A 144,179-nucleotide genomic window follows, 5' to 3' on the forward strand; every position below is an offset into this window, starting at 1 on the left:
GTAGCGAGCATCTATATTTGATACGGGCTTTTCGGAAAAACTCGAAGTGTTTGTCACAAACTAGTGCTATGAAAAGTTTTATATTGAGCCTTTTATTGGCATTTCATGTGGTAATATCACCTGTCTAAACATTAACCAAATTGTTTGAGTATGTCAGAAAAATAAATTGATTCCAACCTACGGCGTTTTCGTGATGGCTGCGATTAACTGTTCATTTTTGAGTTGTTTAAAAGCTTGTAATCACATTTCCTCATATTTTGAACCTACAACACAGCAGAGTAAGACATGGTGAATTTTTTGATAGCAAATAACTGTAATGTGAATTTTGTTGTAAGTCGACCTTTAACTATCTTCTTTATAACTAGGTACTCCATCACCATCTTCTCTATAAATAGGTACTCCATCACCATCTTCTCTATAAATAGGTACTCCATCACCATCTTCTCTATAAATAGATACTCCATCACCATCTTCTCTATAACTAGGTACTCTATCGCCAATTTCTCCACAGTCAGCTGCTTCATAACCAGTCTCTATAATTTGGATGTTTGTCTTCTCAATAGCAGTCTTCTCTGCAGCCATCTTCGCTTTTGTTTTTCCTTATTACCTTGACATGCGAGGCTCTTCTCTGTATAATCATGACTTCCATATCTATGTTCTCTATCCAATCATTTTCATCAATCATTCTCTATCAATCAGCTGCACTTATAGGGAGTTGTTCTCTTCCGTCTATGCGACTTGGTTGCGATGTTATGTCGGTCGCTCCATTAGAAATCATAACGAATTTCGCGCAAAAATTTATGTAGAAAAAATAAGATCACAACGTTTAACCAGCGATCAGTCTCTGCGGTAAACTTTCGTAGAACCTCAGAACTTAGGCAACAACAGCGACTAAACATGTCGTTATTTGTGCGCTCAGTCAGTTTTATTTCTATTTTTGTATCAGTCAGTTTTATTTGTTCTTATGGATTTTACTTTCAATTTATTTTATTTTTAAATTCTACTAACGTTTACAACAGAAACTGGTCTTTGGTTAAACGCTGTAATCTTATTTTTTTCTAAATAAACTTTTGCGCGAAATCCGTTATGATTGCCAATGGAGCGACCGCCATAACATCGCAGCCACGCCGCATAGACGGAAGGGAACAACTCCCTTTCAGTGCAACTGATGCATCAGGTGCAGTACATCTTGTGACAAGCTGCTGTGTTGCTCGCCCGCACGACGGGAGAACAACTCCGCAAAAACAACAGTTTGTCATGACAGGCTTACTGGTTGCCTTGTCAGACTTAAATAGCATGACGTTACATCATGGTATTGTACCTAATGCTTGACTGCACTGTTGTTTTCAATGGAGCTACTGAGGAGAAGGTGACAAAATCACATTTATTTTTACATAAAAACCTTCTTGGATACATAATCCAGTAAGCCAAGGCGATTCTGTGATAATATCTGATAACCACCATAGATTAAAACTATAAAAGTTATGAAATGTTGCACACAAATCATGAGCCATCAGGGCTTATTTGCCACCCCCTCTCCTATCTGGGCTATCGCTCTTTTCCCCTTCCTTCTCCCAAGAAGAAGTGCGAAGGGGAAAAGAGAGAAGATGGAAAGGAGATGGGGGGCAAATAGCCCACCCACCCGAAGAACCAGACCCTGGCTAGGTAAATAGACTAATATTATGCTGAACTAAACATGACTGAATATGATGAGTCTGCAAGTATGTCCTAAGTCAAAAATGAGACAGAATGATTATTTTACAACTGGCTATGTATCTCGGTCACTAAAGCTGAAGTGTAATGATTGCATCACTAGCATTGTGGATGTTACCAACTATGATTTCGACCAAGCAACGAATTCCCTAATCACAGTTAAGAATCATGGGGGCTTGACTTTGTGTTCGCCTGTGGCGATTGAGGTTTGCAACCACAGTGAGAAAGCGATGAGAGTGTGGCTTAGTAGTGCTGAGTTGGCGACAAACTTTTCCAGGCTAGCACTAATTGCCACCATGGAGAGGTTGCTGAGATTCAACATCATGCTATTGTTCAAGTGTAATCTTCATGCGAGTAACCTAGCTCGTGAGATATCAAAGAGATATATTTCGACTAGGGCACATTATGAAGCTAAGAATAGAGCTGGCACGGGTAGCTCGTCTGGTCTTGACCCACCAGGTCAGAGGTGCCCTGGTGAGGCCACCCTACCCTCGGGTCTTCTTATACAAAGACACAAGTAGGTTTATGGCTAATTGTGAGCGATTGTATATCGCTTTTTAAGTGCGATTGAAATAGAGTCGCGTATAGTCCTAGCGCGAAAGGACCATGCGAAATAAAACAAGGTGAGTTCAGACTATATTTTTACGTTTGCGACAATAGTCTTTGGCCTATAGGTTTCACAACGTTTTTCGGCAAGAAACAATCAACATGTTGGTGGTCTGGGAGTTCATGAAGAAGCCGGTTAAAAAAGGGAATTACCAAGTTATTTGTACAATATGCGAAACCAAGTCAAGTTACAAAGAAGGGTCCATCTCAATACTATTGAGGCATTTACAACGAAGGCGTCCTGAGAAACCTAAAAACCTAAGAACCTTCAGTTCAGCAAATTTATTTTATTTTTAGTTTCTTTCACTAATACTAGAAGTTTTAGGGAAGTGATGGATTTTTGCTTTCCACTATGCTGGGTTATCCATTTCTATATTTTCAAAGTATTTCATAACTAATCTCTTGTTGTTTATTATAATAGCAGTAGAAAATAAAAACTGTAATAAAAACACTAGCCAAATCATGCCATTAATCTATCACTCATTGAATAGCATTGATCCACCAATGTCTAGCCATAAATGGTAAATTGCATCTATAAACCAAGCCACAAAATATAAAGATTGGTGTGATAATGGGTTCTTTTAGCTTAGGTTATTGATGTCACAACATTAGGCTGTAATAGAACTATCTCTTAACCTTAAGTGAATAAAAAAATTGCGCATGCTGACCCGGTTCGACTCGATCTTGGCCCTCATTGCTGACCCTGAGTCTGGCCCGACCCTGCCTTCCTTTGTCTCATTCCAGCTCTAGCTAAGAAAGCCACTGATTTCACTTCCCTGATCAGATCAAAACTTCACAGGCTCATCATATTCAGTCATGTTTAGTTCAGAATGATATGTCTTTTACCTAGCAGGAGTCTGGCTTTTCGGGTGGGTGGGCTATTTGCCCCCCTCTCCTTTCCCCCTTCTCTTTTTTTCCTTTCCTCCTTCTTCTTAGGAGAAGGGGAAGAGAGAGAATGGGGATAGAAGAGCAGGGCAAATAAAGCTCTGATGGCTCATGATTTGTGTGCAACATTTCATAACTTTTAGAGTTTTAATCTATGGTGGTTATCAAATATTATCACAGAATCACTTTGGCTCGCTGGATTATGTATCCAAGAAGGTTTTTATGTGAAAATAAATGTGATTTTGTCACCTCCTCATTAGCTCCATTGTAAACAACAGTGCAGTCAAACATTAGGTGCAATACAATGCCGTAACGTCATGCTATTTAAGTCTGACAGGCTTTTTCCCTATTGGCCAATCTAGGTTTATATATCTATGGTATTATTAGATTTGCACAAGTAATCAGTATTTATGTATTTTGCCAGGTCACATTTGGTTAGTGTTTCATATTCTTCAAGCTAAACTTGTCAAAGTTTATTAGTAACATGCTGTTTCCATCTCTCTGTTTGCTATTGTCTTGTAGAATGCTATGTTCCGGTATTTATGCGGATTTCTTTCATGGAAACCGATTGTCTGCTATGGTCTCTGTTGAAACATAGATTTTATATACTGGGTAGTTCATTTCTAGTTTGCTTGTTTGTTTAGGTACTCTCATCTTTTCATTTAGTGTCTGTAATGACAGGTCTGCAAGTAACATCAGACATGGTTCCAGGTTATTCTGGTGCCAGCTTTTTTCACTGTTTAGTTGGACAGTGTTATCAAGCTTTCACAATTCCTCTCTTCATGGGCTTTGCTTTTAAGTATTAGGTGTCTAGTGTACATGTACTCTGAAACTGTGTCGCCTATGTTCATGTTTTCTATAGCCATGTTCCCTATAGTCACACTTTAGATGGTAATGTTCGTTACATCCATGTTCTTAAACCCAGGTCTCTATGACCAAATTCTCAATAACCATGTTGTCTATAGCAGCGGTTTCAACGAATATGCTCTGTATAGTTATAGCTTTAAGTGGTTGGCACCTCTATAACCATATTTTCTATACCCATAGCTTCTATAGTACGGGTCTTCATAGCCATGTTTTCAAGATCATGTTCTCTCTGACCACATGCTTTAGAGCTTTGCTCTCTATGACCATATTCTCCATAACTATGTTGTTTGTAACACTGTGATCGTATAGATCGTGTATATATCTATATATCTCAATGTTTTTGTTAACCCCGTGTGCAGTTATGACAATTAGAACCTAGCAATGAAGGATCCGCATGGCACTGGATTTGCTTTCCAATCCGAATGATCAAGAGGCGGCGACCTTAACCATTAGACGATGGTGTCCGAGCAAAAAATAATTGTGAAGGTGTTTACTATATCGATTAAAATATTCACCGCTGAAGGGCTTTGGGTTACATGTAACGGAACGGTTATTATGCCGTCTGCAAACAGCAATCATTTTTGTTAAATAGTTTGGTTGAGTAAACTTGCTTTTACTTGCTTATGAGGTAAGCTACTCAAGTTCATTGGGTAATTATTGGGCAGCCCCAGGCATTTGGCTAGAATTTATATGAGTGCGTGCGTCTGGTGTTTGCACGTCCCGTGTGTGCATGTTTCATGCGCACACGTTTGGTGTGCATGTGTTACATGTTCGTGGGTGTCACGTGCGCGAGGGTCATGTGCGTGAGGGTCATGTGCACGAGTGCGTCTCGTGTGTGCGTGCGTGCGTCTCGTGTGTGTGCGTGCGTCTGGTGTGAGCGTCCCCTGTGTGCAAGTGTTGCGTGCATGTGTGTCTGTGTGTGTATTTATATGTGTGCGTGCGTCTGGTGTGTGCGCATCCCGTGTGTGCATGTTTCGTGTGCAAACGTTTGGTGTGCATGTGTTACATGTGTGCGAGTGTAATGGAGAGATTGCTGTACAGGAGAAGTATCCTAGGCTACGCAATATGGCAGTGCACTTACTTTATTTGGTACAACCTACTTGTGTGACTCAATGTCTTCAAAGCTCACATTTATCAAAAGTAGGTATCGGAGTGTACTGACAGAGGCACACACTCAACAGCTCTTAGCCGTAGCAGTAGCCAAAGATAAACCAGATATTGCAGCAATAGCTGCAAGGCTGAAGCTATTGCAGCAATAGCTGCAAAGTAAACTTGCTTCCATTCGTCTCATTACCATTACAGATACTTTTTCTGCACAGTAGATTTTGTTGAGAATAAACCTACATATGTTATTATGTTACACCTTGTTACGTTCATGCTTATGTTCATGTATATATGTTTACTTACACCTTACTTAAAATAAGTAATGTGTAAGTAAACGTGTGTGTGTGTGTGTGCGTGCGTGTTTGTGGGCATGCATGTGTGTGTGTGTGCGCGCGCACGCACACCCACCAAACGCTCACCGGCCAGTCCAATAACAAGAAACGGTTGAGATTAGTAAAATTGCAGAAGTAGTGAGTATTTATGCATTTCAACAGGTCACACCTAGTTGCTGTTTCACATTTTTCAAAGTAACCTTATTCAACTTTGTTACTAACATGCTGTTTCCATATTCATGTTTGCTATCATCTTGTAGAATGCTATGTTCCAATATCTGACTCATTTTATTCATGAAAACCAATTGTCTGTCATGGTCACTGTGGAAACAGATTTTACATGTCCATACAGCAGTCAGTTTCTACTATGCTTGTTCAATTAGGTACTCTGATTTTTCCAGTTAAGGACTGTCATGACAGCTTTGGAAGGAACATCGGACGCAGAGCCCGATGATTTTAGTGATGGCCTCCTCTCACCTATCAGTCAGTTGAGCTTTAGCCAGTATATCTGCCTTTAAATCACACAGCTCTAATTCTGCCACACCTGTCTGAACATGAGGAATGTTATCAACTTGGGCTTTTCAAAGCTGATGGGCATGAAGTAGGTGCACAACCAGCTCAATGCCAATCATACTATCAAAGGCAGCAAAGCGACGCTCCATCTCTGAAGAAACATCAATGAGAAAAACGTGTGCTGCTGTAAGGTCCACAACATCATCACGACCATTCACAAATTCTCTGATGATTGAAAAATGGTTCATATCACTGTTTATGTCCTTGTAAAAACAGTGGAGTTTGTCTTTAAAAGAGGTTACTGCCTGCCAGAGTTCTACCACATTACAATCTGAGTCCTGCAACTTCAATTTTAGGTCATTCAGATGAGCCAAAATGTCTGTCAGAAAAGCCATGTCTCTCGGTGAATGTTCTGATCTGAGAACCTCTAAAAATCGTTCCGCTGCAGCTCCTCCAATCTCACTAAGAAGCTGCTCAATATGCTGTCATACAGACCATACTCTTTGCAAAGCTCTACCCTCACTCAGCTATCTGCACAAGTACATTGAAGTACATTGTATATTAAAAATAATTGACAATATTCGCAACTTTGCAGTGCTTTTTTACCTCATCATAATGTAATGAAAATAAATATGTCAAATATAATTCGAAGATAACATGGTACTAACATGGTACTAACCTGACACTGTTGTGTACTAAAAATTCGTCATACTGGGAATCAGACTACTGTGGAAATTTTTTAAGCTGGCGGTGTCGTTGAGATGATTTTGATCTGAGAAAGTTTCATTATGTCCAGCATAAGACTTCTATATCCATTTTTCAGTTGTGCACAGAGAATGCTTTCGTGTATGATACAATGAAATGCAATCATCTGAGGATTGTTATCTTTCAGGTGATTAAAAAACCAAAATATACACCCACCATAGCTGGAGCGCCATCTGTTGCTACAGACATTATCTTATGCATTGACACTTCATGGGAGTTCATGTAAACCTTGAACACCTAATATATATCTCTTCTCCAGTCGTATGTTCCCTCAGTGGAATAACTGCTGCAAGGTCCTCACTAAACTTATTGTTGAGATAATACCAAACAAACACACTCAGCTGAGCAGCATCATTTATGTCAGTACTCTCATCTACTGAACTGAAAATGATTCACACCTGTTTAAGTTATATATCATACCTTCAGTCGCATGATTGGCTATAGCTTCTATCGGTCGTGTACATGTAGTCCTAGATAGCGGTATTGACTGAAGGGCTTGCTGATTATCTTGCTTTTCAAGGTAGAGCGCTTGAACAGCTGAAACCATGCATTCTTTGAACAGTTTGCTGTGGCTGTATGGAGCCATTGCCTTGGCAATTTTATAACAAACCTCATACCCAGCAGTAGCTGGTCTTTGTTGCAAGCTTGTAGCTCCCCTTATTATACCCATATGCCCATTAGCCTGCCTTGTTAGTCTATCAAGCTGTTCCTGCCTCTTAGCTGTACGTGAAGGAAATCTTCCGTCATAGTCAGTATGGTTTTGAGTGTAATGCCTTTTGACAATTGCTACTTTGTTTACAGCAACTAAATTATTGCATATCAAACACATAGGTTTACCTTTTACTTCATGAAAAGAATTGTTTAGTTCAGTCAGGATTAAAACGTCGGCTTTCTCTGTCTACTAATTTCTGAGCCATGATTGCTTATGAATTATTTTTGCAAGTTATTAGTCATAGTAGAAGTCCTTAAGATGCAAGCTGGGAAATTCTTTGAGGGTAAAAAGCTTGAGTTGAACCAATACCAAATGGGGGACTGTTGGATATTCCCTAATCAAACAATTTATGCTAAGAAATCCTCACACTAATGCAAAACTAAACTAGTTTTACATTAACCAGTATTGTCAATAATGCTGGTCAAGTCATTCCAGACAACTAATAATTACCACTGATACAATAATGCATTGCCAAACAAACTCTTTAAAATTTGCAAAACATTAAAAAAATTACAACAGCTGGGGGTCCTTATAAAAACAGCTGGAGGGTCTGATCAGGCTCGTGGGCCTCCAATTGGGCACCCATGCTCTAAACCATGTTCTTTGTAACCATAATCTCTAGGGCTGTGTTCTGTATCAATGTTTTGCACACCAAGGTCTTTATGGCCATTTTCTCTATAAATATTTTCTCTATTACCATGCTTTCAATAACCATTTTTTCTGCAACTATTTTTTCTATAGTCATGTTTCCTATAGCTATGTCAGTAGCAGCCACGTATTTATATCCATTTTCTTCTTGGCAATATTTTCTCTCACGAGGCTCTCCATATCCATAATCTGTATAGCAATGTCTCTATAACCATGTTCTTTATGACTATGTTCCCCGCTGTTACCCTCTTTATAACAATGTTCTCTATAGCCATGTTCTATATGACAATGTTTTGCTCTGTATCCGGTTTTGATAAACCAATGTCTCAACAAAATGTTTATGGCAAAATTCCTGGTAGCGAGTTTATCTTCAACGATGTTCCTTACAGTCGTTTTTTCTATATTCAAGTTCTCTAAAGCCTGTGTTCTGAATAGCTGTTTTTTTCCATAAATACGTTGTCTGTAACTATGTTCTCTATTCCTATGTTTTTCTTGGCTATGTTCTATCTAGTCATGATCCATGGATCCATTTTCTCTGTAGTTGTGTTTTCTGCTTTCAAAGCCTCGACAATCAAGCGCTCTGTAGCCACATAATTTATCGCAATGTTTTCTAAAACCATAATAGCCATGTTCTCATGTTCATGTTCTCAATAGCTGTGCTCTTCCTTCTAATCATATTGTCTCTAACCATGTTTTATTTGACCATGTCCTCTACAACTATGTTATCTATTCTTATGTTCTTTATAAGTATGTTTTCTATAACCATGACATCTACAGCTCTCTCCTTTATACAGTGTTATCAAGCTTTAACAATTGAGGACTTTGCCATAATGTCTTTGATGTCAACTGTAAAATTCCTTTGAAACACATTTTCTGCTGTGTACACTGATGTGCAATGGTGTAATGGATGCAACAGCTAAAATGCAGTCGGTAGCTATTAATTAAGCCATAGCATGTAAAGGCGTGGTCACACGGGCATTAGGATCGGTTCCGTTCGGAGGCTGGTTCGGTTCGTGGCACATGTCACACGGCCACTGAAGTAACTTCGCTTCCTAGATACCATACGTATAGAGACAGGACACGGTTTCATTAGTAGTTTTTATGTATTTGAGTTAAGTATTTCTATTGTAAACAAAAAACTTTGAGGAACAATTATAAATTATAATTACACAGCAGATTTATCAGAAGATCGTTCAGCTGCTCAAAATAAACCACTCGATACAAAGACTTTGCCAACCCTTCATCAACATAATTATATTTTTTTATTAACATATGAATGTTTTTCTATGCTGAGTACATAACAAACAAAAACAGTCTTTATCATAGTACTGTGGTTTTACATAAATAAATCAGTCAACGATACTTCATCAGGATGAATATGACACATTACTTATATTCTACACAAGAGAAAATCTCAACCATTCCCTTACATTTATGCAAAACTTAAGTGCAACATCTTACATTTATGAAACACAATCACAAGTCCGGGTGAACCTTGTCGTAAATTGCTTCATGTTGTTTATTTAACGAAAAAAAGTATCGTCCCATTTCTTTATTAACTTTACTCACACGAATGTAAGGAGAAATGTGACGCGTGCTCGCTAGAATTCTAGAATTTTAACCAGCCAATAAGAGCAAGCGTTGGCTCACGAAATTTTGAGCAGTACCGAAATGGTTCGTTTCGGCTAGAAATGTCTTCGGCCAAACTTTTTACAGCTGAGAGCGACGTCGTTTTGCGTCATTTAGTTCGGTTCGATGCTCGTGTGACCACGCCTTAAGGCTGACCAAAATAAGCAAATGCAAACTTGATTTTGGCACAACTAAAGAAGTAATTATACTGTCCAGAATCGGTATAGTTCTTATAGCACTCTTTTAATATAATGCAGCATTATTGGTAATACGTTAGGTAACTTTAGTACTGTTGTGGCTAGTTATTCAAGTATTCCCTTACACGTCTCTTACACAAATTATTATTTCCACAATATTCATTATACTATTTGTATACTGTATAATTAATTGCCGTTTCTCATATATCATGCATTTTTTTGCATAATCATTATTTTCTTTTATAATTGTTTGGTATCTATGCCAACATTGCTATTTCCATGAATGTTGCTATTTCCTTGTTGTTCTAGACATTATACATATGTGATGGAGCAATTCATTCTCGTAGATATGGCTGAACCCCATTGATGTGGAGAGCACATCTGGCAAAATGGTAAGTAATTGTACCGACTCGCACATTAAGCCTGTTCCTAGAAGCGCTTCATGTCGGATATTTGGTCTGCTATGTGAAATCAACGCCTTTGATTCCATTAAACTCAGATGTATAAATCACTGTACATTATCCAATGATTTTTTATTTTGTAACACTTGTAACTGTGAGTTCACCTATTGTGAATGCATACAGAAATTGTTTGCATGTTTTCTGTTGCATAGGTTAGTGATGGTTTCTGTATCTATGAGCGATGTTCAGATATTTACGCTTGTTGTAGTTCTTCTACAGACATATCTTGAAACGCTGACGACCTATTTAAATTGTTCTTGTAATATTGAGGGCCAATATTTTTGATTTTGAATACCATTTGCTTTCCAAAGATGTTCATTCAGGCTCATCCATAGTTGCTCCTGGATGTGGGTATTTAGGTACGTATGGTGCATAAGTCTTTCGATTATGGCTTTGAATCTAAATCTTTTGGGGGTGCAGATGGATCACTGTTTGACTGGTTTTCAAATTCATCTTTACTTTCACTAGTAAATGAGTTTTATCTGAGGATTGTACATTTTACTATGTATATGAAACTAATAGTAATGAAGCTTTTTTAGTCAACTCTCACTTTGCTATATATATATGTATATATATATATATATATATACTAGCTGCATTACCCGTGTTCGGGAACAGATTTACGTAAAGCAAGTTTTATTGAGAGTTGTCTTTCATACTGTAAAACAACTCCAAATATGCAATCTACTGAAATTTTGGTGCTGATCTGACCGCATTAACATATGCAGTCCTACATGTCAATAATGTTAGAGACCAATGGAAATATGCAATGTGTTTTACAGCTAGTCTACAATGCATCAGTCTCGAACCACTCAAATCAGAATTGTCCTAATTTTGTACACAGAACTGATAACGAAATTGACATGGCTAGGCAAACTGACATTCTTCAAACTGGCAGTATTGAAGAGTTTTACATATTTTAAGAAATTCTAGAAAATATTTTCCTATTGCACTGCTTAGCTATTACCAGCATTTATTGAATTGAGACTTCTACATGCTTGAAACACTAATCATGACTCACCAGTTCTTCGTCTATAGCCTGTGTTTTGACATTGTATATACAAACTTTGCAGCAGTAATGTGGTCGTGTTGATAAAATTTATTATCAATAAAATCTACTATATAAACTACATATATGGCCTCTCGCCTTTTCGACGTAAGTCATTACATCTGGAGCATTTTTGGACATTCGTCCCATAAAAAAATTCGGCCCTATACTATGTTGCAGGACTGTAGTCAAGTGCAAAGTTTTCTGTCCATACACGGCGCCTGGTAGCAGCTGCTGTAGTTAGTGCATCTCGATGTTGTCGCCGTTTCATCTGCTCAGAAAATTCAGCTCACCGAGCAGCTGTTGTAGCTAGTGTATTATGTTCTTGTCGCCGCTGCATCTGCTTGGAGGTTTCTGCACGTCTGGCCGATGTAGCGGCTGCTCTGAGCCGTTTGAGTCGCTGCTGGGTCGGTTCAGTAGTCTCTGCACCTCTAGCTGCTCCAGCATCTATTCTGGCCTGCTCTCGATGTACCTGTGTTTGTTCAGCAGTTTCTGCTCTTCTAGCAGCTGCTATTCTGTTTCGTTGTAGGCGTAGCTGTGTTTGTTCTGCAGTTTCTGCACTTCTAGCAGATGCAGTAGCAGTTCCGCTTCGTTGTGGGTGTAGCTGCGTTAGCTCTGCAGTTTCTGCTCGTCTAGCTGCTGCTTTGCGAATTCGGTCTCTTTCTCTACGGGAATCAATCTGTTCTTGCGTTTGGGCAGTAGGCTTTTTGGAAGGCATTGCACTGCTTCAAGCATTTCTAAAATTGAATGAGATGGTGTGCTTTTTTTGTAATATACACTGCTCGCTTTCTTCTCACCGTCGCCTATCGCAACGCTCGGAGTGCCCATGCAAATTCTGTAGTAGCTGTAGATCTGTAGTACTTGTAGCTGGAAAAAAAAAGTAAAAGTAACTCAGCTGCAGATGGAAATGAACATGTTTACTATCACAAACAGTGGCAAATCCAACGTTTTCAACCCTTTCACTGAAGTAGACTCATTCATGCGCTTTCCATGGTCGACCGCCGTAAACACATTTTTGCCACTTTCCCAGCAATTGCTAGCAACTGAATTTTATTATTCGTTGATAACATAACCAACGATCTTTAAGACTTTTATAGTAGTGACAGTGTTGTCCAAAGATTTCTCTATAAAATTAGCCTAAAATTTAATTTTAAATCTTCGTTTGAGAATTTCCAACTTAAAAACGAAGATTTTTTGTGCGAGTTCATTAAATGCGTCTGAGTTAAAAAACAAATAACTACTTATGTTGATGATACTATAGCTATTTCAGATTTTTGTGATTACACAGATAATTAAAATGCACAAAGTATAGATACAATGAATTTTTTGCATAGCAGTGCTTGTTAACATGTTGGCAAAATCTACTATATAACCAAAACAAATGTTATAGATGGAGTTTCAAATTGAAAAAATATCATGAAGCAATATTGGCAAAATGGCTGGCAGTAGGCCAATAGTTAGATTTGTACGTGGACGCAAGTGAAAAGGTTATGCAGTGGAACTGTGGCAATTCATAGGCAATACAACATTGAATAAGACGTAGGCCTACTAACCTTTTCGATGTAGAAATTTAGTAGGTAAAACGCAGTAGCAGTACCCGTGCAAGTTCTGTTGTAGCTGTGGTACTCGTAGCTGGAAAATAAGTAAAAGTAACTCAGCTGCGGAAGGAAATGAACATGTTTACTATCACAAACAGTGGCAAATCCAACGTTTTTAACACTTTCACTGAAGTAGACTCATGCGTTTTCTATGGTCGACCGCCATAGACGCATATTTGCGACTTTTCCAGCAATTGAATTTTATTATTCGTTGATAACATAACCAACGATCTTTAAGACTTTTATAGTAGTGACAGTGTTGTCCAAAGATTTCTCTATAAAATTAGCCTAAAATTTAACTTTAAATCTTCGTTTGAGAATTTCCAACTTAAAAACGAAGATTTTTTGTGCGAGTTCATTAAATGCGTCAGAGTTAAAAAACAAATAACTACTTATGTTGATGAAATTATAGCCACATCAAATTTTTGTGATTACACAGATAATTAAAATGCACAAAGTATAGACATAACGAATTTTTTGTATAGCAGTGCTTGTTAACATGTTGGCAAAATGAAATATATAACCAAAACAAACGTTCTAGATCGAGTTTGAAATTGAAAAAATAATGTATACATATTAAGCAATATCGGCAAAATGGCTGGCAGTAGGCCGATAGCTAAATTTGTACACGAACGCAAGTGAAAGGGTTATGTAGTGGAAGTGTGGCAATTCATATACAATACAATATTGATTAAGAAATACTTACCTTTATTATGTAGAAATTTAGTAGGAGAGAACTGCGTTTTCCAGTGACCGCAAGAAACCAACGTTCGCGTGACCTTCTCGGTACACGTTGGCAGTAAAAATTAATCGCATGTAAATTACTACTCATTAATTTATTTTATTTAATGATTATTACATTTGTATAGCTGTATAGGCAGCTGAACTCAGGACGGTGCTTTATAACGCGGCAGCAAATTTATTGTTTCAAACGCCCCAGTGTCGTTGGGCGCCGTAAAGAGGCACGCGCTAACCGGAGGGACGTATTATTGTGTAAAACCGATGAATAGGTTATGTATAGAGGCGTGTATTAACCGTCGATTCCCGTTGCCGCGCCCTAGATACCTAATAGCGGGTAATAGTCGGAAAAGTACGGTACTCTATAAGGCGGACAATCAATCAATCACACAGATACACAGACAATGATTGCCGTTTATATAGTAGATACTAGCTGCATTACCCGTCTACAGGAATAGATTCACGCGCAGCATAAGGTTTATTGAGAGTTGTCTTTCATACTGTAAAACAACTCCAAATATGCAGTTACATCTCCATCTCTCCCTCTTTCCCCTCTCTCCTTCTCCCTCTCTCTCCTCTCTCTCTCCCTCCCTCTCTCTCTCCCCCTCTCTCCTCCTCGCTCTCTCTCTCCTCTCCCTCTTTCCCCTCTCTCCGTCTCTCCCCTCCCCCTCTCTCTCCCTCTCTCCGTCTCTCCCCTCTCTCTCCCTCTCTCTCCCCTCTCTCTCTCCCCCTCCCTCTCCCTCTCTCTCTCCTCTCCATCTCTCCCTCCCCTCTCTCTCCCTCCCCTCTCTCTCTCTCTCTCCCTCTTTCTCTCCCTCTCTCTCTCTCCCACCCCCCTCTCCTCCTCGCTCTCCCTCTCCCCCCTCTCTCTCCCCCCCTCCTCCCCTCTTCGCTCTCCCTCTCTCTCTCTCCCTTTCTCTCCCTCTCTCTCTCCCTTAGTTCAACGCAACACATGCTGATAGACAACACTTTTGGTTTTTCTGTCGGGCGTATGAAGAAACAGTTTTCGGCGTGTGCCTACTTTTGAGCAGGCGACGTATAGCTGGTCATGGCTGATGCAGGGTGACAGTAAGTCGATAGCAGCTGCTCTCTTTTCACAATAGCGTATCACAACGCTCAGAGTACTCGTGAAAGTTCTGTAATAGTAAGTTACAGTAGGCCTACTCGTAGCTGGAAAAAAATTAGTAACTCGGCTGCTGAAGGTAATGAACATGACCCACTATCACGAACAGCGGCAAATCCAACGTTATTAAGTAGTGGAGATAAGAGAATTTAAATATCTACAATATGTAAATGTATGTAAATATAAGATGGTGGAGAATAACTGATACTTGCAATCTTACACGATAAATCTTACAGCAATCTTACAAATGTTTGTTGTAAAATGTGAAAATAATTACGAAAAACCAACTGGTTAGATTTAACAGGAAAGGTGTGTAAGCTAATACATCTAGCTGTACAACCCAGCGTTGCCCGGGTAATAAAAAAAACACTGAACAGAAAATTGATTTGTATTTAACATATAACAACATTTGCTATTTTACCTAAAACAACTGTGAAGGGTTTCAAATTTACTTTGTCAAACTACTTTTAAACTTCATATAATGACAAAAAAGGTTTCGTGCAGGTCAAATAATCTTTAAAAATAAAACGACTATAAAGGGTTTAGATGTAACAGTGAAATAATTAGCAAGTAATAGCTAAATCGAGTCTGTTTTGCTACGATTACAATATGAGATGATTCAGTAATGATACAATTAATACAAACTGAGAAAACAAAATAACATTCGTGAATATGTTGAATTAATAATAACAATTCTTGCATAAGTGTGTATAAAAAAGTTACTGTTCCACCAACAGATATCCACCAAAACTCTGAATACGACGATACTGCTACAACGATATGTTATTTAAAAGTAAATTATTGTAGTGTCTTTGTCTGATTGAAGGTGAGAGAATATAGATGTTACTCCTACCCGAGATATTACATTATTGTCCGCGTGAAAAGTAGTGACCTTAACAGCGATTTAGCAATTGAACCTTAAGAAAAGCCAGAAATAGAGGTTCACAAAAACGGCATCGTGTTTCATAGAATTAATAAAATTTAGTCGCCAAATTCTAATATCGAGAGAGTCTATTGTCGATATCGTTTTGCCGAAAACAAATTAGCCCTAATACGTCGAGGACAAAAAAAGCATCGCGTGTCATGTAGCTAAAAGAAAGCCGTAGAGTTGTCATTATTACGTCATTTTGGGGTGAAAACGGCAAACGATGAATAGGTTATGAGGCGCAATAACCGGAGAATCCCGTTAACGCGCCCTAGATACCTAGTAGCGGCTAATAGTCGGAAAAGTACGGTACTCTATAAGGCGGACACACACACACACAACGATTGCCGTTTATATAGTAGATATATATATATATATATATATATATATATATACATATATATACATATATATATACATATACATACATATATATATAAAGAACAACTGTAATCCCAGTAGTCATTGGGGCACTGGGCGCAATAACACCGGCGCATAAAATGTGGCTTGCCCAAATACCAACAGCAATCAACTCAGGTGAGTTGCAGAAAAGTGCGCTATTGGGAACAGCTAAGATCTTGAGGCGAGTGCTCAAACTCCCAGGTCTCTGGTAGGAGACCCGAGTTAGAGCAGAATTTACCACCCATACGGGGTATCCGGGGCGAGGAAACAATTTTTTTTATATATGTATATAAAGATTTATATATGAACAAACTTTGCTTGTTTGCGGTGCTCTAATTTTTTGTTTAATCAACCTTTTCAGTGCAGAGTTTTGCAATGAGGTCAAGGCGTTCCATTGGAAAGATCATAAGTACAATTGTTGGTTTGAAGAAAATGTTATGCAAACATGGCCAAGATATCAACATAAGGGAGAAATAGCCATACAAAGTTCAAGCGAGTGACATAGTGGTATCTTCATCTATAAGGAGATGACGTATTTCACTCACGATAGATGTCAATAGCAATGTTAATTTTCTACATGTATCAAACTGGTGTTTTTCATGCCAAAATTATATGTATTTCATTAATATAGGAAATGAATTCCTATTTTTTGTTTTTTCGGCGTAATCTTGGCATCTGCTTCACTCAGTAAATTCATGCTTCGTTGTGTCATGAAATATCTATTTTTAACTGTGTTGCAAATGAGATATTGTGGCTCATGAGCCAAACAAGAGGTTGAGTGAGCACCAGGGACCTATGATATCGTTATCAACAACTACATCTTCTTACTGGACAGTATCTACAAATGTGTTTTTGTTTGCATATATGCAAAATCCATTACATTGAAATAGAGTATGCATATTAGGCCAGCGTAACTGACGCAAGATCTGTGTTATATTTACATTGTCTTAGATATGAAGAGGAAGGGCTCATTCCCTACCTCATTCATAGAAAAGCTTGAAATAAATTAAAATATGAATAAATCTATAAACAAGTATTGGTATATCCCTCAACATATGTACACGAGAAAACATAGAAAAGTATTAAACGTACCACACTGATGGCCTCTGGTGCTTATCAGCCGTGCATGATGGAAAGAGGAAAAAATCACCTCCCTTATCACACAAATGAGATGTTACAAAATATAAACAGAAACAATACCTGTTGATACAAGCAGAATTAAAACTTCATCATGACTATATAGAGCAAGTTGATACATCTTTATACATATGCCATAACGTAAATCATGCATAATGTATGTATGTAAATAAAAACCTAACCTAAAGGATCACATCTTCTACATCGCCATTCATGATCAAAAGCAACAGGGAAATGGTCAAAATCTGTGTGTTTCATAATTACGCACCAGCGGTGAAACCACGCATTGCATCTGCCACACAATATCACCTCTCTGCAGGCGAGCCCAAATCGATGTTGTCATGAGGCCTTCGACATGTGCAAAATATCTAAAACAAACATAGGTTGGCTTGCTGGCAGAATGATAGAAAAGCCAATAATAGAAATTTTAATGTAACACCTAACAAATTCAATTTGAGCATAGTACCTATTGAAGAGAAAGGGTGTGATGATCACACCCTTTGTGTTTTAGTCACGATTATGCGGAGCACCCTGGTGAGACCGTTGTTGGTCTTGTAGTGTGAAAGGTTTTGCTTGAAACGTTTGTTGATGTGTTTGATGCCGTTGTTGGTGCGTACACTAAACAGGAATCTATCACGCCTATAACACTCCACCCACGTCTACAATAATGCATAAATACTTGATATAAACTGATATGATATAAACTTCAGACCAAAATAATTCATTGAGCTTGTCTGTATGGAAGCTATTCCTCAACATTGTCTTAGACCAAAAGGATCTCAACGGATTATATTATATTGTATGTGGACAGAAATTCAAATAAAAAGCGATGCATGCACAAAACCTTTTGAAATATTTCAATTATACTGTTAATTGAAATACAGAAACATTAATTATACTGTCAATTACTGATACAAAAAGCTGAGGTGAATTTTCAATTTTTTTTATAATTCTACCTTGGGCATATCCTCACTCATCCACTGGTTTAGGAAGTACTCTTGTATCTTGAGGGATTTAGAATTTGCCCACCAGTCAGACCCCTCTAAAGCTGCCTTTGATGACACATGCTGCTCCGTTCTGAAATATGAAAAAAACAACTAGATGCACTAGAATTAACTCTTGTATACTTTTACACAAAAAGTACATGGGACATGAGCCTGAACTTAATACACTGCTATGATTTTATTAGATATAGATTTATTGTGTACGTACGACATGAGGAGACAAACCTAGATTCTGCAATTTTCCTTGGTGATGCGAGTATGATCTGCCAATTTCTACTCCAATATACTGCCGATATACTATTCTTCGATTTCTTTTTTTTTTCAACTGTCTGTCCCAGGCCTGCTCAAGATGGAATGCATACAGTAGAACTTTGCTTTCTAAAAAAAGTTCAAAAGCATATATCGGAAGCTTGAAATGTATTCATTTAGGTCATTTTATTATTTACTTAATCATTTTTTTATATTGGTTTATGAAGGGTGATGCCACATCAGTAAGTTTCAGACTTACAATAGTATATGTCACAACACTGACAACCCGACGTACCATTTTTCTCAAAATCAGCGCAACTTGACATTCTTCTAAAAGTACATATACAGTACATGCATATCTTGACAATCTGCATACCATACTCATACACCTATCACTAAGCTTTTTCCTTTTAGTTGAGTCATTATAGTTTAGAGATGCATTAAAAAAGGTTATTACCTGGAAAAAAGTGTTCAAGAGCAGACATCACTGCCTGAGCATAATCTATGATCCAGGACCTTGGCGACCATACTGGATTCCATTTCTTCACGATATTCAAAGCTTCCTGAATAGCTCCTCGAGTCTCATCCATTGTTACGAATGTAGCAGCAACCTGTGTAAAATTGAAAAGCTTTCTTCATTGTTGAAGATGTACAACTAGTGTGCGTGTATTGAGATATCAATTTTGGCACAAGTACATTTCATCACCAAATGGAGTGGCGTCATTGAGATGCTGCAATAAAGGTGGGAATTTGGCTTTAGACAATGTGAACCATCAGAAGAAACAAGACTTTAAAATGATCAGTTATCCACATGATCAACCCACTTCAATATTTACTAGTTAGAAGACTGACTTACATGTATATGACTATTACCTAGTAGCCAGCATTGGTTTTCACCACAACGAAAAAGAAATATACAGCAAACTCTTTCAGTTGTCTTATATGTCGCATCCAAACAACATAGCTCATCACAATAGCGCTTCAGTAGATGACGCTGGTCTCATGTGGTGCACCGACAGAAAACACTGTGAGCCTCTTACATAGTCTGAAGTGAAATCAATCTTCAATGCCTCTTTAACCAGCTTTCTACTAAAGTGGCACAGTTACATGTATCTCGGTCACTGCCACTACCCCTATAAGGACGATAACTTTAACTTAACGATAATTTTAACTGGTAAAAATCTACATACACCGTACATATATTAGGCCTAGTTTTATCAGCACAAATTAATCTGGTCATGAGCACATTCAGAAAAAAAATTATTGATCATGTGGCTTTTAGGAATTGTCAAGAAATCTCCATGCAAACATCCAATGATAATCTCAGCTGTGGAATGAATACTAACATCATGGAAGAGTTTGTGATAGGTAATGTTACGATCTGTAGGCCAATATCTTCTATTAGATCTGTCAAGAAGGGCATCATTGAACTTGGTTTTAAGAAATTCCAGCACATGTGGCCTCATCTCGGATAGAAAATTAACCCATTAATGAAAATTATGCCTTATGAATTCTCAATAATCAATCACTTTTTATTATTTTCTCAACCGAGTACTCGTAGCGTGGAGATGAGAAAGGAATATGTTCGCTGGTTGTAGCAAGCTAAAGCGGAAAAGAGACTTTTCTGATGGGGAAAAAAAACTACCGTATATACCGCAGGCCTAAAGCGCACGACTTTTCTGATGGGAACTAGCTTTTACCTGCTGTTAAACACAGAGAGCGCTAATAATAAACTAGGATTCTAGATAATCAACAAGGCCAGGGGATCGCGCTAACGCCCGACCAATACAAACATATGTTCTGGGTTAATTAATTATGCGTCAATAAGTATACTGTCATTGATAAAGGTAATGAAATTACATCGATTAAATTGTGACCTGCAGTTGCGTGGCCCTAGGACTATATGTCAATCGCACTTTCGCGAGATCACGCAATGCTTGAAATTAATTAGTCTCAGTCCATGCCTCTCAACATCACAACAAAAAGAGAGTACCTGTGCATAATATCATCGGGAAAACATAGTATGGTGCTTGAAATCTGAGTTATTTATTATAAAAATAATCTGTACAAGGACAGCTAATGACACTGATTCCTTTGTCATCTTCATTGGTTCTTTGGAGTTGTCCTACCTTCGCCTGCCACTAACGTCATTATCGTAGTTGATAAAGATAAGAAGTAAGTGATAAAATAAGCGGTAAGAGCATACAACACCGAATATGAAAATTGCGACGTCACAATATTTTTGGTAAAAATATTTGACTACATATATGACCGATCTAACGTTTCCGATGTCAGAAGCTTTTGTCAAAAGAATTAGCCCAAGTACCTATGCCCATTCAACAATCATGATCATTTCGGTTCAACCAGATAGTACCAAAGCTTGCTGTTTATTGGACAATTTCTTCATATCAAACATAGTACTTTATTTTTTACAATATAATCATCAATTGATATGCAACAGAAGTGATCACACAACAAAAAGTTTATATAACAATTAATATTAAACAATACTATATAAATTTAACAGAGCCAAATCAGAGTACATGTGTACATTCAAATACATACCAACACGTACAATCACATGTTTTACAATGAAATGGCTTCTCTAAGGTATAAAATGATGAGCAACGCTACAGCAGCAAATCTTACATTGATATGACTTTGATTCAGTGAGTCATCATGTGTCTAGTTAGGTGACCAATTTAAGTAAAGCCGCTACCATATATCTTACACTGAAGTGACTTCTTTCTAATATAAAACTTCATGGTTGTTAAGTCACTGCGGTGAGCACACCCGCTTTCACACATCGGTTACAAAAACTACTTCTCTCCATTATGAGCGTTGATATGTTCCATTAGACTCCTACGATTAAAAAACCTGCTGCTGCAAGTCTCACATTGAAATGGTTTCTCTCCAGTGTGTGTCCTCATGTGTATCGTTAGGTTACCACGCTGAACAAAAGTCCTCCTGCATATCTCACACTGGAATGGCTTCTCACCAGTGTGAGTCCTCATGTGACTTGATAGATTAATGGAGAGAGCAAAGCTGCTACTACAAATCTTGCATTGAAATGGTTTGTCTCCAGCATGTGTCTTTAGGTGTGTATCTAGATAACCTTGGTGAGTAAATTTCCTGCTGCATATCTCACACTGGAATGATTTCTTTCCGGTGTGAGTCTTCATGTGTCTCGTTAGATGATGGCAGTGAGCAAAGCTGCTACTGCAAATCTTGCATCGGAATGGTTTGTCTCCTGTGTGAGTCCTCATGTGTCTAGTTAAATGACCGCTTTGAGAAAAACTGCTGCTGCAAAACTCACATTTGAATGATTTTTCTCCAGTATGAGTCTTCATGTGACTTGTTAGAGCACTGCGGCGAGAAAACCTACTACTGCACATCTTACATTGAAATGGTTTCTCTCCGGTATGCGTCCTCATGTGTGTTACTAGATGACCTGACCGAGTAAAGTTCCTGCTGCACATTCCACACTGGAATGACCTTTCTTCAGCGTGAGTCCTCATGTGACTTGTTAGATTGCTGCGCTTAGTAAAGCTCCTACTACACATCTCACATTGAAATGATGTCTTTTTAGTAAGAACCTTTCCCTTTATTTTCCCAGTGGCCATAGATATTGATTTTATGGGTAGAACATTTTGGTTTCTTTGAATAGATTTTGGTCCACAATATTCATCTATAATGCAAGAAAATGCTTACTCATCATAAAATGTAAAATGCCTGTTAAGGACTACAAGAGGGTTATGATTTTTACTTTAAAACAACAGTTTGATAAATATGACTCGATTAAAATATTTTACCAGTTAAGTGGAATAAAGAAACTGTAGTACTACACAAACAAGTATTGTCATGTCACAAAAATGTCATTTTAACCCTACACGCAGTAAAAGATGATTTTGTAGAGTGCTCATCTCATAAATATCCAATTGGTGTAACAATTCAAACATATGGTCCAAGATTCAGCAAAAAAATATCAAAACTTACTAATATTATCAAGACCAACCAGCAGAAGTAAAACATTTATTATGAAAGAATATTTAGAAGGCTAAATTTAAATATGTCACTATTTCTGGACATGTACGGCCTTATGCTTCAACAGCAACAATTGTGATACATTCAAGTAACAATAGCACCCTCTAGATTTATTTTGTGTGCTATTTAAGTCTATTTATCCTTAATGAATAAGTTGATATATTAAAGACTGTTTCATCAGGGATGTACTTGAAATCAGCTGGTATATCTTATTAGTTAAGTAAGCTCAGGATGTTTATCATTATGTACTCAGAAAATTATAATTTAAAAACTGTCAAAAATGCCAAAAAAAACCTAATTTTAAAAATACAAAAATAAAATTAAAAAATATTTAATGAAATTTAATTCGAATAATCCAAAACTGACCAACTTGAACCAGAATGGCAAGTTTCATTATGTGAAAAACTGATAGAGATACAATTTTATTGTTTTAAGCAAATAGTTAGCATTCAGTTTGAGCCATCATCTGGTCATTCATGCTGGAAAATTAGACTAGCCAAGTAAATCTACAGCCCTCTGACAAACCATACTAAAAAGAACATCTATGGGAAATATGGGTCTACGGTGAGCAAGAGAACGACACAAAAAGCATAAATAAGAAACTTCAATTTTTCTAAGTCTGACTATTAGAAAATGTTTTGAGATGAAAAATCAACGTTAGAGTCATCATCACAGTGGTACATTTCAAACTACAAATACAACCATATAATGACCTCAAAACAGGTCTACGATGAAGGAATCCATTACCATATTAGTATTTTGTAATGAAGACATTGTTTAAATTACACTTAATGTCGTGTAAGGATGTGACCTTGACATGAATAAGAAGGGGATGGCAAGAAAGGGGCAGGGAAAAGTGAAGTAGATGAACAAGTACTAGAGACTGGTGAAGGAGAGAAAAAGAGATCACATACAATAAATGTGATTTACCAAACCAAACATGGTGTCAGGAGTGAGGTCAGACAGATAGAGAATTTGTTCAGTGTCAATTAAGTGCCAACTTTGCCGACTGTAGGTGAGATATTGATTGGTTCGTTAAGATTTTTTGGTTGTTGTTACTCACATAGGTGTCGCAGAGGCTATTTACCAGTTAGATATGAATGGAAAGATGGTGATAAATATGCCTAGATTAAAATTAGAGCATGGAATCGAGCTGCTGGACTCTTTTTAAAGAGTCCAGCACTGCAGTGTTGGACAGCAATTTTGTTGCAAGTCAACCTTTAAAGGTTGACTTGCAACAAAATTTACATTACAGTCATACTTCAACTTACGAGCTTAATGCGTTCCGAGACTGAGCTCGTATGTCAATTTACTCGCATGTTGGTGCAATTAATTTATATATAGAACAATTAAATATATATTGATTGGTTTCCATACTCTAAAAAAAGGCAAATAAAACACTCAAAACAAGATGTTGTAACAGAAAGAACATGTTGGCTATTGTCCTTACGTACTACATGCTTTCAAAAAGCAACAAATAAAAAATAATGCAAGGAAATGTGATTAATTAAAATGTAAAATTAAATACATACAATAGCAGTTAACACTCGCATTCGCCAGGGAGGGAGATATAAGTTATCCTTCGTTACAACAGTTGACTTTGATAAATTTAGATTTTATCAAAGTGTTAAAAGACAAACTTAGAAGCAAACCTAAAAGCAAACTTTCATTTTCAACTAAACGTAATTAAAATTTCTTCGGCGCTCATAGTTTGAAATTTCTCACTGGTTAGCGAGAAATCTTTCCTTTTTTTCGCTTTCACGACTAGCCGGCCGTTTTAAGATAAACCTATCTAAGGACGTTTGCCTTTGTCGCCCTTGCAACATGTTGCGATTAGGACGAACACAGGTGTCGTCACAAATGGTTAACACACGATCACTAGCCAACTTGTCCGAATGTCTATTAAACAGTTTGGATAGATAGCGCTGGCCTTTTCACATTGCATCGTTTCAGTTGCGCTGTCACCGGCCAATTGTTTGTCCAATGCCATCAGCGGTCGTGAAGATCACTGCACCGTTTAGAAACTATGGCTAGTCCTTTTGCGAACTAAATGCCCTGAATATAATCCTTCTGTTTGATAATTATGAATGTATTTCTGTCACATTGCCGAGCTATCTGAATCACGCATACACATTTCGCATATTTTGCAATACTTTTCCGTTTAATATCGACTGTTATCATTTGCTTTTTCTTTGTATTATCTTTCATTTTACTGGCAAACTTTCGGTCTACGCACAGTACTTTTAATTCACATAATTCTGCACAGAAAATCGTGCACAAAAAAACACGGTACAACAGTATAACCTGAGCAGTTGAAAAATACAGAGTGATGCTGTTCTAATAAAACACCTCCGACATACTTGGCAACTCACTCAAGTGCTCGTATCTCAAACATGGCTCGTATGTTAGTGCTAAAACTTGCTAGAAAGCTGGCTCGTATCTTAAGTTTCTCGTACGTTGGAGCACTCGTAAGTTGAAGTATTACTGTACAGTTATTTGGTATCAAAAGATTCACCATGTCTTACTCTGTTGTGTTGTAGGTGCCAAACATGTGGAAATGTGATTACAAGCTCTTAAAAGCTCAAAAACGAAAAGCCGCCGTAGATTGGAATCTCTTTATTTCGATGACGTGTCCATGAAATTTGGTTATTGTCTTGTCACATGAGGTTCTTATGTGAATTGAAAGTCCAATAAAAAGCTCAATACAAAACTTATCATAGCACTAGTTTATGACAAACACTTCGAATTTTACCGAAGACCCCGTATCAAATATAGATGCTCGCTACTTTACAGTTTTGTTTCGGCCTGGTCTAATTGGCAAGTCATAATCTGATCATGTGACCCAATACTTCGCAAATAACTTTTGCAGCACTTTTCGATTATCACAGGTAACCACCAGGCTCGTCATGATTATCAGACAATGATATGTACTCCTTCGAGGTAAGGCTAAACAATTAAATGAATTTTTATGGCAAGTTATAAGATATTACTGCTAAAAGTGACAGCATTTACAATGACAATACAACAGACGCGTAAGAACACTAGACATGGTTTTATTGAATATGTGAAGTATATTTGTGAAAAGATTTCGATGAATAAGGTTGCATGAATAAGGTTGCATGAGCTGGCACTTATGTTTGAGCGCGCTCAAACATAAGTGCCAGCTCTCAGCCAAACGCTTGTTTGGCTGAGAGATGCTACCAAATGTGAATTGGAAAAATGAAAAGGTTAGAAGTGATAGAGAAGATAAAAATGTCCATTTTGATGCTCATAAATGGTGGTGGCCCTAAAACACTTGGAAAAGTGAAATTGTGGGTAGAACTGACTAAATTTATTAAGAGTGTCCTAAAGGAAGATTTTTCTCTACCCGCTTGGAGGAAACAATTGTGTTGTTCAAGGACTGTACAGTCCTTGGCAAGAAGAAGCCAATTCAGGTTTTTTTTGCAGATGAGACTGTGTGAGTCAAATGAATTCCCTGTTCTCATAAAGCCATTCGGTTGATATCATTATTCTAACATACCATTTGGGATTGTGGGAGTATGATTCCAATCTGATGAGACAGTTTTAGATTGGGGCAGATCATAAGCTGTTGGTGTTTTTAAGTAATGAGGATTTGTCTGACCCGCCACGTGTTCAATATTGCAAGATGCGAATGAGACATGCCGTCATGATTTCTCACACTCCAGGTAATAAGATGTTTATAGTATATCTTCTGTCAAGGTTCAACTACCATAAAAAAGATGTGTTGGTTGAGAGTTGAATGTCATGCTTTCAGATATTTAAAGGCAATAGAGAATGTGTCCGAGAAAAAAGAGAAAATTTCCTACACAGGATATGCACTATCAGTTGATTATAGAATGTGTACATGGCACTTAGCCGGCTAATCCAAGATGGAACATCTAGAAGGTTAAGGAGATGAATGATAGCTTGTGCGAAATGGAACGATTGACAGTGATGAACTCAAGGAATTATGTACCTAGGGTATGTGTCAGAAGATTCTGGGAAAATTGTACAAAGGGCATCGAATATTGTTAGACTGCCCATAGGGCAAGAGATACGGTGTGGTGTCCAAGCAAAAATTTAGAGGTTTGAGATCTAGTAGAAAATGGTGATGCATGTATATGCTACCAGAGAATGAGCTATCTTTATGATCGATCACTAGTGAGTTGCCAAAAGGTTCATGGAAAATGTTAGGTACTGACATGCTAGAGTTTGAAACCGTGGTACAAAGTTTTTGCCAACTACTTTTCCAGATGAGTAGAGGTAATCCAGACGGTTAATCAAACAGGGCTTTTATTAGTAAATAAGTTATTCTTGTGTTGAAAAATTGGAAGTAGCTAAAAGAAGAGTGTAAAGTCATGAGAGTAACGGGGTGGATTAGAGAGCGGTAGAAACTGTGAACTCCATGTGTGGAAAGTAATCAAATAAACAGAAAGTTCAACTGTCATATAGGACAGCTTCATTAGAGTGTTTGTATAGGCCTGATGAGCTGATGTTTGGGCAAAAGTTGAGTTGTTGCCTGCGGTGTTTAGGCATGTAGGGTAAGGAATTCGCAGAGTGTTACTGCACTGACATGTGATTGAAGTTAACACAAGAGGATTTTGACAAAAGCCACAAGTTTGAGTGTCAGAACCCTTAACCAAGCAAGATGAGGTATGGGTCAAGCTAGAATACGAAGATCTGAGAAAAAAGGAGTTGTCAAGTTTTCAGGCAGCAAAACCAGTTAGTTATTTGCAGGAAACAATGGCAGATTGTTGGAGAGATTGAAAGTTCATTTGAGGAAGAGAATCAGCACTGGCATAAATGATGATGACACCAGGTTATTAAGAATGATAGTGAATGTATTAAAGTTGATAATGCATATGCCGGCAATGTGGGGAGTACCCATATGATTAGGCATTGTAGGCAAGATAGAGTAACCATACTGCACGACAGTAACTAAAAATACTATTAATTTGTGTTTTAGGTGATAGCAGTTGGGAGGTGATAGTAAAAAAGATCAAGATTGATAGACAGAGAAATGGATTTGATTGTAAAAGTGAATACTCCAACGGAGAGAAAAAGGGTTAGATTTATTGGCGGCACATTACATGACTGATAGCTATGGAAAGTCAAGTAACGCTAATTGGTAATAGTATTGTTGAGCAGCTGAAAATTGAGTGCACCAGAGTTATTTGCCTAAGAGACGTTTCGTCAAAAGGTTTGATAAATACTTTGGAAATGACAGCTGGTTTGAAGTTGGTGGTCAATGGTATTCCAGATCTTTATGTTCACGGCTTTCACTTGACAACATGTACAGGATTTCCTTACATGAGCATGATTTAGATGAGGCTAGCTCAACAGATTGCGTTATGCTGTGACAGTATTTATCCTGTAAGAGAAGTCCCGTACCACCAGTGGTGGTTATATTGTGAATAAGCGAACATGACAACTGAATGCATAGTATAGAGAGAACTCCGCCTTTACCTGAGAAGGTAATTGGAAGAGTCTACAGTGACAGGCTCTTCCAATAGGAAAGCCCGATTTCTTTACCGTGCATGGCCAGTCTGCGTACACCAAGTCACATCCCGCGAGACTGATAACCCGATGCAAGACAATATACCATCTCAATAGCCGATATATATGTCCGCTTTCCAATGAGTCTCATACGCTATACAATTATCTGCTGAAAAAGTGTATTTTTAAAAAAATGTTTACGACTTACGACTCATAGCGAGTGGTTCAATCGACTCACCATATCTGTGGACTGACACGAGAAGAAATGAAACAATTCCCCTATCCTTCCCTAGATACCAATTAGCAAGTGAAATGTCAGACCTTTTGTTATCTTTCCTTTAAAAAAGATAGAGGGTACCTCAAAGTGACAGAAGTTGGCCGAGATTTGGAGAAGGGCCGTAGTTAGTAGATCTGCACCCTGTCAATGGCAAATTGAAATAAGTAGCTCTGCCTATATCAATACGCTGGTCTGTGGTGCCACTGCCTGTGCAGTCAGACTACCCAGGAGCATTCCCATAAGATACCTGTCATACCTATGTCCATTAGCAAAAGCGAGGTAAAGACAGAAGAGATTGTAGCTGAGGTTGAGGGGTCATTATTGACCCCAACCAGAAGGCTCCAGGCTAGTCAGTAGTGTAAGCAATGTGGGTAGTTACAGTAGTCATGGTGGCAGTGTTGGTAGTGACAGTTGTCGTAGTGAAAGTGTTGGTAGTGACAGTGGTCTCTGCGGCAGTATTGGTGGTGGGGGTGGTCATGAGTGATGGAGAAAAGAGTGCATACTGACGATGGTTCTGGTACCAAAGAGGATAGTAGTTTTGGTACAGAATCAGAAGAGCCGGAGGTGCAGCTTATAAAGATGACTCTAACGGAGTCAAGTAACAAGCATCAGAAGTTAAGTGAACTGCCACGTGTAGTCATTGATAGTTCTGGTGTGGTCCGATAAAAAAGGAGATGTCGTATGATGTAATTTGTGGGGCTTAGGCAACATGGACGCCTGAGGTTATGGCAGTGGTGGCTTGTCATGACAGTCACGATGAGCGGATAAAGCCAGGAGATTATGTAGTGTTACCCAGTGTAAAAGTGAGAAAAGATGACAGTTTTGCTTCGATACATATGAGTACATATCTCCATGCAACACATTGAAGGTAAATATTTAACCTATTATAACATCAATTAAACTAACACCATATTGGCCTGGATCCTTGTGTGAGTTGACTAAACAACATTCTGTTTCTGGATTAGGTTCAGTGTTTACATTATAAGGAACTTAAATAAATTGAATCATCTTTTATACAAAAATTCTAAAAGAAATCTTAAAGAAATTATGTGACAAAAAGCGCAGAGTGCCTCTTGCAGTCAAAGGTTACAATTTCCTGAGAATGACTAAGCGTTTCTTAGCTCTCTTGAATCTGTGTTTAGCCAATATGATCCTCGAACCCAATAATTTCAGAAATCTTTCATATCTTGCAACTTTATAGTCAACACCGTCCTCTATGCTTAACCTTGTAACCTAGTATTTCAAAACCCCTTCTTTGAACTTCACTTCCCCAGACAATTAATTGTCCAGACCATAGTAATTATCATATTCATTGAACTGGGAGAAATCTGACATCAGAGTTAATCAACAGCAGTTATCGTTACTATTTGATAAATCTTAAACTAACCAGTTGGGTAGAGATTATCAGCACCATCAGATCCTGGTTCTGTTTTCACTTCTGTAACTCCTACAATAAAGATGAAAGTTTATCTAAAGTGAATGATAATAACAAGTTTTTTGTACATATGTATTCAGTTGTCATGGTTACTATAAAATACCCTTCGAACATAATTACCTCTGTCACTATCTGTGTTGACCGATGAATCACCAGGGACTACTTTAACTTAAAAATCCTTAACTTAAAACTTTAAAAATCCGTCAAATCTAATTACCTTGATCATGGTCTATGTTGAGTGATGAATAACCAGGTTCTATTTTAACCTCAATATCTACAACACAAAGTGACGATAATTTATTACCTACAAATAGAATTATAACGAAACTATGTATAAGGGCAAGCCATGAAAAATAATGTTCTCTCCCAACCTGCTAGTTAAAGAAATTTAGAAGAGTACTAAAAGAGTATGAAATTATGATACACTATGGGCATAGCAAACACGGTTATACCAGGCACAGTAATATAAGACATGTCTATAAGAAACATAGATATAGCACACATGGCTATAAGGAAGTAATAATAGTGGGTAAGTTTATAGAGGGTACGGCTGAGAGAAAAAAGAAATAGAAAAAATGCAAAAGAGTAAGCATGACTACAGAGAACATCGATAAATAGGAAATGGGTACAGAGAACATGGAATACAGCGAATATATAATGCGAAATCCTTGAACCATAACTGTCACGTACAGCTTTCATCGTTTGCTCGAGGTAAACCAGACACGCTGATTCCGATTTTGTACTCAAAATAAAGATTGGTCAACTAACTTTCAGAATTCATGAAGAATAAAAATAAACGCAAAAGAGCGCGATTTTATCACAAGCTAGTGTTGTTATCGCGCTTTTTTGAGCTCATTTTTCCCAGTGTTCAGCCTATTAAATATCCTGTAATAAGCTACGAGTAATGTTAATTAGCTTATTCACCTTTCATAAAATACTGAGATTATTTAAAAGGCTGAATGAATTTAAATAATAATGGGTTTTAAGACACCCATCTTTATAATTATAGATCAAACTAAACATTCCCAACTTCCGTTCCTAAAAAGCCAGGATACGTCACACATTTATGAGCGGAGCTTGTTGTGTCGATTGTGTTGTTTGCGAGACCGATATTGAAACGCTATAAAAAGCCTTCATGAGTTTGAAAGTTAGTTGACCAATCTTTATTTTGAGTACAAAATCGGAATCAGCGTGTCTGATTTACCTAGTGAAAAGGATGAACGCTGTACGTGACAGTTATGGTATAAGGGCAATACTCTTCAACACATACATAGTTCGGTAGCATTAACTAACCAGTTGGATAGATACTGTGACTCAGACCATCTGATTCTGGGTCCACTTTTACTACCAAATCTTCCATGACAGACGTTAAATGGAGAGATCAGTTTATCTAAAAAACAGTATCAAACAAGATCAGGTAAAAATCCACGCTCGCCTAACATAGTGGTTGTAGGGGACTAGTTTTTATGAACAAAACCCGATAATGAAGTAAAGAGATAATAATTTAATTTGCATTCAGCCCAAGGATAGCAAACATCAAAGTAATTTATATTATTACAAAATAGTCTTGATAAATAGATGATTTGAGGATCGTTGTATATGGTTGGTCATACTTGACCTGTTGAAAATGTCATCAAATTGTAAAGAGGTAAAATAAAATAATGTTTTTAATATATTTTGGCAGCCTCAGTGTTTCATGCCTGTATTATTATAGTTAACTAGCTTTCTAGTAAGCCAGGTAACTATAACCATACTCTGTTGGCATGCTAGCAACAAATCATATGATGACTTGGCCTTTTATGACAATCTATTATATAGCACTGAATGATAGAATTGAAAACTGTCTTGGACTCTAAAAAAATAATAGGATAAACATGATTATGACAAAAATGATAGTTGTGTCGCAATGTTCAAAATGTATCGCAAAAATAATAAAAAGTGTGTAAAATATTACGATAAAGTCATCAAGTAGTGTACACTTTACAATGACTCTACTAACAGTTGGATAGTTTTGGAGCTGCAAGTTTTGAAGTACAGTGCAACTCCGAGTTATGATGTCACTATTATACAGTTTTTCCGCCTTCCAATGTCACACACGATGCTTTTGTTTCTCCATACAACATTTTTTCTTATACAACATCAACAAAAAAATTTTAAAATTAAAATTTGGGAGTCCGTGTGCTAGTTACGTCAGAATAATGAAGATGTCTATATGCTATTTGCTCAAGTCCTTCCCACAATGTCTGAAAGAGGTACGATGCCCGTTCTTTCTCATTTCAATGTTATCTGTTATAGGTTACAGTGAAAATGATATCGGAAACAGATAGGTGATAAAACTATAGATGATAATAAAATTAAAGTTTCGTTTACTAAAATACATTTGAAAACTTAGCTTTAGGTGTGTGTTTAGTAAGCTATATTCATTCAAATTAAATTCAATGTTTTTCTTATTTGTCTGGCTCAAAGTTAAGAACACCCTACAGTACATACTGCACATAGTATTTTCAGTGACAGTGATTTCAGTTAGAGTTAACCTTTTCAAGGCTGATAGCATTGTTTGAAATAAATACTTTCAGAAATCTGATTGGCAGAGCTCTTGTCGAGGTGTTTTACAGATGTCGTCAAAGTGGCTCTGGTAAACTTTACACTATCTACTATTACTATCTTGCATACTGAACTTATACTGTACATACACATCGTTAAAATGTAAGTCTAGTATGAGCAGCTGTTTTTTATGATAAAAGTTATTGAATCATTCAAAAAAATAAATAAAACTACCTCATAATTGACAATTTAACAGTTTTCAATAAAATCTAGTCATAAACTAAAAAGATTGTGCATGCATAGTATGTTTAGCACGTTCAAGTCTAATCCCAGATATACCGAGATAGATTTATGCTTTCTCCGTCCTGATCACGCTTGCCTGATAGGCTTCCAAATAGGTGGAGTAAGGACACAATTTCCTAAATGTTCAGCAATGGCATAGAAAAACTATTTGTTTCGATTGATGTTTGGACATCTTAGAAATAGATTACCTCATGTGCCTTTGCTCATTGGTCCCTACGCTGTCTTGATTGACATTTGAAAAAGCCCTACCCTACTAGTAGTTTTTAGCTGTTAGCCATTTTGTTTGCTACGGTAAATTACGGCGTAAAAAACCGAGGTCCTCTGACACTGATCTTGTTCATTTAAACATGAACCATTATTTTCAACCTCTTAACCAAGCAACAAACAGAAAAAGGAAAAACTTCAGTGCCGTGTGAGCAATGCTTTGAGTTTGAGGCAGTCTGGGAGCACCTAGTTTACAACCAGGGGCACTGGTCGAAAATAAGTGGAGACAAGGTATTGTTGTGCTGAGTGCGCCAATATACCCCCGTGCTGAGCGCCATGTTTCCAGTGCTGGCATACTGAGAGTGACTCGCGATGATGTCTTCACCTACATGAATTTCATTGTTAGCCTCTGAGGATAGGTGAATAAGCAAAATTATTGTATTTCAATCAATCATCATTGGGTTGACAATGATGTCCGGTGAGGTGCGACAACATTGATAATTGTCCGTCTGACACATGTGTACTAATTTTGATGCATATTTTAATATACAGTATTATGTAGTTGGCTGTGATTTTTTGTGAGCTTACTAAACATATCTAGACAGTATCTGACAAATTTTCATTGTAAAACTGTTTTTAGAAGCATATCGTCCTTGCTTAACTTGAAATACATGAAGTTCTGTTCAAAGTATTATCTCATATCCGCGATTCTATACAGTGTTCAGAAAAATGATGGCCAAACATAAGCCATATTCTGATAGGAAAATATGTAAGTTTTTTAATGCAAGCCAAAAACTGGAACAATGTTTGACAATTCAAGTGTACGCAAAAAAGTTTTCATGCCTATTTGTTTTGGTGTGAGAAATTCAAAAAAAATATAATTAGACACAGCAAGACAGTTGATGCGTTTATAATAGGATTAGCAGGGGTTAAGCTGCAATAAAAATTTAGCTGTCGACCACATATGCAGATGGCAACATAACGCTTGCAACATCTAATACGCAGTGTACAAAAACTGACCAGGCCATAGCTTAGCAAAAGGTGCAAATCTAAATTTAATTTTGACACAAAACAGAAATTATACTACGCAGAAAATTTATAACTATATCACTAATATTTAATAGGATTATCGATAATACGTTTTGAATTTATATAACTTCATAATACCACTTAAGAAACATTGGTAGCGACTAATATAATGTCCTTCTCATTTGCTAAATGATATGCATCATCTTTCCAGCAACAAACAAGACTCGTTGCGTTTTCGTTTAATGTAGGTATTATATAGAAAAATACTTGAAAGACAAAAAATTTCAAAAAGGGGTAAAACGAAGTGCAAAAGTAATTTCGTGTCATGCACGCTAAAAAAATATATGTAAGCTCTTCTGAAATTTAAAAAAAATGAATGATAATTCAGTTCTCTAATTTGTTGAGCACCAGTTTCCCTACTTTTGCTTTCCGAGAAAAATAGTTTTACGAGAATTTATCTGGAGCAGCAAAATGCTTGGCTTACAAAATAACATGGGTAGTTGATCGGCTCGTTACAACGTCGACGATTATGACGTCAACGTTGACCATCATCCGCAACAGCGTCGTTTAAAAGGAAAGTAACGCTACCGGAAACTCAAATATATTCTAAACTTACAAGCAAACTGACGTTACCATACAACGTTGAACGTTCTGTTGCAAATTGATGTATTTAATTGGAAATACGATTTATACTTTAACGAATTTACAATTTTTAGCATTTTATATACCACAAAAATTGTCAAAACCTTTTAATTTTTTCGTGTATAGTACCAGCATCTTATCTGTAGTTAGTTAGGTTCCCACCAGCCACCAGGCTAACAGCAAACTCTGTTTGTCTGACACCGTGACATTAAAGGAATTGTTTCAACCTTTGTGTCAGCACTTTGACACTTTATTTTTGTAAATATTATTTTAATAGTTATTTAAACAGCATATTTATTGCAATGGTTTATTGTTGGGCTGTGGGATACTCAGGCAGATCAGAGTTATGCCTACAGGTGTTTCAGTTCCCAAAAGACCCTGAAAGAAGGAATGCATGGATTGCTTAAGTGACCAAGTAAGATTTACGCTGTTGTAGCGTTTGCAATTGTATAGATTTAAATATTACTATTAATTGCAATTTATTCTAGTACAGTAGTAGTTATTGAGAGACAATCTACAACTGACTGACTAATTAGGAGTTACCCTCTCAGTATAGACAACTCCATATGTTATCCATATCATTACACTTACATTGTATATGTTTATCTACATTAGCCAATCAAATAATTAAATTAATTAGCAGCCGACTTAACTCTCTTCCTGTTATACTGCAAAAGCCAATAGTTGTACAAACAAATACATGATATGTTAATCTGAATGTTACATCACTGATTCCTATCATCTCTACTCAGAATGAGTACCCAAAACAACAAAAATTTCACTCACGCAGCAGTAGTTACATGTATTGTTCACAGTTTTATGTATAGAGATAAAAAAAACTCTAGATTGGTGAATAGCTCTTCACAATGGAGCAAAAGTGAGGCCTCTAATTGGCTATCGTTTTCACGACGCTATGCCGCAGTGATGCGCATTACTGTGCAGCAAAAGAGCCTTTAGTTGAGCAATGAGTTTAGTAGTGAAAGCATACTTGTCATACTAGTTTTAATTCATAAACGTAACAATAAGTCCAAAATCTTGGTGAAAAGTCAACAGAGGAGACTACAACGCCCCAGGTATGTGAACCCACAATAAAAATTACAAATACTTGGTAAACCTAGTCTTTGCACGTGTACTATACCATTGGTTCACGTCGTAAGTTACTACTGGAAACAAACTAACTAGCAACTCAACTGAACTTACTTGTCTTATCATGGTCTCATAACAACGAACATACCATTCTATGATTATTCTGAATTGAAAGTGAAGTGAATGAATGCTTGGGACTATCAAAAGAAAGAGTGTCTAGACTGATTACAACAACACATATTAACAAACTTGTCTCTCAGCTGATAAGGTTGTGATCTAGCTTGGCAAGATTAATCAAATGACTTTTTTGTCTTATTCCAAGTAATGTTATGACATTCATTTTACTACATGTACGGTATGTATTGTTCAAGAGAAAGCAAACACGTAATTTTAAGAATTTTTTATATGTATGGCGCCTTACAGTGCTTCGCGTTTCGCGTTCTCAACTCGAGTTGTGGAACTCGAGTTGTATTAACAAACTCGAGTTCGTAAAGGTAAGGTGCAATATACTGGTATTACGGTAGCATAACCGTAGATGTGGTTATATTAACAATAGTATATCAATAGGCACCCATTAGCTAATAAAAATTAAACTATGTATGTACTGTAAAACTAGAGCTACTGGCGAATTAGAGTATCCCAAGTTTGCAACTCGAGTTGTACAACTCGAATTATATTTAAAAACTCGAGTTTGTAAATATAACTCAAGTTGTAAAACTCGAGTTACACAATTTGAGTATATCAAAACCCAAGCCGAGTTCTTTCAACAACAACTCGAGTTCAATAACTCGGCTTGAGAACATGGAACGCGAAGCACTGTAAGGCACCATACTAAACAACTCGTCATTTCATTTTCTCTAGCTATATTTTTATATGGATTTTTTTGGTGCATCATTAAACATCGTTGTCATAATTTCTATGTTTGTTCATTATAATTGGTGTTCATTCAGTTTTTTGTCAGGTTCTAGAAAAATAACTCTTTTTTTCATTTGAAAAAAGAAGTGGGCCCACATAAGTTGTTTTTTAGTTTGCTTTTCACATTCTACAATTGTTTTTGTCTCTTTATATTTATATAAATAAATATGCGCTACATCGCCAATATATATAATTTAAATATCTATATACAGTATATATATTTAAATTACTATAATTAATTATTAAGTTTTATACAATATGCGCAAATGTAGTTCTGTAAATGAAACACTCCAATTACTCACTTTGCTTTTTTGCAAACCAGGGTTAGTTTTGCGTAACACAACTCGATTTCATCAAAAACCTAGCCCGAGTTCTTTGAACAGCAACTCGAGTTGAACAACTCGAGTTGAAAACACGGGACCCGAGGCACTGTAAGGCGCCATATATATTATTAGTAATCCATAATACTACGTTAATTGAATGAGAAAACAAAATTTTAGCAGATATTTCTACTAGTTTAGCAAGTTCAAAGTCGGAAATATATTTTGGTGCATTTACCTCGGAACATCACTGATTCTCAACACAGCCGTTTTCGGTAACCGTTTATTTACTAATTCCTTAGTAAAATAACGTCTAACGCATTTGATATATGTTTAGCCACAATCAGTTAATTACAGCGGATAGATGCCTATTTGCTAGTCGCAAATCTGACACTAGAAGTTGTGGCATAACCTTTTTTAGAATTCATGTGTCTCAGTCGCCAAATTTAGCAAAATTATGGCGGTCTAAGGCAAAGCGTGCCGATTTAATTTTTTGCAGACTACCTGCTAGTGCGGTCGGTCGTGTGCATTATGCACTTCCATGAGAGCCAGATTTATTTGATTAAATTTGGGACAACTGCAAGTTTAAGGGTGAAAAAGGGAGAAGTTTAATTCCCTAATGGTGTTGTACCATACAGCAAGAGGGCATCATCAAACAAGAAAACCTCGACTGAAAGTAATTTAAAAATAATTTTAAATAAATATTAATAACAAATATAGTAGTTTTATAATATAATTTAATAAATTTAATAATTAGAAATATTTAGTACTGTACATGAGTACAAAGCAATGATTTAATATGACTAGGTGACAATGAGACTCAGGCTGAGTTTCATACGTTTGATTTTAACCTGATTCACTTTAATTAACTTGGCTAACTGAGTAAAAGTTAGTCAGAGAATTTTAATTTTCTGTTTGGTCTGGATGGTCAGAAATGCTTTAATTGTTCATAAAATACATGACTAATATTATCATAAAATTTGGATTGCATTACTACTTTTATATTCATGCTACCATTAGTAATATAGTCTTTACAGATCACTTGAAGTGATTAGCCTATACACACAATCAGGTATAACTATTTAACTATGTGTAGTGTTCGTGTGTTGGTGATGGTGGTAGATAGTGGTTATGGTGATAGTGCTTGTGGTAGTGGTGGTGACACTGTAGGTAATGGTTTAGAAGCAATTCAAACATACTAACTTTAGTGGTATTTATTTGTAATTTTTTGATAGGATGTATGGCTTTGGACCAAGAATTTGACCAAAGATCCGATTTGAGCGTGTGCACACAAAATAAAAAAGAGTTGCTTCCTTGGATAAAGGAAATAAAGAACCATGTTTGGTATTTTGTGCTTCAATGTAAAGTCGATGCTGAGCTATTGGTTGAGATGATGCTTAGCATAAGATACCATGTCGCTAATATTCGTAGGAGCTTTCCAGGACATGACAAGTTCATCCACTGCTCTCATGAACCAATTGATCTGTGAGTGATGAAAAAACATATTATTTACACCCAATTTTGGCATGAAAGCTGTATGTAGAATCTAATAATATATTCAGAAATAACAAACCACAGGCAAATGTGTAAAATAATATTTCATATATCCCTTGCAATGCCTTTGGGTTGTGATAAAAGAAGATGTAGTCATTTATTGCATAATACTAAACAGAGATTGTACAAATGGTAAATATTCTGCAGCGGGTTGACATTTGAATAAACAAAAACTTTGCAGATTCATAATATTTTGTAAAATAACAACGAATAACTGGATATGTTTACAGATAAATAGAAAGAAAGGTGAAATTCCAAAAAGTGCAGGGCACAAAGTATGGCGCCTTACAGTGCCTCGCGTTGCGTGTTCACAACTCGAGTTGTACAACTCAAGTTGCACAACTCGAGTTGCACAACTCGAATTGTGAACACGCAACGCGACTTTGTAAAAGTAAGATGCAATATATTGGTATTACAGTAGCATAACCGTAGATCTGGTTATATTAACAATGGTACATCAATAGGCACCCGTTAGCTAATAGAAATTAAACTATGTATGCATGTACTGTAAAACTAGAGCTAACGGCGAATTATAGTGTGCCGAGTTTGCAACTCGAGTTGTACAACTCAAGTTATATTTACCAACAACTTGAGTTTGAAAATATAACTCGAGTTGTACAACTCGAGTTACACAACTCGAGTTCATCAAAAACCCAGGCCGAGTTGTACAACTGGATTTGCGAACACGCAACGCGAGGCACTGTAAGGAGCCATGCATTAGGGCAAGCGAGACTGCTAAACACATTGCGTCTGTTGAACCATGGCCAACACACTGGTGCTTTAAAAAACCTCCACAGCCTCATATTAAGTTATGCACCAAAGAGAATAGACTTTGATCCTCCAGGATATTTTACGAGAATCAAACTAGCAGTGATAGATCACAACACAAATGTGGGAAGAGAAGTTCTGACTGGTAAGCTGTATCTACAATAAAATTATACATGGATTATACTACTCTTCAGAAGGGATACCACTTTTACAGCTTGAACAACATTAAAGATAAATTTATGCAGAAATTGTATTAACACAATTGATAACTGGCATTAAATTTTAATTATTATAAATTATTTATTAAAGATAGCAATGGGGAACTGAAGATGACAGTATATTGCTCTAAAGAAGCTAAAGGCTTTCGCACAAGAAATGTATATGCTGGAAAGAAGTTTGAATTTCGAAGAAAGCGTTTGAAGATTATCTGTGAGAAATCTATGGGATCAACTCCAAAAGTAAGTCATAAAACTCCAGTAAGTCATACCTATACTGCAATGTATTAAAATCACATTTTTTTGCCAAGATATTGGTTCAATTAGTCACTGTCACACAGTCTGCAGAATAATGCATGAACATACAATCACCATGCAGTCTTAAATTACCCTAACACTGTACTGTGCAACATTCTGAAGTTAGTATGATGATGGTGTAACACACACAAAAATTTCAACCAGTTTGTTATACTTTTAATTGCGCTACATGTAGATAATAGGAAATATTGTGAATAAATATAAATATATGAATTGCAGGACAGAGTAGCTCCACTTTCAAAACATCTTACAAAGCCAGATAGTAGAACAGCAATAAAAATGCACAGGTCAAGATTCACATGAAAGTTATATCCAATCCTTAGTTTTATGTGAGGTATCGTTTTGATAAAATTAATATAACAGGCTATTCAAATTATAAATATTATGCTGTTCTTTGTATAATATGATTTAGATTTATGTAACGTAAGCTGTTAAATGTGGTGTTTTTATGAATTATTTATCAAACCACACATGATGGTATTATTTTGTTAAAATCACATTCACTGTACAAGACATGAACATCAGCTAAGTAAAGATGATGTCAGATTCAGTTAAAATATTTCTGAAAACTATATTTTTCTCAACTCACCACTGAACTTACATTGATGTCCTTCTTCCATATTAAAAAGCTCTACTTCATCCGCGTCATTCTGATCATCATCTTCTGATTCTACATTTTTGAAGCCTGCATAACTCCCATTTGGATCAAGCAACATTATGTAGAAAACAACGCGTGAAGAAACATTTTTTCGGTTTTTTCTTCCAAGGCACCCGTAGACGAGCAAGGAGTAGTTGTTTTAGCAGTGAGCCTTTCAGCCTTCGTATTATGAACGTAATAAAAGAATGATAGAAATAAATTATAGTTGAAAGTTTTTAGCGATACGTTTTAGCAAAGACATTCATAGATTGTGTTCTATATGAGCACTTGTTTCCGGATTGTCAGAATTGTGGGGACGTGCGGTCTCCATCACATTAGATAATAACGAATCAAGTCAAACGTTATGTTTCGCGTGATTGGATGATTGATTAAGAATCAGCATTCCCAGTGGCAAGTCCGTTTCACACACATTTTAGCAATGGCGTTATTTAACCGATTTTTGCAAAATATGCAGTTGAAAACAGACTCTGTACTCAGTTATATGTGAATGCACAGGCATTTTTTGTTTTTAAAATATTATTCTTAGTATTTACCTGTTGTGAGAAAAAGTTATATTATGCTAAACTTGGTAAATTACACAAAACAAATAGGGTAAAAGTTGGCCTTAATCAGTAAATTCACTTTCCCTTTAAGACAAGCGGCCCATTTTAAAGTTTACATCAAAGCCAAAGACTGACCTAAATTTGCATATAGATAGTGTCGTAGTTGGAAACATTGATAGCTGAGAAAAATAAAAAATTGTGGGACTACGAAATACCACAACTAGAGTTGCCCCGGTTTTAATATCGGAATCGATATTGGTGCAGATATGGGTGTTAAGTATCTGAATCGGTATCGGCTGATCTTTTCATAAAATATCGGAAACTTCAGATAATTTTTACATATCAACTATTTAGCAGAAACCCGTATTTTAGCCTGCTACTTTAATAGAAAAAATCATCAGCTGCAAGTTCCTTACTTCTACTTAATGAATTCCGGGCCTGTCACACAATCTATTTCATGTCTATAGCCTAATAAACATCCACACAGCTGAGCAATCTTTTGGTTTTAGTCAGGACGTAATCACAAAGTGCGGTATTTCCCAATTACAGTTATATGATTTATTGCAGCCAATCACGAACAATGGAATCATAATGAGAAACGAGAATGCGGTGTAATGTTTTTATTTACTAGCATTGTGAAAGTAAGTTGAGCAGTCGATGCATAAAGTTATCTATCCTTTCTCTTGATCCTGACGATATGATGTATTGTTTGTATCGCATAAATAATCTCGGTGGCTTGTCGGTGTTTAGCCTGTCCTCCATTATCTGTGGCAAATGAGTCATTCGTCAGTACGACTGGCTACATCGATAGTGATAGGAGATAAAGACGTCTCACTGAGATGATTGAAGCACTAACAGTAATTAAAAGACGCATTTATTTGCTCTAGACTTGTATAGGCGCAGCAGACCGTTCAGCAGTAGAAGAGAGACTTCATTATCACAGAAAAAGCTGTACCACTAACAGTAATTACCATTATTAATAACATATTTCAAGAAACGTTGACTGTTTTGTTATTAGATGCACGGTATGTCAGTATGTGAATATATATACGTGTATATCTTTTTTCATAAATACAAACAAATAAATACATCAAATTTTATATTTTTTGCATTATATTTATATTTGCATAATAAAATTACCAATAATCTATGCAACACAAAATAATCTGAATCGGTATCTGATTCGGATTATTTTTCAATAAGAATCGGTATATCAAATCGGTATCTGAATCGGCTGGTGAAATTAGATTCGGGCATCTCTAACCGCAACTGCTACAAAACAGCGCAGCAAACACTCCAATACATCAATAAGCAAACACAAAAATTTAGGGCAATTTCTATGTTGCTGAAAATATCAAGCATGGAGTTGTCCAACCATCACAGCTGATGAAATGTGAATATATGGGACATCGGTTAGATTGGGAGTTGTCTGATCATTATAATGACAAACGAGTGAAAAACAGCATGAAACTCAAACTAAATCATGATTATTATTGATCATCGCTACCTCATATGAGGCTACAACAATTACCAATAGATACGCAGGAAAGCAAACGACTTTACATACAGACTGACAGGCACAAGCAGAGGTATATCCCGAACATCAAAGAACCAGCCATATTTGCAAATTTTCGAAGCATTGTAGCAGTTAACATACACTAGATCACCAACCAGTCATTTGTGAAATGAGTATTCACAACAATTTATCTAATATAGAGGTATAGCTTATAACATTATTTCTCAACATAATTACAAAGTTATCAATTTGAGACTGCGAGTGCATTCACTACTAGGAAATAGCATTCAATCGTGTTGTGTACTTCGTGCTGGGAGGTAGCTGATTACTGAGCTGAACATTGAACCTGCTTTTTATCTATAACGTATGTTTCATTTATTCTTCTTGTATGTCGCTTTGAAAAATAAAATTGATTAGATCACTCTTAATCAGCTAATATAAGCTGAGCTAAATGCATAGATTTGGAACTGAAAATTGTGATGGTTTTGTTTTTGTTGAGTGGAAATCGAGCTTTATTTTTTAAGTCTGCACAAAAATTTTACCCAGGTATTTCATGTGGTTGCAGGTGGATGCTTTTAATCTTGCCTTACCACGGTTCTGTGCCATAATGCCATGCAGTCAATGGACTTATTCCATCGTTTCTGGGTGGCATACTGCAGGTTGCCTGACAGAAGGCGAATACATGTGTAGTTCTTCCATGCCCACCAATTTAGTAAAGTGAGGTATGTTGGACAACATTGCACCGAGCCATTGCACTATTGGCTTGTTTCTTCTATCAATGCTATTTATCTGATGAGAATCTTATGTACATGTATATTATACTAATACATGCATTTTCCTATGAAAATTATACATGTATATATAATATGCAATGACTTGGAATGACTTCTCTCCAGTGTGAGTCCTCATGTGTCTTGCTAGATTGCTGCACTCAGTAAAGCTCCTACTGCACATCTCGCATTGAAATGATGTCTTTACAGTGGTCATAGATAATGATCTTATTGGTAGAACATTTTAGTCTCTTTGTAAAGATTCCGGTTCACGATCTTCACCTGCAATGCAAAAAAACTCTTTATCAATCATAAAATGTCAAATCCATTCAGAAGAATGCAAGAGGATTAATGTTCTAGTATCTGGTTTGGGACCTGTGGATGGCAACAATGAATAGGTGTCCTCGTATGTTGAGGTTTGCTTTATTCGTTTAATTGTGCCCTGTATACAGAAAAATGATGTGCACCAATGGAAAGAAAATACAGAGGTTGATGTAAAAAATAAAAAACAGGCAAATGCATTAGTTGAATTGAACAAACATGTTTGGTACCAACACTCACAATAGTTGAGAGATCAGCTCCAAATACTAGTATAACTTGCCCCAGAAGGTGAGATGTATTAGCTGTTGTGATAGATAACTAGCTGTTGCTGGAAAATAACAATTAGGTTAATATTAGCGCGTGTACAAAAAGTCATTAAAAAAGTTCAAAATTACATGTAGTAGAAAAACAAACGTTCTGTTAATGCCGGTGTCCTCATGCACTCTCAAGTGATCCTCACAAACTAGCTGATGAACATTGTTTGACTATAAACTGCTTATATTAGCTGAAAAGATAAATAATCTCACAGCTTGTGATGAAAAGTTTGGCTTGTTAGTTTGAGCAGAGATAATACTATTGTTTGTTAGAGCAAACCTGAAACAATTACGACTTCTACTTTAAAACAGGAGATTGATAAATATGGCACGCTTTCCATTAAAGCTTGCCTTGCAACAAAATTCACATTACAGTTATTTGGTATCAAAAGATTCACCATGTCTTACTCTGTTGTGTTGGAGGTGCCAAATATGTGGAAATGCGATTACAAGCTCTTGAAAGCACAAAAACGAAAACCCCCGAAGATTGTAATCTGTATATTTCTCAAACGTAGTCATTACATTTGGTTATTGTCTTGTCACGTGATGTCCTCACGTGAATTGTAAGGCCAATAAAAAGCTTAATATGAAACATATCGCAACACTAGTTTATGACAAACAGTTCGGGTTTTACCGAAGACCCCGTATCAAATATAGATGCTCGCTACTTTACAGTTTTGTTTTGGCTTGACCTAATCATCAAGTCGTAATCTGATCATGTGACCCAATACTTCGCAAATAATTTCTGCACCACTTTTCGATTATCACAGGTGACCAACAGGCTCGTCATGATTATCAGACAATGATATGTACTCCTTCGAGTGAAGGTTAAAACGTTAAACAAATTTTTACGGTAAGTTATAAGATATCAGTGCTAAAAGTGACAGCATTACAATGACGATAACATAGACACGTAAGAACAATAGCCATGGTTTTATTGGATGCTTGAAGTATAATTGCGAAAATATTTCGGCGAACTAGGTTGCATGAAAGTGTAAACAGAAACCATCTTGTAACAACTACGTCACATTTGACTCGTTTTGGAAAGAGGATCCAAACTACGGCGGTCTCGTGTGGCCACGATTAACTGTTCGTTTTTTAGCTTTTAAAGGGAAAGTAAACACAATTTACTGATGAAGGCCAACTCTTACCCTATTTGTTTTGTGTAATTTACTATGTTTAGCAAAATATAAATTATTTCTTACAACAGATAAATACTCAAAATAATAATTTAAAAACAAAAATTGCCCGTGCATTCACATATAACTGAGTACAGAGTCTTTTTTTAATTGCATATTTTGCAAAAATCGGATGAATAACGCCATTGCAAAAATGAGTGTGAAACGGACTCGCTACTGGGAGCACTGATTCTTAAGTACTCATCCAATCATAAGACACGTAGCGTTTGACTCGAATCGTGATCTGATGTGAGGGACATCGCACACTTCCCGCAAGTGTGACAATCCGAAAACAAGTGCACATTTAGAACACGTCTTTGATCGTAATTGCTAATACACATATTGCTAAAATATTTCAACTTAAATTTATTTCTGTCGTTGTTCTATTACATTCACAATACAATGGCTAAAAAACTCACAGCTAAAACAACCACTCCTTACAGAAGCTACACAATTGATGACGGAGTTGAAGATGGGCAAAGATATAAATATATCAGTGGTGAACTCTCCGATGAGCGCAAGCAAAAAAAACAGTCATCATCGTCATGTTCAACAACGATTAGTATAGCAACGACCACGAGCACTACTATTACCACCACTGCTTCATCTATGATTGCTTTGCCTACAACCATTGAACTTAAAACCCCTGGAATGGCAATCACGTGACTTTTACATTGATAATGGTACTTAACGTATGCGCCATATTGGATAGCTAATCAAATGTCAGTTCCGTTTGTAAACAAACAGTGAAAAATGACAGAAATGTATATGTTGAATAATTATTTTCCAGCTGGGTGTTAATGAAAACTCCTCCTACACAACGTTTACAGGGCCCTGATAGAAGAAAACCTATTTATAACATATGAAGTGGGATATATCAAATGATAAGTAGATGTAAAATAGATTTTCGTGGACCATGTTATTCATACAAACTGTTGTATTACAAATGCATAAACCCAGCAAATGATATATTCAGGCAAATAACAACTGTTCCATTATATTAAAATTTATATTACATATGCATAAATGCATATGGAAAAACTTAGCACATGAAGTATTTCGATTAAAACAACACATAGGTATGCTGCCAAAACAGAAACTGTTTTCAAGATTTAAGTCATAATAGCTTATGAATGTATGATATGTATAATACAGTATCTGTAAAAGATGGAATGAATTACTGCAACAACTAAACAGAAATTTAAAACAGTTGTAATAGAGGATAATCAAAATAATGCAAACAAGAAAATGCAGGAATTAGTGTAATCAGATGATTAAACTTATACATACACGTTACAGAAACTGTGTAAGAGGAGATTTGTATAGCATTGGATATTGAGCCAAGGTGCATCAGTTTCTTAGAACTAAATCAGATTAGGAATAACAGCACAACAACAGCTGCAGATGAATATTCAGTGATTACATTGTTAGTGGCCTTTAAAAAGGCCACTCTCATTTTGAGCAGTAACCTTGCCTGTCTTACAAGCATCTGATTTTGCACCACATTTGCTGATAAGTTTGCGGAAGTTAGCCTTAAACTGAATAACAGTAGGATTATTATTCCAAACACCTAAACAAAAGCATCAATCATAACAATTACATAAAATCAACAAAAATGAATGTCTTATTCACATAAACATAGTACTCTTAGTATACAACAATACAACTAATAAGATAAGCAAAAATGCTACCATATCGCTATGTAAAATGAAAATGTGGCAATTTTCACTGGAAGTCGTTCACACCCATCTTAGGCATAAAGCTTAAAGGTTGACTTGCAGCAAAATTCACAATACAGTTATTTGGTATCAAAAGATTCACCATGTCTTACTCTGTTGTGCTGTATGCAGGGTTGTTAAAAATCGATGATTTTTTAAATCAAAAAATCTATTTTTATTGATTTATTTGATTAATTTTTATTTAAATCGATTTTTTTGCTTTTGTTTGTTTCAAAAAGATGTTTTGTGTTCTAAATTGCAAGTTATTGTTATCAATTTGGAATTTATGATTTGCTGGGGTATTATGTAGTTTTATTACAACAACTATGAAATGAAAAACATTTACACAGTTAACACACGACAAAAAGGACAGCATAATTTATGCGTTGGACATTAAATACCAGAAACGAAAATGAAGAATCACAAAGAACAGATCACACAACTGCTAAGCTGCAGACATATTCATAAGCACTTGCTGTGGCAGCTGTCACTGTTTTGCGTGCTGTTTGAGGTTTCTAAATTTTTTTTAGGTATATCTACTTTAAGTTGAGCAATTTTGCAGCACTGTGCTTGACAATATGGTTTTAAATTCAATCATTGAAAAGCATCATTCAACATTAAAAAATATTACCTGTAAATGACTTCAGTCGAACGTTTTAACCTGTTGTCAAAACATAGATCATTGAAATTTTCGTCGCAGATAAGTGCTCAAGGATCAGGCTTATTCACTCTCCTGCGTTTGCGATACCATTGTAAATAACGAGAGTTCTCAGTTGCCTTGTTTGGAAATCTAAAAATTAAAATGAAACTATTACTCTTAAAAATGAAATTATATTACTCTTATCTCCTTAATGCTAGCTATATCCAGGTACTACAATAAATAGTATTATAGGCACAAAAAACATTTCTTTCAAATATAAATATTTAGAAATAACCTAATGGTTTATATCTGCAAATTATTAATATAAAAAAATTCCAAATTTAAATAATAAAAAACTTTCGTTTTGAAGGAAGAACATTTCCCTCACTAGGTTATAAATTTATCTAATCACCGACAAAATACAGTCAAACTCGTACACTCAGTAGTGACACTGATCAACTCTCACTTTCCCAGTGACTAGTGTAGTAGAACTAACTAGTGGCAGTACTAACTAGTAGTAGCACAACTAGTAGTAGTCGTAGACTTTAGCAATAGTAATAGAACTAGTAGTAGAAGTGACTCACTTGTGAAATGTCATGCCCTTTACTTTGAAAGTCCATTCTTGCGGTTTTTGCAGTTCCCAGAATAGCAATAGCACTGGGCACCTACACCCTTCTGGCTCTTACATAAATTATTAGTAGTAATCTTAGTAGTCTGTTCCTTTGATTTAGCGGTGTATTTGTGATTTTCCATAGCTGTTAAATCTGAAATTAGATTTCTTTCTCACATTGAACACAATGAAATTAACTCAAACGCTACCTGAAAATGGCGTTGGCCGGATTTCCGTACTCACGAATGACCTTTGCCTTTCCAGGGGTTTTGAATTCAATGCCTACAACTACCTCCACTGACGTCTTACCAACTCCAAATAAATTTTGCAAGTGTGGCAATTGTTCTGACTTGCCGACAGCTGTTGAAAAGTATGTTGCTACCTGAAAATTTGGCTAATACAAACTTTCAGGATGATCAGTATATTCACGGTATTAGACTGCATCCTGCAGTCTAATTTACTAATACATCAGATATTGGGGAAAGTTGCCATACAACTCTCATGGTTCAAGCATCAAAGGTATCTTGGCTTCAGAGGGGATGCTTTTCTGTTTACTAACATGACTAATTTAAAATACAGACACCATGCTTATAGAAACTATATAGATTTTGTCTACGGGTACCTTGGAAGAAGAAACCGGAAAATTATTCCTTCATGCGTTGTTGCCTACATTCGCACAATGTGGCGTGATCCAAATGGGAGTTATGTAGGCTTCAAAAATGTGGAATCGGAAGATGAAGATCAGAATGACGCAGATGAAGTGGAGCTTTATATTATGGATGAAGGAAATTAATGTAAGTTCAGTTGTGAGTTGAGCAAAATATGGTTTTTATAAATCTTTTAACTGAATCTGACAGCAACGTTACTTAGCTGATCTTCAAGACTTGTACAGTGAATAAGTGAATAATGTATGGTTTGAGAAATAATTATATTTCAATCATTTGACTTGCGCCATGACATAAAACACCACATTTAGCAGCTTACGTTACATAAATCTAAATCGTGTTATAGAAAGAACTGCATAATATTTATAATTTGAATAGCCTATTATATTAATTTTATTAAAAAATATCTCACATAAAACTAGTCACACAATAATTTTATAATAGTTAAAATTTAAAGCCAGTTATCAATTGTGTTATTACCATCTCTGCATAAATTTATGTTTAATGTTGTGCAAGCTGTAAAAGTTGTATCCTTGCTGAAGAGTAGTATAATCCATGTGTAATTTTATTGCAGATACAACTTACCAGTCAGAACTTCTCTTCCCACATTCGCGTTGTGATCTATCGCTACTAGTTTAATTCTTGTAAAATATCCTGGGGGATCAAAGTCTATTCGATTTGGTGCATAACTTAATATGAGGCTGTGGAGGTTTTCTAAAGCACCAGTGTGTTGACCATGGTTCAACAGACGCAATGTGTTTAGCAGTCTCGCTTGCCCTAGTGCATCACAAAGGACTTTGTGCCCTGCAGTTCCTGGAATTAACCATTTCACATTTCTTTCCATTTCTCTGTAAACATCAAATTATTCGTTGTTATTTTTCAAGATATTATAAATCTGCAAAGTTTTTGTTTATTCAAATGTCAACCAGCTGCAGAATATTTAATCATTTGTACAATTTCTGTTTACTATCATGCAACAAATGACTACATATTCTTAGATCACAAACCAAAGGCTTTCTAAGTGATATATAAAGTATTATATTACACATGATATTTCTGAATATATTATTAGATTCAACATACAGCTTTCATGCCAACATTGGGTTTAAATAATATATTTTTTCATCACTCACGGATCAATTGGTTCATGAGAGCAGTGGATGAACTTTTGTCCTGGAAAGCTCCTGTGAATATTAGTGACATGGTTTGTATACTGCATGAGAAAATTGCTAAAATTATAGAGAAAAAAATTGCCAACACAAACAATAACAAACTGAGGCCTAATTTAAATCTGCAATTCATTATTATATAATTAGATTGTAAAACTTAGGTTTTCTCTTGATGAAACAGCGTTACGAAACAACGCAAATACTACAAATATAATCATGTGGGCTAATCGATTCAAGTGATCTGAAAAGCCTATATTAATAATGGTAGCATGAAAATAACAATAATACTGCAATCCAAATTTTATGATATTATTAGTCATGTATTTTATGAAAAATTAAAGCATTTCTGACAATTCAAACCGAACAGAAAATTTAAATTCCTTTACTAAGTTTTACTCAGTTAAGCAAGTTAATTCAAGTGGATAAGGTTAACATCAAACGTAGCCTATGCAACTCAGCCTGAGCCTCATTGTCACCCAGTCATATCAAATCATTTCTTTGTACTAATGTACTCAGTACTACATATTTTGACTTATTATATTTATTAGTTTATATTATAAAATAACTATATTTGTTATTAATATTTATTTAAAATTCTTCATAAATTACTTGCGATTTAGGTTTTCCTGTTTGACGATGCTATCTTGCTGTATGGTACAACACCATGTGGGAATGGAACCTCTCCCTTTTTCACTCTTGATCTTGTAGTTGTCCCAAATTGCTCCGAATAAAGCTGACTCTCATGGAAGTGCCAAATGCACACGACCGCACTATCAGGTAGTCTGCGAAAAGTTAAGCCGGCACGCTTTGACTTAGACAGCCATAGTTTGCTAAATTTGGTGACTGAGAGACAGGAACTCTAAACAAGGTTATGCTACGACTTCTAGTGTAAGATTCACAACTAGCAAAGAGACATCTACCTATCGTAATTAACTGACTGTGGTTAAAAGAAAATAAAATGCGTTTGATTTACTAACGAATAAGTAAAGAAAGCGTTACTAGAAACGGCTTTATTACAAATCAGCGATGGTCCGACACTGATGGTCTGACTGCACCAAAATATTTTTTCAACTTTGAACTTCCTAAACTAGTAAAAACATCTGCTAAAATTTTGCTTTCTTGTTGAATTAACATAGTATGATGCATTACCAATCATATAAAACAATGTTAAAATTATGTGTTTACTTTTGTCAGGGTTTGAAACGATAGATGACCAATTAGTCAAAAGAAATAATAAATTGTGGGATCACGGAGCACCACAACTGCTGCAAAACATTGCTTAAGCGCTGCGATACATCAATAAGCAAACAAGAAAATCTAGGGCAATTGTTATGCTGCTTGAAATATCAAGCGTGGGATTTGTCCAACCATCACAGCTGATGCTTGCTCTTTATACTTGTCCTTGAGTTTTTGGCAATGACTCATATCAAGCACAAGTATAAAAGAAGGGCAAAAATCGAGGAGAGAGCAGAGAAGAACTGGCAGCGAGCCAGGCAGCAGAAGGGAGGCACAAGAAAGGAGCTAAGGCAGGAGAAGACTAACAGAAGCCCAAGATAGCTAAGGAGCCGGCAGCAAACAGCTTGCCAAGGAAATACATAGCAGATTCGATTCACCCAAAGAGGTGGCAAGCCAGGAAGCCATAAAGCCCTGAGAAGAGAGTTTATCCAGCCCCCCTGACAGCAAGAGCTACGGCTGCACGCCTAATAGATACATACTCATTGAACCTAGTGAGGCCATAACAAATAGGGCTACGTATACAAGCATATTTTTATTTTTGATTGAGCTAGCCTTGACAGAATAATTGTTATTTTGACCTTTGAAGGAAAGTAGAGTTCACAGAAACAAACCACTGGCGTGTTATTGTCGATTATAAGATAATTACCTACAGACAGTTGCCTACAAGAGATAGTAGGCCTCGCAATCTCAATAATACTTGATACTTGGGCTCATCATTACAACAGTGCCTAATTGTCAAAACAATTTGCAAGGATAACTGTAGTAGCGTCCATCTCCATTGATTGAGTTACTATTTCAATTTTGCTGTATAGCAACAGTCTGATTGTTGTGGAGTATAAGTGCCACTTTGTCTGCGGTCAAAACTTGTCTTGGGAGAAATTGAACTCAAAGTTCAGAGGCTAACCATTACACATAGAACCATAGAACCATTGTAGTATTTCACTCAAAGAAAACGCACAAAAACAATACATTTTATATTACTATTTAAGTATCAAATAATCATTACAACAATTGTAGTATAATAACGATACAAAACACATATAGGCCTATTTAAATATGTTACCAAGTCTTTGTAAATTATCGAAATTCTCTAAAAACTTACCCATCTGATCGGATTATACACAAATAGACAGATTTATTAGGACGAAAATCGTCACAAAACGCTTGAAAAACTTGGTTTAATAAAAGTTCAGACCGAAAATTGAAACGGCGGTCGACAGATAATAGAACGATCAAGTCATGCGCATTTCGCGAAAAAATAACGTGTACTTTTCACCAGTCTATAGCATTGTCAAATTGCCGAAGGTTTCAGCAGTTAACAGGAGTACAGAAATCGTTTCATTTTTGCCGATTTCAATTTTTTCATTTTCTTATGAGATTATTACTTATTAATTAATAATTAATTATAAGTTTGGATTACTACAGAACAATGACTACATAGTACAGATTTTCTAAAAATCTAGCGCAGTGTAAGTAAAGGGAATGAAGTATCAAATAATCATTACAACAATTATTATAACAAAAAAACAAAACTATTCATATATTATTTATTAATTCAATTTTTAATGTTCATTTATTAAATAACAAAATTTCTCCCTTGACACTTTCCTTTAAGAGCTTGTAATCACATTCCCACATATTTTGCACGTACAACAGAGTAAGACATGGTGAGTCTCTTGGTATTAAATAACTGTAATGTGAATTTTGTTGTAAGTCAACCTCTAAACTTCAGGCCAGAAAAGCTAAAACGATCATGTAAAACCTTTTGTGTGAAGTACCACACACACAAGTATTGTCATATCACAAAAGTGTCATTTAAACCTTCAAGTAATAAAATTGTTTAGAGGGCTCATCTCATAAATGTCCAATTTGGGTAACAATTCAAACATAATATGTTTGAATACTTGGACCATATTATGGTCTAAGTATTCAAACATAATATGTTTGAATACTTAGACCATATTATGGTCTAAGTTTAGCAAACAATATCAAAGCGTACTTATATTATCAAGACCAACCATCTGACGTAAAAAATTTATTATGAAGGAATATTTGAAAGGCTAAATTTAAATATGTCACTATTTTTGTATACTCCTTACTTTAAGCTACAACAGGCCAGCCTTAATACAGTCATGTAATTATATCAACCTTTGGATGTATTTTGGTACAAGGAATTTCTTATGCGATACTTAGGTCTATCTATCCTTATTGTATAAGTTGATTAATTAACCCTTTCAGTAATAATTAGCTATTGGTTGACTGCCCCCAGCCTAATTAACTTTTTAGTAGCCTAATAATTAAAATGGAGCTGCACGAAATTGAGCATAACTGGACTGCTTTTCAAAATAATCCAGATTCGTTTTTCAGCTCAAAGAAAACATTCCAGGCTACAACTTGGTTTAAATATCTGTGTACATACTTTTAAAAATTCTACTAACCACAAATACTACTGTATCTAGTAAAAAAATTTTGATCAAAGTAAATGTTTGTTTCAATACAGCGCCTGAGCAGTTTTTTGGTGCTGACATTTTTGTATATGTTAGATTGATGGAAAGCCTTATCAGCAGCAAATTAAAAAGTATTTGTCTATTCTAAGCAATAGAACAAGTGCTATGACCTTCTAACCAACACTACATCTATGACAGTTTTGTGAATTATATAATCGAACAGTTTTCCCACGACCAAACGAGTGGATGCGAAGTTAGGGAGTTTTTATGACAAATGCATGTGCACACAACTTACAAAAATTATTCATCAACAATGGGACGAACCCTTGTTTGAAAATTTCATCAACAAATTTAACCATCGTTTTGTAGATTAGTTAAAGTATAATAACGATACAAAACACATATAGGCCTATTTAAATATGTTACCAAGTCTTTGTAAATTATCGAAATTCTCTAAAAACTTTATTATACACAAATAGACAGATTTATTAGGACGAAAATCGTCACAAAACGCTTGAAAAACTTGGTTTAATAAAAGTTAAGACCGAAAATTGAAACGGCGGTCGACAGATAATAGAACGATCAAGTCATGCGAATTTCGCAAAAAAATAACGTGTACTTTTCACCAGTCTATAGCATTGTCGAATTGCCGAAGGTTTCGGCAGTTAACATAGGAGTACAGAAATCATTTCATTTTTGCCGATTTCAATTTTTTCATTTTCTTATGAGATTATTACTTATTAATTAATTACAAGTTTGGATTACTACAGAACAATGACTACATAGTACAGATTTTCTAAAAATCTAGTGCAGTGTAAGTAAAGGGAATGACGATGATATTTTTTCTAACGGTTCTAATGAGATTATTACAATAATTAATTATAAGTTTGAATGACTACAGAACAATGACTACGTTGTACAGATTTTCTAAAAATCTATATAAATATCACGACTTCATGATATTGATCGCTATGACGTTTTGAAATGTAAACAAAATTGTGCATTGGTTTTATATTATTACTATATTAATAATATTGGCTATTCTAATAATATCAGTGCATTTTACTTCAGAAATATTGGCCAATATTGCATTTCTCTTTTTGCAGGAGGAGAGATATAAACATATAATCTTTTTATTTCATTATTGCTATTTGTTGTATATAATAACACCCACACCCAGTACATTACAGCTACCATTGCAGTTATCCTATTTGACTGCTAATATTGCATTTCTCAACCATCAGTACCCTTTCTTTTTTCCAATATCACTTTGGTCGTGGGCTGTATGACAGTGAAATTTCTAGTCTATATTATATTGAAATGCATTGCAGAGGTTATTATGGATAGGCCTATATTATGCATAAAACAAGACAATAAGCAAGCAGCTAACAGACAATCACCAGCAAAGAAAATATATGTACAGTAAAAATGAACATGCATGAAAAATGAAACATTTTATATATATTTATAAAATAATTGTTTTAAAAGTTCCGATCAGTATGCCACCGTCTAAAACACGGAGCTGGACACAAAGGAATGTTACCACATTGTGCACAACAATATTTGGTTTCCACTCTCTTTCTGTTCGTTGCCACAGACCGTTTCGGGTTGCCACGGTTACACACACGACACGATCTAGCCTTTATCCTCCCAGTCTTTTCAGAAGTTTGGTTCAAAGAAGGATAATGATTTGTAGTCTTTAGCCTTGCCAAATCTGAACTAATTGAGTGTGGTCTTCCAGCTGCATCACCTCTACAGTCAATATATGGCCCTGCCTTACGTAGAAGTTGGTCAATCACATCTAGACGTACTACAAACGAATTGTGACAAGCAATGTCAACAAGATGGAAAGAGTTTCTTGTACCATTTGATTGACCTTTTTTCTATGTGGTAGTATCTGATCATTCAGACAGTCAAGTCAACTTCACCCCTGTGACCGTTGTAGTCTAGTTGTGTTTTTTCATACCTTGTAGCTTAAGACAGTCGACACCGCCGTCTATGCATAACCTTGTAACTTAGTACTGTCGACACCCATTTCCTTGAACTTCACTTCCCCAAACATTCAATTGTTCAGACAATAGTAATTATCATATTCATTTAACTGGGAGGAACCTGACATCAGAGCAAATAAACAGCAGTTATCACTACTATTTGATAAATCTGAAACTAACCAGTTAGGCAGAGATTATCAGCATCTCCATCGGATCCTGGTTCTGTTTTAACATCTGTAATTCCTACAATAAATATGAGAGCTCATCTAAAGCTCATCTAACTTTAAAATTTTTCATATCTTGTAACTTAATACAGTCGACACCCGTCCCATCGCTTCTTTAGACTTCCCTTCCCCAGACTTTCAATTGTCCAGACAATGGTAATTATCATATAAGAACCTGATATCAGAGCTGTTCAACAGCAGTTACCACTATTCCTTAATAAATCTTAAACTAACCAGTTGGGTAGGGATTGTCAGCACCTCCACCAGGTTCTGGTTCTGTTTTCACTTCTGTAATTCCTACAATAAATTTGACTTTGAACAACTACAATAAACAGATTTTTAATTGTCCAGACAAAGGTAATTATCATATTCATTTCCCTGGGAGGAATCTGACATTAGAGCAAATCAACAGCAGTTATCACTATTATTTGATAAATCTTAAACTAACCAGTTGAGTAAAGATTATCACCTCCACCAGATTCTGGTTCTGTTTCCACTTCTGGAACTCCTACAATAGATATGAGTGGTCATCTAGAGAGGATGATAATGTGAAACTTTTTGTACGCATGTATTAAGTTGTTATGATTACTATAAAAAAAATCCTTCCAATGTACAGTAATTACCTTGATCACTGTCTATGTTCACAGATGAATCACCAGGTTCTATTTTAACCTCAATATCTACAATATAATGCAATGATAATTTATTACCTACAAATAGAATTATAACTAAACTATGGATAAGGACAAGCCCTGAAAATTAATGTTGGCTCCCAACCTGCTAGTTAAAGAAATTTAGAAGAGTACTAAAAGAGTATGAAATTATGATACACTATGGGCATAGCAGGCACGGTTATACCAGACACAGTAATATAATACGTGTCTATAAGAACCATAGATATAGCACACATGGCTATAAAGGAAGTAATAATAGTGGGTAAGTTTATAGAGGGTACGGCTGAGAGAAAAGAAAATAGTTATAGGCAAGTTTTTAGAGGACATGGCTGAAAAAGAAAAAGAAAAAAAGTAAGCATGACTACAGAGAACATCGATAAATAGGAAATGGGTACAGAGAACATGGAATACAGCGAATATATAATGCGAAATCCTTAAGGGCAATACTCTTCAACATATACATAGTTCGGTAGCATTAACTAACCAGTTGGATAGACACTGTGACTCAGACCATCTGTTTCTGGGTCCACCTTTACTACCAAATTTTCCATGACAGTCGTTAAATGGAGAGATCAGTTTATCTAAATAATAGTATCAAATTAGATTAGGTAAAAATCCACGTTCACCTAACACAGTGATTGTAGGAGACTACTTTTTGTGAACAAAACCCGCTAATGAAATGAAGAGATAGCAATTTAATTTGTATTCCGCCTGAGGATAGCAAACATCAAAGTAAAAATATATTATTACAAAACACGGTCTTAATAAATAGATTGATTTGAAGATCATTGTCGATGGTTGATCCTACATGATCTGTTGAAACTACCATCAAACTTTAGAGAGCTAAATTGTGTCTGTGTTATTATGGTTACCAGGGTTACCAGGTTAGTGAGCTTCAAACATATATGTATGTTAGCAAAACATCATATGCTGAGTTTCCCTGCTATAACAAGCTCTCATGTAGCAATGCAATATGAACAATCTGTACAATATTATAATAAAGTCATCGAGTAGTGTACGCTCTACAATGTCTCTACTAACAGTTGGATTGCTTTGAAGCTGCAAGTTTTGAAGTACAGTGCAAGCCCGGGTTACGATGTCACGATGTTCCGATTAGTTTTTAGCTTTTAGCCATTTTGTTTGCTATGGTAAATTACGGTGTGGAAGACCACGGTCTTCTAACACTGATCTTATTCATCTAAACATGAACCATTATTTCCAATCTCTTAACCAGGCAACAAACAGAAAAAGAAAAACGTCAGTGTCGTCTGAGCAATGCTTCAAGACAGTCTGGGAGCACCTACAGTAGTTTACAAGCAGGGGCACCGGTCGAAAATAAGTGGAGACAAAGTATTGTTGTGCTGAGTGCGCCAATGTTCCATGGCCCTGTGCTCAGTGCTATGTTTCCAGTGCTGGCATACAGAGAGTGACTCGCGATGATGTCTTCGCTTAAATGTATTTTGTTTTTAGCCTCTGAGAATAGGTAAATAAGCAAAACTATTGTATCTCAATCAATCATCATTGGGCTAACAATGATGTCCGATGAGATGCGACAACTTTGCTAATTGTTTGCCTGACGCGTGTGTACTAATTTTGCTGTATCTCTTGATATGTTAAAGGAAGTGGGGCTAGTTGAGAGAAAGGGCTAGTTGAGACAAGGGGTAAGTTGAGACAGTCACATTATTTCAACTTTGCTTTGTACTTATGAGTTGTCTTTTCTACTTGAGAAAGGTCACTTTCTGTTAGTACTAGCCATATTGGTTAGAAGCTCATGTGGAAGATCCTTTTGAGGTAAGATAATTATTTTTATTTTCAAACTGTTTTACTAAGTCCTTGCTATCATCATAGTTGATGTGATTTCTAAGAGATTAGTAAGAATCCAAGCTCAAAATTCGGACACATTTCAGTTGCAGATGCTTACTACGCGCTACTTTAGTTATGGATTTATTTCTACACATATATATATACTAGCTGTGCCACCCGGCGTTGCCCGTGTAATAGAAGAGTATTTGGACAGAAAATTGATTTGTATTTAACATATAACAACATTTGTCATTCTAACTTTCAAACTACATATCATGAGAAAAGTTTTTTGTGTTATAAACAATGAGAAGTAGTGAAAATTTTGCTATTAGCCAGTTTAATAATGTGAACGAACAGCTTCTCGTGATGTTATGCTATGACCCTCGTCACACGTAAAGCAGTTAGGGATTGCTCTGATATAATGACTGATATTGGCAGGCTAGCAATTCGACTTCCGTAGTCTAGTGGGCTAGGCGTAAGACTGGTGAATGGTTAGGTCTGAGATCGAATCCTTTTCAGTACAGAATATTTATTTTAAGATCTATAGCCGGATTTCCGACGAACTTTCAGAAATATATATATTTCTCAAAGTATGTCTGTTGTCGTCGTTTGTGTATCTGTCTGCATTCCGGCCATAGATCTTAAAATTTTAGATCCCAAAATCCGTAGTGGAGAGGATTTGATCTTGGACCCTACCATTCACCAGTCTGACACCCTACCCAGTAGGCCACAGAGATTTAGTTGCTCATTTGCTGAAATTAGTTGCTCATTTGCTGAAATAAGTTGCTATATGAGAGCGTATGCCCAACGGCTTGGCATACCACGCAGGGTGATTGCGCAAATAAGTGATTGTCATTAGTTAGCTTACTAAAATTTTCCAGTGGCAATCTGCCAGGTTAATAGCAAGTGGCTAACAGGTTACCAGGCTAATAGCAACTCTCATTACTTCTAAGCTGATTTTTAACACCCGGGCAATGCCGGGTAGCACAGCTAGTAGTTTTATAAAAAACATAGTTCACTTAATAACAGATGAGTTGGAGCTAGTTGTGACAGCATTGGTGGCGCAAGTTGAGACACTGTCTCAACTAACCCCTTAATATATACCCAGTTAAATGGTATGGTCTTTGGTCAGAATGTATATTGCTAGATGCTATTCTACTAATACTGTAATCAACTTGTGTTTCTATGTTTCTAAAAGACAATATGGTACGAATCTACAAAACAAAAACTAATAGAGGAAATAAGAATGCTACAGAAAAATTACAATATGCCATTCAATTAATGACTGACAATAACTTCAGCTTGAGAGAAGCAGCGAAAAAAGCTGATGTAGATAAATCTGTCCTGTCTAGATTTTACAAAGGAAAAAGCACAGGGTATCAGGCGTCACGTCAAATATTCACCAGAGAAGCAGAAGCTCAGCGAATATTTGGTTACATGTGCTCGCATAAACCATGGCTTGACTATAACAGAAACTCAACAGTTGGCTTTTTCCTTCGCATCAGCTAATGGCATTACAATTCCGCAGTCATGGGCCAATAATAACATGGCAGGAAACATTGGGCCCTAAGTTATATGCAAAGAAATAGTCAGCTGTCTCTAAGACAAACAGAGGCAACAAGCCTGGCTAGGTCTATGGCCTTTTACAAACATACAGTTAGCAAATTCTTTGCAAATTTAAAATAAGTTCAAGAAAACGATCTCCCTCCTAATAGAATAAAAAATATGGATGAGACTGCATTGACTAGAGTCTATGTATCCCCTAAAGTTGTAGCACCCAAGTCATTAAAACGGGTCGGGCAGGTGACTTCTGGAAAGAGGGGAATTTGCGTTACTTTTGTTTGCTGTGTGGGTGCTGATGAAAGCTCTATACCAACTGCGTTTGTTTGGCCACGCAAAACTGGTCAATAACTTGGAGTCGTATATGATTAACGCTTCACCTGGCAGTCTTGGGTTATTCCATGATACTGGAATGTTGGATGACAGCACCGAACATCAATAAATGGATGGTGAACTTCATTAACTTTAGCAAACCATCTAAGGAGTCACCCATATTGCTAATTCTAGACAACCACCAGTCATCTAACCTACGAAGCAATTAAAATGGCAACTGACCGCAATATCATACTGCTCACTTTCCTGCCGTATGTGACAAACAAACTTCAACCCTTAGATGTGTCAGTCTATGGACCTTATTTTTCTGCTTGCAATGGATAGATTTTGGACAATCCAGGAGAAGTGATAAGTCTTTACCAAATATCTGCACAAGCTGCCAAAGCTCTACGTCAACCAGTTACCCCAGAAAATATTATCTCTGGATTTTGGGGCAACTGGTATTTCTCCTTTTGACCCTGACATTTTTGCAAATGCTGATTTTATGCCTGCTTCTATTACTGATAGGCCTGCTCCCGTAGATGAGATCAAATGACAACAACTGTGAGTGATAGTACAATTTCAACTACAATGATCACTACCGATTATCTCGTAGCAGATTATTGTGGTGCTACCCCTGAGAGTGTTCAACTATTTCCCAAAGCTGAGCCACGCAAACCAAAAAGTGGAAGAAAACGAGGACAGACATTAGTTCTTCACGCAAGTGAAAAACATGATTCAAGCGATGAGCTTAGCAAAGTAAAACAAAGGTCAGAAAATTATAAAAACAAGACTCAGGTTAGAAAGTTCTGAGAGTGAATCATCGGGTGAAGAGCCAGCACCTCTTGATGCTTCATCCTGTGCATCCGAAAATAAAAATATGTGCTTTGAGAAGGATTTCATAACAAGAGTTTTTGTTCTTTTAGAATATGCAAGCAAAAAAACTAAAATGGTCAAGGACTAATCTCATTATATTTCTGTAGATTAAACGCTGTAAAATTATAACCTTATCACCTTATCGCTGCCAAGATACAGTGTTTCTGGAAATATATTAATTGTTTCTCATGATATTATAAATTGTCTTAATTTGCCCCGCTGTATGTCTCAACCTACAAAATGTCTTATGTTACAAAAAATGTTATATATGATTAGGTTTTTAAACAAATCAAACAACGATCTTTGTATTAAATGCATATTATGTGGTAGATTATCTTTCACAATGTTTAGAATTTTCAATCACTACAAGAAGTTAACCATAGCTGAATACATGATTTCTGTCTCAGCTAGCCCCACCTTCCCCTATATAGTTTGCTGTGATTTTGTGAGCTCACTCAAAACATATCTAGGCAGTATCTGACAAAGTTTCATTGTAATCAATGATATAAAAACCCCACATGGTTTTATATCATTGTTGTAATGTAGTTTTTGGAAGCGTATCTTTCTTGCCAAACTTGAAATACATGAGGTTTTGTTCAAAGTCTCATCTCATATCCACGATTCCATTCAGTGTTCAGAAAAACTGATAGCCAATTATATGCCTATTCTGACAAGCAAATATGTCAGTTTTTTAATGCAAAAGAAACGAGCAATGTCTGACAATCCTAGACTGAGCAAAAAAAGGTTTTAGTGCACGAGCCTCACAAGAGATGCGAAAGGCGCTATCTATATACTGGAACTAGCCAAGACTGCACGTACTGTCTAGAGAGTTACTTACATACTACAGGTATATACTACATGGTGTCAGAATATACGAACCTTGTGTAATACTATTGTACATTGGGAATTCAGCTGTATTGATTGCTTGGTAGCTACTAGTGTTATTGGTTTGTTGGAACCTTGTGAGAATAAAACACGCACAGTAGTTGATTATTAAGTTGTTGAATTTGCAGGAATTCACATATTATGCTTGTTCATTGTCATCGTACAGTGGCTTGTTGGAACTATTGTGAGTATACTGTCTGTGTGTCCCAAAGCTATATTTGAATTGCTACTGTTTCTTGGGTTGCTGGACCCAAGAGCACTAGAGTAATAGGGATATACTGCACAACGTAAACATGGCAGAATCACATGATGATAGCTTTACACAACGCCTGAACTTCAAAGACAGTAGTAGCTTGTCTGCGACTTGGAAAACATTCAAGTCACAGCTTGCTGTTGTTAAAATTTCTAAAAAGTACTCTGATATGTCAGAGGAGGAAAGGGTAGCTAATCTTTTACTGTTGATGGGGCCGGACCGCGTAAAAATATACGAGCAGTTTCCATTTGACAACAGTAAAGATTAGAGTAAAAAACTCTAAACATTGTAATAAAATACTTTGATGCGCATTTTGAACCGGTTAAAAATGTAACTCATGAGAGAGTCAAGCTCAATGATATGAAACAGGGAAATTCATTCAATAGTTTATCACTGATGTCTAGACACAGGCAGGGTATTGTGAGTATGATAATATGAAAGATGAACTCATTCGTGACAGGGTAGTAGTAGGGGTGAACAATAGAAAACTGCGTGAATACCTCATTGACCTAGACGATTTGGCTCTACACAAAGCGATTCAAAAGGTCAAACAATATGTTGCTCACCACTCGTCTGTATTACAAATGAGCAGTAATGCATCAGCAAGTGACAATTTGGATAAAGTCAAAGCTCGACAACCAAGAGATCTTGTGAACTGGATCCACCATTTACAGCCTGTCCAAAAACCAAATGGAACAATCAGGGTCTGTATTGACCGACAGAACCTCAACAAGGCAATTTGACACAACCACGCAGTGTTGCCTACACTGGACGATGTGCTGCCTGAACTCCACAAAGCTAATTACTTCTCACTATGTGACACTAAAAAAGGGTTCTACCAAGTAACGCTGTCCCCAGCCTCAACTTAACTAACCACATTCTGGACACCGATAGGCAAATACAAGTATTTCCACATGCCCTTTGGCATTGCATCCGCACCCGAAGAGTTTCAAGGAAGACTGACCAAAGGGCGCACAGGCCTAACTATAGTTAGGGTAGTCACCGACGACTTACTAGTCTATGGTGCGACTCGCCAACAACACGATGAAAATCTCACCGTACTGTTCAAACGAGCAAAGGAAATTGGACTGAGACTCAACAAGGATAAATGCAAATTTCTGTAGGACCGGCTACTATACATTGAACACCTAATGACCTCAGAAGGCATAACCTGACCCTGCTATAATACGATCTATCCTACAGATGGAACCCCCATGGTGCCAGCAAAGAGTTAAACGGTTTCTTGGTCATGTCACATACATGTTGAAGTTCATTAACAACTTACCCGCTTGAGTAAGAGAGCCCTTGAGGCAAATTCTCAAACGGAAACAGACATTTGAGTGGGGACCAGACGAAGCCAAAGTATTTGACAAACTTAAAACTCTACTTACTCAGTTGGACACCTTACAGTACTTTGACCTAACACAGCCTGTGGTGGTCCAAACTGATGCCTCGGCAGCAGACATTGGTGAAGCCTTGCAAGGAGGAAAGCTTGTAGCCTACACATCCAGGAGCCTCACATCCTGTAAACAGAACTATGTGCCTTTGAAACTAGAGTGTCTAGCTATTGTGTTCGCAGCCAAGCGCTTTGACCAGTTCATATTCGGACACCGAGATGTGATGATTCACACCGATCACGAACCGCTCGTAGCTATCTTCAATAAGTCAATCCATTAGATCACTCGAAAGCCACAAGCAATGCTACTACACCTACAGAGGTACCTAAAGATAAAAGTTATCTGGCAGAAGGGCTCAGAACAGCACACTGCAGATCTACTTTCCACGGATTCCTACTTCGACTTGCCTGGGTACCAACAGCCGCCGAAGCACCTGTTTTCATGCAGCGAAAACACGTGGGACGTGCCGCTAGAAAGCTGCCTGATGGAAGAGATTCGAACGACCACAACCAAAGATCCCGAGCTGCAAGATTTAGCTCGCCTCATTCGCACTTGTTGGAGTGGAGCACCTTCTCAAACCTACAGAGAGTACAAACTCTTTAGAGATGAGTTTGCTAATGGGAAAGGCATGATTTACAGGGGTTTGAGAGTCATTATGCCCAAGAGTATGTAGAAAAAACTTCTGAAGCTATTGCATACGGCTCATAATGGTATTAAGTCAACTCTCCGTCGAGCTCGTCGCACAGTGTTTTGGAACAAAGTAATAACTGACATCATGGGACACATCAACAGCCGCCCTGAATGTCAACAAGACGCACCTGACCAACAAAAAGAGACACTTCAGAGTCATGATGTACCCAAAGAGCCCTGGACAAAAGTGGGAGTGGATTTGTTTGAAGCTCAGGAAAGCCAATATTTAGTCATCGTTGACTACAGCACCGACTACCCTGAGTACGAGTGACTTGTCAATCAGTCAACACTACTGGTCATAAATGCACTAAAGAAATGCTTTTGCCGTCTGAGAATACCCAAGCTAGTCATGACTGACAATAGACCACAGTTTACATCGTACCAGTTTGCGACGTTCAGCCAGACTTAGGATCACCAGCTCGCCGCGCTACGCACAGCCTAATGGCAAGGCTGAGTCTACAGTGAAGATAGCTAAGCGAATCCAATGCAGATGCTCTGAACCCGAGCTTGCACTGCTCAAATACAGGAACACCCCTAAAGAGGCAGCACACACGAGTCCGATACAGCAACTCAATTTCAAAACAGCAGCACTGGTGGTAACAGTCAGAGCTATCAGGGCAAATATGGTCAAAATCATAAGTCTAGCACCTTCCTAAGCCAATCTAAACCAATTGCTAGAAATAGGGACAATGCAAATATCCAATGTGGTAGATGTGGCAGAGATAAGAGTCACCCTAGGTGCTCTGCTATGGGGAAACAGTGCTATAAATGCAAGGGGGATAATCACTTCAAACATATGTGTAGGGCCGTAGTAAACGTTGTAGAAATGCATGACGATGAACCTGCTCCGACTCACAATCCTGGTCAGGTCAATGCTAATTTTGCTTTTTCACTTCAAGTGAATTCATGTAAATTGCACTGCGTAAATGTTGACATTGGTGGAATACAAGTAAATTCCATCGTTGAAACCGGTGCAGATTGTAATGTGATTGACAAAAACATATGGGAAAGCCTAAAATCTAAAAGTGTCCAGATAAGCAAGTCAGTCAAAGAAGGCCCTAATATATACTCCTACTCATCGAAGAAACCACTCAAAGTACTTGGACAGTTTTGGGCCGAGTTGAAATGTGAATCTGGTAAGAAGATCAATGATGTTCGATTTTTAATCATAGATGCGGTGGAAGACCCACTGCTAGGAATTGAAATCTACAATGCTACAAGTCTTGATTTGATACGTTTCACTAACAAAACCAGTACTGCACTAAATTATGATCGGCTGGGGGAAATCCACCTTAAGTTGTTCTCTGGCGAAATAGGAAAGGCAGAAGGTGAAATTGATATCACAATAGATAACACAGTTTGAGCAGTTGCCCAACCCTTTAGGCGGGTTCCATCTGTACTACGTGATAAATTAGAAAAAACACCTGCTTGACCTTGAACAAAAAGAGATCATCGAAAAGGTGAGTGGACCAGTAACGTGGGCTAGCCCCGTGGTAATAGTGCCAAAACCAGACTTGAGTATCAGATTGTACGTTGACATGCGCCAAGCAAGTCATTAATTAGAAGCAGTAATTAGCCATAACTATCCAGTACCAACCGTTGATGAGTTGCTAATAGAAATGAATGGCTCTCAAGTGTTTTCTGAAATCGATCTGAAATCTGGATTTCATCAATTTGCTTTGTCTGAAAGTTGTCGAGATATTACAACGTTCACTACACCTGTTGGGCTGTATAGGTATACAAGGCTCATGTTCGGAATTTCATCTGTTCCTGAAATTTATAAGAGTAAGGTTGCAAGCATCATAAGGGGTATCCCAGAGGTTGTACATAAGTTGTACAAGTTGTACAGTTGGTACAAGTTGGACACAGCAAAACTTTTGAGGAGCATGATGCACGACTAGCCATGGCCCTCCGGCGCCTTGAAAAACCAGGCAAGGCGCTCAATAAGAAGAAATGTTGTTTTGGTGCTAATAGCATTGACTTTCTGGAACACAGGCTAAGCAAAGAAGGTGTAAAACCTGGAAAGGACAAAGTTAAAGTAGTACTAGAAGCTAGTGAACCAAAGACGGTTGGCAATATGAAAAGCTGCCTAAGCCTAACTGGATACTGTTCCAAGTTCATCTTAGACTACTCCAGCAAAACTGAGTGCCTGAGAGCACTGACCATTGGGCTGAAGGCAACCGACAAGATAATGCTAGGCTGAAAAGAAATCTTTCCAAGTACTCAAAGAAAACTTGGCAAATGCTAACATGCTGGCATATTTTCACATGTAAGCAGAAACTCTGCTATATGTGGATGCAAGTCCGGTCGGGTTAGGATCAGTACTCGTTCAAAAACAAGGTGAAGAGTTCAAAGTAATCTGTTATGCATCAAGAGCTCTAACAAGCATAGAAGAGGTACTGCCAGACAGAAAAGGAGGCCTTAGCAATTGTGTGGGGTTGCGAGAGGCCCCACCACTACCTAATTGGCGCGAAATTTACGCTAATGACTGACCATAAACCGCTAGAGGTCATATACGGAAACAAAAAAAAGTCATGGGTGCTACGTCTGCAGAGCTATGACTCTGTGGTGAAACATGTTAAAGGCATTATCAACATAGCAGACTCTCTGTCGAGACTAATAAACGACTAACCAGGCACTGGAGATTGTGGTAGAGGTGGATCAATGTCCTTGGAGGATGCCGAGCTCATATCCGGGGGTTATTGGTCCACGCTGTATCACACTGCTGCGCTATTACTGCCAGAGATATCGAAAGGGCATCAAATTCCGATAATGAGCTGAGTTTACTACGTACAGCCATTGACTCTGGTAGTTTTGATAAAGTAACACGCGTATTTCATGCAATCAAAGATGAGTTGTGCGTAGTAGGGCGACTAATTATGGGAGGCACTTGTATAGTTGTCCCTAGGTGTTTCCATGAAAAACTATTGGCTTTAGGGCAGGAGGGTCAGTGGGTATCACAAGAACAAAGCGCAATCTGAGAACTCGTGTGTTGTGGCCTGGTATAGATTTAGAGGCTGAAAGATATGTTAGAACGTGCCATGGGTGCAGAGACGCAGGTAAAGTCCTTGAAAAAGAGCCAATCAGGGAAAGATTTACCCAACGGTTCATGGGAAGAACTTACAGTTGATTTATTGGGTCCCTTGCCAAATGAGGAAAGCATTTTATTAGTGGTATATTACTATAGTCGTTGGTATGAAACGAAAATTCCAACATCTACTGTAACTAGCAAAGTCATAGAAGCTATGCAATCAATGTTTGATATACACGGGCTGCCGATAAGCATAAAGTCAGACCATGGCTCACAATTCATCAGCAATGAATTCAAAGAATATGTAAGAAATCTAGGAATACATCATCACTTAGTCATGCCTCGCTGGCCAAAGGCTATTGGGGAGGTCGAATCCCAAAATCATTCAATAATGAAGTGCATACGCATTGCGCGTAGCGAAGGTAAGGACTACAAAATAGAACTTAAAAAGTACATAGTAGCCTACAGAAACGTTCCCCACTCAATAACAGGTAAACCACCAGCGGAAATGCTGTTTGGTAGAAAGTTAAGAACCAAAATTGCCCAAACTAGGGATATTTTTAATTATTTTGAAGTTTGGGATTGCGATAGTGGTCTAAAACATGCAATGGTCGAAGAACAAAGCAAAAAACGCGTAGACCACACCCATAAAGTGGGCGATTTGGTATTAGTAAAATGAGAAAATCCAACTAAGGTAGAGTCTACATTTTTTTCAGCTCCCTACACAATCAAAGAGGTAAATGGTCCAATGGTAGTGATCGAGTCGAAGCAGGGGCGCATGCTACATAGAAATGTATGTTTTATCAAACCGTATTTGCTGCCAAATGTTTCTCTTACAGAAAATGAAAATAAGGAAGGGAACCATGGGTTAGCAGACACCAATTAGAATGGGAACCCCAAAACTGCAAACGGCAATCAAAAAGGGCCCGATACATCCCCGCTAACAATACAGATACAGACTTAATTCGAGGCCGGATAATGGCCAGTGACATAGAATGTAGCAATACATGTCCTGTACGAAACAACAGGAAACCCCAACATCTCACTGACTATCATACAGTGTAAAAACAATATTAACCTAAGGAGGGATGTAGAGATGCTACGCTGACATGACTATGAAAATGCTAGCATGATATGGCCATATACAATCAAACAGTCACAGCGCGTCAGCAATATATGCTGTGACATTTATTAGCCAATCACCATTATGACAATATATGCTGTCCTGGGCAAGCCAGCTGTACTGCAATATAACTGGGCAGTTAAATACTACTATCGCTATAGCATTCGTGTGTTCTATATATTTTATCTGTGTGTGTAATTAGAAGTTTGAATAAATAAATCTGCCTGCGTGCTACAAAATGCAATGTACAAAACCTTAGATATTTCATACTCCTGAAAATTAAAGAACCCAACAGTGCTAAGCTTGACGCTTCTACACACGGACGTTTATTTCTATCTCTCAAAATAATACACACACTTCTAGCACGAAACAGTATTTGTAACTAATAAAATGTAGGCCTAATGCTTGCAACAGCTAATATGCAGTGGACAGCAATTGACTAGGCTATAGCTTAAACAATAGACTAAAAGATGCAAATCTAAACTTGATTTTGGCACAAAACCAAAATTATACTGCACAGAATTTATATAATTATATCACTCATACTTAAATAGGATATTGGATTATCGATAATACGTTATGAATTTATGTAGTTTCGTAATACCACTTGAGCAGCATTTATAGCAACTAATATAATGTTCTCCTCATTTGCTAGATGATAAGCATATCTTTTCACCAACAAACAAAACTCGTTGCCTTTTCAGTAAATGTTTTGTATTATATAGAGAAAGACATCAAAGTAAAAAATTTTCAAAAAGTGTAAAACGAATGGCAAAAGCATTTACGTGTCCTGCATGTTAATAATAAGTATATGTAAGCGCTGTGATATTTAAAAAAAAAGATAATGTAGTTTTCCAATTTGCCGAGCATCAGTTTCCCTACTTTCGCTTTCCGAGAAAAATAGTTTTACTAGAAGTTATCCGGCGCTTGAAAGGGGGGCAGCCCTATGTTCCGCAAGGCCCTATGTTCCCCAGTGTCGTGTAGGGTCACTATAGGGTCACTATAGTGTCCCTATACGACACTGATATTCCCTTCCTACAAAATAACATATGTTGATTGTTTGGTCCGTTACGACGACTGTGATGACCATCATATGCAACAGCATTGCTTACGGAAAGTGACGTTACCGGAAGTTTTAATGTTTTTAAAGGTTCCAAACAAACTCGCGTGGCAATTTCAAGTTCTGTTGCAAATTGAAGTCAGAGATAGGATTTATACACAGACAAAGTCACCATATCTTTAGCCTATCTGTGTACCACAAAAATCCTCTAAATTTGCTGATTTTTTAATGTTTAGCACTAACATCTTGTTTGTAGTTAATTAAGTTTACACAAGCGAAAAGCTAATTTCCGTTTATCTGACAGCATGACGTTAAAAGAATTATTTCAATCTTTGCATTAACACGTTTCCATTTTATTTTGTTATAAATATTAATTTTAATAGTAATTTAAACAGCATCCTTATCATGATGGTCAATTTTTGGGTTGTGGGATGGTCAGGCAAATTAGTTAGTTTCGCTTTCAGTTAAATTCGGAAATACGTATGTGCGTGACATGCGCAAAGGCATTCGTGAAAACTCGTGCTAGAAAACTGGTTGTCTTTTTTAGCGTGCTTCTGTTATTAACAAATATATAACCAACCGATAACATCTAACAAGCTAACATATAACATGGTGTCAGGGCACTGAACCCAAGGCAAGAACTGCTGTGTCGACTAGGCAACCCTGATTGTCTAGACACAGCACGGAGGCTATTGAGCTAAGTATTCCGGTGATATGGTGTATATTGTGGAGCTGAGAAGGGCTGTTATAGGCGCAGACAGAAAGAATTTGCTCGTCTATTTCGCGATCTATGATATATCATTGTGACAATCCGAATCTATACTGATGTTTAGTTCCTTGGCTTCTAGATACATTATATTTAGTAAATATTTTATTTGTGTTATTGGCAAGCTTAATTTTTGCGTTTTATTGCAAGGGCTTTGAAAACATGTCGGAAGAGGCACAAACTGACACACCAGCGGCACAACAGCCTAGAGTGCCTCCACTGAGAATTAAAGTTGACAATCCTATGTCTCTTGATTTTGCTAATGCTGCTACTGAATGGTCTGACTGGCTCAGACGCTTCAAGAGGTTTTGCAATATAAGTGGATTAGCAGATCAAAGTAATGAAGTGCAGGTTGACACTCTTTTGTACATTGTGGGGTGAGAGAGTGATGACATATATGATCAGTTGGAGTTTGATGAAGAAGAAGAGAGGACACTTGATGTTGTTACAGAAGCTTTAACTCAGTACTTTCAGCCACGAAGGAATGTTTTGCACTATAGAACTCAATTTTATCAACGTAAACAAGGCGCTGATGAAAGTGCTAAAGAGTACATTAGGGCCATACATGCATTGGCATCTAAATGTAGATTTAGCACCGGGCTTACACAAACTGACATGGTCAAAGATAGGCTCCTTTCTGGAATGATAGATACATCATTGAGCTCTGAACTTCAACTTAATGAGGATGTTTCACTAGCCACAGTCACCTCTAAAATGAGAGCTAAGGAAACTATTTCAATGCAAATGAAAAATGAAACTAAATTAGCTGCTGTTAAGCTGGGTTGATCAAAGTAAACATTCAATAAAGCAGGCGTTTCTAAACAGGCAGGAGGCATAATACATGATTGCCGATACTGTGGTAGATCACATGCTCTTCGTTCATGTCCTGCGTTTGGAAAAAACTGCAAACTGTGTGAAAAACCCAATCATTTTGCAGCTGTTTGCAAGCAGAAGCTCAGACAAACCGATGAGGTGACTGTAGACAGAGAAAATTCTGAATATTCAGATCAATTTTTTATACAGTCTAGTGATACAGTACATGCTATTGAAAAGAGTTCTAATAGGAGTGTATTTGTAGATGGTTTTTGTTAGATGATGGTTGTGATGTCTCTAGTGTTGATAGTGAATGGCTAATCGAGCTTGTGTGTAATGGAAATGACATTTTGATGACCAAAGTTGATACTGGTGCACAAACTAATGTTATACCGTACTCTGAGCTTCAGAGAATCTCACCAAAGGCCTCCATTACACCTAGTTTAACCCGTTTGACTGCATACTCGGGTCATGCGGTGCCTGTTGTAAGAGTGGCGCGTATTGAGCTTTGTTACAATGGAAAATCTTATACAATACCATTTCATTTGCTAGAACAGGGGTTAAAAGCAAAAACTTTGCTAGGCTTTCCTTCAATCAAACAACTAGGGTTACTAGAGGCTGCTGTATTACTAGTTAACAAAAACGACCCAGACTGTCACAAATCAGAGATAGCAAAGTGGTTCCCAGAAGTGTTTACGGGGCTAGGCAAGTTACGCACTATTTACAAAATCAGGCTTAAACCAAATGCTGTACCTCATGCTTGCTCACCTAGGACTGTGCCTTATGCCATAAGAGACAAACTCAAAAATGAACTTGATAGATTAGTTTCTTTAGATGTTGCTAAAACGGATGAAACAAGTGAGTGGTTAAATCACATAGTGCCTGTGCTTAAACCAGATGGGTCCTTGAGGATTTGTTTAGATCCGCAAGATTTGAATAGGGCAACAGTGCGTGATAGGTACACACTTCCAAAAGTGTCAGACATATATGCTAGACTGTCTGGCTCCTAAGTATTCTCGACGCTAGATGCGAGCTCAGGTTTTCATCAAATACCTATTGATGAAGAGTCACCTATACTTACAACTTTCCTAGCACCTTTTGGGAAATACAGATATAAACGCCTCCCTTTTGGAGTTACAAGTGCTCCTGAATTCTTTCATAAGACCATGGTAGAGATGGTAGGCGATATATCTGGAGTAGAGATCTATATGGATGACATGCTGGTACATGCACCTACTAAGGAGTTGCATGATACCATATTGAGTCAAGTTCAAACAAGGCTAAAGGAAACTGGTCTCAAGCTAAACTTGAAAAAGTGTCAATTCAGTAAACATGCTGTTCAATTTCTAGGCCAAACAGTGTCAAAAGATGGCATCAATCCATCACCTGCCAAGGTAAAGGCTATACAAGAAGCAGTTGCACCAAGTAATAAAGGTGAGGTAAGGTCACTTCTTGGCTTGGTGACCTACTTAGCCAAGTTTTGTTCCAACTTGTCAGAGGTGACTAAACCTCTAAGAGAGTTAACTAAAAACAATGTGGAATTTCACTGGGATAAGGCATAACAGGAGGGTTTCAAAAATGCGAAAAGTATGGTCAGTAAGGCACCAACTTTGGCTCATTTTGATCCCACAAAAGCTGTGGTTGTGAATGTTGATGCCAGCTCCCATAGTCTGGGAACAGTTTTGACTCAAAAGGGCAAACCCATAGAGTTTGCTGCTCAATCACTAACACCGACACAGACTCTTTATGCTCAAATAAAAAAGGAACCATTAGCCATTCAGTTTGGGCTGACTCATTTCCACCAGTATGTCTATGGTCGTACTGCACAGATTAAATCAGACCATATGCCTTTGGTGAATATTACCACGAAGCCTCTACATGATCTGACGCCTCACATGCAGAGGATGAAAATGCGAATGCAGCACTATGACTACGAAGTAGTTCATGTAACAGGCAAATTTATGTACATGTCAGACTATCTATCACGTTCATGCCCTGTAAATACCATAGTGGAAGATTTGAACATAGACGATCCCCTACCGGAAATCTGTGTGCAGTCATTCTCAGAACTGACACTGATGTAAATGACTATAGTGAGTCGACTGTAAAAGATACTACTCTACAAGTAGTCTTAAGATATACACAGAATAGTTGGCCAAAACAAAAAAGGCAGTGCCATCCATTGGCAAAATCATTCTGGCAATATCACAGCCAGATAAGTGTTCTAGACAATCTCTTATTCTATGGAGATCGTCTGATAGTTCCTTATGAGAAGCAGTCTAAGCTTGTTGATCAGCTACATGACAGTCCTCAGGGCATAATAAAAACCCAGCAGCGAGCTCGTACTGCTTTGTTTTGGCCTGGTATGAGTAGACAGATTGAAGATCGAGTTGCTGGGTGTGACATATGCAAACTACATAACAGAGCTCAGGAGAATGCACCCCTAACTCCAAGTGAAATTCCCACACATCCATGGCAAGTCATTGGAAGTAATATGTTTCAGTTCAAGGATGCTCATTATCTCATTACTGTAGACTACTACTCTAAGTGGATTAGCGTGTTTAAGCTCTGTGAAACAACTAGCAAAAGTGTTGTACAAGAGTTGCAGAAACTGTTTGCTGATTTTGGTTGTCCTCTCACTATATAGTCTGACAATGGTCCTCAGTACTCCAGTCGTGAGTTTAGAGATTTCACAAAACAGCTAGGTATTACTCATGTAACATCTTCTCCAGGTTATCCTAGATCAAATGGTCAAGTAGAGCGCATGGTTCAAACTATCAAGCATCTGATGATCAAAGCTGATGAGGATGGCAAGTGTTTCTGGCGGTCTTTGCAGATGCTCAGAAACACTCCTTTGGCAGCAGATTTGCCATCTCCAGCTCAATTTCTGCAAAACAGAAATCTCTTTGATGGAATTCCAGTAAAAGCCCATTGCTTGTTTCCTAGAGCTTACGACAGGAAATACATTCATGCCAAACTGTCATCTCGACAAGAAGTCATGAAAGCAAATCATGACGTGAAAGTCCGCACGGAAAGACCTGTTTTGAAACCAGGTCAACCAGTTAGGTTTCATGGTCAGGTTGGTAAGTGGCATAAAGCTACAGTGATAGATCATTACCTACACGACAGGTCTTATGTCATTCAAAATCATGCAACAGGACATGAGCTACGACGGAATCGTCAACACCTACGACCAGATTTTACTAAGCCAAGTGCGAGCAGACGGGTCTCACAGCCTGTGACTATGACAGACAATACTTTACCTGCAAATACATACTCTGACATGGCATGAAAACCTGTAGGAAAACACACTAGTGATACAGCATCAAGTCCCCCTATGGTTTCAAATGTACCACTGGTTGGCACACCTATCAAGCACCTATCAACCTGTTGATTCAAGTGCTAGTCACATGGAAAAATCCATTCCTGTTACGACCCCGGCTTTACGTACTTGTTCTGGTAGAACTGTGGTGAGACCTCTGAGGTATCGTGAGTGACAATTTTCTTCAGTATTTAGTACCTTATATTATCATGTCTGTACTCTTGTTTTCTCACATTTGCTGCTTTTAGTTCGTTGCTTTCTTACTGCCTATTTTGTTCTTCAGAAAGGGAGATGTTATATTTAGATTACGTTTAGTTAGTTTCACTTTCAGTTTAATTCGGAAATACGTATGCGCAACACGTACACGAAATACGTACATGCGCAAAGGCATTCATGAAAACTCGTGCTAGACAACTGCTTGTCCTTTTTAGCGTGCTTCTGTTATTAACAAATATATAACCAACCGATAACATCTAACAAGCTAACATATAACAAGAGTTAGGCCTACAGATGTTTCAGTTCCCAAAAGATCATGAAAGAAGGAAGGCATGGATTGTTAAAGTGTGTAGGTAAAATTCACGTTGTTTTTAGTGTTTGCAATAGTATAGATTTAGATAATATTATTAATTTAAATTTATTTCAGTAGAAGTTACATTTACTGTCCACAGTTTTATCTAACATAGCATAAAATTTTCACTGATTAGCGTCAATTGTTCATATGATTAGTTTTTATGAATTCTTGTGAACATGAGTAATGAGAGTTCAGTTGGATGTTGAACTGGCCAGTAAAAAGGCTAAGGATAGTTGTAGACTACATTCTAGTCACAGCCATGTCAGGCCTATGAGAACGGAGTTATTTTTCAATATTTTATTTATTTAATCAGTGTCAATGTGAAAATTACAGGTTGTATCCTGGAAGTAATGTTGAGAGACAAGCCTACGCACATGTTACTGTGTCTGATTTACAGGCTACATTAGTTTAGTTTACATTTACATATTAGAAGTTGTGTTCTTTCATATTGGTACAGACAACTCCAATTTACATATGCTATGTTGGTTACAAGCTCACGTATACAAATGCTGCTAATTGGTTAATAGGTCAATTAATCAATGTCTATTGGTTTATTTATTTTTCTGCGCATATCTTTACTTGTAAATGCAACTTCCTGTTCTGTTCAAATTACAAAGCGTGACAGCAGCGCATTCTCTCCTAATCTCTTAATTATGGCTAGTAACACACAATCATCAACTAGCTCAACAAGTAACAAAAGGAATCCAAAACTTCTGCAGCCAACTGCTTCTTCTAAACTTTGTGTGGTTAGTCAAAGTACAACTTAAAATTATCTTGTTATACGTACAAGCAGTGTTCGAATAGGGGTACGCAGAGATACGGCGTATCCCTAAAAAAAAATTATGGGAGTAGTCTCTAGAAAGCGTATCCCCTAACATTTGTTTGCTCATATACTATTAAAATGCGATAAAATCGCTATGAAGTCAACAAGTATTCACATGACTTTTCGATCCGAGTGTCTTTCAAACCGAAGACAGTAAGCACTATCGGAGGGGTGACACCACGTCCGCGTTACCAATCATTGAGCAAGTTCCTCGCGTCAACGGGTCAACTATGCCACTTTGTGGAAAGCTCTAATTCTTTCAACTTTTCTTTAGGCAACACAATCAACGGGCGTTTTTGTCATCTACCCGCGCTACCAATCATCGAGTAAGTTTTTCGCATCAACGGATCCAGTGTCGTATAGGGATTCCCTATACGACACTGAACGGATCAACTATGCTACTTTGTGAAAAGCAAGAACTCCTTCAATTTTGATTTAAACAACACAATCAACGGGGTGCTTGTCACCCGCCTAAATACATCCCCAAATAGCTTGAGATTATTCCATGCGCGAGCACTTTTTGGTCCTTTGATAATCGAAGTAAACTTTCTCAGAAAACTTATGTAATGGCCTCTAATTTAAGTTCTTAAGCAAATTGTTTTTTCATTGTCATTTTTATTTGATTAATAATGAAACGTCATGGACCAATTGATAGGTACTTTAAAGGTGAGTGGGAGTACGTATGTGATGATTGATTTACCTTGCCAACATTAGAAATGAATTGGATCATACATTTTGCACTCGAAATTTATAAAACCCTTACTTATTAAGACCTGAACCAGAAATGATAGCTGATTACAGCCCTGCTACTAGAAATGATGGAATTGTGGCAAAGAATCGGTAGGATCATTTACCTTCATTGTAATGCCAACTTGAATCCCTCCGTTTCTTTAAAGGTCTACCACAAATAGATTTCAAGTAGAAGCGGTAGCATTTTCACATCAGGTGCACAGGCTATTATGAAACCTCAATTGATCGCAAAGCTTTTCTCAGAATATTTGATGAGAAGTGTATGTGTATCACACAACTCCAAATATTTAATATCATGCAAGGCAATGCTTGTAAATTAATGTATTATGTATAACTGACCGACTCATTACCTAAACTATGCTAGTACTACATCAAACCTAAGCTTTATCTTAATAGGAATGATGAAAGTCTGAGGCCAATAAATTTAAGTTTTAGACCCGCAGGTTTCTTAGATTTTTTTGGAAAAACTTAAAGTTTCCCTTCTTATTTTTTTGTTCCACTGATTGTTTCTTCCAAGCTAATTTCATTTCCATTTAAATAAATATATCTGTAAAGCCCTCAAAATCAATTTACTGTGTAATAAAATAATACCAATTATACCATTGCGAAATATTTGTTCTCTCACTGAAAAGCTGTGGAAATTAGGTATTAAACAGACTATCTTACAAAGGATTTTCGCGGGTGAGTTCCCCCGCACCCCCCTCTACCGATGGGGCGCTCCGGCACCCCTCTCGGACTCTCCCCGCGCCGCTGCGATGTTTGGGCGAGCCATTGGCCTGAAAGTCGCCTCACCCACCTGTCACCATAGAGTACCCCGATAACAACCCTTACACTTCAAACACTGCATACATGTATATCAGTTTTTAAACCATATTGATATTCTTATCATCATTGTAATTAGTGCTGCTAGTTCTTCAAATACATTTTAGAATTATAATGATAATAAATTTTATTCATAAGTTTAGTTGTTTGTATAGTAGCACTATTATTTAATATAACATTTTATTATCATTACAAAAGTTTTCTTATATGTTGTATTGCTTTGCATTTGTGTTATTATTGAAGTTAATAACAATAGCATATAGTACGTTGCATTCATTAATAGATAACTGGTTAAAATCATTGGAAAAAATTTGTATAGCTGTGTAAGTAGTAGTAGTAGCCCTATTAGTATTAGTAGCAGTATTATTCATATTATGTTTCCTTTGCTTACTTCTCCTCCTTTTTGTTTACTTAGGAGACATTTTAAAGAAAAGTGACTAAAACGGGAAAACGTCGACTGACAAGTGATACCATTCCTATTGTGTCCGCTAACAGGTCACCGCCTTTCTCTGAAATAGAAACTGCTTTAGAAAATTCTGTAATCCCAAACTGCAGCTCTTCTGCATCCCTCAGCATGAGCCGAAATATGGGTGAAGAAATTTTTGTCATTTATTTCATATCCAATGTAGGTTTCTGTTTATTGCTAATGGTATTATATCAAACTGCAACAGATTTTTGCAAAAGTAGTTTTATAGTACAATCAGTTTCAATTATTAATTCACATGTATCTTTTAACAGGGAACTACAAAGAGGTATGAGAACAAAAATGCAGTGTGATTAACAACTGTAGTCTTTATGTACGCTTTCTTATTTCCTAGCTGACACTCACTTCTATAATATTTTTCCTACTAGCGAATACAGCAATTATCTTATCAGTTAGTTTGGAATTATCTTAGAAGTTAGAAAGCTAGCTTCAATATGACTTTTAAAAAAGTATTAATTTCTTTTGATGTAACTGAGTCATTATTGGTAACAATTTGTCAACCTTTTTCTATTGATCATGTCAAAAATTGGTTATTAAAGAATGTTGAGGTGGCAGCTGACTGGAAGTGGTAGCCAATTAAAGCGTGGCGCTCCAGTTCTCAACACTTCTAGAGTAGCAGTCAAATAAACATGGCGTTCAAATTAAGGTTCAAGATATGTCAGTTTGGCTGTATTTCAGAATGAAATAATATTTGAGTTTTGGGCAAAGTTAAAATAGCAAGGAAAACCACAAATATAGATGCAAAATGATTTTAGCTTCAAATGACGTCCTATTTTCATATACATATCACTGATGTATGAATTTAAGAAGGAGCCCCAAAGTATATTTTCCTTTGTGTAGTAGCATCTAGTCAAAAATGCATTAATTTTAGATAAGTGTAGAGTGACATACATGGATGACCAACACCAAAGAATGATTTTCAGACATCAGATTAAAGGTGTGTGATATTACGATGAGTTGCTTTAAACTAACACAATGTACATGTCAGCCAACCTATAATTATTTTGCTGTAGCCCTAAATGCAGTGTGAAAAACAGTAAAGGTGTCTAGTTTTAGTCGAATTCTTGCCTAAATAAATGCTGACACTAGTCCTTGTGTTCTACTGCTGTCAGGTTACAAAATATATGTAGCTCTCCTAGTCACAGGCATTTATCTAGACTAGCAAAGGAATTTAGTATTGTTCCTCTTAGTGTTCATGTTTTAGAGTATTAATCCCTTACCTATTGTATAATTATAAACTAGGAGAGGTCTTCTATCGTTAACTGTCTCAGGTTCAACCATCACTGAGTATAATTATCAGATTCGAGATAGTAAGTTTAGAGGTATGAGATGGACATATAATTTGTTTGTATTATTAAGTTTTAGAGTAATCGGAGATTCAAAGTATATACATTGTTTTTAAATGTTTTCATAAAGTTTGATGAATCAAGGCTATCGGCTTGGTGAGTGATATATAAAAACTAAGGTTGATTTTGTAAAACGATTTGCATTTACTAGTTTGTTAGAAGTGTAACTCATACGTTGTTGTTGTTGTTGTTGTTGTTGTTGTTGTTGTTGTTGTTGTTGTTACTTTAGAATGTCAAAAACAGCCAATAAAAACGGCCTGTCAGACCTGTCAGATATTAGCTCTAATACAAATTACAAGGCCACACTGCACAATTATTGGTAATAATATAATTAGCAATATGCATAAATAATGTTTGGCCTCTGGAATCTGAGCACCATGCATGCAGTTTTGTTGCTGGCTGTAACAAATGATTTACTAATAAATAATTTCCTCAATTATGTATTTACTAATATATACTTAGCATAATTTGCTCAATTGTCAACTCTTAAAGCTAAAACACTTGTGAACATAGACAACAAATAAAGCCGTGAGCCATTAAAAAATACTGGCTGTTATACTTGCTAAACAACTTGCATTAAATAGTTCTTTGAAGATGCAACTGATATTTGCCTGTTTTGATACTTCAGAATGTCAAATTGAACTAGTAAAGGCAGCTACTGTAATGGAACTAGTAAAGGCAGCTACTGTAATTGAATTTACAACCGCTCAAAGATGTGAGGAGGTAATGCGGACAAACATCATCAGACCACACCATACCTTTGTTGGTAAGTATATATTTACAGTAGATACGTAAATTCACTTATGCGGTCATTTACAATAAATAGTGTTAGAAATTTGATTACATTAATTAAATTTCATGCATTTGCATGTTGCAGGTTTTTCCTAGCTGTAACAGGACTTTTGCTACAGCGTATACATGTATATGAATCCGATGTGGGTATCAAATATGTTCTATAAAATAAATGTAGTCTTTGCAGTCTGTGAACATACATTGTTTTTTGTAGTGGTCACCGTTTTGTAACAGCAAAGGCCAAAAGCAAATTGTAATCAACTTGTCGGAGTGGTTGTTTGCTATTCTTTTGGCTTTCACTGGTTTCTGTCACTAATATCTTTTTTGTACCACTTACATACATCAGTGAAGTTATCACTTCTTGTTTCAAAAGGCATTAGGAATCAAAAGTAATTTTATTTGCAAAACAAATGATCAGATTTGAAAAGGTTTTCTTGTTAACCAAGAAGTTTATGCTATTCAAGTTCAAATAATTTTTACGAAAATTGAACGTACAAAATATATTTGTATTTTGTATATTGGCTCATAAATAATTTGGTAAATTTTGGTAAAATTAATTAGTTAGCTGGTGACATATAAAACTCGTTTTTATTCTACTGTAATGCGCACATTGACATTGGCTAAAGGATCTCAAGATATCAATGTCTCGTTTTTGATGCCGCGTGCAATACTAAGACGTCTCAGTAAATTATACTTGATGGTCGTAATAATATAATCAGCGTTCCTAAAATGATCTAATGGAACTACCTTGGAGCCATGGACCCTTTGAGCTCCCTATCTAAAAGTCACGGACCCCTTTATAAACATCATAATATATGGTGTTTATAACAATGCATTGTAAACTGAAATGTTTTATTTGCCATGGATCCTAGTATATCGCTGAAATTGAAGAGGGAGAGAGAATTACGTGTTTGCTGGTTAGAGTTTTTGTTGTTTTGTACTACTCACCCGAAATCAGGTACTATCCAGCGATTGATGCACATAGATGATAAAAGTCTGGACCCAAAAACCTAACAAGACAACGGGACCACCCCACGGGAATTGCATTAGCCCTGAACCCAGGCTAGCACAATCCCAACAGAGCTCGATCATTAAACCACACCCATATGATAGCCGTCGCCTATCCTTTTAGGGTTTTATATCATTTATCCAATCACTACAAGACAGAAATAGCTGTAAATAACTAGCTAGAAAAACCAATACTGGCACTAAAATTTCTTTCCAAGCTAAAACTTTTGCATTTTAGAAGCATGTGACAAGTGTGATGTGAAAGAAACTCAAAAGATCTCTTTTTCGACGAATCAACTTCAACTGTCTCAATAATCAGCATCATTGTCAGGTGCAGATGACAGCGACGCTGACCCAGACTACGCAGCAGAAAATTACGAAAACTCCTCTGAGAGTGACATAGACAGTGACATGGTGCATCGTTCTCTCACTGTACAAAAGGCCAGTGAGTTTACTACGCTACTGCTTGTGAGTTTAGTTCGATACTAATTTATTCCAGCTGCTCAGAAAAAATTTTCCCAGCTACATTATGTTTTTGGATTCTGATTTAGTACTTTGCATTCCACAATCATTAAATACGAACAAAATCTTTGTTCGTTTAAAAAGTTTTTCACGTTATTTCTTTTAGTTAAAATTAAAACATCTTTGTTTGTATGGGTATTTTTCAATTTGTTATTTAACGTTTATTTTAATAGCTATATAGTATATTAACAAGCACAATTTGCATTTTTGAAACATAATGTGCATATCTTGTTTGAAGTTTAAACCATAACTGTCATGAACAACTTTTATCGTATTTACTAGGTAAATCAGACACGCTGATTCCGATTTTGTACTCAAAATAATGATTAGTCCATAAATACGTGATGTAACCTAGCTTTTTAGGAACAGAAGTTACGCAGGGATGTTTAGACCGATTAAGAATAATAGAGATGGGGTGTTTTAAAATCCATTAATATCTAAATTCAGCCTTAAAAATAATATCAGTCTTTTCTAAAAGGTAGATAAGCTGGTTAGACATGAAACTATGAAATGGTTAGACAAGTTCAAACCCAGCAGGATGTGAGATTCCAATTCCAAGATTTTAATAGCTAAAGCTGGATACGCCAAAAGGCATACACACCAACAAACTTTGAGATTTCTATATACAGTATATAGAAACTGAAATGCTTTTTTATCCTAAATTATTTCATAACTCAATGAAATTGTTCATCATAATGGAATTATGATTCATCTACATCAAATTTGCATATTTGTTGCACTTTTGGCTTTATCATTAGTAGAGTTAACTAAGTCAGGTAAACTAGTAGTTTTATTAGTACAATCAAGCGTGCCTCAGTAGAACAATGCGTGAGTTTATCCTAACAATTGGGTCGCGATCTCGGTAAGTGGGGTTAAGTCGCACGTATTGAATTTGCGTTATAGCGATCGCAAGTTAGTGAACTCAATTCCACGTGCATTTGTTGTGTTTTGAAAACTACATTTATTTAGGCCAATCAAGAATGCTCTTTCAAAATCTGAACTCTGTTTAACGAACAGAAGCTTAAAACAGCCTAAATTTGCCTCGCGAAGCCGTTGCTATGCAAACCGGAAATAGTAAAACATGGCGTCGCAAAAGTCGAACGAGCGTTTTTTTTTCATCGACTCGAGTGTTAATAAAGAAATAAATGATACCTTCGAAGAATACTTTGGCAATTTAACTGATACAGAATCATCTGATGAAGAGGAAAGTTTTGATGTGGATGATGTTTCATGTCCGATCGATGCTGAAGATAATTATGAAAAGGTAATTGCACGGTTAGAAGAGCAAGAAGCCGTTAGAGTTCAGACTGCGTTAGGAAATTTCCTTCACGAAAGTGAACTTCACGCTGGTAATGAAAATGTTAACCTTCCTAACCACTCTCTTTTTTGTAAATGTTCCTGTAAGTTGGGACCAGAAGGCTCCAAGTGTTTACTTCAATTTGATAACAATGAAATCAGTCTCTGTAGATATGCTTGCTCTGAGCTATCCACTACTGAGTTGGACATTGCTATCTTAGCAAAGATTGAATGTGGATTTCATGCTAGTGAGCACACAGTTTCGACCAAAAGAGCTAGTAATCTACTTAGACAGAAAGCTAGAACTGAATATAAGCACTATAATAAGCCAGTATGCAGACATATGTTTGCATATATGCACACTATATGTGTCAACACGCTGGACAAGATGGTAAAGCACTACAAGTCGGTCCGGTCAATCATTCCAAGGAAGCTAAATCGCGGAAGCAAAACAAAAATCACATATGAACAGTCCGTATGCTTTCAAAGATTCATGACAAATTTCCTGCAACAGCACAGTTTAGTGCTACCTGGTAGATTGAACGGAATATCTAGAGAAGCTACGGAAGTGTTGCCTTCACACATGACTAAAAAATATGTCTACAGCAAATATTGTGAAGCAAACTCTAATGCTGAATTTTTAAAAGTCAGCATCTCTAGTTTTAAACGACTGTGGAAGTTGCTGTTCCCTGGAGTACACTGCTGTAAACCAATGTCAGATCTGTGCTGGACTTGTCAGCGGAACAACACCTTTATTTACCAGTAAGTATACTAAGGTTTGCTACTATAGTCTAATGTTTGATGTAGCTAAATCTTGAATTATCTTTATACAAGACTCTTTAGTGTGCTTCTATACAATAATTTAATTTTCAGTCTGTGCTATGATTTAATAATCAATTGTTTTCATATCAGTTTTTTTTCTTGTAAAAGGTTTGATATTGTTTATCGTAGAAGTACATCTAAATCTGATGAGGAAAAACATGCAGTCTTGAAGCAACAGGAAGATCATCTAGCAGTTGCCTCCCAGGCTAGATTACATTACAGAGATATGATAGCTAAAGCTAAATCAAAAAAATGCATGCACATTTCATTTGATATGGCGCAGCAAGTGCATTATCCATCAAATCCATTACAGCCAGGACCTGTATACTTTAAGACACCAAGAAAGTGTGCAATATTTGGAATCACAGATGAATCCCTACCCCGTCAGACAAACTACCTAGTTGACGAGGCGATTAGCATAGGCAAAGGATGCAACAGTGTGATATCCTATCTGCATCACTACTTGGAGACACACCAGTCTGACGAAGCTAAAAACTCCCTGATCATACACGCAGATAATTGCGCAGGACAAAATAAAAATAATTACATGCTTATGTACCTGGCTTGGAGAGTGGCTAAAGGCTGTCATCATAGAGTCGAGTTAAATTTTATGATAGCGGGACACACAAAGTTTGGGCCTGATCTCTTTTTTGGAATATTCAAAAGAAGATACCGGAAAGAGTTTGTTTCGTCATTAGATGAAATAAAACACTGTATTGAGAGATCTTCTACTCTTAATTTGGGAGTTCTTGTAGGCTCACAAGATGGAAAAGTCCTTGTGCCTACGTATGATTGGAGTTCATACCTACAAACTTACTACAGAAAAATTCCAGGAATCAAAACAGCACATCAGTTTGTATTTGATAGTAAATCACCAGAAAATGTAACAATTAGACAATTCAGCAATTCAACCCTCAGCGCTACTCAATCCTTCAATATAAAACCAATCGATAACTCCATGCCTGACCAGCTGATGCCACTTGGATTGCCAGTTGATCGACAGCATTACCTGTACAACAATATAAGAGAATTTTGTAAGGAGCATTGCCGAGACTTAGTTTGCCCCCCGGTGAAAATACCGAAAACTCTCTCCAACACTTCCGATGCATCTAGTATGAACGAGTGTCCATCTAAACAACGGAAGAAATATTAACAGTGAAGTAGCCAAAATCAGCCACATATTCCGCCCTTGAATTTGGACTCTTTATAGATTATTATTAATATGAATCATTACTAATGAAAATATTTTAATTGAGCTATTGGTATTTGCAATTAAATTTTATTGTATCGCCTATAAGGTGAAAAGCATTGTTATGCTACACGTTGCCATATGCTTACAAGTGCAATAACAAGTGCAATAACAGTGCAATAACAAATCGATTTTTTTGCAATCAACAAAATTTGGTTGTCAACTTGTAGCTAATATTATCTATAAACATTAAATATTTACAACTTTCTAATTTAGATATTCAGATTCAGCATAAAATTCTGTCCCAGAGTCTAGGTATTTGTGTAATTACGCTTAAATTTAGTAGTGGTTGCTATGGTGATTCTAACGGTAAACAACTAGTTACGTGACTCGAAACTTTAAGGGCAATTTTCTCGAGTTATCGTTTCAACTGTTTTAACAAGATATATGTAGACTTTTGACTATAAAATCAGTTCTAATTAACGTAGAAACAAAATTCTTTCTGCAGAGAATTGTGTAGGTTTTTCTTTGTTAAACTGGGCTACTATCTAAATTTTGATATTTTCCAACTTAACCCCACTTTCTGAGATCATGACCCAATTGTCTGATTGTCTTCATGCAGAACGGCAGCACGGTATTGAAGACATAGCATTTGGAGAAAGTTCGTTAGATGATGAGCAGACCCACTATGCACCATGGGAAAAAACAGATGGCTTCAGGTGAGTGAGCTTGAGAGGGCTTGTCAATTGAATAAAATAGTTTTTTTGACCACGATAGGCACTTTTAGCATATAAAAATGCCATATACACTAGAAATTCCACTGTCATACAGCCCACAACCAAAGTGATATTGGAAAAAAGAAAGGGTACTGATGGTTGAGAAATGCAATATTAGCAGTCAAATAGGATAACTGCAATGGTAGCTGTAATGTACTGGGTATGGGTGTTATTATATACAACAAATAGCAATAATGAAAGGAAAAGATTATGTGTTTATATCTCTCCTCCTGCAAAAAGAGAAATGCAATATTGGCCAATATTAGAAGTGAAATGCACTGATATTATTAGAATAACCAATATTATTAATATAGTAATAATATAAAACCAATGCACAATTTTGTTTACATTTCAAGATATCATAGCTAACAATATCACGAAGTTGTGATATTTATATAGATTTTTAGAAAATCTGTATTACGTAGTCATTGTTCTGTAGTCATCCAAACTTATAATTAACTATTGTAATAATCTCATAAGAACTGTTAGAAAAAATATCATCGAAATTCCCTTTAGTTATACTGCGTTAGATTTTTAGAAAATCTGTACTACATAGTCATTATTCTGTAGTCATCCAAACCTATAATTAATTATTGTAATAATCTCATAAGAACCGTTAAAAAATATCATCGTCATTTCCTTTACTTATACTGCGTTGGACATCAGTTAGAATACGAAAGTACTCAAATGTGTCGGCAAATGAAATTGAAGATGGAAAAATTGAAATCGGCAAGAATGGAACGATTTCTGTACTCCTATGTTAATTGCCGAAACCTTCGGCAATTCGACAATGCTATAGACTGGTGAAATGTGCACGTTTTTTTTGTGAAATGCGCAAGACTTTATCGTTCTATTCTCTGTCACTCGGCGTTTCAATTTCCGGTCTTAACTTTTATTAAACCAAGCTTTTCAAGCGTTTTGTGGCTATTTTCGTCCAAATTAATCTGTCTATTTGTGTATAATCCGATCAGATGAGTTAGTATTAGGAATTTGCGGTAACCTTTCAAAGGTTTGGTAACATATTTAAATAGGTTTATATGCGTTTTGTATCATTATTATACTTAAACGACTTTACTGAAAAGTAGTTAAATTTGTTGATAGGATTTCGTTGCAAGGGTTTGATGACGGCCGTTAACGGATAATTTTTCGGGAGTTGTGTGCACATGTGCATTTATCATTAATCTCCCAATCAATCGCTTCACTCTTGTTTGGTCGTGGGATAATTCTTTCTGCTCATTGCAAGTATGCATAATTGTATTTTATTATTGAAATTTTTTAAAAATACCCTCATTGATAAAAAAAGTAGTGTGTTTGGTGTTATAAAAATTTGGCAATATCGCGCTTTCAAGATGCATTGAATAACCGCCTATCATGCCTAGCATGCATACTCAACTGCTAAAGCCTGAATTTGTAGTAACAGTCCCGGTCTGCAAGGTCCCAGATGAAAAAAAGAAATGCTATTCACGAGCAGGTCGGTGTCTGTATTGCAAGCAACTATTCACCTCTCGCATATCACGGCATTACAAATGCCAACACAAAGACAGAAGTTTAGTTCAATAGGCTACTTTGCTGCCAGAAAAGCAACAGCAGAAACTTCTCTACAAGTTGCAACAGCTAGGAAATTATCAGTACAACTGCAGGATACGTTCTCATTTGCGGCTGTAGGTGATAGAGTGCATGGATGTTCAATGCGCTAGCTGCCTTTAATAGGCTTTAGTCATTAGTTCATTAGCTAAATTAGTTTTAGTTGTGCTAAAATGGTATAGGGTACATGCAAATGTGCAAAGATTTTGAGAAAAGTGATGGTTTCAGCTCATATGTTTGTGGACAATTATATTCTCTGCTTTGAATTGTAAATAGCTACATTAGATCTATGATTTAAAATACATAGAATACATGTTTAATCTAACTATTGAGCTTGCATCACCTTGCAAGAAAACATAGTCATTCAGTATGTTATTGCAATATCACTATTTCAGGTTATTGCTGCTGGAGGAGAACTGGTGGTTACTTGCAGACCTACAGTACCTCTTCCTGCCCACCAATTTTTGCTGTGCACAATGTGTTTAGGATTTCTTAATAAAAAAACATCGGCAGCTCATGCCAGAAAGTGTCCCCTGGCAGATGAAAGTATAAAGCCTACTAACTCCAGTCAAGAAGGATACCTCATGCTTGTGCCTCATCTGCCCAAAAGTACCCAGCTAGAGACTAAAATATTGCTGGGAATGAAAGAAACAAAGGAGAACCGAGGTAAATTTTTATTATTAACAATTGAATATGCTTTGTATTGGTCTAAATTAAATTGTTCACAAATCTGGTTACATCAGTAAATCCTAAAACCTATGAAGAAACAAAATGAAGATTTATCAACTTGTCCTGTATAGCAATATAATCTAAAATTATTAGTTTCACAAAGGTTTATCTACCTTTCAGCTTCTTTTTTATCTATAGCTTTCTTTTCCACGGTATACCTCATATATTTTTGTCTGTAGCTTGCTCTTCCATGGTATACCTCATATATTCTTGTCTATAGCTTTCTCTTCCAATGTATACCTCATATGTTCTTGTCTATAGCTTTCTCTTCCATGGTATACCTCATATATTCTTGTCTATAGCTTTCTCTTCCATGGTGTACCTCATATATTCTTGTCTATAGCTTTCTCTTCCATGGTATACCTCATATGTTCTTGTCTATAGCTTTCTCTTCCATGGTGTACCTCATATATTCTTGTCTATAGCTTTCTCTTCCATGGTATACCTCATATGTTCTTGTCTATAGCTTTCTCTTCCATGGTATACCTCATATATTCTTGTCTATAGCTTTCTCTTCCATGGTATACCTCATATATTCTTGTCTATAGCTTTCTCTTCCATGGTGTACCTCATATATTCTTGTCTATAGCTTTCTCTTCCATGGTATACCTCATATGTTCTTGTCTATAGCTTTCTCTTCCATGGTATACCTCATATATTCTTGTCTATAGCTTTCTCTTCCATGGTATACCTCATATATTCTTGTCTATAGCTTTCTCTTCTATGGTATACCTCATATATTCTTGTCTATAGCTTTCTCTTCCATGGTATACCTCATATATTCTTGTCTATAGCTTTCTCTTCCATGGTGTACCTCATATATTCTTGTTTTCAGTTTTTATTGCCTTTTCTTGTAGTTTAATCTGGTTTTAATTTTTCGTTCTTTTCAATCTTTTTTCTTCATTCTCTTGATGTTGTTATCTTTCCTTGCTGTGAGAGTCTCATGTTGTATTCTTTATAGTTTTTCACTCACAATTGTTTTTATGAATGTTTGTAAAATGACCATACAACAGTGTTTGCCTTGACAGTTGTACCTATTCGCTAGTAATCTAATGTCAAGAGACTGTTTGCTATAATTTTTTCACGTGTTTCTTTAGCTCTTTGACTAGTATTGCAACTGTTTTTCCAATAGCACTTTTGAAAATATTTTAGGTCTGCTGGCTATTATCGAGAGGGGCGCGTGAATCAAGCTGTTTGGAAAAACAAAATTTTGACAATGGGCGAAAACCTTAAGTTCAGCGATATCAACAATATTCGCAACAAACTGAGAAGTTTAGGCCGCCTCCTCAAGGCCGTGCAGGCAGAGAGTTAAAGTTGGCATGACTTTACATCATACTACTGTCTAAAGTATTACAGTTGTTTTGTGAGGGCATCAAGAAAATCGAGCAAAAAGAGCACACAACTTTGTTTGACACTTGGTTAATATGTGAAGCAGTTGTGCCATCTGAGGATTGCGGTAGCAGTGGCGGCGTCAGATGCCGATGGTGATAAAAGTGGCGAACATTTCTTGAAGCTATACAAGGCGAGGTGAACCACAAACATCACATCGGCAATATGCAAAAGACAGAGTCTGGCAAAGCTTTATCAAGGAATCGACCTTACGCTGACCGCTGATTTGGTGAAGCTCACTAAGTATATAGACCAAGAAGTGAGCCAGCAATTAGCATCCCTTACAAATCGTGTATGGCTGGTGAAGTTAGCAATCTCAGCTCTCATATTGTTTAACAGCAGGAGGCCAATGGAAGTTCAAAATATGAAAGTAGCAGACTATAGGGTTTCTTTGGTGGCTGACGAAGAGCAGAGAGAAGAGATCACAAATCATTTGTCTGTAGTAGAGAAAGTAGTGGCTAGCAGGTCAGTTCTCTTTATTTTAGGGTGATCTTTTATTGAGATTTGATGTGGTAATAATTGTTTATCCTGAAAATTTCTCTAATAATTTGAAGCAAATAGAGATTCCAACTGTTCTATCACACACACAAAAGTCACACAGTTTAGTTTTATAATTGACTACTCAAGTGGTATATAAATGTGCTCATCAAAGTAGCTTCTATAGTATGTGTGTGCTTTGCGTGCGCTTAGAATTGTGCCATTATACGGGCCAGTGTACTTTCAGCTGTTAAACTGAACACTTAAAAGCAATGGGTACTTTGTGATATAATTTTTTGTAATAAGCAAGGTTATTGTTTCAAAGTGTTTGCCGAGTTTTTATTTTTTACTAAAACCTAATATTCAAGAGTGTCATACATGATACATATTAGAATTAACTGTGTGGCTGTTTGGAATGAGCAAACTAACTATAACTAATTTTTTGCTGCGGTAGAACAGAAATAACTCTTGGGTCAGAATTAATCCTGCAGTTGATTTTTGCAGTTTTCCTTAGTTAATAATTATATTATTAAATAACAGACATAGTGTAATAAAGACCAAAGTAGATTGTGTGTTAAATAGCAAAAATAAACTTTTCAATTTTTTTGTTAGTTGCAAGCAGTTTTATTGCTTGCAAATATACATAGTTGTTTCCTAAATGGGAAAAGCTCAATTTTTCTTGGTGCTTTTTTAGAATGCATTTGGTTGAAGTCAGGGGAAAGTCAACACGTCAGATAAGAAAAGTGTTTGTCCTTGTGCATGTTCAAATGAAAAAAGCTCTAGATGTTTTGTTAGCCTTGAGACCTAAGAGGTCGCTGACTACAGACTATTTGTTTGCCCGGTATGTATATAGCAATTCTACACTATCTTACATACAGGGCCGTATCCTCCTATACTGCAGCTACTGCCGTGGCAGTACTATTTTTTAGGCTCAAAATCCCGAAATTCACGTCATTTTTGCTTGATCTTTGGCTGGTGAAACGACCAAAATGTTGTTTATCGGTTGCGTGGGGAAACGGCATTTATGTAACTTTCAGTGGACGTTTATAAAGCTGTCGTCTAGTAACGTTAAACAAAGGATATGAATGCTAGTAAGTTTTAAATATCATCAACAAGATATTAGTCGATGAATTACAATATGAAACGATTATCTGAAAGGCGTTGCTTTGTGCTAAAAGCTAAAGAAATCGCGCCTCCTTGGAAAAGAATAAAAGTTGGGAAAACCAGTCAACATCGGCTCGGCTTTCAAAACGGTAAAATAAGAAGTTATTTGATCCTGCGATCGTTAGTGAGTTTTTGTGTAATCAGAATAACGATCGTTATGGTAGCTCGCACGGCAACGTTATAGCGTTGGACTCTACCGAAAGGAATGCTTCCAAACATTTCATACGGAGACAATTGTACGTACATGGTTGTATTTTTTTGTAGTAGTAGATATGTAAATGAATGCTTATGTACAAAAGATTTTGTTCATAGAAATAAATTTAAGTTTGAGTTATGCATGTAACACGCATAGCTCAAACTACTGCTGAATGGTGTAAGAGACTACTCGTCTCCTACACCATTCAGCATTGTACCCGGTGATAATTCTACCTCATGCTAGCTGTAGCCAACCCCTTTAGCAGCTTTCATTCACATTATATTTTTAATAAGCGTTGTTAAAGACAATTTCAATAAACAGTTTTATATTTAAAAAACTAAATTATAATGTCAAATTTGCTGTTAGAACATGCGCCATATCAAGAGTCAAGTGTGCTAGATTTGCATCATTTGGACTAATTATACTAAACAAATTTCTGAAGGAGAACCCCCCAACCCCGCCGAGAGGGCGCTCGGCACCCCTCTCGGACTCTCCCCGTAACACCATTTTCAAACATACAGATACAGCCCTGCTTACATATTACATATTTTATTTGCTTTAAACCAAAATCTAAATTTGAAGATCTGGAAAGCAAAATTATTGATTGATTTCTGGTGCTGTTCTTTGTGCTTGATGTATCAGGGAATTGTATTTGTCAGTGCAATGATGACATAAAGTAATTTTTGTTGCAGGGTGAACTCTTCCAGACCGTACCGCTGCACTGAAGCACTGAAAGAAGTGGTTTCAAAATGTGAGAACCTAGTTCATCCCCAACGTATCCATGCCCAAACACTAAGGAAATATTTAGCAACTACGTGTCAGGTAACCTTTTGCTGTCAGAAATTATCACTTTTTGTTATTTCACAAAACATTTCTATATGATATTTTTAGGTGCAAGTAAGAAGTCTGCATAATTTATAACTTTTACAATCGGTAAAACTGTAGCCACTTGAGAACTTTGTAATCAAGTCGGTGTATGTAGTTGCTAAACATTTACATTGCTCAATAAATTAGAATATGGAATTAGGGAATTAGGGATATCTAATTTTACTGGGGCGGTACACTTGCATTCCGGAAAACCTTTTAGTAGGTCTGAACAACTGGTAGAATTAGGCTTCAAGTTGCTGATTTGATCGCATTACTTTTGCTGTAGTTTACCATGCTAAGCTTGGCTTTGTTTTATATGTGACTAGCTGCATTACCCGTCTACAGGAGCAGATTCACGGGCAGCATAAGGTTTATTGAGAGTTGGCTTTCATACTGTAAAACAACTCCAAATATGCAGTTACATCTCCCTCTCTCCGTCTCTCCCTCTTTCCCCTCTCTCCGTCTCTCCCCTCTCCCTCTCTCCCCTCTCCCTCTCTCCCCTCTCTCTCCCTCCCTCTTCTCCCTCTTTCTCTCCCTCTCTCTCTCCCCCCTCTCCTCCTCGCTCTCCCTCTCTCTCTCCCTCTTTCCCCTCTCTCTCTCTCCCTCTTCCCCCTCTCTCTCTCCTCGCTCTCCCTCTCTCTCCCCTTCTCTCTCTCCCTCTCTCTCTCCCCTCTCCCTCCCTCTTCCCCCTCTCTCTCCCTTTTTCTTTCCCCCCCTCTCCTCCTCGCTCTTCCTCTCTCTCCCCTTCTCTCCCTTTCTCTCCCTCCCTCTTTCCCCTCTCTCCGTCTCTCCCCTCTCCCTCCCTCTTCTCTCTCTTTCTCTCCCTCTCTTTCTCCCCCCTCTCCTCCTCGCTCTCCCTCTCCTTCTCTCCCTCTTTCCCCTCTCTCCCCCTCTCTCCCTCCCTCTTCCCCTCTCTCTCTCTTCCCCCCCCCTCTCCTCCTCGCTCTCCCTCTCTCTCTCCCCTCTCTCCCTCCCTCTTCCCCCTCTCTCCCCCTCTCTCTCCCTCTCTCCCTCTCCTCCTCGCTCTCTCTCTCCCCTTCTCTCTCTCTCCCTCTCTCCCCCCCCCCCTCTCCTCCTCGCTCTCCCTCTCTCTCCCTTTCTCTCTCTCTCCCTTAGTTCAACGCAACACTTGCGGATAGACAACATTTTTGGTTTTTCTGTCGGGCGTATGAAGAAACAGTTTTCGGCGTGTGCCTACTTTTGAGCAGGCGACGTATAGCTGGTCATGGCTGATGCAGGGTGACAGTAAGTCGATAGCAGCTGCTCTCTTTCTTTTCACAATAGCGTATCGCAACCCTCGGAGTACTCGTGAAAGTTCTGTAATAGTAAGTTACAGTAGGCCTACTCGTAGCTGGAAAAAATTAGTAACTCGGCTGCTGAAGGAAATTAACATGACCCACTATCACGAACAGCGGCAAATCCAACGTTATTAAGTAGTGGAGATGTGGCAATTCATAGACAATACAACATCGTATAAGAAACACTTACCTTTTTGATGTGGAAATTTAGTAGGTGAGAAATGCGTTTTTCCAGTGGCTCCAAGAAACAAACGTTTACGCGACCTTCTCGGTACACGTTGGCAGTAAATATTAATTGCATGTAAATAACTACTCGTTAATTTATTTTATTTAATGAATAGTACATTTGTATAGCTGTATAGACACCTTTGTATAGGCCGCAGAACTCAGGAAAGGTGCTTTTTAACACGGCAGAAAATTTGCCGTTTAAAAAGCGTGCTAACCGGGGATTTCGGTTAATGCGCCCGAGCGGTAAAAGAAAAACAACAGAATCGCCACCCCTTTATATAAGCCGTTTGGCTCAAATCGTCAGAGAAAAGTAGCGGCTAATAGTCCATATTACGAAATTACTATATTACGAAATTACGACAATTAGTACTCATATTAATTCGGTTGGCTTCGTTCGACCGAATGGAAAAAGAAAGACCGCTCTATAATTTATTTACCGTTACTACACATTAATTCAGTTCGCTTCGTACGACCGAAATTCGTACGACGATAAAAGGAAAGACCGCTCTATAAGGCGGACAATCAATCTATCAGACAGACAACGATTGCCGTTTATATAGTAGATTAACATGCAGACTAACGAAGAGAAGATGCTAGCAGACCACTTGGGACATGATTTGAATATACACGCCGACATATACTCGCTACAATCCAGCGGAGTAGAAAAAGTAAAGTTAGCAAAAAATTTTCTTGCTGTTCAAGCCGGGTAGCTGCACAAGGTCCACAAGCTCGATAAAACTACGGAGCTGAATGGTGTGCAAGTTCCAACTTCAATCCATGGCAATGGTAAGTTATTCTTAATGATAGTTTTAACTTTTGTTGTGTTATAATGCAATGTCACTGTGCTCAACTAATGACCAAATCAAGTCTCCCAATTTCAATACATGTACATACCTACTACGCATAGCTCACTGTAAATCATAGGACTGCTTAAACAAAACATTAGACTACTTAGAGGTGGTAAATCTGAGAATTTGTAGAGGGAAACCGAAATATGTTAAAACTTAACAATGTATCCTAAAAAATTTGTTATGAATAGATTTTAAATGAAATCATGTCTGAAAATACTTGTTTTATTATTTAAAAGTCATGTTTCTTTGGTGTTATCTCCAGATCAGCTTCTGCCATTTAGTTTTAGTTATTGGTGAAGTCTGTTGGCTTGACTAATTCTTCACCCTTTCACTGCCATCCATGTACGAATTTAGCTTTTCGCCTACTGCCAGCAATTTTACTGTTAAGTATCGATTTGGTAGCGTGATACATATCCACTATTTTTTCAGTTTAAACATCAATAGGCCAATTTTTTTTTTATATTTTATGCTTTCAACATGTTTATAAATGTTCATAAATATTTATAAATGCGCTTACGGCAGTGAAAGGGATTAAGCTAAAACAAACTAGGTGTTTTTATCATGGGTGTCATGGGGAGCGCGGAAATATTGCTGGCGTGTGCTCAAACACACTGAGGCAATTCAGCAGGGAGGGATAACATGGGTACCCTTGCAAACAGCCAACAAAATTCTGGATCACTAATTTCTTAGGAGTTGTTAAACAATTTACGTAAATATGGCGCCTCCTAGAAAACGATGCAAACGACTTCAGCTTTTGTAAAAGCTGATCTCACTTTGACTAATTGCACTCCACAAAAAGACAAAACAAAAAACAATTGATGTATTTTAATGATGCAGTTTAACAATTTGTATATTTCATTTACTTTATTGTAGTTTTTATGATAATAAATTAATGTTTGTCATTCTCAACACGATCAACATGCACCATTATTTACTCCTAAATGTTGGTTTTCGACTCGATATCTTTGTAATTCTTTCTGATTGTTACGTATTGAATATCTGTACTCTTAATACATATATAAACAGTCCAGTGTTCGTTTTGGTGATGTTCCGAAAGTAGCAAAATTGCAAAATTTGTTGCTATACGATAGTAGATATTATGTTTAAGGAGAAAACAACCACTCGAAGTAGACCTCGGGTGCAATAAAGTTTTGATTTAGCAATAGAAGTCGTAGCATAACCTTTTTTATAGTTTCTGTCTCTCAGTCGCCAAATTTAGCAAAACTATGGCTGTCTAAGTCAAAGCGTGCCGACTTAACTTTTCGCAGACTACCTGATAGTGCGGTCGTGTGCATTTGGCACTTCCATGAGAGTCAGCTTTATTCGGAGCAATTTGGGACAACTACAAGATTAAGAGTGAAAAAGGGAGAGGTTCCATTCCTTAATGGTGTTGTACCATACAGCAAGAGAGCATCGTCAAACAGGAAAACCTCAAACGTAAGTAATTTATGAAGAATTTTAAATAAATATTAATAACAAATATAGTTATTTTATAATATAAGTTAATAAATATAATAAGTCAAAATATGTAGTACTGAGTACATTAGTACAAAGAAATGATTTGATATGACTGGGTGACAATGAGACTCAGGCGGAGTTGCATAGGCTACGTTTGATGTTAACCTTATCCACTTGAATTAACTTGCTTAACTGAGTAAAACTTAGTGAAGGAATTTAAATTTTCTGTTCGGTTTGAATTGTCAGAAATGCTTTAATTTTTCATAAAATACATGACTAATAATATCATAAAATTTGGATTGCAGTATTATTGTTATATTCATGCTACCATTATTAATATAGGCTTTTCAGATCACTTGAATCGATTAGCCCACATGATTACATTTGTAGTATTTGCGTTGTTTTGTAACGCTGTTTCATCAAGAGAAAACCTAAGTTTTACAATCTAATTATATAATAATGAATTGCAGATTTAAATTAGGCCTCAGTTTGTTATTGATTGTGTTGCCATTTATCTTTTCCTCTATAGTTTTAGCAATCATCCCATGCAAGTATACAAACCATGTCGCTAATATTCACAGAAGCTTTCCAGGACACAACAAGTTCATCCAGTGCTCTCATGAACCAATTGATCCGTGAGTGATGAAAAAATGTATTATTTATATCCAATGTTGGCATGAAAGCTGTATGTTGAATCTAATAATATATTCAGAAAAATCAAAGCACAGGGAGATGTGTAAGATAATATTTCATATATCACTTAGAATGCCTTTGGTTTGCGATATAAGAATATGTAATCATTTGTTGCGTAATAGTAAACAGAAATTGTACAAATGGTAAATATTCCGCTGCTGGTTGACATTTGAATAAACAAAAACTTTTACAGATTTATAATATCTTGAAAAATTACAACGAATAATTTGACGTTTACAGAGAAATGGAAAGAAAGGTGAAATGGTTAATTCCAGGAAGTGCAGGGCACAAAGTCCTTTGTGATGCGTTAGGGCAAGCAAGACTGTTAAACACTTACCATCTGTTGAACCATGGTCAACACACGGGTGCTTTAGAAAACCTCCACAGCCTCATATTAAGTTATGCACCAAAGCGAATAGACGTTGATCCCCCAGGATATTTTACAAGAATTAAACTAGCAGTAATAGATCACAACATGAATGTGGGAAGAGAAGTTCTGACTGGTAAGCTGTATCTGCAATAAAATTATACATGGATTATATTACTTGTCATCAAGGATACAACTTTTACAGCTTGTACAACATTAAAGATAAATTTATGCAGAGATTGTAATAACACAATTAATAACTGGCTTTAAATTTTAACTATTATAAAATTATTATGTGATTAGTTTTATTTGAGATATTTTTTGATAAAATTAATATAACAGGCTATTCAAATTATAAATATTATGCAGTTCTTAGTACAGTAATACTTCAACTTACGAGTGCTCCAACGCACGAGAAACTTGAGATACGAGCCAGCATTTAAGCAAGTTTTAGCACTAACATACGAGCCATGTTTGAGATACGAGCACGTGAGTCAGTTGCCAAGTATGCCGGAGGTGTTTTATGAGAACAGCATCACTCTGTATTTTTCAACTGCTCAGGTTATACTTTTGTACCGTGTTTTTGTGCACGATTTTCTGTGCAGAATTATGTGAATTAAAAGTACTGTGCGTAGACCGAAAGTTTGCCAGTAAAATGAAAGATGAAGTGCAAAGAAAAAGCAAATGATAACAATTGATATTAAACGGAAAATTATTGAAAAATATGCGAAATGTGTATGCATGATTGAGCTAGCTCAGCAATATGACAGAAATACATCCACAATTATCAAACAGAAGGATTATATTCAAGGCATTTAGTTCGCAAAAGGACTAACGATAGTTTCTAAACGGCGCAGCGATCTTCACGACCGTTGGTGGAGAGACTGCTCAGGCATTGGATAAAGGATAAACAATTGGCCGGTGACAGCGTAACTGAATGATGCCATATGAAAAGGCCGGTGCTATCTATTAAAACTATGAACATTCAGACAAGTTGGTTAGTGGTCGTGCATTAACCCTTTGTGACGACACCTGTGTTCGTCCTAATCGCAACATGTTGAAAGGGCGATAAAAGCAAACGTCCTTTGATAGGTTTATCTTAAAACGGCCGGCTAGTCATGAAAGCGAAACAAAGGAAAATTAGCTAACTAGCGAGAAACTTCAAACTATGAACACCGAAGAAATTTTAATTACGTTTAAGTTAAAAATGAAAGTTTGCTTTTAGGTTTGCTTCTAAGTTTGTCTTTTAAGACTTTGATAAAATCCAAATTTATCAAAATCAACTGTTGTAATGAAGGATAACTCTCTATAACTCCCTAGGATATCTCCCTCTCTGGCAAAGGCTAGCGTTAGCTGCTATTGTGTGTATTTAATTTTACATTTTAATTAATCATATTTCCTTGCATTATTTTTTATTTGTTGCTGTTTAAAAGCTTGTGGTAAGTTAGGACAATAACCAACATGTTCTTTCTGTTACAATATCTTGTTTTGAGTGTTTTATTTTTTTAGAGTATGGAAACCAATCAATATATATTTAATTGTTCTATATATAAATAAATTGCACAAACATGCGAGTAAATTAACATACGAGCTCACTCTCGGAACGCATTAAGCTCGTAAGTCGAAGTATGACTGTATAACACGATTTAGATTTATGTAACGTAAGCTGTTAAATGTGGTGTTTTTTTGTCATGGCGCAAGTCAAATGATTGAAATATAATTATTTCTCAAACCATACCTTATTCACTTATTCACTGTACAAGTCATGAAGATCAGCTAAGTAACGTTGCTGTCAGATTCAGTTTAAAGATTTATAAAAACCATATTTTGCTCAACTCACAACTGAACTCACATTAATTTCCTTCATCCATAATAAAAAGCCCCACTTAACTGCGTCATTCTGATCTTCATCTTCCGATTCCAATTTTTTGAAGCCTACATAACTCCCATTTGGATCAGGCCACATTGTGCGTATGTAGGCAACAACGCATGAAGGAATAACTTTCCGGTTTCTTCTTCCAAGGTGCCCGTAGACGAAATCTATATAGTTTCTATAAGCATGGTGTCTGTAGTTTAAATTAGCCATGTTAATAAACAGAAGAGCATCCCCTTTGAAGCCAAGATACCGTTGATGCTTGAACCATGAGAGTTATATGGCAACTTTCCCCAATATCTGATGTATTAGTAAATTAGACTGCAGGATGCAGTCTAATACCGGGAATATACTGATCCTGAAAGTTTGTATTAGCCAAATTTTCAGGATAGCAACATACTTTTTCAATAGCTGTCAGCAAGTCAGAACAATTGCCACACTTGCGAAATTTATCTGGAGTTGATAAAACGTCAGTGGAGGTAGTTGTAGGCGAAGCAATTGTAGTTGAAGCAGTGGTAGTAATAGTAGTGCTCGTGGTCGTTGCTATACTAATCGTTGTCGAACATGACGATGATGAATCTGACTGTCTGTTTCGCTTGCGCTCATTGAATAGTTCATCACTGATATATTTATATTTTTGCCCATCTTCAACTGCGTCATCAATTGGGTAGCTTCTATAAGGAGTGGTTGTTTTAGCTGTGAGTCTTTTAGCCATTGTATTGTGAACGTAATAGAACAACGGCAGAAATAAATTTAAGTTGAAATCTTTTAGCGATACTGGTATTAGCAGCGACGGTTAAATACGTGCTTTAAATGTGCACTTGTTTCCGGATTGTCACAATTGCGAGAGGTGTGCGATGTCTCTCATATTAGATCATGATTCAAGTCAAACGCTATGTGTCTCATGATTGGATGATTGATTAGGAATCAGTGTTCCCAGTGGCGAGTCCGTTTCACACTCATTTTCGCAATGGCGTTATCTATCCGAGTTTTGCAAAATATGCAAGTGAAAAAAGACTCTGTACTCAGTTATATGTGAATGCACAGGCATTTTTTGTTTTAAAAATATTATTGAGTATTTATCTGCTGTAATAAATAATTAATATTTTGCTAAACGCAGTAAATTACACAAAACAAATAGGGTAAAATTTGGCCTTCTTCAGTAAGTTGCGTTTACTTTCCCTTTAAGTAATATAATACTAAATGCAAAATAACAAAAGCAAGCATTGATGTTATTACTGTTTACTTATATCCGAGAACACCGTCAATTCTGTTTTGACTTGCCGCACATAAACTAGCTTACTTAATTTTTGGGTGCAGCTGAGCAATGATATGTGATTCATCAAAATCTAGCTTATCAGATGTTTTATAAATAGTAAGTCAAATTGTTTACTATTTCAGTCAGTCGGAAACGGTAGAGTGCCAAAGAGATAAAAGAATTTAAAAAGCACTGAACTAAAAAATTAGGAAAACTGTCAACAAGATCGGTGTTGGATGCTATACTCATAAAGCTACCAAATATAAGTGTTATGGTGATTCGGGCTCACGCCAACAACTTGCTGAAGAAAGCTGCAAGATAAAATGACAGCTGAACTTTATGTTGTTGCACCTTTTTTGTATTCATTGCGCTTGTTTTGTGAATAAATTTGCTCTTTTCGAAGACTAAGCCAGACCAACTTTACAGTAATGCACTGGTACAGTTTGTTTATATCATGCAGTCTTATGTATTATTTTATGTTCAAAATACAGTGTATGTGCATAAAAAATACCTATGCTAGATTACACAACACCTACAATAGGTATTATCTATTGTATTGTACACTATAATGTGTTATACCAGAAACAAGCTCTAAGAGAAATAATAAACAAAGCTTCTAAAGAAAACTAAGTATGAGGGAATGTACTGCAGCGGCCAGCCTGCTGACGACTCACTATCATATTGATAAGCCCCAAAAATATTACCCAGAACGTTGTACTTGACTAAAAATATCACCAACATACTACGCATTGCGAAATAACTCTTTTTCAGTCATTTTTCTAAAGAAAGTGACTGTCCGAGTAGGAGGTTTTATCAATATTATTACAGTTTATAGCATTATTATTGCTGATCAAATGTGAATAATACCTCTCAGTATTACCATTGATCAATCAAAACCACTCAAAGTCTAGAGATCTAAAGTTAGTAAAAATTTAGTGCTTTAGTGGTTCCAGCCCGGCTAGTCATTGTTAACAATATATTGAATTAAAAAAGAAGTGTTGAAAAGCAACAGTACAGTCATACTTCGACTTACGAGCTTAATGCGTTCCGAGACTGAGCTCGTATGTCAATTTACTCGCATGTTGGTGCAATTTATTTATATATAGAACAATTAAATATATATTGATTGGTTTTCATACTCTAAAAAATGCAAATAAAACACTCAAAACAAGATATTGTAACAGAAAGAACATGTTGGTCATTGTTCTAACTTACCACAAATTTTTAAAAAGCAACAAATAAAAATAATGCAAGAAAATGTGATTAATTTAAATGAAAAATTAAATACATACAATAGCAGCTAACACTAGCATTTGCCAGAGAGGGAGATATCCTAGGGAGTTATAGAGAGTTATCCTTCATTACAACAGATGACTTTGATAAATTTGGATTTTATCAAAGTCTTAAAAGACAAACTTAGAAGCAAACCTAAAAGCAAACTTTCATTTTTAACTTAAACGTAATTAAAATTTCTTCGGCGTTTATTGCTTCAAGTTTCTCGCTAGTTAGCTAATTTTTCCTTTGTTTCGCTTTCACGACTAGCCGGCCGTTTTAAGATAAGCCTATCTAAGGACATTTGCCTTTGTCACCCATTCAACATGTTGCGATTAGGACGAACACATGTGTCGTCACAAACGGTTAATGTACGACCACTAGCCAACTTGTCCGAATGCTTATAGTTTTGATAGATAGTACCGGCCTTTTCACATAGCGTCGTTCAGTTACGCTGTCACCGGCCAATTGTTGATCTTTTATCCAATTCCTGAGCAGTCTCTCTATCAGCGGTCGTGAAGATCGCTGCGCCGTTTAGAAACTATGGTTAGTCCTTTTGCGAACTAAATAAATGCCCTGAATATAAGCCTTCTGTTTGATAATTGTGGATGTATTTCTGTCATATTGCTGAGCTAGCTCAATCACGCATACAAATTTCGCATATTTTTTCAATAATTTTCCGTTTAATAATTGTTATCATTTGCTTTTTCTTTGTATTTCATCTTTCATTTTACTGGCAAACTTTCGGTCTACGCACAGTACTTTTAATTCACATAATTCTGCACTGAAAATCGCGCACAAAAAACACGGTACAAAAGTATAACCTGAGCAGTTGAAAAATACAGAGTGATGCTGTTCTCATAAAACACCTCCGGCATACTTGGCAACTAACTCATGTGCTCGTATCTCAAACATGGCTCGTATGTTAGTGCTAGAACTTGCTTAAAAGCTGGCTCGTATCTCAAGTTTCTCGTATGTTGGAGCACTCGTAAGTTGAAGTACTACTGTACACTCAGGATAAGTTGTTAACGCATTTTTATTGGTTCTACATATGCAGGTAATCGTTTCCTTTTGGTTCTGTATAAACCCAACAGGCAGGTTTGAAATCTACCCACTATTTGGGGTTGTGGTATCGGGACCATCTCTGAACCTGATGTTCCAGGTTCCATTCCGAGAAGGGAAATGTTTTTTCTTAACGCTCTAAGAGTAGCTTAACATGAATGAACAGACACAGACAGGCTCATATTGTACTGTATGTTAGATTGAGTAGCTAAGTATGTTGTGCAAGTAATTCATATTACTGCATATACAAATGCACACCAAGGGAAAAGTCCATGAGTTTCATCTTAACAACAACAGTAACTGAGTTGTTTCCATGCATTGTTTCCAACTAGCTCATGTAAATCTGTGTATGCAGTGCAGCTGCGATATGTGACTAAATTAGAAATTATAACATAGCACATATTTATAGATAATGAGTTACATTATATATTTATTTAGGTCAGCAGAAAGAGATGCAGCCTAAAAGAAATTGGATAGTTCAAAAAGCCAAGATCAGAAGATTTAAGCAAACTGCCAACAACACCAGAGTTGGATGCTATTCAAAAAATATGGCCTGTTAAAATTACAATGATGATTTGCTAACTACTTGCTCAAAAATACTGCGGGAAAAACCGTCAGCACATTTTTCATGTTTTTGACGTTTTTTGTAATATCTCATTAAACTTGATATCTGAATAAATCTACTCTGCTTGGTGACTAAGTAACACCGATTCTATGGTACATGACTAAGTTTATTTTTCGGTATCAAGCGTAGTGACAGTTGTTGTTTTATGTACGAATTTATTGCACCCTACCTTAAAATTTAACATATTATACTATATATAAGTTCTAACAACAATTAAGATATTTTGGAAAAAACAAACATACACGGAAATGTGCAACAGAGGCCAATCTGCCCACAACTCATGATCGTACCAATAGACACAAAAATATAGTACCTCATATTTTAAAATTTAACTGTTTTTAGATAATTTTGTTAGTTTTCCGACATGTCATAAGTCAGAGAAGTCACTATGCGTATAAATTGTTTAAGGAGAACAAGGTTTTATGGCCTCTTAGCTGATGTGTGCAAATTATGCTACCTTCCTAACATAGTACATAATTTATGATAGCCTTTTAAAGGATATACATGGTATACGTTATGGGTACCTCTTGAACACGTGTAAGTTGAATAATCTCTTACATGTATGTACAATGTTACTTGCTATCTTCTGAATGGTATATAAATTATAGCTGTTTAAGTTATAATAACAGATAAATAAGTTATAGCAACCTCCTAAATGATATATAAACAGCAGCCTCCTAAATAATATATAATTCATAGCAACCTCCTAAATGATATATAAATAATAGCTACCACCTGTGTGAAATTCAAATTATAGCAAACTCTTAGGTGATCTCGAAGTTATAACAACCTCCGAGATTATATGTAACCCAAAGCAGCCTCTGCAATGATATATAAGTTAGGTATAGCAACCTCCTAAATGATATATAAATAGCAGCAGCCTCCTAAATAACATATAATTTATAGAAATCTCCTGAATGATACATAAATTATAGCTAGCTACCATCTGTGTGAAATCTAAATTATAGCAACTCTTAAGTGATCTATAAATTATGATTGGATTTAATTGGGTAAGTTTCTTCCTCCAATAAATTTGAGTAACTTGAGCTAGTTAAACTTACTATAATAAGAGCTATTATTATAACTTAAGCCAGCATAAGGAAACTCTTTAAACATGCTATGTGAAGCGTGAGTATTTTAACCAATTGGCATTAAACATCGGCAGGTGTAATTGGCATGATCTACAAAATTTATCTGTTGTACAGCCATGTAGCCAGATGGCCTAGCGGCTTAGAACACTTGTCTGCAGGCCCGTAGGTTCTGAAGTTAAACCTCATGCAAAGCAATTTTTCGTTCCTTAAACTTCATCGCTCTACCTAGATACACATATTACAAACAGCCAACAGCTAAACACTGAGATCTGTACATGTATATGTAGATATATATATATATGTTTATATTTTGTGATGGTCGAGAGTTTTAATTTCGTGCCCCTAGCTGTTGCGTGAACTATTACGTTGTAGATATTAAAAAATCCATGCACTATGAAGACTAAACTTTGCTAAAGAATATCTTACTACAGAAATAACAGATCCGATGTTTCCAATGTCAAAAGCTTTTGTCGAGATAATCAGCATAAGTACCTATATCCAGTCATCAGTCATATTCAATATGGTTTGGCTAGACATAGCCAAAGCATGTCATCTATTGGACAACTTATTTTTATCAAACGTAGTACTTTATTTTTTCAGTCATATTCAATATGGTTCGACTAGACATAACCAAAGCTTGTCAGCTATTGGACAACTTATTCTTATCAAACGTAGTACTTTATTTTTCACCAATACCCAATTTAATCATCATTCAATATGCAACATATGCAATCACACAACAAAAAGACCATATAACAAACAATATAAAACAACTATAATTTCCACAGAGCCAAATCAGATTATATGTGCGGATTAAAATATGTAGGGTCGTCAATATGTACGGTCCCATGTTTTACAATGAAGTGGATTCTTTAAGGTATGAAGCCATGAGTAAAGCTACACTGATATGGCTTTTATCCAGTATGAGTCGTCATGTGTCTAGTTCAATGGCCGGGCTGAGTAAAGCTGCTACTGCATTTCTGACACTGAAATGGCTTCTCCTTAGTAAGAAACATCAGGGTAATGTTAAATCACTGGGACTAGCAAAACCACTACTGCTCATCAGTCACGGAAATGACTTCTCTCCATTATGAGCTATAATGTGATCTAATAGACTCCTGTGATTGAAAATGCTGCAAATCTCACATTTGAATGGTTTCTCTCCAGTGTGAGTCCTCATGTGACTTGAGAGATTAATGCGCTGAGCAACCCAAATAAATGCACATCTCACATTGAAATGGTTTCTTTTCAGTGTGTGTCTTTATGTGGTCCATTAGACTACCATGATAAGCAAACTTACTGCTGCAAATCTTGAGTTGGAAGTTCTTCTCCAGTGTGAGTCCTCAAGTGTCTCGTCAATTGACATTGTCGAGCAAATTTACGACTGCAATTCTTGCACTGAAATGGCTTCTCTCCAGTATGAGTCCTCATGTGTCTTTTTAGAGCACTGCGGTGAGCAAACCTATTAGTGCACATTTCACATTGAAATGGTTTCTCTCCAGTGTGTGTCCTTATGTGTGTTACTAGATGACCGCGCTGGGTAAAAGTAATGTTGCAAATCTCACACTGGAATGACCTCTCCCCGGTGTGAGTCCTTATGTGACTTGTTAGATTACTACAATGAGTAAACCTACTACTGCACATCTTACATTGAAATGGTTTCTCTCCGGTATGAGTCCTCATGTGAGTTGTTAGATTATGGGAGTGAGTAAAGCTTCTATTGCAAATCGTGCATTGAAATGGTTTCTCTCCGGTGTGAGTTCTCATGTGTCTTGTTAGACTATGGCAGTGAGCAAAGCTGCTACTGCAAATTTTGCATTCGAATAGTTTTTCCCCTGTGTGAGTCCTCATGTGGCGTGTCAATTGACATCGCTGAGCAAACTTACTACTGCATATTTTGCACTGAAAGGGCTTCTCTCCAGTGTGAGTCCTCATGTGACTTTTTAGAGCACTGCGATGAGCAAACCTATTAGTGCACATCTCACATTGAAATGGTTTCTCTCCGGTGTGTGTCCTTATGTGTTTTACTAGATGACCCCACTGGGTAGAAGTAATTTTGCAAATCTCACACTGGAATGACCTCTCTCCGGTGTGAGTCCTCATGTGTCTTGTTAGATTGCTGCGCTCAGTAAAGCTCCTACTGCACATCTCGCATTGAAATGATGTCTTCACAGTGGTCATAGATACTGATCTTATCGGTAGAACATTTTGGTCTCTTTGTAAAGATTTCGGTTCACAATCTTCACCTGCAATGCAAGAAAATGCTTACCAATCATAAAATGTAAAATTCATTTAGAAGACTGCAAGAGGATTATGACTTCTACCTTAAAACAGTACTCTGATAAATATGGCACGCTTTCCATTAAACTTCAGGCCAGAAAAGCTAAAAAGATTCTATAAAAATTTTCAACAGTTCTGTGGCACACAGACACTGTAGTACCACACACACAAGTATTGTTATTTCACAAAAGTGTCATTTAAACCTTCAAGTAATAAAAGTAAACCTAGGTGTTTAATTATGCATTCGGAAAATTCTAACATAAAAACTGCCATAAATGCCAAGCGAAGAATTACAAACAGATGAATAATGAAGTTCAAGATGCTTTTAATGAAATTTAATCTGAGTACAGTCCGATGCTGACCAATTTGGACCAGAAGGTGAAGTTTCATCATGTGAAAAACAGCTAAAGATACAATTTTATTGTTTTAAGCAAATAGTTAACTTTTAGTTTGAGCCATCAGCTAGTGAATCACGCTGAAAAATTGGACTAGCTAAGTAAATTTATAGACACCTCTGACAACTAATACTAAAAAAGATATCTATGAGAATGACAGGTCCCTGATGAACAAAAGAATGACTCGATAAAAGCGTAGGTATAATCTTCAATTTCTCTAATAGGTCGTTGCGTGAAAAGTGGCTATTAGCAAATGTCTTGAGATGACGAAAACAAGGCTAGAGTCATAATCACAGTGGTACAATAGTAACAACAAATACAACCATATAATGTCCTCAAAGCAGGTCTATGATGGAGGAATCCATTACTATATTACCATTTTGTGATGGACTCGTTGTTGTGACCTTGACATGGATAAGAAGAGAATGTCACGAGAGGCGCGGAGAAAAAATGCCGAGGCAAACGAGTATTGAAGACTGGTGAAGATGCAGCACACAGAGGGAAGAAAAAGAGTGATATACAATAAATGTGATTTACTCAACCATACATGGTGTCAGGAGTGGCATCAGACGGATAAAAAAAATTTGTTCAATGTCAGTTAAGCGCCAAATTTGCTGATGGTAAATGAGAGATCAGTTCATTAAATTTGTTGTTGTTGGTGTTACTCACATAGGCGCCACAGAGACAACTTACTGGTTAGATGTGATTAATCAGTCTAAAATATGTCTAAATTAAAATTGGAACATGGAACCAAGCTGCAGTGCAAAACTCAGTTCAAAAAAAGTTTGAGCTTTTCACCATAGGTTTGGGTTTAAATTGTGGAGGTAATTTTGAAAAGAGAGATAACAAGAAGGCAGTAGTGGAGAGGTTCGAAAAAGAAAAAAAGAAGCTCGTCTTATATTTGGAGGGCATGGAAGACGTGCGTAATAATATATTTGACTCAAGAGAGATTGAGGTGAATGGGATGCAATACGAGGTGTTGCAAGAGAAGTTCACCAATCATTTTAGGATAAGAAAGTTATAGTGGACATGAGGCATGGGTTTTAGTGCATGAAACTGAAAAAGAGGAGGAGATTGATAGGTTCATGGAAAAAGTGGAGGGTGCAGCAGAGACTTGCAGATGGAGGCCCAGGTTGGGCAGAGATAATTATGAGAAGAAGATAGCGGGTCAAATATTGAAGGCAAAAATTCGACCCGTTATAACCTCCATTAAGTTAACACTATATTAGGCTTCATCATCATGTGTGTTGACTGAATGACTCTCTGTTTCTGAATTGATCTTAGTGTTTACAATATAAGCAGCTTAGTTAAATTGAACAATCTTTTCATATGCAAAACCTAAAAAAAAATCCCATAGATCTTATAAAGATCCTATAGAAATATCATGTGACTAAAAACACAATGTGCCTCCCGGAGTTAGAGGTTACAATTTTGTAAAAATAACTCACATTTTCTCAGCTCTCTCAAATCTATGTTAAGGATGTTTGGCTAATTAAATCCCAAAATCCGATAACTTCAGAATTTTTTCATATCTTGTAATTTAATACAGCCGACACCCGTCCCTTCGCTTTTTTAGACTTCACATCTCCAGACTTTCAATTGTCCAGGCAATGGTAATTATCATATTAATTAACAGGAGAAACCTGACATCAGAGCTGGTCAACAGCAGTTACCACTATTAATTGATAACTCTTAAACTAACCAGTAGGGTAGAGATTATCAGCACCTTCATCCGATCTTGGTTCTATTTTCACTTCTACGACTCCTACAATAAAGATGAGAGTTTATCTAAAGTGAATGATAATGAGAAGCTTCTTGTACGTAAGTATAAGTTGTCATGGTAACTATAAATAATCCTTATAATATACAGTAATTACCTTGAGCACTGTCTATGTTTACAGATGAATCACCAGGGTCTACTTTAACCTCAATATCTACAATATAATGCAACGATAATGCATCTATAAATATATTTCTCAAAGTATGTCTTTCATCGTCATATGTGTATCTGACTGTATTTCATCGTGGCTGTATTTCAGAATGTAATAATATTTGAGTTTTGGGCAACGTTAAAATAGTGTGATGTGACTGCTAGGACGTTTTCAGATTAAAATAGGCTAAACTTGACCGCAGTTGAAACGCTAAGAAAAAAAGACATCTTTTTCTTTTGAGCGTTTCAACAAAGATAAATTTTGCCGATTTTATTTTTAGTTCATCCGAAGGTTTTTACGCTTTCGTTGGGCCATTCCCAAATGGATGTTTGGTAAAACTTGACCTTTTGCAAACCTTTATAAAAGTCGTTAACAAAAATATTTTGCCAATCATGATACTAATGACGCCCAAGAACTATTAAAAGTTAACATTTATCTCTATGGCTTGGAATAAAATGATATTCTACAGCGATAAAAACCGTTCCCGTAGCCGTCGGGCAAATAACTGTTCGAGTTAATGATGTTGAGGTCGAGTTATCTAAAGCAGCTCATCATTACGTGGGAACGGACCAAACAAATCCATTCGAGTTAACCAAGTGTTCGTGATAAAATTTTACATTTTATTCCAGGGCGAGTTCTCCGAGTTTGACTATATTTAGCCGCCAAAAATTCCTAAAAAGTTGAGACGGCTCAGCCGGCCAGCCACCCCAGGGAATATGTGCCTGGAGAACATGGAATACAGCGAATATAGTATGGCTATAAGGAAGTAATAATAGTGGGTAAGTTTATAGAGGGTACGGCTGAGAGAAAAGAAAATAGTTATAGGCAAGTTTATAGAGGACATGGCTGAAAAAGAAAAAGAAAATGAAAAAAAGTAAGCATGACTACAGAGAACATCGATAAATAGGAAATGGGTACAGAGAACATGGAATACAGCGAATATATAATGCGAAATCCTTAAGGGCAATACTCTTCAACACATACATAGTTCGGTAGCATTAACTAACCAGTTGGATAGACACTGTGACTCAGACCATCTGTTTCTGGGTCCACCTTTACTACCAAATCTTCCATGACAGACGTGAAATGGAGAGATCAGTTTATCTAAATAATAGTATCAAACTAGATTAGGTAAAAATCAACGTTCACCTAACACAGTGATTGTAGGAGACTACTTTTTGTGAACAAAACCCGCCAATGAAATGAAGAGATAGCAACTTAATTTGTATTCAGCACGATAATAGCAAACATCAAAGTAAAAATATATTATTACAAAAGACAGTAAGAATAAATAGATTGATTTGAGGATCATTGTCAATGGTTGGTCCTACATGACCTGTTGAAAATATCATCAAACTTTATAGAGGCAAAATAAAATTTTTAGGTTTCTAATATATTTTGGCAGCCTCGGTGTTTCGTGCCTGTATTATTATAGTTAACTAGCTTTCTAGTAAGCCAGGTAACTATAACCATACTCTGTTGGCATGCTAGCAACAAATCATATGATGACTTGGCCTTTTATGACAATCTATTATATAGCACTGAATGATAAAAATAAAAACTGTCTTGGACTCTAAAAAAGATATAATGTGACAAAATGATCATGACAAAAATGATAGTTGTGTCACAACGTTCAAAATAAGTCACAAAAATGATAAAAAGTGTGTAAAATATTACGATAAAGTCATCAATTAGTGTTCACTTTACAAAGACTCTACTAAAAGTTGAATAGTTTTGGAGCTCCAAGTTTTGAAATACAGTGCAAGCCGGGGTTACGATGTCACTATCATAAGGTTTTTTCGCCTTTCAATGTCACACACAATGTTTTTGTTCCCGTCATATGACATCAACAAAATTTTCTCTTAAAATTCAAATTTGGGAGTCCGTATGCTGGTTACGTCAGAATAATGAAGATGCCAATATGTTATTTGCCTAAGTCCTTTAGGCAAATAACATATTGGTAGTTAGTTATTTGTTCAGTGTTGTCAGTTATAAATTATAGTGAAAATGAAATCGAAAACAGATAAGTGATAAAACTTTAATTGATGACAAAATTAAAGTTTCGTTTACTAAAATACATTTGAAAACTTAGCTTCAGGTGTGTGTTTAGTAAGCTATATTCATTCAAATTAAATTCAATGTTTTTCTTATTTGTCTGGCTCGAAGGTAAGAACTCCCTACAGTACATGCTGCACATAGTATTTTCAGTGACAGTGATTTTAGTTAGAGTTAACCTTTTCAAGACCGATAGCATGACTGATTGAAATAAATACTGTCAGAAATCTGATTGGCAGAGCTCTTGTCGATGTGTCTACAGATGTCGTCAAAGTGGTTCTGGTAAAATTTACACTATCTACTATTACTAACTTACGTTTAGGCCCTTTCAAGTCTGATCCCACATATACCGAGATAGAGTTATGCTTTCTTCGCCCCGATCACGCTTGCCTGATAGGCTTCCAAATAGGTGAAGTATGGACGCAGTTTACTAAATGTTCAGCAATGTCATAGAAAAAAGATTTGTTTTGTTTGATGTTTGGACATTTTAGGAATAAATTATCTCATGTTCCATTGCTCATTGGTCCCTATGCTGTCTTGATTGACATTTGAAAAAGCACTACCCTACTGGTAAGTTTTAGCTGTTAGCCATTTTGTTTGCTATGGTAAATTACGGCGTGAAAAACCGAGGTCCTCTGACACTGATCTTGTTCATCTAAACATGAACCATTATTTCCAATCTCCTAACCCAAAAACAAACTGAAGAGAAATGATTGCCCGTCAGTGGCGTGTGAGCAGTGCTTCAAAGCACAGACTGGTAGTGCATGGTTTACAGCCTAGAACGCTGGTCAAAAATAAGTGGAGACAAAGTATTGTTGTGCTGAGTGCGCCAATATACACCTGCGCCAAGCGCGGTGTTTCCAATGCTGGCATACTGAGAGTGACTTGCGATGAATGTCTTTGCCTACATGTATTTCTTTGTTCGCCTCTGAGGGTAAGTGAATAAGTAAAATTATTATATTTCAATCTATCATCATTGGGCTAACAATGATGTCCGATGAGATGTGATAACTTTGCTAATTGTTTGCCTGACGCTTTTGTACTAATTTTGCTTTACCTCTTGATATATTAGGGAAAGTGGGGCTAGTTAAAACAAGGGGTAAGTTGAGACAGTCACATTATTTAAAATTTGCTTTGTACTTATGAGTTGTCTTTCCTACTTTAGAAAGGTCACTTCCTGTTAGTACCAGCCATATTGGTTAGAAATTCATGTGGAAAATCCTTTCGAGGTACGATGATTATTTTTATTTTCTAACTGTTTTATTAAGGTTTTGCTATCGTCAGATTTGATGTGATTTTTAAGAGATTAGTAAGAATCCAAGCTTCAAATTCAGAGACATTTTAGTTGCTGATGCTTACTACATGCTACTTTAGTTATGGATTTATTTCTACGCACAGTTTTATAACAAAAACATAGTTTACTTAATAACAGATGAGTTGGGGCTAGTTGAGACAGCATTGGTGGGGCAAGTTGAGACACTGTCTCAACTAACCCCTTAATATATACCAGTTAAAACTGATATGGTCTTTGATCAGAATGTATATTGCTAGAGGCTATTCTACTAATACTGTAATCAACTTGTGTTTCTATGTTTCTAAAAGACAATATGGTATGAAACTACAAAAGAAAAACTAATAGGGGAAATAAGAATGCTACAGAAAGATTACAATATGCCATTCAATTAATGACTGACAATAAATTCAGCTTGAGAGAAGCAGCGAAAAAAGCTGATATAAATAAATCTGCGCTGTCTAGATTTCACAAAGAAAAAAGCACAGGGTATCAGACGTCACGTCAAATATTCACCAGAGAAGCAGAAGCTCAGCGAATATTTGGTTATATGTGCTCGCATAAACCATGGCTTGACTATAACAGAAACTCGACAGTTGGCTTTTTCCTTTGCATCAGTTAATGGCATCAGAACTCCGCAGTCATGGGCCAATAATAACATGGCACGAAAAGATTGGGCATTAAGTTATATGCAAAGAACTAGTCAGTTGTCTCTAAGAAAACCAGAAGCAACAAGCCTGGCTAGGTCTACAGCCTTTTACAAACATACAGTTAGCAAATTCGTTGCAAATTTAAAACAAGTCAATGAGAACGATCTTCCTCCTAATAGAATATAAAATATGGATGAGACTGCATTGACTACAGTCTATGTACCCTCTAAAGTTGTAGCACCCAAGTCATTAGAACGAGTCGGGCAGGTGACTTGTGGAGAGAGGGGAATTTTAATTACTCTTGTTTGTGTGTGAGTGCTGATGGAAACTCTATACCACCTGCGTTTGTTTGGCCACACAAAACTGATCGCAACTTAGAGTCGTATATTTCAGAATCCAAGCTCAAAATTCAGACACATTTTAGTTGCGGATGCTTACTACGTGCTACTTTAGTTATGAATTTATTTCTACACATCAATAAATATATTTCTCAAAGTGTCTGTCATCGTCAGATGTGTATCTGTCTGTATTTCATCGTGGCTGTATTTCAGAATGTAATAATATTTAAGTTTTGGGCAACGTTAAAATAGCAAGGAAAACTTTGCAAATATCGATGCAAAATGAATTTAGCTCCAAATGAGGTTCTACTTTCATATACATATTATTGATGTATGAATTTAAGGAGTTCCAGAGTATATTTTCCTTTGTGTAGTAGCATCTAGTCAAAAATGCATTAATTTTAGATAAGTGTAGAGTGAAATTTGGTGAATCAAGGCAATCAGTTTGGTGACTGATATTTAAAAACTAGGGTTGATTTTGTAAAATGATTTGAATTTACTAGTTTGTTAGAAGTGTAACTAATACGTTGTTATCATTAATTTAAAATGTCAAAAACATCCAATAAAAAAGGCCAAAACATCACTGGAATTCATTGATGATCAAACCTGTCAGATATTAGCTCTGATACAAATTACAAGGCCACACTGCACAATTATTGGTAATAATATAATTAGCAATATGTTTAAATAATGTTTGGCTCTGAAATCTGAGCACCATGCATGATTAATTCTCTACCCGGCAGCCGCGGACTATTCCATGATAGTGACTGGATGACAGCACCAAACTTCAATAAATGCATGGCGCAATTTATTAGGTTTAGCAAACCATCTAAGGAGTCACCCGTATTGCTAATTCTAGACAACCATCACAGTCATCTAACCTATGACACAATTGAAAAGGCAAAAGACTCCAATGTCATACTGCTCGCTTTCTTGCCGCGTGTAACAAACAGACTTGAACCCTTAGACATGTCACGCTATGGACCTTTAAAAAAGTAAGTAAGCATTGGTCATTGATTATATTTGTTTAATTACTCTGCTTCGGTATAATAAAATGTGATGACAGTAACTTATTGTTTAATGGTATGTATTATTTGTATGCTTGCGATGGATGTTTGTTGGACAATCCTAGAAAAATGATGAGCCTTTACCAAATATCTGCCAAAGCTCCACGTCAATCAATTACCCCAGAAAATATTATCTCTAGATTTTGGCCTACTGGTATTTTTCCTTTTGACATTTACATTTTTACAGATGCCTATTTTATGGCTGCTTCTATCACTGATAGGCCTGCTCCTGTAGATGAAATCAAATGGCAACAACTGTGAGTGATAGTACAGTTTCAACTACAATGATCACTACCGATTATCTCGTAGCAGATTATTGTGGTGCTACCCCTGAGAGTGTTCAACCATTTCCCAAAGCTGAGCCACGCAAACCAAAAAGTGGAAGAAAACGAGGACAGACATTAGTTCTTCACGCAAGTGAAAAACATGATTCAAGCGATGAGCTTAGCAAAGTAAAACAAAGGTCAAAAAATTAAAAAAACAAGACTCAGGTTAGAAAGTTCTGAGAGTGAATCATTGGGTGAAGAGCCGGCACCTTTTGATGCTTTATCCTGTGCATCCGAAAATAAAAATATGTGTGTTGAGGATTTCATAACAAGAGTTTATGCTCTTGTAGAATATGCAAGCAAAAAGACTAAAATGGTGAAGGACTAATCTCATCATATTTTTGTAGAATAAACCCTGTAAAATTATGACCTCATCATTTTAATGTTTTACTTGTTGCCAAGATACAGTGTTTCTGGAAATATATTAATTGTTTCTCATGATATTATAAATTGTCTTAATTTGCCCCGCTGTATGTCTCAACTTACAAAATGTCTTATGTTACAAAAAATGTTATATATGATTAGGTTTTTAACCAAATCAAACAACGGTCCTTGTATTAAATGCATATTATGTGGTAGATTATCTTTTACGATGTTTAGAATTTTCACTCACAACAAGAAATTAACCATAGCTGAATACATGATTTCTGTCTCAGCTAGCCCCACCTTCCCCTATATAGCTTGCTGTGATTTTGTGAGATCACTTAAAACATATCTAGGCAGTATCTGACAGAGTTTCATTGTAATCAATGATATAAAATACCTCACATGGTTTTATATCATTGTTGTAATGCAGTTTTTAGAAGCGTATCTTTCTTGCCAAACTTGAAATACATGAGGTTTTGGTCAAAGTCTCATCTCATATCCACGATTCCATTCAATGTTCAGAAAAACTGATAGACAAACATATGCCTATTCTGATAGGCAAATATGTCAGTTTTTTAATGCAAAAGAAACGAGCAATGTCTGACAATCCTAGACTGAGCAAAAAAAGGTTTTAGTGCACGAGCCTCACAAGAGATGCGAAAGGCGCTATCTATATACTGGAACTAGCCAAGACTGCACGTATTGTCTAGAGAGTTACTTACATACTACAGGTATATACTACATGGTGTCAGAAGATACGAACCTTGTGTAATACTATTGTACATTGGGAATTCAGCTGTATTGATTGCTTGGTAGCTACTAGTGTTATTGGTTTGTTGGAACCTTGTGAGAATAAAACACACACAGTAGTTGATTATTAAGTTGTTGAATTTGAAGGAATTCACATATTACGCTTGTTCATTGTCATTTTGCAGTGGTTTGTTGGAACTATTGTGAGTATACTGTCTGTGTGTGCCAATGCTATATTAGAATTTCTGCTGTTTCTTGGGTTGCTGGACCCAATAGCACTAGAGTAATAGGGATTTACTGCACAATGTAAACATGGCAAAATCACAAGATGATAGCTTTACACAACGCCTGAACTTCAAAGATAGTAGTAGCTTGTCTGCGACTTGGAAAACATTCAAGTCACAGCTTGCTGTTGTTAAAATTGCCAAAAAGTACTCTGCTATGTCAGAGGAGGAAAGGGTAGCTAATCTTTGACTGTTGATGGGGCCGGACCGCGTAAAAATATACGAGCAGTTCCCATTTGACAACAGTAAAGATTAGAGTAAAAAACTCTAAACAATGTAATAAAATACTTTGATGCGCATTTTGAACCGGTTAAAAATGTAACTCATGAGAGAGTCAAGCTCAATGATATGAAACAGGGAAATTCATTCAATAGTTTATTACTGATGTCTAGACACAGGCAGGGTATTGTGAGTATGATAATATGAAAGATGAACTCATTCGTGACAGGGTAGTAGTAGGGGTGAACGATAGAAAACTGTGTGAATACCTCATTGACCTAGACGATTTGACTCTACACAAAGCGATTCAAAAGGTCAAACAATATGTTGCTCACCACTCGTCTGTATTACAAATGAGCAGTAATGCATCAGCAAGTGACAATGTGGATGAAGGCAGAGCTCGACAACCAAAAGGGTTCAGTAGGAGTAGAACCAAAACAGCACCGGGGCAAAAGCAAAAGTGCCCATACTGCAGCAGAAGACAAGTGCACATGAAGGATAGATGGCCAGCAAGGAACGCTGTATGCTTTGCATGTAAAATTAAGGGACAAATTAGCGAAGCTGCAGTCTGCAAAGGAAGACAATCACAAGCTCGTGCAGCAGATGAAGTAGTGGACGAAGAAACCGAGCTAGGTGGCCTATATTTAGGATCGGAGTCAGAATGACTAGGCCTGGATTGCATGCATACTAATGTCATTACAGAGACTTCTAAAGCATGGCTTGTCGATACCAAAGTTAACTCAATACATGTGACTTTTAAACTTGACACGGGCGCTGCGGTTACAGCTATTCCTGAATCACTGAGACATTGCGTGTCGTTTGTTTAGTCCACTGATAAAATGCTGAGAGGATCAGATAGTCACAATTTAGAAAATCTGAAAATAGCGGAGGCAGCCATAATGGCAGGGTCTAATGTCATACAAGAACGAGTGTATAAAGTGAGAAATCTTGTGATGCCATTACTGAGTAAGCCAGCTATATCAGGTTTAGGGCTTCTAGGTTCTGTGGACGATGTTCACCTAAACACAGATTGGATGTCTGCGTTTCCTAAACCAATTAAAGGACTAGGTATAATGGATACGGACGCGAAAATTGTTTTGAATGACTCGGTACTGCTTTTCGCGCAGTCTACCTCGAAGGGTGGCTGCGGCAAGGAGACAACCCTTGTTGGAGGAACTGCAGAGAATGGAGTCATTAAGAGTCATCGAAAAGATCGAAGCACCAACAGATTGGTGCGCTCCGTGCATTGTAGTCCCCAAGAGTGAGAAGTTACGACGGCGTATAGACTTCACAAGACTAAATAAAGCGGTGAAAAGTGAATTTCACCAGCTGCCTAACACACAAGAAACCCTCAGTGAACTAAGAAACTCTAAGATATTCAGTAAATAGGATGCAAATTGCGGTTACTGGCAAATGAAGTTGCACTCAGAAACGCAGAGATTTACCTGTTTCATTACTTCTTTGGGAGGTATATTTGCAAGAGGTTACCATTCGGGATTAGCTCTGTGCCAGAGATATTTCAAAGAGAAATGCAAAAAATTGTAAATGGGATCATCCATTTGGCAAACATCAATGGGATCGTCTGCCAGATGGATGACATTTTGGTGCATGGCACCATTAAGTATTAGCATGATGAGAGATTAAGAGAAATATTCTTGAGGCCACAACAAGCTGGAGTGACGCCGAATGATTCAAAATGTGAATTTGGCAGGAAAAAAGTAGAGTTCCTTAGATACATCATTGATGAATCAGGAATACACGCAGATCCAGAGAAAACTAGAGCTATAGCCAACATTCCAACACCAACGAACAGAACAGAGTTGCGTAGGTTTTTTGGAGTTATGAACTACTTGAGAAAATTCAACATCGATTGATGGAGTACTTTTCTATCTATATAGAGTCTTCATTCCGGAGTTAGAAACGGGTAGAGTTCTACAAGAAATACATACCGAACATCAAGGAGAGACCAAGTGCGTACGAAGAGCAGCTGAAGTGGTACGGTGCCTGGTATGTGCAAGATATCAGGGAAGTGGTGAGGGATTGTCCTACTTGTGAAAATTTTCAAAGGAAACCGAGTCCACTTACATGTATAAGTACAACACTTCTGGAAAAGCCATGGTGGAGGCTTGCCATAGATTTATTCAAACATGAGGAAATAGACTACACGTGGGTCGTGGACTACTATAGTAGATATATCTCGGTATATAAGTTGAAGGACTCAACGGAAGCAGGACCGATAATACGTGAGCTGGAAAAACTATTTTGCATGATTGGGGTTTCAAACGCGATCATGAGGGATAATGGTCCACAGTTTGTAGCTCAGTTTCAAAAGGTAGGTGACGAAATGAGACATTAACCATATCACGAGTGTGCCCAAAGCAATGGGGAGGCACAGAGGGCAGTTCAAACAGTTGAGTCATTGTTGAACAAAAATGTTAACCTACAAGCAGCACTCTGTGCATGTAGGGACACCCATCTAATGTAGCTAATGGATATTCGCCTGTGCAGTTGTTGTTTAATAGATCTATGAACTCAATGGGCATAATGTCGGGTAAGCGAGTTGACATTGGTAGACTAAGGACCTTTGAGAGACCAAAAAGAGAAACAAAAAACCAACTATATCTAGCAAACACGGTGCTAGAGATAGAAGCCGATCACTATTGGTCAAAAAGTCGTAGTGCAGGAACCAAAAAGGGCACCTGCGACGGTGATTGCAGCACAATATCAGGAGGTAGTGGTTGTTATCAAACAACAGAACTTGATTCGAAGAAATAGGTCTCCAGTAGCCCGTGCTCAGGCACCAGGGATAGTGGAAACGAGCCTAAAATGTCAGAGGAAAGCTCTGGAAACACTGTACCTGAGGTTGCACAGCCGACACGAATTCTAGAAGAAAATCTGATATAACATAACGATTCGTCGTTGTTTCCAAATAACGTTGCGGAACAACTAGAAAGGACGTATTCCGAAGTGGTTCAGAGCCCGGTCATAAAACGACAAATGCAGTACGAATTAGGTCTGGCAGAACGTCTAAACCTGTACAGAGATTCTAGAAGAAAATCTGATATAACAACGATTCGTCGTTGTCTCCAAATAACGTTGCGGAACAACTAGAAAGGACGTATTCCGAAGTGGTTCAGAGCCCGGTCATAAAACGACAAATGCAGTACGAATTAGGTCTGGCAGAACGTCTAAACCTGTACAGAGATGTAATTTGTAATATCTTATTTAGGTTTTGTTATATTTATTTTAGATATGAATACCTTTGTGTTAGGAAACTCCATAGTTCGAGGATTGTCAGATCTTGCATGGGAGCTGATCAGCATACCTGGGGCAACCGTAGAACACTATCCACTGTGTCATCTGTATTTAGAGACTGGTTACGATTAATCACCCTGTATAAGATTCACCCTGTTATTTGCACGGTATATCCTATGTGCTTCACAAGATATAACAGGCACAGAGGGAAAACCATCGATCCTCGCCGCCATAACCTATTTCTGTCATTAACCAGTAAAATCAAAAGTTAGACTGTAATCGAAAGCAGGGACATCATGGATTTTAATGTCAGCAATGACAGTTTAACGCCATAAATGCACAGAAAAGTGTATACAAGACGGCGGGGAAAGTATGTGTTTAGAGACGAGTACCTCTCAGATGGGTTACATCCCGATGCCCGAATAGTTGAAGATTGGCGAAGAGAAATACATCGAGCTAACAATATCAACCAGGAGAGATTGGATACCTCGAGGACACGTCGTATGTCCGTGTAGGTGGGTGTGTAGGCACTGCCTGTCTCGAGTATCTTTGTCTTTAGGCACCAAAATTGTAAATATTGTATATATGCGTATTCAACATTCACTGTAAATAGGATATTGGTGTGCAGGCACCGAACTTGCAAATATCATATACATGTGCAGCTAACACTGACTGTAACTGTTATAATTAAAAGGAAAAAGGAAAAATGGAGGGTGAGCGAGATGTTGTAATTAGTTGTGCTTTGCACCTGTGTATACGACTCGAGAAGTATGATATTGCTGCGGGTTGTTACTTTATTTGTCATAGGTGTGTTGGCACCTATTGGCTGATGAGATATCTTAGAAGGAGGACGTAATGTATCGTGATTATGACCAACCGGAAACGACACCTACGGATGAGGCGAGCCTCATGAGAGATGCAGGAGGTACCATCTATATACAAAAACTAGCCAATAATGCACGTACTGTTTAGAAAGTTACTTACATACTACAGGTATATACTACACACCTGCCTTGGTGTATAAAATGTAAAAACAAACAATAAGTCACAGCAGGACAGTTGATGAGTTCATAATACGATTGGCAAGGGTTAAGCTACAATAAAAATATAGCCGTCAACCACATTAGCAGATTTTCGTTGCACACGCTGATATCACAGCTACATTTGCAACTCACGTAGTATTTGTTGAGCATCCGGTTGCAACCGTACTTAATCATTCTCGCTAGTATATTACTCATATGCAATACTCACAACATTGTCAGTGAAACTGCTCGGCAATAATGTCACTCCTACTATTGTTTTTTATCATTTACCTGTAAACTACTAATTACGAATTAAACCACACACGCTGGAGTTTCCGGTAGTGCAAAGCTTGACGCTTCTACACACGGATGTTTATTTCTATCTCCCAAAATAATCCACACACTTCTAGCACGAAACATGGTGCCTCGAATGAGGAACTGATAGAAATAAATGAAACGAACATGGAACAGTTCTTAGCACCCAAATCAATCACCGATGGCCTTGACTTACCCGATCAATAGAAAACATTTACAAGCGACTTTAAATTATTTTTAATAGCTACATCTAAAGACGACGCATAGGTTAAAGTTAAAGCTGCCCTACTATTGACAACAATAGGCAGATGGGGAATACAAATATATGACACCTTTACCTGGACTGCTGTCACAGACAAAGTTGACTATGACAAAATAAATGAAGTTTGACAGATACTGCAAACCGCGTGTCAATGTGATAGCCAAAACACACGCACTACTCATGTACAAAAAGAGGAACAGAACCATCGATGAATTCATCACAGACCTACACAGCATTTATGTTTGCGTGAATTTTACACCATGTATGACAGAATGGTACTACATGACCTAATCCTGGGAATAGATGAGGACACAACTCGCAAGAAGCTGTTTGAACAATCTGACGTCAACCTAGCCAAAGCAATCGAATTATGTAGACAAGAAGAGACTACCACCAAAAACTATGACTGGACCAACCAGAGATGAGGAAGCCAGTGCTATCAACCACAAAAACCCTTACATGAAATCTGTGAGACCAACTGGCTCTAAGAGCCAAACCAACTCAGCCCTGACTTGCAGAAACTGTGAAAAACACCAACCCCATCAATCATGCCCAGCATATAGGCGCCAATGTAAAAATTGCAACAAGTTTAACCACTTTTCTGCTGTGTTCAGGTCCAAATGCAGACCAAAAGCCATGGAAACTGCAAATCAGGTCTCTTGGAACTACTCATCAAGTGACGATGAGACAAACACTGAACATGTTAACTACATAAACACGAAAGTAAGAGACCGAAAATTGCCTGCTACCGCAACAGTGCTAGCTAAAGGTGACCAGGAATGAGAGATGAGTTTCAGCTAGACACGGCTGCAACTTGACACTCTCAACAGACAAGTCTATGAAAGGCTAGGACGCCCAAAACTGACAACTACTAAGACAACCTTTACCTTGTATGACCAGAGCAGATGCAGTCCCCAAAGTTGGACCCAGTTAGTGGTACTGGGAAACCACAAAACCTACACTGTTCGTAAGTTTCCGGTCGTAGACACCCCACAACACAGTCTGCTCTCGTCAAGCACCTGCCAAAAATGAACTTTTTGCAGCTGGGTGAACAGGTACATGCAATATCAGCGGTTAAAAAGGACATCGAAAAGCTACTAGCAGACTTTAGTGACACCTTTACTGAACTGGGACACTTCCCGGAGAATATAGAACTGACCTGGAAGAGAGCAGCCGCCCCATACAAGTACAGCCGCGTAAAGTCCTCCGCTCTATGAAAGAAGATTTGATCAAGAAAATCAAGACACTTGAGGACCGAAGTATCATCACGAGGGTGAATGGACCGACAGACTAGATCCGCCATTTACAGCCTGTCCAAAAACCAAATAGAACAATCAGGGTATGTATTGACCGACAGAGCCTCAACAAGGCAATTTGACGCAACCACGCAGTGTTGCCAACACTGGACGACAGGCTGCCTGAACTCCACAAAGCTAATTACTTCTTATTATGAGACGACAAAGAAGGGTTCTAACAAGTAACCCTTTCCCCAGCCTCAACTGAAGTAACCACATTATGGACACCGAAAGGCAAATACTAGTATCTCCGCATGCCCTTTGGCATTGCGTCAGCGCCCAAAGAGTTTCAAAGAAGACTGACCGAAGGGAGCACAGGCCTAACTGGAGTGACGGTAGTCGCCGACAACTTACTAGTCTATGGTGTGCCAACAACGTAATGAAAATTTCACTGCACTGTTCAAACGAGCAAAGAAAATTAGACTGAGACTCAACAAGGATAAATGCGAATTTCTGCAGGACCGACTACCATACATTGAACACCTATTGTCCTCAGAAAGCATAACCTGACCCTGCTAAAATACGATGTATCCTACAGATATAACCCCCATAGTGCCAGCAAGAAGTTAAACGGTTTCTTGGACATGTCACATACATGTTGAAGTTCAAGTCCGCTGAGTCAGAGAGCCCTTGAGGCGAATGCTCAAACGGGAAAAGACATTTGATTGGAGACCAGACCAAACCAAAGCATTTGACAAACTTAAAACTCTACTTACTCAGTCGGACACCTTACAGTAATTTGACCTAGCACAGCCTGTGGTGGTCCAAACTGATGCCTCAACAGCAGGCATTGGTGCAGCCTTTCCCCGAGGAAAGCCTGTAGCCTACAGGTCCAGGAGCCGCACAGCCTGTGAACAGAACTATGTGCCTTTGGAACTAGAGTGTCTAGCTATTGTGTTCGCAGCCAAGCGCTTTGACCAGTTTATATTTGGACACCGATATGTGATGATTCACACCGATTACGAACCGCTCATAGCTACCCTAAAACATTTATGTATTCACCTCATCTAACTTTCGCATTTTCGCGGAGTCAATCTTAACTTGTCAATCAGTTAACACTACTGGTCATGAACGCACTAAAGAAATGCTTTGGCCGTCTGAGAATACCCAAGCTAGTCATGACTGACAATGGACCACAGTTTACATCGTACCAGTTTGCGACGTTCAGCCAGACTTGGGATTTACCCCACATCACCAGTCTAATGGCAAAGCTGAGTCTGCAGTGAAGATAGCTAAACAAATCCTACACAGATGCTCTGAACCCGAGCTTGCACTGCTAAAATACAGGAACACCCCTCAAGAGGCAGCACACAGGAGTTCAATACAGCAACTCATGGGATGATCGATGATATCAGTGCTGGCAGAACCAACTAAAGAGCCACCCCAAAATTTAGCATGGGAAGAGAAATGATTAAAGAAGCAGAAAGATCAGCAGCAGTATGACAGATCGGCTCGTGATCAACCGCCATTTCACCCAGGACAGCCAGTACTAGTCCGGGACTGGCAGAGTCACCATCGCCAATGGGAGGAAAGTGTCATTCAAAGACAACTCAGTGGCCGATCATACTCTCTGAGTGCGAATGATGATGTCATACGTAAGAATAGGAGGAATATCCGCCCGTTAGTGTCGGCACCATCAACCCCTGCAGAGAACCAGACACTCCTCAACAGCGAGCCAGTTGCTGACCGTATCAATGAAACGCCGGACTCGCATACCGATGATAACTGCACCGCAACCAAATGTTCTCAGCGTATCAGAAAGCCACCGCAGTGGTTGCAAGAATATGTAACGAACTAGCATTAGCTCTTAAGGGCGGAGGGGACGTTGAGTGCATCTCGTTACAACCATACTTAATCATACTCGCTAGTATATTACTCATATGCAATACTCATTTTATTGTCTGTGTACCTGCTCGGCAATAATGTCACTCATACTATTGTCTTTTATCATTAACCTGTAAACTACTAATTACGAATTAAATCACGCACGCTGGAGTTTCCGGTAGTGCTTGTAGAGATGTTACGCTGACATGACTATTACAATGCTAGCATGATATGGCCATATACAATCAACCAGTCACAGCGCGACAGCAATATGCTCTGACATTCATTAGCCAATCATCGTTATGACAATATACGCTGTTCTGGGCAAGCCGGCTGGACTGATATACAGGTGGGCAATTGAATACTAGTATTACTATAGCATTAGTGTGTTTTATATATTTTATCTGTGTGTGTAATTAGAAGTTTGAATAAATAAATCTGTCTGCGTGGTACAAAATACAATGTACAAAACCTTGGATATTTCATACTCCTGAAGATTAAAGAACTCAACAATGGCGACGAGGATATCTGGGAACGCATGCTGAGTGCATCAAAACTGTCAAGCTAAGTAATTCTATCTCAAGTTGCCTTGCTAAGCAATTGTTCGGCCTTAAGTTGGGTACCCTAGTCTGCTGCTGTTTTGAAGTACAATGGAGAACAGGCCAAGCAACTTTAGCCCAGAGGGCGAGGCCTCTGCAGTAGCCGTAAGGTGGGAGAAATGGCTTGAAGAACTTCAATCATTCGCAGATTCAAAAGGCTTGTGTGATGTGGAGAGCACATCAGATAAAATTAAACATAGTAGAGCGCAGCGCAAAGCATTATTACTGTACCACGCAGGACCAGGTGTTAGGAGTGTAGTTGAATCGTTTAATGCGACAGACAGGGATGATTATCAAGGGCTAGTAGAAAAGTTGAATACACATTTTGCAGTTGAGGTTAATACTACTTTCAAGCGACACTTGTTTAAAAAATTACGGCAAATTGAGCAAGAGCTGATTAGTCAACATGTGGCTAGGTTATGAAAAGCTGGTTTAACTTGTGGGTTTGGTGACTAGATCGACGAACATATTCGTGATCAAATAGTAGAATGTTGTATTTCCGACCAATTTCATAGAAAATTATTTGAGGCAGGTAACAAACTAAGATTAGCTATTGTTTTGCAAGAGGTGGCCACATTTGAAGCAGTAAAGCTCAGAAACAAAGAACTCGGCCAAAGTGGTCAAAATGCTCAAGAAGTCAATAGGTTGCGTACTCAATTTCAAAACAGCAGCACTGGTGGTAACAGTCAGAGCTATCAGGGCAAATATGGTCAAAATCATAGGTCTAGCACCTTCCTGAGCCAATCTAAGCCAATTGCTAGAAATAGGGACAATGCAAATATCCAATGTGGTAGATGTGGCAAAGATAAAAGTCACCCTTGGTGTTCTGCTATGGGGAAACAGTGCTATAAATGCAAGGGGGATAATCACTTCAAACATATGTGTAGGGCCATCGTGAATGTTGTAGAAATGCATGACGATGAGTCTGCTCCGACTCACGATCCTGGTCAGGCCAATACTAATTTTGTCTTTCACTGCAAGTGAATTCATGTAAATTGCACGGCGTAAATGTTGACATTGGTGGAATACAAGTAAATTCCATCATTCACGCCGGTGCAGATTGTAATGTGATTGACAAAAACACATGGGAATGCCTAAAATACAAAGGTGTCAAGGTAAGCAAGTCAGTCAAAGAAGACCCTAATATATACTCCTACTCATCGAAGAAACCACTCAAAGTACTTGGACGGTTTAGGGCCGAGTTGAAATGTGAATCTGGTAAGAAGATCAACGATGTTCAATTTTTGGTCATAGATGCGGTGGCAGACCCATTGCTAGGAATTGAAATCTACAATGCTACAAGTCTTGATTTGATACGTTTCACTAACAAAATCAGTACTGCACTAAATTATGATCTGCTGGGGGAAATCTACCCTAAGTTGTTCTCTGGCGAAATAGGTAAGGCAGAAGGTGAAATTGATATCACAATAGATAACACAGTTCGAGCAGTTGTCCAACCCTTTAGGCGGGTTCCATTTGCACTACGTGATAAATTAGAAAAACACCTGCTTGACCTTGAACAAAAATAAATCATCGAAAAGGTGAGTGGACCAGCAACGTGGGCTAGCCCAGTGGTACGTAATAGTGCCAAAACCTGAGTCAAGTATCAAATAGTCTGTTGACATGCGCCAAGCAAGTCATTTTTTAGAAGCAGTAATTACACATAACTATCCAGTACCAACCGTTGATGAGTTGCCTATAGAATTGAATGGCTCTCAAGTGTTTTCTAAAATTGATTCAAAATCTGGGTTTTATCAATTTGTTTTGTCTGAAAGTTGTCGAGATATTACAATGTTCACTACACATGTTGAGCTGTATAGGTATACAAGGCTCATGTTCGGAATTTCATCTGCTCCTGAAGTCTATAAGAATAAGGTTGCAAGCATCATAAGGGGTATCCCAGGGGCTGTCAACTTAGCCGACGACATAGTTGTACACAGCAAAACTTTTGCGGAGCATGATGCACGCCTAGCCGCGGCCCTCCGGCGCCTTGAAAAGTCGGACATGACGCTCAATGAGAAGAAGTGTTGTTTTGGTGCTAATAGGATTGACTTTCTGGGACACAGGCTGAGCAAAGAAGGTGTAGAACCTGGAAAGGACAAGTTAAAGCAGTACTAGCAGAAAAGCTTCCTAAGCCTAACAGGATACTGTTCCGAGTTCATCTTAGACTACTCCAGCAAAACTGAGTGCCTGAGAGCGCTGACTATCGGGCTGAAGGCAATCGATAAGATAATGCTAGGCTGAAAAAAAATCTTTCCAAGTACTCAAAGAAAACTTGGCAAATGCTAACACGCTGGCATATTTTGACATGTAAGCAGAAACCCTGTTATATGTGGATGCAAGTCCGGTTGGGTTAGGATCAGTACTCGCTCTAATACAAGGTGAAGAGTTCAAAGTAATCCGCTATACATCAAGAGCTCTAACAAGCGTAGAAAAGAGGTACTGCCAGACAGAAAAGGAGGCCTTAGCAATTGTGTGGGGTTACGAGAGGCTCCACCACTACCTATTTGGCACGAAATTTACGCTAATGACTGACCATAAACTGCTAGAGGTCATATACGGAAACAAAAAGAAAAAGACATGGGTGCTACATCTGCAGAGCTATGACTTTGTGGTGAAACATGTAAAAGGAATTCTCAACATAGAAGACTTTCTGTCGACTAATAAATGACCAACCAGGCGCCTGATTTTGTGGTGGAGGTGGATCAACTTCCTTGGAGGATGCCGAGCTCTATGTCCGGGGGTTAGTGGTCAACGCTGTATCAGACCGCTGCGCTATTACTGCCAGGGATATCGAAAGGGCATCAAATTCCGATAAAGAGCTGAGTTTACTACGTACAGCCATTGACTCTGGTAATTTTGATAAAGTAACACGCGTATTTCGTGCAATCAAATATGAGTTGTGCGTAGTAGGGCGACTAATTATGAGAGGCACTTGTATAGTTGTCCCTAGGTGTTTGCGTGAAAAACTATTGGCTTTAGGGCATGAGGGTATCACAGGAACAAAGCGCAATCTGAGAACTCGTTTTTGGTGGGCCGGTGGCCTGGAATAGATATAGAGGCTGAAAGATACGTTAGAACATGCTATGGGTGCCAAGTCACAGGTAAAGTCCTTGAAAAAGAGCCAATCAGAGTAAGATTTACCTAACAGTCCGTGAGAAAAACTTGCAGTTGATTTATTGGGTCCTTTACCAAATGAGGAAAGCATTTTAGTAGCGGTAGATTACTATAATCGTTTGGTAAAAATGCTGTTTGGTAGAAAGTTAAGAACCAAGATTCCCCAAACTAGGGATATTTTTAATGATTTTGAAGTTCGGGATAGTGAGCTAAAACATGTGATGGTTGCCGAATGCTTAATGCTTAATTGCCTAATGCAAGCCTAATGCTTGCAACAGCTAATATGCAGTGAACAGCAATTGACTAGGCAATAGCTTAAATAGCAGACTAAAAAATGCAAATCTAAAATTGATTTCGGCACAAAACCAAAATTATACTGCGCAGAATTTACATAATTATATCATTCATATTTAAATAGGATATTGGATTATCGATAATACGTTATGAATTTATACAGTTTCGTAATACCACTTGAGCAGCATTTGTAGCAACTCGTATAATGTTCTCCTCATTTGCTAGATGACATGCATTATCTTTCCACCAACAAACAAAACTCATTGCCTTTTCAGTAAATGTTTTGTATTATATAGAAAAAGACATCAAAGACAAAAATTTTCAAAAAGTGTAAAACGAATGGCAAAAGCATTTTCGTGTCCTGCATGTTAATAATAAGTATATGTAAGCTTTCTGATATTTAAAAAAAAAGATAATTTAGTTCTCCAATTTGTCGAGCATCAGTTTCCCTACTTTTGCTTTCCGAGAAAAATAGTTTTACTAGAATTTATCCGGTGCTTTAAAGGGGGGCAGCCCTGTTCTGCAAGCAAAATTATCCACAAGGCCCTATGATCCGCAAGGCCCTATCGTTGTTCCCCAGTGTCGTATAGGAACACTATAGTGTCCCTATACGACACTGATGTTCCCTTCCTGGTGCTGTGTCATACAACTATATTATCGTTAGAGATTTCAATTATTGTATTTTATCATATATAGAGATCCGTTTCCTGTAAGCAAGGCGGTCGGCCATTTTGAGTGATTCGGAATAAATACTTGAAAGAAACTGTTCATAATAAATACTATATATTTGATCATATCAATCATAACCACAGGTGGAAACACAACATTGGCGACGAGGATGGGATAAGAGACACCAGGCTCACAGAGCGCCTTGTCAGGCCGACCAATAAAGGGTTAATTGAGTTAATTAAATAGAGAAACTAAGGTTAAGAAAAGAGTGAACCGAGTGAACCTTTCTTTTCACACCGAAAAAAAGTTCATTGTAAGAACAGCAAATATTGTGAGATTGATGTGCATATCAACCACTGATCAATGAAACTATGGGAGACGAGGCAGAGGCGCCAGTTGTGCATGTGACTGCAGTGTCACAATCATGACAATTGAAATCTGTGCTATTTCACCCAAGCTCTGACCAGATTCAAGCAGGGCAGGAGTGGGAGGAATGGCTGGAAGGGATTGAGAGGGAATTCAGATTTTTTAAGATAACAGATGCGCAGGACAAGAAGGATGCTATGCTGATATATGGAGGTAAGGAGCTGGCCAGGCTCAACAGATCGATAGCAGATCCAGAGGAGGGAGATGATTACGAGAAATTGAGGAAGAAACTCAATGACTATTTTACACCAAAGAAGAACAAACACCATGCAAGATACAACTTTCTGAAGACGAGACCACTAAAGGGAGAACCTACCAATGTCTACACTGCCAGATTGAGAGAAAAAGCACCAGCGTGTGAATTCAATGGTGCAGATGAACGGATCCTGGAGCCCATCATTCAGACAATCGATAATACATCACTGATACAGAAAAAAATCAACCAGGCGTGGAACCTTGACCAAACGCTAACTGAGGCGACTCAGATGGAGGACACTCAACTGCAACTGAGAGAGATGCGAGATGACCAAGAACGGAGAGTCAGTAAACTTTCTACAGGACCAGCGCAGCAGTCTGCTGGGCGTTAGAACCATAACCCATAACGAAGCCACTTGAGCGGCAAGAGCAGACCTCCTAGAGGAGGCCTAAGAGGTGCTCGCTCAGATGACCAGGGGACGGATGGCACCATGTGGCTGCTGTGCGAGTAGACATCGACGAGGGAAAGACCATCGCCCCGCTTTTGGAAAAATTTGCCAGAAATGCGAGGTCAAAAACCACTTTTCTGCTGCGTGCAGACGCAGTGTGAACAATGATCAGAAGCAGACCAATCAAAACATTCGACATGCAAGAGAAGATGACCACGATTCAGATGCGAGTTCAGACGCCGAGTACTTTGCATCACACTTGAGCAGAGTTAATAAGGTCGGACAGTGCAACAAGACTGTCCTGATTAGGATCGGAGGATGTGATGTACACGTGGAACCGGACAGCGGAGCAGAGCTGAACATCATGGATGAATACCAGTATAGCGCTCTGAGGCACAGAGATACATCGACACCAGCGCTGGGAGGAGCAATGTTCAACTAACAGCAATTCAGAACGAGTTATCAGCCTAGGGAGAGTTCTACGCTGAGATCAGCAACAAATACCAAACTGCCAACGAGAGGATAGTTGTCATTAGAGGAAGAATGAACTCACCACCGCTATTGTGTCGTAAAACCTTGACACTGCTGGGGATGCTAAAGATTTGCCCCGACGGATCCTATCTGCTGAGGCAGCGATTGTACAGGACTTGACCACCCAACAGATACCAGAGAGATTTTCGACAGTATCCGAAGGAGTGGGAGAGATCAAGCACCACCAGGCAGTGTTGGAATTTCGGCGACATACTAAGATGCGCAAACCAAAGAGACGACATTATGATAGGTGGGAGAACTGCTGAGGAGCATGATGAGACACTCAACACTGTACTACAGAGAGCGAAAGATTTTGGCATAACATTCAACATAAACAAGTGCCAATTCAGAAGATCGGAACTTGAGTTCTACAGATCGATATTCACCGGCACTGGTCTACGACCATCACCTGATAAGGTGAGGGCTATCAAACATTGTTCTATTCCTGAAAGTAAAGATGCGGTTCGCAGCTTTCTTGGGATGACAAGCTACCTATCAAAATTCATACCCAAATATGCATTCATCACTGCACCGTTGAGAGAACTGACTAGAGAAAAGGTCAGATTTAGATGGACAGAAGAAGAACAATCAGCATTCAACAGGACAAAAGATTGCATCTCAGACGAGACAACCATAGCCTACTTTAGACCCGACAAAGGGATAACAGTGAGAGCCGAGGCCAGCTTCCATGATGGCCTCTTTGTTGGATTATTTCAGCCAACCAATGATGGGCTAGGACTAGTCTTTCCATTTCATAAGCCTCACCATGACGGACACGGAGAAAAGATATAGTCCGACGGAAAAAGATGCACTATCAATCAAGTGGTGTAAAGAGAGGTTCAGATGTACCTATAACTGGGAGCTCCACGGTTCACGATCATCACTTCACACAAACCACTGATCGGCATGTTCAACCAAGCCACCGCCAAGTCGCCACCCGGAATTGAGAACTGGGTTATGAACATGCAGGACGTCGACTTCGAGCTAAAGTACGAACCTGGGAAAGATGACAAAGACCCAATGGACTACTTGTCCAGGCACCCACTACCAGATACAGAGCAAGATGATGCGGGAGCAATTGTTGGACGAGTGGTAGAACACTTCACAACCATCGCCGAGAAGATCAAAAGCGCATCAAATGATGATGAGCTACACCAGGCACTGAAAAAGACCATACTTCAATCAAGCTGAGGAAAACATGCCGACGATCTAGAGATACGCCCCCAATTCAATATCCAAGAAGAGTTATCTGTGTTAGATGAAATGATATTTCGACAGGACAGAGCCGTGATTCCATCGAAGCTACAGGAGAGTGTCATCATGGCAGCACACAGGATGGGGCATCTAGGTATCAACAAGACCAAGAGGATGCTGAGAGGACAGTACTGGTTCCCACTGATGGATCAGATGGTTGAGAAAGTGAAAAGCTGCTACCTGTGCCAACTCACCACGAAAGAACAGTGACTAGAGCCAATCAAACGTTCAACTATACCGGACAAACCCTGGAAACACGTAGTTATAGACTTTGGAGGACCATACCCAGATGGACACTACAATTTTGTAATCACGGACAAACGAACAAGGTATCCGGTAGCATCGCAGATCACAGGGACAGCTTACACACAGACCAAAAGAAAGCTGTTGGAGGCATTCGCGACACATGGGATACCCCGCCAGATAGACAGCGACAACGGGCCTCCAATCAATAAGCGAGACTTTCGCAATTTTGCACATGAATATGGATTCATACACCACCGGATCACACCAGCCCACTCAAGAGCCAACAGCCAGGCTGAATCATTCATGAAAGTGCTGAACAAGACTGAGAGGATCGCACGAGTTGAAGGCAGGGCCTCCGGAGAAGCCATACAGGAGATGCTGATGGGATATCGAGCAACACCACACCCGGCAACTGGTATCTCGCCATACCAGGGAAAGATGATGCGGCCGATTCGGACAAGACTGGGGGAAACGAAGTTGAGCGGCGACGACTCATCCGCCATCAACGCCCGAGATGCTGTATACAAACAAAAGACGACTGAAGCAAAGAACTCAAGGAGGAACGTGAAACATTTCCTCAATATCGGGGATCACGTACATTGCAAGCAGAACAAGAGAGGAAAATAGACAACCCCGTATGAAACTGCAATCTATGAGATCATGAAGATTGTAGAATACCAGATTCATGCTGGCAGACTTAGAGACGGATACCGGCTTTGCCGGGAGGCTAGCTGGTGGAAGGCAGCTAACGAGATTGAGATAGGAGAAGGCATAGATGAACGAGATGCTGTGATGAGACAACCCTTGATGCAATGCGAGCAGGCACAAGTTGACAATGACGACAACCGATAGCCTACTGATGGCGTACTAGATGCACCACAGTCGACAACACCGATGCAGACCCCTGACTAGAGCCTGATACAGAGCCCTGACCAAAGACCAATGCAGACCTCTGACCATAACCAAAGCTGACCACAGAGAGTCAGACAGCTACCAGCGCGGCTATGCACTGAATACATTCTGAACTAAATAGATTTCTAACATAAATAGATCTTGCAATATGATAATCACCTTGCTGACAATCGCTACCGAACTTCCCTTGAGGGGGAGAGGTGCTGTGTTATACAACTATATTATCGTTAGAGATTCCAATTAATGTATTTTATCGTATATGGATATCCGTTTCCTGTAAGCAAAGCGGTCGGCCATTTTGAGTGATTCGGAATAAATACTTTAAAGAAACTGTTTGTAATAAATACTATATATTTGATCATATCAATCATAACCACAGGTGGAAACACAACACCTACAAAATAACATGTGTGATTGTTTGGCTCGTTACGACGACTACGATGACAATGACCATCATATGCAACAGCGTTGCTTACGGAAAGTGACATTACCGGAACTTGTATTGTTTTTAAAGGTTCCAAACAAACTTACATGGCAATTTCAAGTTCTGTTGCAAATTGAAGTCAGAAATACAATTTATACACAGATAAAGTCAGCATTTTTCAGCCTATCTGTGTACCAGAAAAATCCTCTAAATTTGCTGATTTTTTTAATGTTTAGCACTAACATCTTGTTTTCAGTTAAATAAGTTTACACAGGCTAAAAGCTAACTTCTGTTTATCTGACAGCGTGACGTTAAAGGAATTATTTCAATCTTTGCGTTAACACTTTGCCATTTTATTTTGTTATAAATATTAATTTTTGGGTTGTGGGATGGTCAGGCAGATCAAAATTAGGCCTACAGGTGTTTCAGTTCCCAAAAGATCATGAAAGGAGGAAGGCATGGATTGTTAAAGTGTGTAGGTAAGATTCATGTTGTTTTCAGTGTTTGCAATTGTATAGATTTAGATGATACTATTAATTTAAATTTATTTCAGTAGTAGTTACATTTACTGTCCACAGTTTTATCTAACATAGTATAAAGTTTTCACTGATTAGCGTCAATTGTTCATATGTTTAGTTTTCATGAATTTTTGTAGACATGAGAGATAAGGAGTAATGAGAGTTCAGTTGGATGTTGAACTGGCCAGTGAAAAGGCTAAGGATAGTTGTAGACTACATTCTAGTCACAGCCATGTCAGGCCTATGAGAACAGAGTTATTTTTTATTATTTTATTTATTTAATCCGTCTCCATGTAAAAATTACAGGTTGGATCCTGGAAGTAACAAAAGGAATCCAAAACTTCTGCAGCCAACTGCTTCTTCTAAACTTTGTGTGGTTAGTCAAAATACAATTTAAAACTATCTTGTTATACGTACATGCAGTGTTCGAAATAAGGGGTACGCAGAGATGCAGCGTATCCTTAAAAAGAAACAATAGGAGTACTTTCTGGAAAACGTATCCCCTAACATTTGTTTGCTCATATACTATTAAAATGCGATAAAATCGCTATGAAGCCAACAAATATTCGCAAACTTTTCAATCCTATAGCCCGAGTGTCTTTCAACCCAAAAACAGTAAGCACTATCGGAGGGGTAACACTGCATCCGCGTTACCAATCATTGAGCAGGTTTTTCACGTCAACGGATCAACTATGCTACTTTGTGAAAAGCATAAATTCCTTCAAACTTTCTTCAAGCAAGACAATCAACGGGCGTCCTTGTCACCTAACCAAAGACAACACCAAATAGCTTGAGATATTACATGCGTAGGCATTTTTGGTCCTTTGCTAATCGAAGTAAACTTTCTCACAAAACTTTTCTAATTTAAGTTCTAAAGCAAATTGTTTCTTCATTATCATTTTTATTTGATTAATAATGAAACGTCATGGGCCAATTGATAGATATTTCAAAAGTGAGTGAGAGTATGTGATGATTGATTTACCTTACCAACATTAGAAATGAATTGGATCATACCTTTTGCACTTGAAACTTATAAATCCCTTACTTATCCCTGAACTAGAAGTGATAGCTGATTACAGCCCTGCCACTAGAAATGATGGAATTATGGCAGAGAATTGGTAGGATCATTTACCTTCATTGTGATGCCAACTTGAATCTTTCAGTTTATTTAAAGGTCTACCACAAATAGCTTTCAAGTAGAAGGGGTAGCATTTTCACATCAGGTGCACAGGCTATTATAAAAGCTCAATTAATCACAAAGCTTTTTCCAGAATATCTGATGAGGAGTGTATGTGTATCACACAGCTCCAAATATTTAATATCATGCGAGGCAATGCTTGTAAATTAATGTATTATGTCTACCTGACCGACTCATTATCTAAACTATGCTAATACTACATCAAACCTAAGCTTGATCTTGGATGAATAAGAATGATGAAAGTCTGAGGCCATTTAAATTTTAGACCGGCTAGTTTCTTAGCTATTTGGGACACACCTTTAATGGGTGATATTATTGAAAGTTAAGGTGATCTCTGTGCTAGGTTTCCTTTTGTGTCTATGTTAAAATATAAGGCTGTATGTGCTTGCTTAAAAGTTAAACCATTCTCATTTTTCCTGAGTAGTTGATTTTCTTGGAAAAACTTGAAATTTTCCTTCTTATTTTTTTGTTGCACTGATTGTTTCTTCCAAACTCATTCCATTTCCATTTTAATAAATATATCTGTGAAGTTATGCACTCAAAATTAATTTACTGTGTAATAAAATAATATCAATTATACCATTGCAAAATATTTGTTCTCTCACTGAAAAGCTGTGGAAATTAGGTATAAAACAGACTATCTTACAAAAGATTTTTGCGGGTGAGTTTCCCCGCACCCCCCTCTACCGATAGGGTGCTTCGGCACCCCTCTTGGACTCTCCCCGCACCACTACGCGGTTTGGGCGGGCCATTGGCTCGAGAATCGCCTCGCCTACCTGTCACCATAGAGTACCCCGATAACAACCCTTACCCTTCAAATACTGCGTACGTGTATATCGGTTTTTAAACCATATTGATATTCTTATCGTCATTGTAATTAGTGCTGCTAGTTCTTAGAATACATTTTATAATTATAATGATAATAAATTTTGTTCATAAGTTTAGTTGTTTGTATAGTAGCACTATTGTTCATTATCATGTTTTATTATCATTACAAAAGTTTTCTTATATGTTGTATTGCTTTGCAGTTGTGTTATTATTAAAGTTGGTAACAGTAGCATATAGTACGTTGCATTCATTAATATTTTAGATAACTGGTTAAAATTATTGAAAAAAATTGTATAGCTGTCCAAGTAGTGGTAGTAGCCTTATTAGTAATAGTCGTAGTTTTATTCATATTAATGTTTCCTTTGCTTACCTCTACCCTTTTTTGTTTAATTAGGAGACATTTTGAGGAAAAGTGTCTAAAACAGGAAAACGTTGACCAGCAAGTGATGCCATTCCTATTGTATTCGCTCACAGGTCACCACCTGTCTCTGAAAGAAAAATGCTTAAAAAAATCCTATATCCCAAGCTGCATCTTTTCTGCATCCCTCAGCACAAGCCAAAATATGGGTGAGGAAATTTTTGTCATTTATTTTTATATCCAATGTAGGTTTCTCATTTATTGCTTATGATATATTAAACTGCAATAGATTTTTGCAAAAGTAATTTTATATTATAATCAGTTTCAATTATTAATTCACATGTATCTTTTAACAGGGAACTACAAAGAGGTATGAGAACAAAAATGCAGTGTGATTAACAACTGTAGTCTTTATGTACGCTTTCCTATTTCCTAGCTGACACTCACTTCTATAATATTTTTCCTACTAGCGAATACAGCAATTATCTTATCAGTTAGTTTGGAATTATCTTAGAAGTTAGAAAGCTAGCTTCAATATGACTTTTAAAAAAGTATTAATTTCTTTTGATGTAACTGAGTCATTATTGGTAACAATTTGTCAACCTTTTTCTATTGATCATGTCAAAAATTGGTTATTAAAGAATGTTGAGGTGGCAGCTGACTGGAAGTGGTAGCCAATTAAAGCGTGGCGCTCCAGTTCTCAACACTTCTAGAGTAGCAGTCAAATAAACATGGCGTTCAAATTAAGGTTCAAGATATGTCAGTTTGGCTGTATTTCAGAATGAAATAATATTTTGAGTTTTGGGCAAAGTTAAAATAGCAAGGAAAACCACAAATATCGATGCAAAATGATTTTAGCTTCAAATGACGTCCTATTTTCATATACATATCACTGATGTATGAATTTAAGAAGGAGCCCCAAAGTATATTTTCCTTTGTGTAGTAGCATCTAGTCAAAAATGCATTAATTTTAGATAAGTGTAGAGTGACATACATGGATGACCAACACCAAAGAATGATTTTCAGACATGAGATTAAAAGTGTGTGATATTACGATGAGTTGCTTTAAACTAACACAATGTACATGTCAGCCAACCTATAATTATTTTGCTGTAGCCCTAAATGCAGTGTGAAAAACAGTAAAGGTGTCTAGTTTTAGTCGAATTCTTGCCTAAATAAATGCTGACACTAGTCTTTGTGTTTTACTGCTGTCAGGTTACAAAATATATGTAGCTCTCCTAGTCACAGGCATTTATCTAGACTAGCAAAGGAATTTAGTATTGTTCCTCTTAGTGTTCATGTTTTATAGTATTAATCCCTTACCTATTGTATAATTATAAACTAGGAGAGGTCTTCTATCGTTAACTGTTTCAGGTTCAACCATCACTGAGTATAATTATCAGATTCGAGATAGTAAGTTTAGAGGTATGAGATGGACATATAATTTGTTTGCATTATTAAGTTTTAGAGTAATCGGAGATTCAAAGTATATACATTGTTTTTAAATGCTTTCATAAAGTTTGATGAATCAAGGCAATCGGCTTGGTGAGTGATATATAAAAACTAAGGTTGATTTTGTAAAACGATTTGCATTTACTAGTTTGTTAGAAGTGTAACTCATACGTTGTTGTTGTTGTTACTTTAGAATGTCAAAAACAGCCAATAAAAACGGCCTGTCAGACCTGTCAGATATTAGCTCCAATACAAATTACAAGGCCACACTGCACAATTATTGGTAATAATATAATTAGCAATATGCATAAATAATGTTTGGCCTCTGGAATCTGCGCCCCGTGCATGCAGTTTGGTTGCTAGCTGTAACAAATGATTTACTAATAAATAATTTCCTCAATTATGTATTTACTAATATATACTTAGCATAATTTGCTCAATTGTCAACTTTTATAGCTAAAACACTTGTGAACATAGACAACAAATAAAGCCATAAGCCATTAAAAAATACTGGCTGTTACACTTGCAAAACAACTTGCATTAAATAGTTCTTTGAAGATGCAACTGATGTTTGCCTGTTTTAATACTTCAGAATGTCAAATTGAACTAGTAAAGGCAGCTACTGTAATGGAACTAGTAAAGGAAGCTACTGTAATTGAATTTACAACCGCTCAAAGATGTGAGGAGGTAATGCGGACAAACATCATCAGACCACACCATACCTTTGTTGGTAAGTATATATTTACAGTAGATACGTAAATTCACTTATGCGGCCATTTACAATAAATAGTGTTAGAAATTTGATTACATTAATTAAATTCCATGCATTTGCATGTTGCAGGTTTTTCCTAGCTGTAACAGGACTTTTGCTACAGCGTATACATGTATATGAATCCAATGTGGGTATCAAATATGTTCTATAAAATAAATATAGTCTTTGCAGTCTGTGAACATACATTGTTTTTTGTAGTGGTCACCGTTTTGTAACAGCAAAGGCCAAAAGCAAATTGTAATCAACTTGTCGGAGTGGTTGTTTGCTATTCTTTTGGCTTTCACTGGTTTCTGTCACTAATATCTTTTTTGTACCACTTACATACATCAGTGAAGTTATCACTTCTTGTTTCAAAAGGCATTAGGAATCAAAAGTAATTTTATTTGCAAAACAAATGATCAGATTTGAAAAGGTTTTCTTGTTAACCAAGAAGTTTATGCTATTCAAGTTCAAATAATTTTTACGAAAATTGAACGTACAAAATATATTTGTATTTTGTATATTGGCTCATAAATAATTTGGTAAATTTTGGTAAAATTAATTAGTTAGCTGGTGACATATAAAACTCGTTTTTATTCTACTGTAATGCGCACATTGACATTGGCTAAAGGATCTCAAGATATCAATGTCTCGTTTTTGATGCCGCGTGCAATACTAAGACGTCTCAGTAAATTATACTTGATGGTCGTAATAATATAATCAGCGTTCCTAAAATGATCTAATGGAACTACCTTGGAGCCATGGACCCTTTGAGCTCCCTATCTAAAAGTCACGGACCCCTTTATAAACATCATAATATATGGTGTTTATAACAATGCATTGTAAACTGAAATGTTTTATTTGCCATGGATCTTAGTATATCGCTGAAATTGAAGAGGGAGAGAGAATTACGTGTTTGCTGGTTAGAGTTTTTGTTGTTTTGTACTACTCACCCGAAATCAGGTACTATCCAGCGATTGATGCACATAGATGATAAAAGTCTGGACCCAAAAACCTAACAAGACAACGGGACCACCCCACGGGAATTGCATTAGCCCTGAACCCAGGCTAGCACAATCCCAACAGAGCTCGATCATTAAACCACACCCATATGATAGCCGTCGCCTATCCTTTTAGGGTTTTATATCATTTATCCAATCACTACAAGACAGAAATAGCTGTAAATAACTAGCTAGAAAAACCAATACTGGCACTAAAATTTCTTTCCAAGCTAAAACTTTTGCATTTTAGAAGCATGTGACAAGTGTGATGTGAAAGAAACTCAAAAGATCTCTTTTTCGACGAATCAACTTCAACTGTCTCAATAATCAGCATCATTGTCAGGTGCAGATGACAGCGACGCTGACCCAGACTACGCAGCAGAAAATTACGAAAACTCCTCTGAGAGTGACATAGACAGTGACATGGTGCATCGTTCTCTCACTGTACAAAAGGCCAGTGAGTTTACTACGCTACTGCTTGTGAGTTTAGTTCGATACTAATTTATTCCAGCTGCTCAGAAAAAATTTTCCCAGCTACATTATGTTTTTGGATTCTGATTTAGTACTTTGCATTCCACAATCATTAAATACGAACAAAATCTTTGTTCGTTTAAAAAGTTTTTCACGTTATTTCTTTTAGTTAAAATTAAAACATCTTTGTTTGTATGGGTATTTTTCAATTTGTTATTTAACGTTTATTTTAATAGCTATATAGTATATTAACAAGCACAATTTGCATTTTTGAAACATAATGTGCATATCTTGTTTGAAGTTTAAACCATAACTGTCATGAACAACTTTTATCGTATTTACTAGGTAAATCAGACACGCTGATTCCGATTTTGTACTCAAAATAACGATTAGTCCATAAATACGTGATGTAACCTAGCTTTTTAGGAACAGAAGTTACGCAGGGATGTTTAGACCGATTAAGAATAATAGAGATGGGGTGTTTTAAAATCCATTAATATCTAAATTCAGCCTTAAAAATAATATCAGTCTTTTCTAAAAGGTAGATAAGCTGGTTAGACATGAAACTATGAAATGGTTAGACAAGTTCAAACCCAGCAGGATGTGAGATTCCAATTCCAAGATTTTAATAGCTAAAGCTGGATACACCAAAAGGCATACACACCAACAAACTTTGAGATTTCTATATACAGTATATAGAAACTGAAATGCTTTTTTATCCTAAATTATTTCATAACTCAATGAAATTGTTCATCATAATGGAATTATGATTCATCTACATCAAATTTGCATATTTGTTGCACTTTTGGCTTTATCATTAGTAGAGTTAACTAAGTCAGGTAAACTAGTAGTTTTATTAGTACAATCAAGCGTGCCTCAGTAGAACAATGCGTGAGTTTATCCTAACAATTGTCTGATTGTCTTCATGCAGAACGGCAGCACGGTATTGAAGACATAGCATTTGGAGAAAGTTCGTTAGATGATGAGCAGACCCACTATGCACCATGGGAAAAAACAGATGGCTTCAGGTGAGTGAGCTTGAGAGGGCTTGTCAATTGAATAAAATAGTTTTTTTGACCACGATAGGCACTTTTAGCATATAAAAATGCCATATACACTCGAAATTCCACTGTCATACAGCCCACAACCAAAGTGATATTGGAAAAAAGAAAGGGTACTGATGGTTGAGAAATGCAATATTAGCAGTCAAATAGGATAACTGCAATGGTAGCTGTAATGTACTGGGTATGGGTGTTATTATATACAACAAATAGCAATAATGAAAGGAAAAGATTATATGTTTATATCTCTCCTCCTGCAAAAAGAGAAATGCAATATTGGCCAATATTAGAAGTGAAATGCACTGATATTATTAGAATAACCAATATTATTAATATAGTAATAATATAAAACCAATGCACAATTTTGTTTACATTTCAAGATATCATAGCTAACAATATCACGAAGTTGTGATATTTATATAGATTTTTAGAAAATCTGTATTACGTAGTCATTGTTCTGTAGTCATCCAAACTTATAATTAACTATTGTAATAATCTCATTAGAACTGTTAGAAAAAATATCATCGAAATTCCCTTTAGTTATACTGCGTTAGATTTTTAGAAAATCTGTACTACATAGTCATTATTCTGTAGTCATCCAAACCTATAATTAATTATTGTAATAATCTCATAAGAACCGTTAAAAAATATCATCGTCATTTCCTTTACTTATACTGCGTTGGACATCAGTTAGAATACAAAAGTACTCAAATGTGTCGGCAAATGAAATTGAAGATGGAAAAATTGAAATCGGCAAGAATGGAACGATTTCTGTACTCCTATGTTAATTGCCGAAACCTTCGGCAATTCGACAATGCTATAGACTGGTGAAATGTGCACGTTTTTTTTGTGAAATGCGCAAGACTTTATCGTTTTATTCTCTGTCACTCGGCGTTTCAATTTCCGGTCTTAACTTTTATTAAACCAAGCTTTTCAAGCGTTTTGTGGCTATTTTCGTCCAAATTAATCTGTCTATTTGTGTATAATCCGATCAGATGAGTTAGTATTAGGAATTTGCGGTAACCTTTCAAAGGTTTGGTAACATATTTAAATAGGTTTATATGCGTTTTGTATCATTATTATACTTAAACGACTTTACTGAAAAATAGTTAAATTTGTTGATAGGATTTCGTTGCAAGGGTTTGATGACGGCCGTTAACGGATAATTTTTCGGGAGTTGTGTGCACATGTGCATTTATCATTAATCTCCCAATCAATCGCTTCACTCTTGTTTGGTCGTGGGATAATTCTTTCTGCTCATTGCAAGTATGCATAATTGTATTTTATTATTGAAATTTTTTAAAAATACCCTCATTGATAAAAAAAGTAGTGTGTTTGGTGTTATAAAAATTTGGCAATATCGCGCTTTCAAGATGCATTGAATAACCGCCTATCATGCCTAGCATGCATACTCAACTGCTAAAGCCTGAATTTGTAGTAACAGTCCCGGTTTGCAAGGTCCCAGATGAAAAAAAGAAATGCTATTCACGAGCAGGTCGGTGTCTGTATTGCAAGCAACTATTCACCTCTCGCATATCACGGCATTACAAATGCCAACACAAAGACAGAAGTTTAGTTCAATAGGCTACTTTGCTGCCAGAAAAGCAACAGCAGAAACTTCTCTACAAGTTGCAACAGCTAGGAAATTATCAGTACAACTGCAGGATACGTTCTCATTTGCGGCTGTAGGTGATAGAGTGCATGGATGTTCAATGCGCTAGCTGCCTTTAATAGGCTTTAGTCATTAGTTCATTAGCTAAATTAGTTTTAGTTGTGCTAAAATGGTATAGGGTACATGCAAATGTGCAAAGATTTTGAGAAAATTGATGGTTTCAGCTCATATGTTTGTGGACAATTATATTCTCTGCTTTGAATTGTAAATAGCTACATTAGATCTATGATTTAAAATACATAGAATACATGTTTAATCTAACTATTGAGCTTGCATCACCTTGCAAGAAAACATAGTCATTCAGTATGTTATTGCAATATCACTATTTCAGGTTATTGCTGCTGGAGGAGAACTGGTGGTTACTTGCAGACCTACAGTACCTCTTCCTGCCCACCAATTTTTGCCGTGCACAATGTGTTTAGGATTTCTTAATAAAAAAACATCGGCAGCTCATGCCAGAAAGTGTCCCCTGGCAGATGAAAGTATGAAGCCTACTAACTCCAGTCAAGAAGGATACCTCATGCTTGTGCCTCATCTGCCCAAAAGTACCCAGCTAGAGACTAAAATATTGCTGGGAATGAAAGAAACAAAGGAGAACCGAGGTAAATTTTTATTATTAACAATTGAATATGCTTTGTATTGGTCTAAATTAAATTGTTCACAAATCTGGTTACATCAGTAAATCCTAAAACCTATGAAGAAACAAAATGAAGATTTATCAACTTGTCCTGTATAGCAATATAATCTAAAATTATTAGTTTCACAAAGGTTTATCTACCTTTCAGCTTCTTTTTTATCTATAGCTTTCTTTTCCACGGTATACCTCATATATTTTTGTCTATAGCTTGCTCTTCCATGGTATACCTCATATATTCTTGTCTATAGCTTTCGCTTCCAATGTATACCTCATATGTTCTTGTCTATAGCTTTCTCTTCCATGGTATACCTCATATATTCTTGTCTATAGCTTTCTCTTCCATGGTGTACCTCATATATTCTTGTCTATAGCTTTCTCTTCCATGGTATACCTCATATGTTCTTGTCTATAGCTTTCTCTTCCATGGTATACCTCATATATTCTTGTCTATAGCTTTCTCTTCCATGGTGTACCTCATATATTCTTGTCTATAGCTTTCTCTTCCATGGTATACCTCATATGTTCTTGTCTATAGCTTTCTCTTCCATGGTATACCTCATATATTCTTGTCTATAGCTTTCTCTTCCATGGTATACCTCATATATTCTTGTCTATAGCTTTCTCTTCTATGGTATACCTCATATGTTCTTGTCTATAGCTTTCTCTTCCATGGTATACCTCATATATTCTTGTCTATAGCTTTCTCTTCCATGGTATACCTCATATATTCTTGTCTATAGCTTTCTCTTCCATGGTGTACCTCATATATTCTTGTCTATAGCTTTCTCTTCTATGGTATACCTCATATATTCTTGTCTATAGCTTTCTCTTCCATGGTATACCTCATATATTCTTGTCTATAGCTTTCTCTTCCATGGTATACCTCATATATTCTTGTCTATAGCTTTTTCTTCTATGGTATACTTCATATATTCTTGTCTATAGCTTTCTCTTCCATGGTATACCTCATATATTCTTGTCTATAGCTTTCTCTTCCATGGTGTACCTCATATATTCTTGTCTATAGCTTTCTCTTCCATGGTATACCTCATATGTTCTTGTCTATAGCTTTCTCTTCCATGGTATACCTCATATATTCTTGTCTATAGCTTTCTCTTCCATGGTGTACCTCATATAT

General features: G+C 37.1%; 4 protein-coding genes, 1 long non-coding RNA gene and 1 pseudogene across 5 annotated transcripts; 3 read left to right on the forward strand and 3 right to left on the reverse strand.

Annotated features, from left to right (window-relative positions):
- Positions 1–20,981: 20,981 nt before the first annotated feature.
- Positions 20,982–31,300, reverse strand: LOC137386792 (zinc finger protein OZF-like). The gene is made up of 4 exons (XM_068072940.1): positions 31,202–31,300; positions 30,126–30,182; positions 29,861–29,920; positions 20,982–22,344 (listed from the first exon to the last, which is right to left on the reverse strand). The coding sequence occupies exons 1-4, from the start codon at positions 31,266–31,268 to the stop codon at positions 21,476–21,478; spliced, it is 1,053 nt and encodes a 350-aa protein (XP_067929041.1). The 5' UTR covers positions 31,269–31,300; the 3' UTR covers positions 20,982–21,475.
- A 23,607-nt stretch (positions 31,301–54,907) lies between these two features.
- LOC137386795 (uncharacterized) lies at positions 54,908–75,866 on the reverse strand. Its single transcript, XM_068072943.1, has 7 exons — positions 75,729–75,866; positions 56,964–57,060; positions 56,429–56,485; positions 56,254–56,313; positions 56,040–56,102; positions 55,762–55,824; positions 54,908–55,400 (listed from the first exon to the last, which is right to left on the reverse strand). Exons 2-7 carry the CDS (start codon positions 57,028–57,030, stop codon positions 55,072–55,074), a joined length of 639 nt encoding a protein of 212 aa, XP_067929044.1. The 5' UTR covers positions 57,031–57,060; positions 75,729–75,866; the 3' UTR covers positions 54,908–55,071.
- LOC137387920 (uncharacterized) lies at positions 65,082–65,618 on the forward strand. The gene has a single exon (XM_068074436.1). It carries the CDS (start codon positions 65,082–65,084, stop codon positions 65,616–65,618), a length of 537 nt encoding a protein of 178 aa, XP_067930537.1.
- Positions 75,867–81,322: 5,456 nt separating the features above from the next.
- On the forward strand, positions 81,323–87,213 carry LOC137386803 (uncharacterized). The gene is made up of 3 exons (XR_010977840.1): positions 81,323–81,411; positions 85,418–85,514; positions 86,986–87,213. It is a non-coding gene; the product is annotated as an uncharacterized lncRNA (long non-coding RNA).
- Positions 87,214–87,631: 418 nt separating this feature from the next.
- LOC137387921 (uncharacterized) lies at positions 87,632–97,028 on the forward strand (annotated as a pseudogene).
- Positions 97,029–105,349: 8,321 nt separating this feature from the next.
- LOC137387922 (gastrula zinc finger protein XlCGF57.1-like) lies at positions 105,350–109,733 on the reverse strand. Its single transcript, XM_068074438.1, has 4 exons — positions 109,667–109,733; positions 108,606–108,662; positions 108,431–108,493; positions 105,350–106,299 (listed from the first exon to the last, which is right to left on the reverse strand). Exons 1-4 carry the CDS (start codon positions 109,731–109,733, stop codon positions 105,350–105,352), a joined length of 1,137 nt encoding a protein of 378 aa, XP_067930539.1.
- Between the last annotated feature and the right edge of the window lie 34,446 nt (positions 109,734–144,179).

Source organism: Watersipora subatra, chromosome 2 (assembly GCF_963576615.1).
Source record: "Watersipora subatra chromosome 2, tzWatSuba1.1, whole genome shotgun sequence".
Taxonomy (NCBI): Eukaryota; Metazoa; Bryozoa; class Gymnolaemata; order Cheilostomatida; family Watersiporidae; genus Watersipora; species Watersipora subatra.

Coding starts and splice junctions, on each gene's coding strand:
- LOC137386792 (XM_068072940.1), bottom strand. CDS start 31,268: ATGGAAGATTTGGTAGTAAAAGTGGACCCAGAATCAGATGGTCTGAGT. Junction 30,183..31,201: donor TCACAGTATCTATCCAACTG/GTTAGTTAATGC, acceptor TTTGTGTTGTAG/ATATTGAGGTTAAAATAGAA. Junction 29,921..30,125: donor CAACATAGACCATGATCAAG/GTAATTAGATTT, acceptor TCTTTATTGTAG/GAGTTACAGAAGTGAAAACA.
- LOC137386795 (XM_068072943.1), bottom strand. CDS start 57,030: ATGGAAAATTTGGTAGTAAAGGTGGACCCAGAAACAGATGGTCTGAGT. Junction 56,486..56,963: donor TCACAGTGTCTATCCAACTG/GTTAGTTAATGC, acceptor ATTATATTGTAG/ATATTGAGGTTAAAATAGAA. Junction 56,103..56,253: donor TGATAATCTTTACTCAACTG/GTTAGTTTAAGA, acceptor AATTTATTGTAG/GAATTACAGAAGTGAAAACA.
- LOC137387920 (XM_068074436.1), top strand. CDS start 65,082: ATGCATGACGATGAACCTGCTCCGACTCACAATCCTGGTCAGGTCAAT.
- LOC137387922 (XM_068074438.1), bottom strand. CDS start 109,733: ATGGAAGATTTGGTAGTAAAGGTGGACCCAGAAACAGATGGTCTGAGT. Junction 108,494..108,605: donor AAACATAGACAGTGCTCAAG/GTAATTACTGTA, acceptor TCTTTATTGTAG/GAGTCGTAGAAGTGAAAATA. Junction 106,300..108,430: donor TGATAATCTCTACCCTACTG/GTTAGTTTAAGA, acceptor CTTGCATTGCAG/GTGAAGATTGTGAACCGAAA.